Source organism: Leptodactylus fuscus, chromosome 2 (assembly GCF_031893055.1).
Source record: "Leptodactylus fuscus isolate aLepFus1 chromosome 2, aLepFus1.hap2, whole genome shotgun sequence".
Taxonomy (NCBI): domain Eukaryota; kingdom Metazoa; phylum Chordata; class Amphibia; order Anura; family Leptodactylidae; genus Leptodactylus; species Leptodactylus fuscus.
The window spans coordinates 18,740,730-18,884,908 of record NC_134266.1 but is presented as its reverse complement, the minus strand read 5'-3'; the positions used below and the strand labels follow the sequence as shown (position 1 = coordinate 18,884,908).

At 44.1% G+C, this 144,179-nt stretch overlaps 1 protein-coding gene across 1 annotated transcript; it reads left to right on the top strand.

Annotated features, from left to right (window-relative positions):
- Positions 1-80,699: 80,699 nt before the first annotated feature.
- On the top strand, positions 80,700-132,776 carry CYYR1 (cysteine and tyrosine rich 1). The gene is made up of 4 exons (XM_075263512.1): positions 80,700-80,934; positions 104,317-104,419; positions 130,026-130,183; positions 132,643-132,776. Exons 1-4 carry the CDS (start codon positions 80,865-80,867, stop codon positions 132,774-132,776), a joined length of 465 nt encoding a protein of 154 aa, XP_075119613.1. The 5' UTR covers positions 80,700-80,864.
- The last annotated feature ends 11,403 nt before the right edge of the window (positions 132,777-144,179 follow it).

Below are 144,179 nucleotides of genomic sequence, written 5' to 3'. Positions count from 1 at the left end.
TAATAATAATAATTTTTTTTTTGATGACTCGAGTATAAGCCGAGGGGGGCTTTTTTGGTACAAAAACTGTGCTGAAAAATTCGGCTTATACTCGAGTATATTTTACCAGATATTTCAAACAAAATACAAAAAAAAAACCTAAAATAAAAAATTCTCTCTCAATAAAAAAATGTGACAGCATTAACCAAAAAAAAATCTGAAAATGTGTCTGATCGTGGAAAATGGCCCAGTCGTGAAGTGGTTGAGATAGCGATGTTTTTTTACAATCATATATTTTTTGATTTTTGATCAAATATTGGTAAGAATCTCATCTCTAAAAGTCCACTATAGGTCACTTGGCTTGTCCGACCTTCTTCACATGAATACACCACAACCCGGGGAACATTGACTAGCAGGACAGGGAACTTGTAGCCAGGACACAACGAAAACTAGTGTTTGTGTATGAAAGGAAAAATGAAAGAAATCAGTCACCCATGGCCGAGACGTACTGGATCCCGTGGCTTTCCAGAATCTACGTCTGAAGCTCTCGGAATAGTTGGATGAAGTGACTGACAGTCGCTCGCAGTAAGACGAGACGGCAATAGTGAGTACAATAAAATGAAAACTATGTCCTGATGCTTCAGCCTTTACTACTGCAGAAACCCGGAGACCTTCAGCAAAAGATCACAAATTGTGCAAGAGACGCGTCATCCAAGACGCTTGTTATAGCAGCGAGATTCGCATTACATAAACAGAATTAACTTGAAGGAGAAGATCTGTCGCTCTGCGCGGCGCGATGATGGAAAGTTTGTATAGACTCGTGACTCTTCCTTTATACGCATTGAGAAGTGACACACTTGGCCGTCTAATGGAACGAAGCTACAGAACACATGAAATTCCTCAATTGTGTAGAATAGAGGAAGGGGCTCAGTCTTACGACGTCTTCACACTTTCCTATGAAAATATGGATTGATTGCAGATGGTTCTCGTACATTTCGTTCTGTTTCTTATTAGGTCTTGAGTTGTCTTTTTTTTTATCCTTTAACTTTTTTTAACGTAGCGAAAATCTGGTCAGGGCCATATTGCTGAGATGAGTATGTCGCCTCAGGCGGCAGATGAGAGTCCTTGACGGGGCGGTGGCGAACTAGTCAAATGCCAAGCTGCAGAACTGTCTGCATAACTTCCAACTTTTGAAGAACCGAAAGAGGCACAAAATGTGCAGCGCGCGTAGCATGCCGTGGCAAGTTTGGCCCCACCCACTTTTGTGTTGACTCCGCCCACTCATTAATTTTTCATGTGCCCGCATACAGTATAATCCTCCTACAGTCACCCGTAAATTATATGTCCCCCCTCTATCTCTCCCACAGTTTCATATACACCCTTCATCTGTCCCAGTTTCATGTCCCCCCTCCATCTCTGCCCCCAGTTTCATGTCCCCTCCATCTCTGCCCCCAGATTCATGTCCCCTCCATTTCTGCCCCCAGATTCATGTCCCCCCATCTCTGCCCCCAGATTCATGTCCCCTCCATCTCTGCCCCCAGTTTCATGTCCCTCCATCTCTGCCCCAGATTCATGTCTCCTCCATTTCTGCCCCCAGATTCATGTCCCCCCATCTCTGCCCCCAGATTCATGTCCCCTCCATCTCTGCCCCCAGTTTCATGTCCCCTCCATCTCTGCCCCCAGTTTCATGTCCCCTCCATCTCTGCCCCCAGATTCATGTTCACCCATCTCTGCCCCAGATTCATGTCCTCTCCATCTCTGCCCCCAGTTTCATGCCGCCCTCTCCTTCATTTGCCCCCAGTTTCACGTTCCACCTCAGTGTACACCTTACACTTACCTTCTCCTTGCTCCCCCGCTGCTCTCTCTGCGCGCCGCTCTCTCGCTGACACAGTTGTAGCCGCAATGTGATGACGTCATATCCCATCTACACAGCCAGTAGGCGGCGTGCATCGGCGAAGCAAGGAGCTGACCTGTGACAGCTCCTTGCTTCAGCCGTGTATGTGTTCAACTCAGATCTGCGTTCTCTGGACGCAGATCTGAGTTGAAATCGGGACATACCTCCCTCCAACTGGGACCGCGGGACATGTCACCGAAATCGTGAATGTCCCACGGAAATCGGGACGGTTGGGAGGTATGCTGTCTGCATCTGAGCCACGACCTGCACTCACTTCCGGCTCCTGCCGCCGCCCCCACAGTGTTAAAGACGCCTCAGCGCGCCATTTTAATTTTTGCCTTAGGCAGCAGGTAGAATCGGATAAATCCTGCAGCATGTGGTGGATCATGTGCTTTCTCTTCACACTGACTGAAGCCATGACTATAGCTTACTTTTTGCCTAATTTTTTCCAGCACACGGTGTTGACATCTTTTTGGAATGGCTGGATATAAGGGACAAGTTTGAATTTTCCACTACTCGACCGCAAAAATCTTTTGTCGGCATAAACCAGTCGGCCTCTCATTGTGTTCTAGTAATGAGACCGTACATTATTAAAGGGCGCAAAAGCCAAAATAGAAAATGTGTGTAGTCTCAACGTGGCTGTCATATAAGTCACGACCACGGCCGCGTGACTTACATTATTTTAACAGACGTTGCACAGCAGCAATACATTCAATTCAAGTTTCACGTCACCATCAAAAGTCATGTCCTATGTATGCTCAATGTTTGTGAGGCCCATCAGGTATAAGGTGACTGTGAAAAATGGACGATATTCACATGGCACATATAGTATTGTGCAAAAGTTTTAGGCAGGTGGGAATTTTTTTTAAAAAAACTCCTATTTATTTGAATGGGGTGTGCAAGGCAAAATCTGTCTAAAGATAGCAGAAAAATCAGCTAGAAGAGAAAATCTGATCCTGACTCACATTGAAATGAATGGGAGAGTTGGCAGGTGTATTTTATGGAAGATTCTGCCCCCAAATCCACCCGCATAAAAACTCAGTGTGAATTTACCCATACTCTCTCTCTGGTTATTGGAGATAATCTGTATGTAATGCGGACTGCCATCTGCTGGCAAAATGTGATCATTACATGCTGATAACTCTACTGGCTGGAGCAGACTAGCCATTGGCCCTTATTCACACAGCCGTTTTAATACCCATGAATGTCTATACATCTATTCACATGTCAGTTTTGTTTCGGCTGACATGTTGTATTTTGGTCTGTATTGACGGACAATAGGAGAGGTGACAAAGAAGATGGAGCAACACTGCAGGATCTGACCACACAGGCTTTGCTTGTAGTCTGCAACCATGGAGACACATAGACCTGCACAAGAGCTGTATACACAATAAGGCAGATGGTTTGTTTTTTTTGTTTGTTTTTTTTTAATGCAAATTATGAGCCCCATATAGGGATCACAATGTACATTTTTTTCCCCTATCAGTATGTCTTTGTAGAATGGGAGGAAATCCACACAAACACGGGGAGAACATACAAACTCCTTGCAGATGTTGATCCTGGCGGGATTCGAACCCAGAACTCCAGCGCTGCAAGACTGCAGTGCTAACCACTGAGCCACCATGTTGCCCCAAGGCAGAGGTTTTTTAAGCTTATTTGCACTGTTACTTGTATTTTGCTAAGCTTCCATTTCATTTTCTTCTTCCACCTGCAAGTAAACATGTGCAGGTCTCTACTAGATCGGGGTCTGAGACTGATGACTTGTTGTTTTCCGGTGTTGGAATGACCCCTCTACAGAACTCCGGCCAAATTGCACTGAGAATCTGGAGCTTGTTAAGGGGACATCAATATGTGACACATACACTGAAAGCACAAAATACAGTCCATTCCTATTATTGTATGCTCTTTGGCGTTATTAGTAAGTGCGCTTGTCTGGTGGTGAGGACACAAGGACCACAATATGGCGTGAAAGACCGTTCAATATCACCCTTTACCATAAGGGTATCAGACAGCTGCTCCCTATAGACTTATCTATCGTATTGATTATATGCCCATCTATCCAAGGCATGGGAATACATATAATAACTAGAGATGAGCGAGTACTGTTCGGTTCAGCCGATCTGAACAGCACGCTCCATAGAAATGAATGGATGCACCTGGTACTTCCGCTTTGACGGCGGCCGGCCGCTTAACCCCCCGCGTGCCGGCTCCGTCCATTCATTTCTATGCGAGCGTGCTGTTCGGATCGGCTGATCCAAACAGTACTCGCTCATCTCTAGTGGCTACCCTTCTTTTGGACCGGAACCTGAGGCGGCCTCCCAAAAACCCAGTGTGAACTTACCCTGTGTGGCTATCTATTAACAATTGACCATAGATATAACTCACAATGGTGTGATTGCCATAGAGGTGGCCCATGCAGGGAAGGGGCCCAGCCTAGGTTGTCCTGGTTCCTGAAATCATCAGCATGGCTCCCCTTTCTGTAGGTCCTACAATGATACCAGTTAAAGGGTTGTCTGAAATTTTGGCAAAACACTTTGAGCTCTTCAGGCTAGCTAGTGGTAGATAGTGTCTGACAGGTAATCCGATATCACTGACCCCAGACTTATAGAACTAAGATTAGGTCCTATTCACATCTGCTTGGGGACCCCCCAAACGTAAACGTAAATGCATTAAAAACCGGTTACTTGCGAAACCCACGGAGCCCATAGACTAATATTGGTGTCCATGTGGTCTCTGCCTGAAACAAGTGGAGAGAAAAGTCCTACAAGCAGCACTTCTCTCTCTGCATGTTTTGTGCGAAAAACACAAGCACCCCATTATAGTCAACGGGCTCTGCGGGTTTCCATTTGGAGGGTCTCCAAGCAAATTTCCCAAACGGAAACCCGAATTCAGATGTGAAGCGGGCCTTATCTGAACTTGCTGTGTAAGCTGCTGTACTAGGGCGGAAACTTACTCTAACTCTACTATCACGAGTGTGAATAATAAAGAAAGTTCACTAGCCTAAGTGTGACGTTCCTTTCTGCATACAGGGCGGAAACTTAGGTATCCATGGCTGAAACGTACCCTGGGTGGAAAGGAGGACTAGGTCCCTGGAGTTGCCACAGATTGCCATGGTGGTAAGAGTCAGAGGATTGAGGAAGGGATGAAGAGCATTGTTTGCCATGATTCGTATTCAACCGAATATTCCAAATTGCTTGGTTTTTAACCAAACTGACCCATTTCGGATTCGTCTTGTAAGAACTAAATTGGTCGCCACTGGTAAATTATTATAGTCTGGGGTCTCCTCACACCCTAGAGTATAATAGGTGGGGTCCCAGAGAAGGTGAGGAAACTAAACTGTTATACTCACCTTCCCTCACCTATTTTGGCCTTTTGGGCGTCCAGCGATCTGTGTCTTCCTGGGGACACTATGGCACTCTTCTGTGACATCACACCCCCGGGGCCACCATTGAGGCTTGGCTACAAGCAGTGACATGGGCACCCATCCTTAATCAAGAGTAATAGCCACTCCTGTCCAAGTGTGTAAAGCGCCATGTTGCTTTGTCACTAGCTGATTCCTGTCTCCTATGCCTTTATCCACACCCAACACCAAGGGAACCCCGACACATCATTCAGAAACCAATGGGAGGTAATGGGACTGTCACATCAGTCTGACCACCTCATCACTTGGATTTATTAGAGTCCAACTTTGGGGCCCAAAGTCACCTTGACCAGTGTAACCACCATCTATGGGCTACTCCTGACTGCACAAAGCTGGGCCATCAAGGTCCATGTCCATATACCCTTGAAAAATACGATTCAACGCGTGGTCTGGGAAGGGTTAATGTTCCAAGCTGACTTTCTTCTGGATGGTTCTTCTTCCCATCAATATCACAAATGAGAATATACGACCCAAAGTAAATCACTTTATTAATTGAAATTCCCTTCGGATTCTTGTTTTTCTGCAGCAACTGCAGAATATTTTGGGATAAAATATGATGGTGATTATTTATGTGTTGAGCGCAATTCATTCCACATGTTAATCTCGGCGGCCGCCCCTCCCTGCCAATGAATGATGAGTGACTGTGGAGCTGCGCGTTACTTCGCATCATGAATCATATCCAGGATGCCAATAAATTATTTAGGTAACAAACAGCGTAGCATATTGGGCTCTGCTCCATCATCGCCGCTTTATCTTGTTTAACATTCGCATTCTTTCCAATCCGATGACATTTTAGGCGTCACTCAACTGTGGAGGATTTTGCAAAAACCAAATGCTGGTTCCGGGCGTTACAATAGAGAAACCTGCCAGTCACAACGGGCTTGAGTTCTATCCAGCGGCACCCCCGCAGTGACTTACAAAAACATAATAGCCCCCATAAGTGTACACTGTTACTACGTAAGTGCATGCTAAGTAAACCCGAGTACAAAAATAGTTGTAGGCGGAAAAAAAAAAAAGAGAAGTATGCAAGACACGGGGTTATATGTCAGCAATGCGACGGGAAGAGGTGAGGTTGTTGGAGAAGACCCTGACATTGTTATTGGGCTGCAAATATTGAATAGCGTGTAAGCCTGTAGATACCAAGGGTATGGTACATCGCAACACAATACTGTGCTATATTTAAAGGGATCTGTCAACTCTCCTGACGTGTCTTTTTAAAGGGATCCTATCAGACACAATTTTTTGTAGGTACCATGTTGGAATAGCCTTAAGAAAGGCTATTCGTCTCCTACCTTTTGTCGTCTTCTCCGCGCTGCCGTTTGCCTACAATCCCAGTTTTTCTCGGTATGTAAATTAGCTCTCTCGCAGCCCTGGGGGCGGGCCCCAGCACTCAGACAGCACTGGAGGCGTCCCCAATGCTGCGAGAGAACTCTCTCCAGTGCTCCTCTTCTTCAGCAGCGTCATCTTCAGCCTCTTCTTCTGGCGGTGGCTTGTAACTTCTAAGGCCTCGGGCAGAGCAGACTGCGGATGCCCACAGGCAACGAGAAAATGGCCTCTTTCAATACTGTGCAAGCGGCCATTTTCTCGTGGCCTGTGGGCATGCGCAGTCTGCTCTGCCCGAGGCCTTAGAAGTTACAAGCCACCGCTGGAAGAAGAGGCTGAAGATGATGCTGCAGAAGAAAAGGAGGCGGCGCTGGAGAGAGTTCTCTCGCAGCATTGGGGATGCCCCCAGTGCTGTCTGAGCGCTGGGCCCTGCCCCCCAGTGCTGCAAGAGAGCTAATTTACATACCGATAAAAAGCGGGAACGGCGGCGCGGAGAAGACAACGAAAAGTAGGAGAAGAATAGCCTTTCTTAAGGCTATTTCTACATGGTACCTACAAATAATTGTGTCTGACTGATAGGATCCCTTTAAGTAAATACCTAAGTAAAAACAATTCTGAAACTGTCTCTTCATGTCATCCCAGATAGACTGGATGATGATCAGATCAGGGCTCTGCAGGGGCCAGATCATCACTTCCAGGACTCCTCCTCCGAAGGGCAAAGATCACAACAGATATTGATGGGATTTACATTTCTCTTTTCTGCATTCGCTTCTTTTTGATAATTGACTGATATAGACTCTTAACCCTTCTATTTCTGAACTATTCTTACTCTGGAGCATTTTACCACACCTGCCTAAAACATTTACACAACACTGTATATTTCCACAAATTGTCGTAATGTTTTTTTTTAGTTTCTCCCCATCTATCTTTGCCCACGTCTCAAGCCTCCAAACCCTTTGAAAGTGACTAATCTTAGCTTCAGTTCTTTTAGTGCTCAAGGTGTGAACAGTCTCAAGAACATCATTATCATTATCTGGGAGAAAAAAAAGATTATAATTTTAATGTTTCATGAAACCTGTATCATGTTCTCTGTAGTCATAAAATGTATTAATAGGTTTCATAATTTTTAGCTCAGTTTTCATCCCCTTATGTTCCCTCCAGGTGTCAGATTCTACCAGTGACTCTGAATTAAAATGGACAGTCTTTATACTTGGGACTTGGATGAAGCCAAAAAATTTGGACATGCTGATGATGATATGGAAGTAAACTGGTCTCACAATCCGTAGTTGACAGGTCAAGATAAAAGTCTGGTGAATTTTTTTTTTTTTTTTTTTTAGAGGATATGTAACACTCAGGAAGGCCAGGGCTGGTATCACGGGTAATATATCAGATGTGGCCGGCTTTCAGGGGGTCCCTGGGTCCCAAATGTGCACGCAATCTCCTTTTTGATGTCCCCGACTACCCACCCCCACTCTGATATCTGACAATGACAACAGACAACCAGGCTTCGGGCGTAGTCGTTGCTCTTTTTACTAGAAGGACAAAGTAATATAAATGTACATATGGAGTAATTCTTCACATACAATACAGCGATCTTTGTAGGTAGTGTCCAGTTAGCAGATGATGGAGGCAGAATGCTTTGGATAGATTAATTAGTAGTTGCTTGGGTAGTAAACTTGTATATACTTGTAAAGATGGCCTGTATCCAGGGGGTTAGTTCTCAACAAACTGGGTACACGTATGTAGAAGAGCGAATACAATTTGTCAGCAACGGGAGACCCTCAATTTCTGCCAGACTAGCTATGGGCTTCTTAAATATAGATTTGTCCCAAAGACTTACTTGGATAGAGAGATACGTGTAGACGTCCCAGATATGTGGATAAACAGGTCCGTCAACTTTAGTGCTTTTTACAGAGGAAAAGCCATCTCTTCTTGCAGTTCTCTGAGAGTTGGCTGCCATTTTCAGCTCTCCATGTGCTGTTCTCCAGCTGTCTCTACACAAAGGGCCAGACAAAAGGTCCCCAACCCCCCTAGAGGGGGCTGTAACTCAACTCCTCCTCCAGGCCAATCAAGGGAGCTTGATTAGTCCTGAAGGTCACCTGATCATAATGGACAAACCTTCACACTGACAACTCAAATTACAATGGCAAAGTATAGGCAGGTGTAGTACACAAAAACATCCACAAGATGGCACATTAATAGACCCCCTGTGTGCTGGCTCTGGAAAAATAGAAGGAATGAAGGGGGAGGAAATGCTTTACCTTATATGCAAATGTCCATACCATCTCGGTCTGCAAGGACTATTAAAGGGAATTGGACAAGCAGCACCGGGACATTACAGATACATGAGGTTTTTTTAAAAAAAAAAAATAGTATATCTATAAAGTCTTGCTGGGCAGTCTAGTATGTGACTGTATAAATCTTCATACATGGTGTCTTATCTGTTTTTATGATACTGATAGCTCCATTATGGCTGCTGCACATTTTGTAAAGCTGCTGCTTTTCTATATAAGGCAGGGGGACGTATACAGTCCTCTCCACTTCCCCTTATCCATTATTATTACTACTGGTAGTAAATGGTTCCTTTACATAGAATTCTGCCAGTAATAACTGTAAAATAGCAAAGAAATAGCTGAGAAAAGCTCAAGGAGATCCAGGGACACCGGACTGCAAATCCAGGTTATGATGCAACTATAAAAATTTCTGACACAGAAAAAGAGAAATCTGAGCACAATAAGGAAAGTTGCTTACTGTCTACAACTAATATCCCATCAAAAATAACACAAGCAGCTATTTAGAAATAAAGATACTCACTTTGACCTGTGAGAATCTTCTGTGCAGTATAGAAGCTGTGTGGAATCTTCCCCTCTCCAGTCACTGTTATGGTCTGGGGATCTCTGACCATGGACTGGCCCCTGACTGATAACCTCTGAGTCACATCCAAGAGAAAATACAAAAGAAAAAACAAAAATCAGGAGTATGAGCAGTCTGGAATAACTAGTGTGTGATACTGCTACAACCTACCTTACACACTATAAGTAGAACTTAGTATCACACACCAAAAACCCTACAAAAAGTCCAAACATCTAAAAAGAAAATAAGGCTAGGGTTCACTGCACCCGGAACAACTATGTTTGGAGAAGGGAGCTCAACACTTAGCAAAATGTGGATAGTGTGAACAGGCAGCAAAGGAAGCTGAATGGGCCAGGACTCAGATGCAGATGGGATAGCAGGCTTCAGACAGATAGACCATGTCTGGGACACAGGAACTGAAGATTAAGACCGGCAATTGACAGCATGCAAAGTGGAGTTTAAATAGCTGGAAGCCAGAGTATTCAGAAGGCCAATTGGATAAGAGAACTCAGAACCGCCCACAACCTGTATAGAGTCCTAGCACAGCAGAGAAACTTAACCCCATCAGAGGCCAATGCACACTACAGTAATGATCAGCAGTGCAGCTCATTGCACAATCCATGCAAGAGTGCAACCGCAGGGACCACATGTTCAGTGTGAATGTTCACCTACTGCGCATCGGACAATTTACTTGCAGAATGCTATTCAGACACTCCACACCTGAACCTAACAGGCTGAAATAGCGAAGACCTGGTCATAACATTCACTGTGCAAAGAAAGCCCAAGCCCTCCTTTCTGCACTCACTGTGAACCCATCTTGCATTTTCAATGCTATCTATGGACAGGATTTCCCTAGTAACAGGCAGTGCACAGCAAATTAAATAGAAGGGAGACACCTAGTGGCAGAAAGCTTAGAGAGAATTTTCAAGCAGAAAACAGCGACATTTTTTATTTAAAATACATTACATTTAGGTTCAGAATTACACACACTGTTAAATGAGTCTAAGTGGTCAAAAAGTTAGTGACCACTTAAGGCAAAAATGTTATGGAAATTGGACATTCATGATGTTTTAAGTGAAGTAGAGCGGAACCAATCTTAGCTAAGAATCCTAAAGATTATCAGATAGGATTATACAATATCTTTTCATTCACAGGCTACACAGTCTCTTTATATAAAAGCGATTTTAAGGTAGCCTAAATATGGAGAAGCTAGTGCTGATTGGTCCCATATGTCCTGGAGGTGCCCCAAGCTTCATAGTTATGGGTCTGAACTAGAAGACAGGATAAATTTCACGTCCCTGGCTTTGTGTACTGGGATTTGATATACCGGGTTAAATTGACCCCATCAAAAAAAAAAAAACTGTGATTAAAATATTGTGTATCGCAAGGAAGGAAATACAGAATTTTCTGGAAATGTGAATGCTTGGAGACAGTCAGTAAACACAATAACGCAGATGGAAAGGAGACGGGCCAAACGGAACTTGATATAAGAATCTGATAAGATCTGGGACGTTTAGTATGCAACCTCGAAACTAGACCAGAAAAACTACAGATTTAGCAAATGTTAACCGCAACCGCCCATTCACTTTGTATCGAAATGACGTTACGTCATGCCCGTAGAGCCACGCGCCGCCAATTCTTTGCAATCCCATGAAAAAGTCTATTTTCAGTGGCTAAAAATTCTACAACGATTTACAATCGGCGTCTATTAGTGAAGAACTTTTGGAAGGATTCTTCTATCTTTTTGTGCCTTTTGGTTCTTTTAATTACATGTTGTTTTTCGGGCATTATTTGGACAATCCAAAAGTTTCCGGTGACGCTTACAGATAAGACTTGTGATATAAAACATCCGAAATTAGATGAATCATGAACAAAAAATGGCTAATTTTACTTTCCAATGAACATGGATGAATCACTTTACTTATCCTGTCTGTCGCTCTATTATCTCACCATTCTCCATCTCATCAGGTTCCTTTTGACAAGGAAAGTGTTTAGAAGGAAGATTTTCTGTGAATTGCCAAGTACCGAGGTCCTCTTATCTTCATGACAATACAGAATTTTGCTTCTTGTTTGCCAAGTTTTTTTCATAATGAATTTTTGGTAAAAGTTCTTCAGGAAGATGAAAGTTTTGTCTTAGCAGTAGAAATGGATGAACTGACTCATATCGAGCAAGGTTCAACCCGAATATTCCAAATTGCCAATCTTTTTATGAAATCGAATAAATGGAGATTCGTTTCGGGTGAACTTAAATGAACGTTGCATTATACTCTAGAGTCTCTTCAGACCACAAAGTATAATAGGTGGAGGCCCAGAGGAGGTGACAAAAATAAAAAACATTCATACTCACCTTCCATTATTCCTCTTAGGCCTCCTTGCGGTGTCCAGTGCTCGCCTGGTGATGTCATGTGCCCTGTGTCATCACTGAGGTCTGTGATGAGACCATGAGTGGTTACAAGGGCCTGACATGTGTCATGACATCACAGAAGAGCACCGGACGTTACTGAGGAGATGGAGAGAAAACTCTGGTGCCTCAAGATGTTCCAAAAGAGGTTATTATGTTTATTATGTTTTATAGGAGCCCTGACAGTGTCACACACTATGTATTATAGATAGGTTCCTAGAAGCCCTGACAGTGTTCTACACTATGTTTTATAGATAGGTTCCTAGGAGTCCTGACAGTGTTCTACACTATGTTTTATAGATAGGTTCCTAGGAGCCCTGACAGTGTTATACACTATGTATTATAGATAGGTTCCTAGGAGCCCTGACAGTGTTATACACTATGTTTTATAGATAGGTTCCTAGGAGCCCTGACAGTGTTATACACTATGTTTTATAGATAGGTTCCTAGGAGCCCTGACAGTGTTATACACTCTGCGCCTGCCTAGAGTGTGGCTGCATGTGTTTACAGCTGCTGAAACTAAACTGATCTTTCTCTATCCCGTCCTTTTTTGTTCACTTTGGTCACCAATAGTGCAAGTTCCACCTCTTAAAAAGATGAGAGGCGTCTGTAATTTACATCATAGGTAGACCTCAACTATGAGAGACAAAATGAGAAAACAAATCCAGAAAATCACATTGTCTGATTTTGTAAGAATTTATTTGCAAATTATGGTGGAAAATAAGTATTTGGTCACCTACAAGCAATCAAGATTTCTGGCTCTCACAGACCTGTAACTTCTTCTTTAAGAGTCTCCTCTTTCCTCCACTCATTACCTGTAGTAATGGCACCTGTTTAAACTTGTTATCACTATAAAAAGACACCTGTGCACACCCTCAAACAGTCAGACTCCAAACTCCACTATGGTGAAGACCAAAGAGCTTTCAAAGGACACCAGACACAAAATTGTAGCCCTGCACCAGGCTGGGAAGACTGAATCTGCAATAGGCAACCAGCTTGGATTGAAGAAATCAACAGTGGGAGCAATAATTAGAAAATGGAAGACATACAAGACCACTGATAATCTCCCTCGATCTGGGGCTCCACACAAAATCTCACCCCATGGGGTCAAAATGATCACAAGAACGGTGAGCAAAAATCCCAGAACCACGTGGGGGGACCTAGTGAATGAACTGCAGAGAGCTGGGACCAATGTAACAAAGCCTACCATCAGTAACACACTATGCCGCCAGGGACTCAGATCCTGCAGTGCCAGACGTGTCCCACTGCTTAAGCCAGTACATGTCCGGGCCCGTCTGAAGTTTGCTAGAGAGCATTTGGATGATCCAGAAGAGTATTGGGAGAATGTCCTATGGTCTGATGAAACCAAACTGGAACTGTTTGGTAGAAACACAACTTTCCGTGTTTGGAGGAAAAAGAATACTGAGTTGCATCCATCAAACACCATACCTACTGTAAAGCATGGGGGTGGAAACATCATGCTTTGGGGCTGTTTCTCTGCAAAGGGGCCAGGACGACTGATCCGGGTACATGAAAGAATGAATGGGGCCATGTATCGTGAGATTTTGAGTGCAAACCTCCTTCCATCAGCAAGGGCATTGAAGATGAAACGTGGCTGGGTCTTTCAACATAACAATGATCCAAAGCACACCGCCAGGGCAACAAAGGAGTGGCTTTGTAAGAAGCATTTCAAGGTCCTGGAGTGGCCTAGCCAGTCTCCAGATCTCAACCCTATAGAAAACCTTTAGAGGGAGTTGAAAGTCCGTGTTGCCAAGCGACAGCCCCAAAACATCACTGCTCTAGAGGAGATCTGCATGGAGGAATGGGCCAACATACCAACAACAGTGTGTGCCAACCTTGTGAAGACTTACAGAAAACGTTTGACCTCTGTCATTGCCAGCAAAGGATATATAACAAAGTATTGAGATGAAATTTTGTTACTGACCAAATACTTATTTTCCACCATAATTTGCAAATAAATTCTTACAAAATCAGACAATGTGATTTTCTGGATTTGTTTTCTCATTTTGTCTCTCATAGTTGAGGTCTACCTATGATGTAAATTACAGACGCCTCTCATCTTTTTAAGTGGTGGAACTTGCACTATTGGTGACTGACTAAATACTTTTTTGTCCCACTGTAGGTTCCTAGGAGTCCTGACAGTGTACTACACTATGTTTTATAGATAGGTTCCTAGGAGCCCTGACAGTGTTATACACTATGTATTATAGATAGGTTACTAGGAGCCCTGACAGTGTTATACACTATGTGTTATAGATAGGTTCCTAGGAGCCCTGACAGTGTTATACACTATGTATTATAGATAGGTTCCTAGGAGCCCTGACAGTGTTATACACTATGTATTATAGATAGGTTCCTAGGAGCCCTGACAGTGTTATACACTATGTTTTATAGATAGGTTCCTAGGAGCCCTGACAGTGTTATACACTATGTTTTATAGATAGGTTCCTAGGAGCCCTGACAGTGTTATACACTATGTTTTATAGATAGGTTCCTAGGAGCCCTGACAGTGTTATACACTATGTTTTATAGATAGGTTCCTAGGAGCCCTGACAGTGTTATACACTCTGCGCCTGCCTAGAGTGTGGCTGCATGTGTTTACAGCTGCTGAAACTAAACTGATCTTTCTCTATCCCGTCCTTTTTTGTTCACTTTTTTCTATTACTATAAGGAGTATTAGTATAAGAACTTACCATGGGCTGGAATTTGATGCAGAAACTCTTATAAAGAAATCCTTTTTGAGCCTTTTTGTCTGAAGCATGCCTCCACACAGACAAGGAAGACTGGTTTACACTAAGGAGACACTATTACACCTTAGAAGCATGCTGCAGGACAAGCTGGACAAGCATGCTCTTGCCATCCCCCACGAACTAATAAGGAGACTTAGAAAACGCAGAAAACGCGGAAAACGAGCCGGCATACTGAGACGCGAAGGAAGAAAACGCAAAAAGCATGTGATCCCGTCCATCATTATGGGGAATGTGAGATCAATTGTGAATAAGATGGATGAACTGACAGCACTGACCAGACATCAACAGGAGTTTCGTGAGTGCAGTATGATGCTGTTTACAGAGACTTGGCTTACTGAAATCACTCCGGACATACTTGCCTCCGTGGAGGGCTTCAAACTTCTTCGGGCGGACAGAACACTGGAGAGCGGTAAGCGAATAGGCGGAGGAATTGCAATATTTGTCAATGAGAGATGGTGTAATCCAGGACATATTGTGGTTAAGAAACAATTGTGTGGAAAGGATATTGAACTGCTAGCCGTGGGCATGAGACCTTTTTACCTGCCAAGGGAACTATCACATGTTATTGTACTAGCTGCCTATGTCCCCCCCTCTGCTAAAGCTGACGCTGCCTGTGAAGTCCTCCATGCTGTTGTGAGTGAGCTGCAATCATCTCACCCCCATGCTCTGCTCCTAGTGTCTGGAGACTTCAAACATGTCTCAGCATCCACTCTACCAGGCTTCACACAGTATGTAACCTGCCATACAAGAGACAACAAGACGCTGGACTTGCTCTTTGCCAATGTAAGGGATGCATATAACTCATCTGCCCTACCACCCCTAGGCAGATCAGATCACAACCTGGTACATCTGCGACCCACATACATTCCACTGGTGCGCAGAGAACCGGCGGTTACCCGTACCGTGAAGATTTGGTCAGAGGGAAGTGTCGAGTCTCTAAGGGACTGCTTTGATATAACTTTATGGGAAGTGTTTCAAGACTCATTTCCAGAGGACATTGAGGGACTCACACATTGCATAACGGACTACATTAATTTCTGTGTGGACAGCACGGTACCAACTAGGAAGGTGAGGTGTTTCTCCAATAACAAACCATGGATTAACTCTGAGATTAAAACTCTCCTCAAGCAAAAAAAGAGAATTTTTAGGTCTGGGGACAAAGATGGCCTGGGGGCGGTTCAGAAACAGCTGAGACAATTGATCAGGGAAGGGAAAGCCAACTACAGACGGAAGATGGAGCTACAGATGGGGGAGGGTAGAATCTCTGAGGTGTGGGACAGCCTTAAGGCAATTTCAGGACACAAGGAAAAGACAAGGCACCGAACAGTAGGGGACAGGAAGTGGCTTAACGAGCTTAATCTATTCTTCAATAGATTCGACTCCAAGCAAATGCTCCCTCCACCAGCATGTCAGCTAACCGCCCTCCCCTCACACACCAAGACCCAACCCCCACCGACCTGCGGTCAACTGCAATCTGACTATCTGATCCTGCAGGAGTCTCAGGTGTGTAAGGAAATGAAGAATATTAGAGCGAACAAAGCGGGGGGACCTGATGGTAAAAGCGCAAGAGTTCTTAAAATGTGCAGTGACCAGCTGTGTGGTATTATAACGCACATGTACAATATGAGCCTGAAGCTGGGGGTGGTACCTCAACTGTGGAAAACATCTTGCGTGGTACCAGTCCCAAAGAAACCCAACCCGATGGGCTACAATGACTACCGACCTGTAGCACTGACATCACACCTAATGAAGGTCCTAGAGAGACTGGTCCTGACACACCTACGCCCCCTAGTGAGCTCCGCTCTGGACCCCCTCCAGTTTGCCTACTGGCCAGGCATTGGGGTAGATGACGCCATCATCCACCTTCTTCACAGAGCTCTCTCTCACCTGGAGAAACCCGGGAACACTGTGAGAATAATGTTCTTTGATTTCTCCAGTGCGTTCAACACCATTCAGCCAGGGCTACTGAGGGAGAAGCTGAACCTTGGTGGTGTGGACCATCACCTGTCCAACTGGATCCTAGACTACCTGACAAACCGCCCTCAGTATGTGAGAGCCCAGGACTGTGTGTCTGACACTGTGATCTGTAGTACGGGGGCACCTCAAGGTACAGTTCTTGCCCCATTCCTCTTCACACTGTACACTGCTGACTTCAGGCACAACTCATCCAGCTGTTACTTACAGAAGTACTCCGATGACTCTGCTATAGTCGGCCTTATCACTGATGGCGATGATAGGGAATACAGAGACTTAAACCGGGATTTTGTTGAATGGTGCCAGCAGAACCAGCTCAGGATTAATGCTGGGAAGACCAAGGAGATGGTGGTGGACTTTAGTAAACGGAGAGGTGCTCCGACCCCGGTGGAGATCCAAGGAACATGTATTGAGATAGTCAGGACCTATAAGTACCTGGGCGTGCTCCTCAATAATAAACTAGACTGGGCTGATCACCTGGAGGCGCTGCACAGAAAGGGCCACAGCAGACTCTACCTGCTCAGGAGGCTGAGGGCCTTCGGAGTCCAGGGGACACTTCTTAGGGCCTTCTTCAACTCTGTGGTTGCCTCAGCCATCTTTTTCGGTGTGGCCTGCTGGGGGAGCAGTATATCAACCAGGGACAGAAATAGACTTGACAGGCTGATCAGGAGGGCCAGCTCTGTCCTGGGGAGCCCCTTGGACCCAGTACAGGTGGTGGGTGACAGAAGGATACTGTCTGTGGTGACCTCCATGCGGGGGAACAAATCCCACCCCATGTATGGGACCCTGATGGGACTTGGCAGCACTGTAAGCGACCGTCTGCTTCACCCCAAGTGTGAGAAGGAGCGCTATCGCAGGTCCTTCCTTCCAACCGCGACCAGGCTGTATAATGTACATCAGACCAAACGAAGAGCTCTCCGCACAGAGAACTAATGATTATGAGGATGACCATGAGGTCTTCCTCTTTCTCTTCTGTTTTTCCTTAGCTGCCATGGACTCCTAGTATATCTTCTCTTCTCAGCTTATCTGTGTCTACGTCTGTAACATATTACTCTGTATTATCCTGTATCTGTATTACTATGCTGCTGTAACACGCTGAAATTTCCCCAAGGTGGGACTATTAAAGGATTATCTTACTTCTTACTTACTTCTTATGTTTTATAGATAGGTTCCTAGGAGCCCTGACAGTGTTATACACTATGTATTATAGATAGGTTCCTAGGAGCCCTGACAGTGTTATACACTATGTATTATAGATAGGTTCCTAGGAGCCCTGACAGTGTTCTACACTATGGTATATAGATAGGTTCCTAGGAGCCCTGACAGTGTTATACACCATGTTTTATAGATAGGTTCCTAGGAGCCCTGACAGTGTGCTACACTATGTTTTATAGATAGGTTCCTAGTGGCCTTGATCATGTTCTATATTATGTTTTATAGATAGGTGCCTAGGAGCGTCCATCACGTTTTTTACATCTGTTTAACAGATGCAAAAATCAGAGGCAAAAACTGGCCACAAACAGAGGGCCATTCATTTATATAGACATCAATGTTAAAAAAAACAAAAACAAAAAACGTTGCTGTCCATTTTTTTGGATGGACGCAAAAGTATGGTATACTATGTTTTTGTGCCCATCAAACAACAACAAAAAAAAAAAATCGACAGCAATGTTTTGTTTTTTTTTTGGTTTTTTTTTTAAATGTTGATGTCTATGTATATGTAATGTCCCAGTACACTCCTTCCTGCCATTATAGGAGTAGTTGTTGTATACTGTGTAATGTAATGTTTCTCACAATGTACTAATACTGAGTATCACTATCTATTGTATAATCTGTATTTCCTGTGTGCATACATTGTGTTTATTGCCATATACTATTCTGCTGCCACCTATGGTTCACTCTATGTAGGTGCATATGATATAGGATTCCAATCACTCCATACACAGCATGAGCTTCTGCACAGAAGCTTCTAGTAAGCTGTGGGTGGAGACTTTAGCCCCGCCTTCCTTTTTAGCAGGGGAAAGGATACCAGAGCAGCCATGTTGTAGAGAGTGTAGTGTGTGAGGTAACAGCACCTACTGGTCCTCCTGCCAAACCTCGGAGCTACATGGTGAATCTCACAGCCCATGTAAAGTGCAGAGTCTCCTAGGACCATTCACCAGTCCATACAGAGGGGATAACAGCCATACTGCTACTGCTTCCAAGAAGGAGAGAACCTGACAGAAAGGAGCAGCTAGAAAGGAGCCTTTCTGCATTCCTGGACCTAAAGAGGGCCTCCTGTCATGTCCAGTGCTCCGTGGTTTCCAGGCCACGTGTATTAGGTCTGCGTCCGGCTATCGGATATCGCAGCCTAGTAACCGTGAGTAACTACATATACCCCAAATCGGTCACCCGCCGGGAGCCAACCGGTGAAGATCCCTCTTCTGTATCTATAACCTGGACTGTGTCTCCTCAATACTCTAAATACCAAATCTGAGGAAAGTTGTGTCAGCATCAGCCATTACCTGTCAGCTTACAAGGGAATCCTGCATCACATGCACCCTCTGTATTGTACATGAGACTGTATCACTGTGCGGTATGGCGGCACTATATGGTAGTCCTCCTCACATGCACCCTCTGTATTGTACATGAGACTGTATCACTGTGAGGTATGGCGGCACTATATGGTAGTCCTCCTCACATGCACCCGCTGTATTGTACATGAGACTGTATCACTGTGAGGTATGGCGGCACTATATGGTAGTCCTCCTCACATGCACCCGCTGTATTGTACATGAGACTGTATCACTGTGAGGTATGGCGGCACTATATGGTAGTCCTCCTCACATGCACCCGCTGTATTGTACATGAGACTGTATCACTGTGAGGTATGGCGGCACTATATGGTAGTCCTCCTCACATGCACCCGCTGTATTGTACATGAGACTGTATCACTGTGAGGTATGGCGGCACTACATGGTAGTCCTGCATCACATGCACCTGCTGTATTGTATATGAGACTATCACTGGGAGGTATGGCGGCACTATATAGTAGTCCTCCTCACATGCACCCTCTGTATTGTACATGAGACTGTATCACTGTGAGGTATGGCGGCACTATATGGTAGTCCTCCTCACATGCACCCTCTGTATTGTACATGAGACTGTATCACTGTGAGGTATGGCGGCACTATATGGTAGTCCTCCTCACATGCACCCGCTGTATTGTACATGAGACTGTATCACTGTGAGGTATGGCGGCACTATATGGTAGTCCTCCTCACATGCACCCGCTGTATTGTACATGAGACTGTATCACTGTGAGGTATGGCGGCACTATATGGTAGTCCTCCTCACATGCACCCGCTGTATTGTACATGAGACTGTATCACTGTGCGGTATGGCGGCACTATATGGTAGTCCTCCTCACATGCACCCGCTGTATTGTACATGAGACTGTATCACTGTGAGGTATGGCGGCACTATATGGTAGTCCTCCTCACATGCACCCGCTGTATTGTACATGAGACTGTATCACTGTGCGGTATGGCGGCACTATATGGTAGTCCTCCTCACATGCACCCTCTGTATTGTACATGAGACTGTATCACTGTGAGGTATGGCGGCACTATATGGTAGTCCTCCTCACATGCACCCGCTGTATTGTACATGAGACTGTATCACTGTGAGGTATGGCGGCACTATATGGTAGTCCTCCTCACATGCACCCGCTGTATTGTACATGAGACTGTATCACTGTGAGGTATGGCGGCACTATATGGTAGTCCTCCTCACATGCACCCGCTGTATTGTACATGAGACTGTATCACTGTGAGGTATGGCGGCACTACATGGTAGTCCTGCATCACATGCACCTGCTGTATTGTATATGAGACTATCACTGGGAGGTATGGCGGCACTATATAGTAGTCCTCCTCACATGCACCCTCTGTATTGTACATGAGACTGTATCACTGTGAGGTATGGCGGCACTATATGGTAGTCCTCCTCACATGCACCCTCTGTATTGTACATGAGACTGTATCACTGTGAGGTATGGCGGCACTATATGGTAGTCCTCCTCACATGCACCCGCTGTATTGTACATGAGACTGTATCACTGTGAGGTATGGCGGCACTATATGGTAGTCCTCCTCACATGCACCCGCTGTATTGTACATGAGACTGTATCACTGTGAGGTATGGCGGCACTATATGGTAGTCCTCCTCACATGCACCCGCTGTATTGTACATGAGACTGTATCACTGTGCGGTATGGCGGCACTATATGGTAGTCCTCCTCACATGCACCCGCTGTATTGTACATGAGACTGTATCACTGTGAGGTATGGCGGCACTATATGGTAGTCCTCCTCACATGCACCCGCTGTATTGTACATGAGACTGTATCACTGTGCGGTATGGCGGCACTATATGGTAGTCCTCCTCACATGCACCCGCTGTATTGTACATGAGACTGTATCACTGTGAGGTATGGCGGCACTATATGGTAGTCCTCCTCACATGCACCCGCTGTATTGTACATGAGACTGTATCACTGTGAGGTATTGCTGCACTTTATCAGAGTCCTCAGTAAAAAAAACTTTGGGTTAACAAAGGACTGTGTCTTTTGATATACTTCTTTTGAAAATTGACTTGCTGTGTGTCCTATGAGAGGTGCCCTGCAGTCTGGACCCCCACTACAGCTACCGTGACCATTACAACACTCCCTACGCGCCAGCGCCATTTTTGTTGTAGTTCTAAGTATCCCTTAGAACTACACGAGCATGCGCAGTACGCTCGCGAACGTCTTCACTCCGGAAGAAAAGAAGATGAAGGCGGAGAAGAGCCAGGACAGGAGGACGTCGCTGGAAGAAGAAAGAAGAAGAAGGTGGGACCGAACATGACATCGGATCGTGCATGACCACCCCCTGGCATTGCCATCCTACACAATCCCTTTAAAAGATGCAGGACCAACTGGTAGTTGATTCAGCAGTTTTTTGCAGCGGTGTTTCCGCCACGGCCCTAACGCCTCATTTACACAACATGGGGCCTCAGCCTAAAACTGTTATGCCTAAGCTTATTTTACTACAGATTCTGAAGAGACCCTAGAGTAGAATAGTTTTTCCTAAGTGATGAACCCCCAGAGTTTTGGGTTAGCCCAAATCTGAAGTTTTTGGAAAATTTGTATAAAAAAATCCTTGTTCCGTATGAACCGCTTCACTCATTTCTACCTGAAACATTTAACAGTGTTCTTGTACCATTTTGCAGAGTCATTGCTAGGCTTGCCTGCGCCTCACACAAAAACTTGATATATTGCCCTAACCCTGTATCCAAATACACTAGTCACAGCAGAATGGCGCCCCCATAGCACACAGCTCCTGGGACACGTCACACATACCCCTGCATCTATACATTACTTGTGAAAGCAGCCTCCAATCTGTTACCTCTTTTTGCTAGTACTTGGCTCAAACTGGTGAGGTTTTTCCTTTATTGACCTGTTCTGGGACCTTCCATTTGGTCCACGTAAGATCTGGTCACCATCTATATTTTCTGAAATTTTCCTAACCATTCCAGTCGAGCGTAACCATATGATGCAATATTTCCAACCGCAGTCTTTGACTCTTATGAGTAACTTGATTTCATTTGCATTGTAATACAGTATTAGCACTAAACTGCATTCTGCTGTTTGGACACTAGATGGCAGATGCTGTAATGTAGAGAATGATCACATAGGAGCAGTAATACATTGTAGTTATAGATCAGTATTTCTGCTTTATCTTATCTCCTTTGTATTAGCAGCTTTCAGACATGAAATCACATGAATCACTTATATTTATTTAATCATTGAAGTCTGTTTTTTTTGTTTTGTTTTGTTTTGTATTTTAATTTTATGCTTGTACATTTTTTCTTGTATTTTCTGTACACGATTATTAGGCGGGTTTACATAGCGCTGTATGCAGTTTTTAATTACAGCAATAACTAATACAGTTTTCTTCTGCCAAAGAACCGGAGGATTGCAATTTAATGGCTGTTAGAATTCAGGTAAAATGCAGAGGAACAAGTAACGATAGCCATTACTGCAGATCTACAACAAATGTCACAGTGTAAAGCTATGGTATGTGAGTAATGGTAAGTGCTGCTGCATTGTTATATAAGATAAGATATTCCTTTAATAGTCCCACAATGGGGAAATTTCAGTGATACAGTTTCATAGATGGTACAGTAGTATATAACAAGAGAGAAACACATACAAGCTCATGGCACATAGAGAAATCCTAGGAATCATAGCAACAAAAACGAAAGAAACACAGACACACTGCAGGATCATTTAGTTCTCTGTGTGGAGTGTTGTTAATAATAATACAGCCCGACCGTGGTTGGAGGACACGAGGAGGGGTCACAGCATGTGGATATAACAGGCAGAAAAACATTTTTGCAGAGGTGGGGGACATATGCAACTATCATGATAACATATGGCAGTTCCTTTGGTAGGTGGTGAGATCTCCTGCTCACAGCTGATAGTTCGGTATCTTGCATCAGCGCTATTGTCCATTAACCACAAAAAAAATGCCTCAAATGTCCTTCATCACAAGCCCTCCTCCTCCTCCTTCCTCCTTACCACTGTGTTCTACTGCCCAAAGAAGTCTGAAGCCATCCAGGTATACATGGTGCTGCTCTCTTGCCAAGCTTCCATAACTCCTGGGGTAGGTGGGTGATGGTAGGTTCCCAGGCTGTAACAGAGTCCCACGTGTCCACAGTAATAGAAAGAAATACCAGTCAGCTGTAGCATCTTCACACATCAGCAATAGACTCCAAAAATCATCTCCTTGAACAAAGAAGTCCACACTTCCATGTAGGTTTTCCTCCATGCCGCATGGTGTCCTGGGGGGATGGTAACAGGTACATGTGCACAGGACAGAGTCATTGTCCATGCTTTAACAATAGATACAAAAGGAACAAAATACTCCACAGGGTCTTCCATTCGATTTATAGTTGCTAATTCATAGTGCTAGTTTCTTGGTTACAGGATTTTTGAAGATACAGAGAAAAAGAGTGAGAAAGGAAAAGAAAGGAAAGATAAGGTTGCTCCCAGTTTGAACCCCTTTATCGAGGCAGCCACTAAGGGCTGATACAGTGTTGGCCAAAAGTATTGGTACCCCTGCAATTCTGTCAGATAATACTCATGTTCTTCCAGAAAATGATTGCAATCACAAATTCTTTGGTATTATTATCTTCATTTAATTTGTCTTCAATGGAAAACCACAAAAAGCCAAATTGGATATAATTCCACACCAAACATAAAAAGGGGGGGGGGAGGGACAAAAGTATTGGCACTGTTTGAAAAATCATGTGATGCTTCTCTAATTTGTGTAATTAACAGCACCTGTTACTTACCTGAGGCACCTAACAGGTGGTGGCAATAACTAAATCACACTTGCAGCCAGTTGAAATGGATTAAAGTTGACTGAACCTCTGTCCTGTGTCCTTGTGTGACCACATTGAGCATGGAGAAAAGAAAGAAGACCAAAGAACTGTCTGAGCACTTGAAAAGCAAAATTGTGAGGAAGCATGAGCAATCTCAAGGCTACAAGTCCATCTCCAAAGACCTGAATGTTCCTGTGTCTACCGTGTGCAGTGTCATCAAGAAGTGTAAAGCCCATGGCACTGTGGCTAACCTCCCTAGATGTGGACGGAAAAGAAACATTGACGAGAGATTTCAACGCAAGATTGTGCGGATGGCGGATAAAGAACCTCGACTAACATCCAAACAAGTTCAAGCTGCCCTGCAGTCCGAGGGTACAACAGTGTCACCCCGTACTATCCGTCAGCATCTGAATGAGAAGGGACTGTATGGTAGGAGACCCAGGAAGACCCCACTTCTTACCCAGAGACAGAAAAAAGCCAGGCTGGAGTTTGCCAAATCTTACCTGAGAAAGCCAAAAAAGTTTTGGAAGAATGTTCTCTGGTCAGATGAGACAAAAGTAGGAAAAGGCATCAACATAGAGTTTACAGGGAAAAAAAGAGGCCTTCAAAGAAAAGAAGACGCCCCTACAGTCAGACATGGCGGAGGGTCCCTGATGGTTTGGGGTTGCTTTGCTGCCTCTGGCACTGGACTGCTTGACCGTGTGCATGGCATTATGAAGTCTGAAGACGACCAACACATTGTGCAGCATAATGTAGGGCCCAGTGTGAGAAAGCTGGGTCTCCCCAGTGGCGGATCCAGGTTTGCGAGGTCCTGGGCAATTGACTTTGGCGGGGACCTACTTACTGGGCGGTCTCGTACTTCTAACCTGTACCTCCCAACTGTTGAAGACTAGAAAGAGGGAATAAAACGTGCGGCGTGGGACATGCCGACCGGGACCATTTTGTTAAGTCCGGGCCGCGCCGTGGGGCCCCGCTGAGCACGGGGCCCCGGGCGGTTGCCCGGCTCGCCCGGCCCTGGATCTGCCCTTGGGTCTCCCTCAGAGGTCAGGGGTCTTCCAGCAGGACAATGACCCAAAACACACTTCAGGTCAGTACTAGAAAATGGCGGTGAGAGAAAGCCCTGGAGACTTGTAAAGTGGCAGCAATGAGTCCAGCCCTGAATCCCATAGAACACCTGTGGGGGAGGGGAGATCTCTTGGTGGCAGTTTGGAGAAGGCCCCCCTCACATCTCAGGGGGGACCTGGAGCAGTTTGCCAAAGAAGAAGGGTCTAAGATTCCAGCAGAGCCTTGTAAGAAACTCATTGCTGGTTACCGGAAGCGGTTGTGCGCAGTTATTGTGTCTAAAGGTTGTGCTACCAAATATTAGGCTGAGGGCGCCAATACTTTTGTCTGGCCCATTTTTGGAGTTTTGTGTAAAATGATCAATGATTTGACTTTTTTTTCATTCTCTTTTGTGTTTTTTTCATTGCAAGCAAAATAAATGAAGATATTACCAAAGAGTTTGTGCTTGTAATCATTGTCTGGAAGACAATGAGTATTATCTGACAGAATTGCAGGGGGGCCAATACTTTTGACCAAAACAGTATGTCACAGTACAGGGATAATACACACAGTGATGTCACAGTACAGAGATATTACACACAGTATTATGTCCCATAGTGGTCCCTGCACACAGTATTATGTCCCATAGTGGTCCCTGCACACAGTATTATGTCCCATAGTGGTCCCTGCACACAGTATTATACCCCATAGTGGCCCCTGCACACAGTATTATCCCCATAATGGTCCCTGCACACAGTATTATTCCCCATAGTGGCCCCTGCGCACAGTATTATTCCCCATAGTGGCCCCTCCACACAGTATTATCCCCCATAGTGGCCCCTGCACACAGTATTATGTCCCATAGTGGCCCCTGCACACAGTATTATACCTCATAGTGGCCCCTGCACACAGTATTATGTCCCATAGTGGTCCCTGCACACAGTATTATACCCCATAGCGGCCACTGCACACAGTATTATCCCTCATAGTGGCCCCTGCACACAGTATTATCCCCATAATGGTCCCTGCACACAGTATTATGCCCCATAGTGGCCCCTGCACACAGTATTATACCCCATAGTGGCCCCTGCGCACAGTATTATTCCCCATAGTGGCCCCTCCACACAGTATTATCCCCCATAGTGGCCCCTGCACACAGTATTATGTCCCATAGTGGCCCCTGCACACAGTATTATTCCCCCATAGTGGCCCCTGCACACAGTATTATGTCCCATAGTGGCCCCTGCACCCAGTATTATGCCCCATAGTGGCCCCTGCACACAGTATTATGTCCCATAGTGGCCCCTGCACACAGTATTATGCCCCATAGTGGCCCCTGCACACAGTATTATGTCCCACTGTGGACACCCATAAACAATTATTATACTGTATATATCTTTTCAGACCCCAGAGTATAATAATCAGAGATCCAGGGGGAGAAAAACATAAAAATCCTCTGTTACTCACCTATCTCTCGGCTCCTACTCTGTCGGCCTCTGCTGTAGTCCATCTTCAATGACGTCAGATGTCACATGACCCGGGACGCAGGCCGGGGTCATGAGGCGTCAGACGACTAGGCCGAAGCCTGCACGGATCGTGGAGAGGTAAGTGACAGTGTTTTATATGTTTCTTACCTCTCCCGGGCTGCCAATCATTATACTCTGGGGTCCGAAAAGACCCCCGAGTATAATGATAGCAGCGGTGGCAGCTGTCACCGGGCCCCTAATGTCCCGGGCCCTGTGGCAGCTGCCTCTGCTGCTATGGTGGTAGTTACGCCACTGGAGATAATACACACAGTGATGTCACAGTTCTATCAGAATTGTTATCATGACGGACATGGAAACCACCAGTCTTTATGAATCTCCCTCTTTAACCGACAAGCATTGTGCCTATTGGAGATCATTTATCCAGACCAGCAATTTCCATGTTGGCCTTGACCATCCCAGCCACCATATATTAGGTGCATTGTGTATTATTCTGTAACCATCAAGCTTACTGACGCTATTTGCATTGAAGTTTCCATTCTAATTCTTTGCTGTGCCATCTTCATGAGGGGTTCCAGGATCCGGTCAGGGTCACACGAACAACTGACTCCCAATGTAGATTGTGAGCCCCACATAGAGCTCACAATGTACATTTTTCCCTATCAGTATGTCTTTTTTTTTTTTTTCTTTTGGAATATGGGATGGAAATCCATTCAAACACGGGGAGAACATACAAACTCCTTGCAGATGGTTTTATGCCCTTGGCGGGATTTGAACACCAGGACTCCAGCGCTGCAAGGCTACAGTGCTAACCACTGAGCCACCGTGTGGCCCCTTGACTCCCATATACTCTGTAGCCACAATGTCTCAATACCAGCAGCTGTTTATTTGCTAGGGAACATTTATAGAATTGCCAACTATTCCAAACTTCCTGAAAATTTTGTTATTTTTTGTAAACATTCCGAGCATATTGAAAAGGGGCGTGGCTTGTGAACATTCTACCCAAAAGTGGTGAGCCTTATCCATTTTGGGGTGGGACTTAATCATCTCTAATTTACATGATGACATACATGATCTATAATGAGATTCACCGTACGCTGCATTAACTCCGTAGCTTCCAGTACACTGCAGACAACAAGGGCGCAATCTCATCGGCCTCCATTATGTTCTATTTTTCCCCCCCGAGTCAGTATCGGCCCAGAACTAAACCTAAAGGCAAAACAAAAGTGCTAATGACTGTGGGAAAACATGTCATGTCAGATCTCTCATGGAGGTGGACGGTAAATCTTGCGGTGGAATTCAGATGGCGAACGTCTTAATTAATAGAATGCGTTCTTAGCATCAATTACCGGAGACTCGTGACACTTGTGTTTACCCGGACTGTCACTGAATGCTCACTTATTACCGCCGTACATGTAATTACCAGCCGAAGGATCCACGGTATGTAAATTACAGAGGAAAAGACCGAAAAAAATGAATCATTTCCATTTATGTGTTTTATGTAAACCCTTCATTTACATTGTCAGAAAGCGCTAATTTGTGTTTAGAGAAAATTATATGGCTACATGGCGTATGGAGGAATGAACGCAACTGCAAAGTAATGGGAATGGGTGCGGAGCCCACGCATGAGATTTCCTACTGGATGGAGCTGGGAACACTAAGTATCTTTGGCGTTGGAAGTGTCCTATGTCATATATTCTGCTTGTACGCCCCGTTTGGTATATGCTCATTAGGGTTGAGCCGATCTTGAGATTTCAGGATCGATTTTAAAATCCGATTCCCGATCATTTTCCAGCCGACCCCGATCGTGAAATTTGCTCAATCGCTGATCAGGATCCGATCTTTCCCGATCCCGATTGCTCAACCCTGATTGTATATTATATATACAGTGGGGTTGAGCCGATCTTGAGATTTCAAAATCTGATTTTTGATCATTTTCCAGCCAATCGCGGTCGTGAAATTTGCTCGATCGACGATCGGGATCAGATCTTTCCCGATCGCTCATTCCTAATGCTCATACCATAGTGCATAGTATACAAATAACAGGCATACAGTAGCCAATAACATTTCTAGATAGTTGCTAACCATGCCATAAATCGTCACTACACACTGTGAAATAACATGCCGTTCAGTGCCACATGATGCCTATGTATATATACCGTCATATAGTTCTAAAAGGGGTTGGTCAGAAATTTCCCTAGAACAGGCCATAAATATCTGATCGTTGGGGGGGGGGGCAAAATCTAGTCCCAACATGGATCACCTCTTCAAGGCCATAAGCTGCAATCATAGCTCCCAGTATCGAAGCGGTTCCGAACAGCTGATCTACGGGCCTAAGGACCCATGCAGACGACCATGTGCTAGTTCAGTGTTTTTCCCTGAATAATATTTTGCTGCAAAACTAAGGACAGATTGTATTCGTGCCCAGTTTTGAGGCCGTGCTCATTGGCCCCAATGAATGGAGCCACAGAAACATGACTGGTGCCGGGGTGGCACGTGGATGACATTGCCAACATGGGGGTGACACCTTACAAAGAACTGGCCGAGGCGTGTATTTCTCTGGAAGGGGTGGATGGGATTCGCTAGAGCCCCATCCACCTTGCCATGACTGTAACACGCCACCTTTTTGACCAAACCGTAGCGCTTAAGCCACATGGGCGCCTTGACCTTACCCTGTTTTTGACCAGTCTGAAAAAAATTTTCCCCGCAAATATTCACAATACAAATCTCACAAAGTTCACCTAGAACTAGTCGGGTGACACTTTTTAAAAGGGTGCCGTCTGATGGGTCAAATATGTCTGAACCCCATTGAACGTTGTCCCGAAAGTTGGCCACTTCTCCTTATTGCACATACTCTATTTTCAACCTACCAAGTCTGAATCTTCTTCACCCTGCGCAGGTCTTGTGATTATTCCTGCCGCTGTATCTTCGTATTTCTCAGACGTACATAGTTTTTGGTGTTGTGCGGTAATAAGGGAGGCATCTAACATGTACGAGCAGAGAAAGGTTAGGCAGGTCAGTCTTCTACTCCAGGGGGATTCGGCGTGACCTACACTGGGGTACATAGAGGTACTTTGTATCTGCATCTACAGACGCCTGAATCTGACTTTCCAATTCAATTTAGAATATTGCTGAAACACAGCAGAAGATAATGAGAGGGAATCGCGGCTGGCGGGAACATTTGGCAGGCGCGGCGGTGGAGGTCTGCTCTGTGACTAAGTCCTATGCTCATTATGTGATTGGGAAATCATGTCACCTTTGCTCAGCCGGTGTACAAAGCAATACTGAATACATTACAGAGGCATCTTTATCTTCCTCTCCTGCAAAGGTTGTCATGGAAATATAAAAAATACACCGGCCCCGGAGAGCGCCGCGCCAAGACGTACTTGTGTTAAGGCATACTGTGCACGATCCTGGATACTGGGTATGACTTACATGATATATCATATACAAGCAGAATAAATAATGGCTCATGTAGCATGCCATGCCGCCCCGTCCACTGCGATGGTTCTTTTGCTTGTATTGTAGGCACCGGACTATATCAGGAGGATTCCAGGGACTGCAACGGTGAATCTAATTATAATAGGGCCGTCCTTTTTTGGGGGTTTCCATTAACTTCCTCTTACGCAGTTATTGGTACAGTCCAGGTCATTTCCTTCCTTTTCCCCCTACGTGGAAGGGGGTGTTCCCATGAGTGGTATGACCCTCCCCTTTATATGCCAGTTGCGGAGGCAGCCATTCCTGTTTCCGGCTGCCTCCTTGACAGGAACGTTTTCCCGCCCTCCCTTCCCTATTAAAAATAAATAAATCAGCGCTGCGGAATATGTTGGCGCTATATAAATAAAATGTATTATTATTATTATTATTATTAAATAAATAAATGGGAATATGATATTGGTATTAATGGCTGGTCGGTTTCCATCGGTGGCTCGTTTTGGTTTTTCGTAATTCTGGATTGTCACAATTTTCTTTCTTCATACAGCTAATCCTTGGCTCTTCCTTCAAAGTCACAGCTGGAGTGCAGTGGTGCAGAGAAAATAAGGGGGTGGACGGGAAGTTGGACGGGCCTCCCGGAAGTTAGGGGCCCGGGCTCACCCCTTGTGTTCGGATGTTCAAAGTTGTTTGTTTGGTATTTGGTTTGAGCTCCAGCCCAGATAAGGGTTATCCTCATGCCCTAGTCTTTATTTTAGATTAAGTGGGGGAAATAGTGTATTTTTTTTTTGGGGGGGGGAGGGTTTGCAGTACATCCTTGCAGTCTAGGAGACACGCTGCATGCACCACCCATTTACCCCCAGACTGCTAGAACAGATGATCGGGTGTTGAACCCCGACACACCCTGTGGATAGGTCATCACTAGAGATGACTAGGGCTACAGAGAAGGGCGAGGGCTGTGGATAACAAGCATGTTGGGGTTAAATAGGCTTTCCAGGCTGGGGGTCATTATTGATACTGATGACCTATTTTCAAGATAGGTCAACAGTATCAGAATGGTGGGGGTCTGACACTGGGCCCCCGCACTGATGCTGGCACCTATACACTTTAATGGCAACAGAGGTGCAATAGTTCAGTACAGCCGCTATGTAGTGGATGGAGTAGATCTGTACTAGTTTTGGCGCCTGATATTGTGTTTAACTTCTTATTGGTGAGGATGCCAGATGTCAGACCGTCACTGATCTAATCAAGATTACCTATACTGCAACTGGGCCCAAATACCTGGTTAGATAGATCCTGGAATACAGTACTGAACAACAGGACTCCTTCTCTCCTCCTAACGCACTGTCAGGTCAGAAGACAGACTCTTCTTCCCTGTCTCAGGGCTGCGTCTGCACCGAATTGGGCTGTAACCCTCTCCCTCAGGGGCTGACTAGAACTGGCAGGGCGTAGACTAGACTGCTTATCCTAACCGTTCTCCGGTGACTTTTATCTCCAAAACCCCTCCCAGTGGCCTGTGATTGGCCAAGGCTGGACTAAGCTATATAAAAGTAAAGGGGTGACCAACAGTAGGGAAGAACCATTAGGAGAACATAATAGGGAAGCTGCAAAACATAAAATATACATAATACATACAATATACAACCAGAGGCGCATAAGACACAAGACAATATAAGCAGTGTCACTCTGGGATGCTGCACTTATACTGAGGATTGATTCCCGGGGTGTATGATGTCAGCCAGAGACTGGAAGAGGCCAGAAGAAGATGCTGGGTGACCAGAAGATGCCCAGGAGAGATGAGGCAAGGTGAGTATAAGGCTGCATTCACACAGAGTAACGCCAGGCGTCATTTGTGTGTAATTTGTGTGTCTTTTACGGCCGTCATAAAACGTTTACATAGAGTTCTATAGGAAAAGACGCCGTCATTTACGGCCGTCATTTACGGCCGTCATTGTAATGACGGCTGTAAATGACGGCAGTAAATTACGGGCGTCTTTTCCTATAGAACTCTATGTAAACGTTTTATGACGGCCGTAAAAGACACACAAATTACACACAAATGACGCCTGGCGTTACTCTGTGTGAATGCAGCCTAAGGGTTATTATTCTTCACCTCCCTTGGACCTCCACTTACTTCTAGTTCATGCTGAACACTTTCAATTAGAGGGATGAACCTTACCAATCTGGTTTCGTCCATCTCTAGTATTGATAGAAGGCTTTGTTTAAGACCCAGAGGCTTAGATAATCCGATACAACATAAAACGTACCGTCTAATAAACCGAAGTGACTGAGTATTGCACATTTGCAGCCATTACAGTAAAGTGTAGCCTTAGCACTGTGTGCAGAACATCTAATAATACACAGGTAACAGTACGCGGCGTCACAATCCCAGCCGTCCGGGATAAAATATCTGTTTAATAAGCCGTACATAACAGGTATATTTTATAGCAGAGAGTCGCGGAGGCTCTGCATACACCCAGCTGCATCGGCACTAGCGCTAATCCTTCTACTGGAGGAGATAATTGTGCAGATATTTCCTGACTTCTATTATCTCTTATTCCCGCAGCAGATGGCCTCCACTTCTCCGAGATATATAGTCGGGAACTTTGGCTGATACTTACCTGCTGTTGATTTTCTTGGCTGATCTTTTGTTCTTCTCCATTAGGCAATAGCATTGGGCGAACAGGTTCCTAACAAGCCGGGTTAGTTGCAAATTTTCCAAAATTTGGGTTTCTACCGAAGTTTTTGGGAATTGTTAAATGTCATTTTGCTGTCTGTTTTAGAACACGAAAAATAGTTGTTGACCTTTCCAGACATCAGCATCCTCCAGCGTTCCAGTCTTCTTCAAGGGTCGTCCATCATCTTCTTCAGCTCCCACATCACCTAGGAGTCTTGTGATTGGGTCTCAGAAGTCATGTCAATGTCGTCGTGACAAAGCGTGATGATATCGGCTCAGGTCTCAGCAGTTGACCAAGGAGCCAAAGAAGATGGAGAACAGCCGAAGAAGAATTGCGCAGCGGAGTCCAGGAATGGTTAGAAAATGTATTTGTTATTTAATTATTTTATTTACCATGTTAATTAATTTAATTGCTCCTAATTAATTAATTAAAATATTGTATTATTATTATTTATTTAATTTTTTTTTTTTACATACCTTTCCAGCTCTACAATTATTATAGTTTGATCCAAAATAAATTATCCTGTGAAATCTTGCAAATATTTGCAAAATGAATCTTGTGAGGTTGGCCCATCACTACTAGGTAACAGTCCTGAATGGTGACTCTAGTTTAGTTCCATTTTGTAATAGGATTCTGAAACTTCATTCTTAGATCATTCATTATTTATTGCTGACTTATTGCACGTTGCAGCTATTGTGGTCCCTGCTCAAGATGTGCATATGTATCATCACATGCTGCTGCTGTTGTGGCCCCTGCACAGGATACACATGTGGTATATATACACTTGTATCATCATATGCTGCAGCTATTGTAGGCCCTGCACAGGATACACATGCAGTATATTTCCCTTGTATTTTGATATTCTGCAGAAATTGTTGGCCCTGCATCAGTTGCACATATGGTATACCACCCCTGTATTATCGCATGCTGCAGCTATTGCAGGCCCTGCACTTTAGACATATGGTATACAGCCCCTGTATTATCATATGCTGCAGCTATTGTGGCCCCTGCACAGGAGAGACATATGGTATACCGCCTCTGTATCAGTTGCACATATGGTATACCACCCCAGTATTATCGCATGCTGCAGCTATTGCAGGCCCTGCACTTTAGACATATGGTATACCACCCCTGTATTATCGCATGCTGCAGCTATTGTGGCCCCTGCACAGGATAGATTTATGGTATACCGCCCCTGTATCAGTTGCACATATGGTATACCACCCTGGTATTATCGCATGATGCAGTTATTGTGGTTCCTGCACAGGATAGACTTATAGTATACCGCCCCTGTATCAGTTGCACATTTGGTATACCTCCCCTGTAAGTGCACCCTGGATACACATGTGATATACAGGCCCCTGTATCTTCATATGCCACAGCTATTGTGTTTTTGCCATATAATGGCAGTGATTGAACTAATGAATGTATCAGAGCCTGGTAAACCTACAGCGACACCAGTAGATGGCGCCAGAGATGTAGCAGACCTGCCCCTGCCGCTTTGCAGCTGCATCACTTGTAAATTTCAACACATTTTTTTTCTTTTGTTTTTCTGTCGTTGCCACATAGTAAGTTATAGGGCCATCTGACTGTAGGGCTGCGGGGATCCTTGCAGACACTTTATTGTATATTTGTCACAGCGTCATATATTGCATAGCAGAATGGCCACAGGACTGATGGCCTTCACATCACAGTCAGTAGCCACAGCGGTGGCCAGAAGGCCGAAGCTTCTTCTGTTACCTGATAGGTGAGGATGCTGAGAGTCCAAACAATCTAATACTGCTAAGGCTAGGCCATCAATATGGGGGTATTGGAATACCCCTGTAATATAAAATTCCAGAGGTTGTACCGCTAAACAATCATATGTTGTAGAATATCTTAATAATATGTCATAACATTGTTTAGACCCTAAAGCAAACCTCATTATGTAGACCCCAGACCCTAGACCATATAATGCAGATACTATGCCCAAAATGGGCAAAATTAAAAGCGGGCCCCAAATCCTGACATACCAAGTCATTTCAGAAGTCAGGGCTGCACTTCCAGCGCCATTGATATAGTCCTAAAAAATTAGGGAAAAAAATAGTAAACATATATATAGTTGAGAAACCGCCATGTGTGTACCGCACCGCTATGTGTGTACAGCGCCGCTATGTGTGTACAGCGCCGCTATGTGTGTACCACACCGCCATGTGTGTTCCGTTATGTATGTACCACTATGTGTGTGTACCGCACCGACATGTGTGTACCGCACCGCTATGTGTGTACCGTTATGTGTGTACCGCACCGCTATGTGTGTAACGCACCGCCATGTGTGTACCACACCGACATGTGTGTACCGCACTGCTATGTGTGTACCGTTATGTACAGTATGTACCGCCATGTGTGTACCGCACTGCCATGTGTGTACCGCTATAATGGGGAGAATTATTACCAGTTTGCCAATATTTACATCCCAAAACAAACCCCGATAATCCAGACTGCAAATCAAACTCTATTCAGACCCCATACTACACCTCAATACTCTTACCCTAGACCTTATAATATCAATCTTCTATCAGGACACAATATTCGGACCTCAGACCAGATCCAATCTTCAGTTCCCAGATAAACCCCATAATTCAGAACGCAGAAGAAACCCCATAATTCAGACCCCGCACTAGACCTCAGTACTTACACCATAGACCTTATCAGACCCCAATACCTTAGACCACATCCCAGACCAGATTCGATATTCAGTACCCAAACCCATAAATCAGAACTCAGAAGAAACCCCATAATTCAGACCCCATACATGTCCTCAACACTAAGTCTTATCCTACAGATCCCATACCAAACCCCGATATTCAGACATCAGAATATACTCCCTACTAAACTCCGGACGAGAGCCTATAATTGTATCCCAGATCAAATCAAGCCCCATAATGCAGACCCCAGATCAATCCCATACCTCAGACCCCCCCCAATATAATAATCATGCCCACTATTGTGCCACAGAATCCCTCCTTAACTATAGGCTGCTGAGTAACTAAAAGATTGAGTGATTTTCTCCTTTCTGACAGTGGAAGGCCATGAATGAATCTCCGTCCAGTGCACCAGAGGGTGGCGGGGGAGGGGGGGATACATTTACACTCCACAGGGAATCAGAAAGGATATCAAAGAAGTTTATCCAGCCCTAGTGTAGTGAGGGTGACCTGCGGGCCCCCTTGGTCTCAGGGCCTAGTCGCGGCCGCTATAGTCACCGCATTGGTGGGGAGAAGTTTCACAGGAGCCGCAGTTTATGGTGCGCCCCGCGTCTGTATAATCGGTAGGTGGGCTCTTAGTCTTGTATCTTCTGCAGAGGTCGTCCGACTCTTTGCAATGTCACCCTGTATAACGCCGGAGCCGTCGCGCCCTTTGTAGGTTGCGTTTTCCGTAAATTTGTGATGTTCTTCCGTGAATCAGAAGCGAAGTGACAATCTCCACTATAGAGGGGAACAGATGTTTGTCCCATTGCTGCCGCTACTTTCTGAAGAGATGGAACTTCTTATATCCTATTAAAATTCAAAGAATGGATTGGAGGGACGGCGCGAATTCAGACTAATAACACTCGCTATTAATAATTCAGATGGGATTTCCAAATGAAAAGAAGAGTCGCTATGATGTGGAAATCAGCCGTGTCATTTGAATAAGACTTTTGCACTTCAATGTGAGTGCGGCAGATGAAGCTGTTGTAAGACATTACAGTCCTCGCCGCTCATTATAGCCGTATATCAGGACGGGTAATGGAAACAAAATGCAAATGTTTACTGCTATGTGGGTCAACACCCGACTCCTGCAGCCGCCCTGCTGTGCCCAGGCTACGTGCCGCTTCCAGGGAAAATACTCGTGAATGTCTTCAGGACGTTTACAAGAAGAAGAAGGCACTTCATATCCCTGCAGATTACTTAAAGGGAACCTCCCCTGATCTTTTTTAAGACTCATTATAATGTCCCTCTGTTATTCCTCCTGGAAATATTTAATCAAAGGGTTGTTCTAAACTGGATATGAATGCCCTGGTGGGGTCTGACACCCAGACCCTGACACCTCTGTACAGTGAGCCGATTCTGAATCACATGGCTCTATACTCCGCCTACTGGTCATGTTGTGATATTGCAGCTCAGCTACTTGCATGAGAACTGCAATAGCACAGCACGGCCACTATACAGTGCACAGAGCTATCTGCCCCATATACGGTGCACAGCTGATCGGTGAGGTGCTCGGTGTCCTAAACTATTAACCCTTCTATTTTTGAAAACAGTCCAAGCCTGCTTAAAATTTTTGCACTGTGCTTCTGCAGGCTGCAGCATTGCCCAATTTGGTCTGCAATTGTTTCACCCCGTGAAAAAAAAAATTGCTACAAATTGGACAAATCTTTAGCGTAAATTTTATATTAATGCGGTCGGAGTGTAAGCTCTTGGGTTTCGTGGTCATTAAAATCCGCAATCCCTGTGAATGCTCATCTGATGCAATCCATGCGCCTGTCTGCATGATGATAGGTTGGGAACAGCTGTCTGCCTTTAGGTGCCACCGGGGCATTGACATGCAGATGGGTTATCCGGCCTCATTAGCAGGTAAGTGTAACCGGCAGCATATTTTCCGCCATAATTGTCGGTCTCCTATGTACATTTCCTAGAAGAAGCTGAATTAACCTTGAAGCGTCTTCTCCTCCCTCGCAGTGTAAGTGTGGAACATTAAAATCTCACACCGTCTCCTTGGGGTGGATTTAGTAACTAAACGTAAATGTTGTAAAACCCATAGCAACCAATTATACGCTCGCCTGCATCTCCGAATGTGGACCGGACTGGTTGGCTTGTATGCGTTGCTCCGGTGTCCACTGCGAAAGGAACACAAAATATTGGCATTATGGCCTCAAAGCGCAAACGTGCCGTAAAGGTTTATGGGGTGTCTACGATAACTCAGCGGAGAGCGGGCCTTGGCGTTCTTGGTCTCCTTTGATGCTGGTCTTCAGCTCTGGCCAGCAGAGGCGTAACATGAAGCCCCTGGACCCCGATACAAAATCTTTACCAGGCCCCTCAGCTACAATGTATCATTTATAGTCCTGGTCTCCTTGTGTTGAGACAAGAGCCCTTAGGGGCACCCTAAGACTCCAGGGCCCTCTGCACCCCCTCAAGTTACGCCTATCTCTGCCAACGAGTCTTGGCTTGAGTTAAATTGGTGACATCTGACGCTTTCCTGTGACGTTGCGCCCTGGAATCACAGACCTCAGTAGTGATACCAAAAGAGGTAACGGATAGAGATGAGCGAGTAGAACTTGATCGAGTAGGTATTCAATCGAATACTCAGGTATTCGAAATACTCGTACTCGATCGAGTACCACTCGCTATTCGAATGTAAAAGTTCGATGCAGAACCAGCATTGATTGGCCGAATGCTATACATTGCCAATCGACGCTGGTTCTTCTCTTACCTTTAGAAGTCTTCTCCCTGCGCAGCGTCCCCGTGTCCTCTTCCGGCTCTGAATTCACTCTGCTTAGGCATCGGGCCTGGGCAGAGCCGACTGCGCATGCCCGCGCATTTGCAGTCAGCTCTGCCTAGGCCCGATGCCTAGCAGAGTGAATTCAAGGCCGGAAGAGGACGCGGGGACGCTGCGCAGGGAGAAGAATCCAGCCGGACCCTCACTCATGGACTTGGTAAGTAGAATTTGATCAAATGTTGCCTATCCCTGAAACGAGCATTTCCCCCCATAGACTATAATGGGGTTTGAAACCCGTTTGAACAGTTGAACAGTGAGCGGCTGTTCGAATCGGATTTCGAACCTCGAACATTTTACTGTTCGCTCATCTCTAGTAACGGAAGGTGAGTATAAATGTTTTTTTGTTTTTTTTTTGTCAACTCCCTGCCCAGGGACCTCCACCTATTACACACATGAGTCTGACTAAACCCCAGAGTATAACACTATGGCCATTTTTGTTCCTCCACAGAGAAACGCCATTTGCTCATTTTTGTTAAAAACCAATTTTTCATATTTGTGTCGCCCATCTCTATTTGCCACAGATGCCAAATATCCCCTCTTGCAATAAATCAGGGGGCAGCATCAGAGGTCTCTTGGGATTTCAGGCCCATTGCTGCAGTCAGAAGCTTGTATTGCAACGCAGCGATGGAAGAAAAGAAAAAAATCTAAAATTTCGGTCTATAAAACAGAATCCTGTGAAATTAATGGTGGCGGGCTCTCCGCGTTCTCCCTGCACTTCTACAATGTACTGGATTCTCCCCATAACTATGATTATTATTCATTTCCTCAGCTGAGACTTAACTTTTTCTAGCTGGTGGCAATTTCCAAAATGTATACAACGTATTATTTTCTTGCTAAGATCATAATGAATTTCGGCGGTGAGTGCCGGATGTCGGCCTGGGAAAAGTCAAATAGTTCCATAGCTACCTATTTGCAAAATTCACATTGGTAATATCCTGCAGGTTACAAAGACAGTAGAATTAGGTTTTATTAGTGGTTATACAGTACAGATTAGCCAAAATAGTCCATAAACAAAGCCAAATAGTAGCAGCCTGACATTATCACATAGGCATATATTCAACTAGTGAGAAGAATATGGCCGTATAATGCTACCGAACTAGCAATGTTCTAGCAGTGCAAATTTTAGGATTTTCAGATAGTCATATGTTTTAAATCCATTCTCTCAAGTGTACACAGTCTCCCCTGCACTCAGGACCACCCCCTTTGCACCATACTCCATCCTCCTTTTTATTCTGTATGATGCTCCATGTATAGAGTGCCACTGCCTAGGTGGAGCAGTAGGGCAGTGATATAGTAGAGTTGATACAATGATTCATTGCAGAGTTATATGACTGTCTATACTATCTGTGAGTGCTGTGTGCAGAATCTTCAGTGTATTTATGTGGGATACAGCTTCATACTACTCTCCCTGTCACATACTTGTAAGAGCCGAGTTGGAGAAACCTATCAAACAGGAGGCAGGGGAGACAGATTGAAGTTGAATCGAATAGTCCAGAGGCGTCTTGGGATTAGAGGAACCTTATAAGGTAAAACGAAATAGCAGACAACCGGAAAAAAAAAAAACGCATAAACGGGTATACACAAGGCATACACATAAACTGATATGTGTTCTGTAATAGCCAATGCAGTACTATATACACTCACCGGCCACTTTATTAGGTACACCATGCTAGTAATGGGTTGGACCCCCTTTTGCCTTCAGAACTGCCTCAATTCTTCGTGGCATAGATTCAACAAGGTGCTGGAAGCATTCCTCAGAGATTTTGGTCCATATTGACATGATGGCATCACACAGTTGCCGCAGATTTGTCGGCTGCACATCCATGATGCGAATCTCCCGTTCCACCACATCCCAAAGATGCTCCTCTATTGGATTGAGATCTGGTGACTGTGGAGGCCATTGGAGTACAGTGAACTCATTGTCATGTTCAAGAAACCAGTCTGAGATGATTCCAGCTTTATGACATGGCATTGCATTATCCTGCTGAAAGTAGCCATCAGATGTTGGGTACATTGTGGTCATAAAGGGATGGACATGGTCAGCAACAATACTCAGGTAGGCTTTGGCGTTGCAACGATGCTCAATTGGTACCAAGGGGCCCAAAGAGTGCCAAGAAAATATTCCCCACACCATGACACCACCACCACCAGCCTGAACCGTTACCGATACAAGGCAGGATGGATCCATGCTTTCATGTTGTTGACGCCAAATTCTGACCCTACCATCCGAATGTCGCAGCAGAAATCGAGACTCATCAGACCAGGCAACATTTTTCCAATCTTCAATTGTCCAATTTCGATGAGCTTGTGCAAATTGTAGCCTCAGTTTCCTGTTCTTAGCTGAAAGGAGTGGCACCCGGTGTGGTCTTCTGCTGCTGTAGCCCATCTGTAGCCTCAAAGTTCGACGTACTGTGCGGCGTTCAGAGATGCTCTTCTGGCTACCTTGGTTGTAACGGGTGGCTATTTGAGTCACTGTTGCCTTTCTATCAGCTCGAACCAGTCTGGCCATTCTCCTCTGACCTCTGGCATCAACAACGCATTTCCGCCCACAGAACTGCCGCTCACTGGATGTTTTTTCTTTTTCGGACCATTCTCTGTAAACCCTAGAGATGGTTGTGCGTGAAAATCCCAGTAGATCAGCAGTTTCTGAAATACTCAGACCAGCCCTTCTGGCACCAACAACCATGCCACGTTCAAAGGCACTCAAATCACCTTTCTTCCCCATACTGATGCTCGGTTTGAACTGCAGGAGATTGTCTTGACCATGTCTACATGCCTAAATGCACTGAGTTGCCGCCATGTGATTGGCTGATTAGAAATTAAGTGTTAACGAGCAGTTGGACAGGTGTACCTAATAAAGTGGCCGGTGAGTGTAGATTATTTTTTTTTGCTAGAGTTTACTTTTCTTCTTAAAATCTATCACTATGTAGAGGATTTGGAGGTCAGTGTAAGAAAAGTGGAGCTCTGACCAATAGAAAGTCATATCAAGGGTGGACTTTGGGCAAGATTCATTTTGCAAATATTCTCAAGATTCATCTGCAAGTTTCAGTTCAGACTGAACAGGTTCAGTCCAAACCAGAAGTATTATTATTATTATACCCTGAGAATAAAAAACTGGGGCCCAGGGGAGGTGCGGGCAAAACCAAAAACACTGATACTCGCCTTTCTCATCTTTTGTAACATCTCTGGCTGTTCAGGTCACTGCGCCACCCTCTGCTCACATGTGCAGAAGGCGTGTGCAGTTTAGTTCCTTGCTTAGAGTTTTTGGTTGCACTGTGTGAACATGGCTCTAGTTCTGTAATTGAATTTGCACCACACCCGTCTTCTGTCCTTGTCTGCCTCTGTCCATGAAGTAGTTAAATTTGGTCTTGCTCTGTGATTGACAGCCTGCCTTCCTGTCAGGTCCAGGGCGGGTTCATCCTCCCCTATTTAGTCTTGGCTCACATTCACACTGGTGCCTGTTATTGCCTCGTGCTTGCTGGCTTTCTCTTGCTGTTCCATTACTTGAATTCTTAATCCTGACCTTGGCTTTTCCTATCGACTATTCTTTTGGACTCTGATTTGGCACGGCATTGCTCGACTGTTACCAAACCCTGGATAGCTGACCTCCCTTTGTTGTTGTTGTTCGTCTTGTCTGCGTTTTGTGTGTCACATATATAGGAAGGGATCGTCTCCAAGTTGCCGCCTATTGCATAGGATAGGGCCTGGCAAGAGGAAGGGACAGTGGGGGGCTTCAGCTTAGGGCTCACTGTCTCTTGTGCCCCTTCCTCCAGGGTTCTCCAGCAGCTAAAGGGGATTTGTCATCTAAGCAATTTCCTAACATTTTTCTTGTGTGGTCTTTTTTCCAAGGGGCCAGTCTTCACCTGTGACCTCTTCCAGAGTCTTCTCCAAATTCACATGCGCTCGGGTCACCACTGAGGCCCAATTACAAGCTTTAGCAATGCCCAGCCATGTGACTCCGGAGAAGAGGACACAAGAAGTCAAAAAAGCCCATTTGTAAATATTGGATGCCCAGTAAAAGTAGGCAAAGGCGAGTATCGGTGTATTTTACTGCGTCTTCACCTCCGCTGGGCCTTCTCTTATGATCCTTTGGGATCTGAAGAAACCTCAGAGTATAATAATAATTCATGGGTGGCAAACCCCCAAAATTTTTAGATTTTGGCCAAAATCGAAAAATTTGTTACAAGCCCGTTGACTCATCGGAATTGGACATTGAAGGTAAGTTTTAATATGTGACCCCGACGTCTTTGCATGAAATCCTGATAAGAGGTAACACAATACATTTAAGATTCCATTGACGGATTTTTTTGTTACATTGTTTCAGATTTCATCTCTTTTCTTGCGTTATATTGAGTCAAAGCGTTACTTGAATTGCATTGTAAGATTTGCAGGATCTCGGGATATGCGGGGTGCATTTTAATTATGTAACATGTTCTCTCTCTTCCAGGTGGGAATATATTCTTCTTCTAAGGCAACAGATGTTCCAGTGAGTGTACCCCAGTGTCACAAGAAACTGTGAAAACCAGCTCTTTAATTAGAAGGGACAGACAATGTCAGCTTCCTCGGAGAAGCAGATGCCACTTCTGTGTGTCTACAGCGTCCTCCAGGGGATTTTTCTTTACCAACTACAAGTCAGAAAGGTTCAGACACTGACAGTGTTTCTTTCATACGGCACGGGTTCAAATCTTAAAGAAAATCAGTAGGTAAAAATAAACTTTCTAATATTTCACACGGCTGTGATGAAGATGGTCACCTACATGTTTAGTCTGCATTGACAGCTTTTTTGAAAATATTAGATTTTTTTTTTTTTTAAAGGGGCTCTATTAGCAAAATGATGCTGTATGAGCCCCACATATGGCATATAAGGCTATTCAGGCACCGCTAATGTTATTTTACCCCCCCCATTTTACAATAAAACACTAAAAACATATATGTAAATTATACTTATCGTGCACAGTGGGCGGTCGTGCACGATGCCACGTTATCTTCTGGCACGCCTTCCTCTTCTTTCTTCTTCTCTCCGGTCCTGGCTCTTCCCCGGTTTCATCGTTGTCTTCTTCCGGCGGTTCAAATCCGATTGGTTCAAATCAGGCGCGTGTGCAGTAGCGCTCCCTCCTGAGCTACTGCGCACGCTCCGGCGCCGGATTTGAACCAATCGGATTTGAACCGCCGGAAGAAGACAACGATGAAACCGGGGAAGAGCCAGGACCAGAGAGAAGAAGAAAGAAGAGGAAGGCATGCCAGAAGATAACGACCGCCCACCGTGCACGATAATTATAAGTATAATTTACATATATGTTTTTAGGGTTTTATTTTAAAAATGGGGGGGGTTAAAATAAGATTAGCGGTGCCTGAATAGTCTTATGTGCCATATGTGGGGCTCATACAGCATAATTTTGCTGATAGAGCCCCTTTAATGATTATATTAGTGATGGTGATAGATCTATCCACTAAGGCGAGTTTTTCCTTTTTGATAATGGATTTAAAGTGTAACTCCAATTTTTTTTTTTTTTTTGCTATTGTGTCTTGGAGTGTTTGGTGACCATTTCTGTAATATATTATCCTATCTAACTTCCTCTTTATTATAAAACAGGCTGTAACATTCTCCCCAGGAACCATCTAACTGAGCTGTTACTAGGGAAAATCCGTACACGGTTATGTTGTAAATACGCAGACTATGGTAAATGCTTCAGCTCTACATGCTGCATTGAGTACAAGTGTACAGAGTCTCATTGCAATGTTTAGTTAGGGCATTGCTACTTGGAACGTTACAGCCTGTTTTCTGTTAAAAGGAGGTTAGATAGGTTAATAAAGTATACTTCAAAAATGTTCACCACATCCCCCCTCACACAATACAGATATCACATCCAAAGGCAGGTGACAGTGGCAGCCATTGGTTGGCAATAGTGGTCCAAATCTGGGAATGGGTGGAATTCTAAAAAAGGAAACACACCCCTCCCTTCTCTGTAGAGCTCTCTGGGTGAGGCTGAAGACAGAAACAAATACTGTATAATGTAACCAAACAGTGAGTGTGAAGATAAGGAGCGGAAGAACAACTTAATTGGAGACGGAAACAAATCTCCTTAATAGGAGATATAAAAGTTACTCTACAGAAGACTCTGTCTCTGCTTCACTCTTACTCAGCTCCTCTTCCCCCCCTTCCCTTTCCATAGACTTCTATGGTTACATGTAAATTGATAACTTTATAAATGATCAGTCCTCTTTAGAAACCAAGATGGAATTCAGCAGAGATTTCAGAGTTATAGTCAGTTCAGTATAGTTTGAAACTTAGAATAATGACATCTGGTCAGAATGTATTTGACGTAAAAAAAGAAAAGTGTATCCTCAAATCACTGCAAAAAGTTCTGCAAAACCCTCCAAGTGGATCCAGGCAATACATTGCTAGATTTTACAACAATATTGGAATATACTTTCAAAGGTCTCTTTCTTCTAGTAAAGCAAATATAAAAATGGTGGTCTCTCCCTATGGAGTGACGATATCCCCTCAACCCTGTCTAAGCCTCTCACCTCTGCCAGGTCAGTCCTCTCTGCGCCAAGCTGATGAGATGCAAATACATCGAAACAGCTGTCCTTGGCTGAGAAGACTGTATCTGGTATAATCCCAACATCATTGCAAACAAAGGCCTCTGAGAAGGTCGGCATGATGTTTAAGGGAGCGCCCTCTATAGGTTTGTTTGACTGAGACTCTGTCTTCCTAATTACATCATGGAAGATAGACTTGCACATTCTCAGTCAGCGCCCTCTATTGGTGTGCATACTTGAGGCAATGGCATCCTAATTACATCATGGAAGTCAGATTTGCATATTCTTTCCATAAAAAACTCTGTACTATATCTCAACAGAAGAAACTTTTTCTTTCTCTCCATATCAGCCATACCCCCCCCCCCTCTTGCTTCCTAAACTATTTCTTACTCTAAGTTCACTGCTGAATTCATTTCAAGAAATCACTTCAGATAAGATTACTTAAATGTTGCCCATAGAAGACTATGGAGAAGCATGGGGGGAAACTGCTGGAGAGAGAAAAAAAAAAAGACATGTATAGCAATGCTGACGCTGCAGGGTATAGTAAGTTTTCTATATCAACTCTGCTCAGCGCTGCTGTGTAATGTCCTCTGTGCTGCTGCTTCTGAGGATGTGCAATAGAGAGGTAATGGAGCAGAATCTCGTATTCTCTATGAGGAGTATATGGAGACATAGCAGCTGGTCACCTCCATGAGCTCAGGGAAAACTGATAATAAGAAAGACAAAACCTGCAAAGGGTAAAACTGAAGAAAAATGACATATAATGGCCAGAGATAATGTTGCTCTTCATGTACACAGATGTAACAATCCTGTGAATGGTGCCACGGAAGGGAATGACTTTGTAGAAATGTGTTTAACATGTGATAGCCCCATCTGTTTTTGGGGTATCCCCAGTTGTAACAGGTTGGGGCTTACAATGACGTGTCTATTTGTGCTGTGAGCAGATACTAGGCATTGTCCATGAAGATGAGGAATATTGTTATACTGTTTATGTGCGGTATGGAAGTTGCTGCTGTTTTAATTCTCTTTACTCTGTATCAAGGCCAAATCCTTTAATTCTATATATTCGTTGACCTCATTTCACTTTCTTTGTTCTATGCGGCACACTAAAAATACACAGGAGGCTGTTTACTGTAGATGGATGTGTTACAGGCAAGTTCTATGGAACGGAAGCAACACTGTCAGATTTATCCAGAAATGTAGTGTAGATGAGATGTAAGAGAGGCCTGGATATATGTATATATATTATTTATACTCGGCCCTATCTTCCCTCTGTCTCTCTATCTTATATGTATCTATCATATCCGTCTATCTTTATCTATCTATCTATCTATCTATCTATCTATCCAATATCTATCTCCTATCTATCTATCTATCTATCTATCTCCTATCTATCTATCTATCTATCTATCTATCTATCTATCTATCTATCTCCTATCTATCTATCTATCTATCTATCTATCTCCTATATCTATCTATCTATCTATCTATCTATCTATCTATCTATCTATCTATCTATCATCTATCCATATATCTCCTATCTATCTATCTATCTATCTATCTATCTATCTATCTATCTATCTATCTCTGTTTTATCTATCTCCTATCTATCTATCTATCTATTTATCTATCTCCTATCTATCTATCTATCTATCTATCTATCTATCTATCATCTATCTATCTATCTATCTATCTATCTATCTATCTATCTATCTCCTATCTATCTATCTATCTATCTCCTATCTCTCTCTATCTATCTATCTATCTATCTATCTCCTATCTATCTATCTATCTATCTCCTATCTCTATCTATCTATCTATCTATCTATCTATCTATCTATCTATCTATCTATCTATCTATCTATCATCTATCCATATATCTCCTATCTATCTATCTATCTATCTATCTATCTATCTATCTCTGTTTTATCTATCTCCTATCTATCTATCTATCTATCTATCTATCTATCTATCTATCTATCTCCCTATCTATCTCCTATCTATCTATCTATCTATCTATCTATCTATCTCCTATCTATCTATCTATCTATCTATCTATCTATCTATCTATCTATCTCCTATCTATCTATCTCCTATCTCTATCTATCTATCTATCTATCTATCTATCTATCTATCTATCTATCTATCTATCTATCATCTATCCATATATCTCCTATCTATCTATCTATCTATCTATCTATCTATCTATCTATCTATCTATCTATCATCTATCCATATATCTCCTATCTATCTATCTATCTATCTATCTATCTATCTATCTATCTATCTCTCCTTTCTATCTCGCCTCCAGTCTTCTCGCTAACAGCAGACACATCCATGCACATGTTACCATGTAATAAGTAGTCACATATTTCTCCCCTCACAATCTTTTTATAGTCAGCCCTTTCATGCAGTATATTACCGTACTTAAGTGGATCTATATACGCAATTGCGGTGACTTTTGTTAATGGCAATTGACCTAATTGGTGATGAATAAATTATAAAGGTCGCACTATATCTGACGTATTGTGGAATGTCACCTAAGCATGGATGGAGGAGTGCGATTCTTCTCCACTCTATGAATAATAATATATAGCGCAGTGGATAAAATGAAAGCATGAAGGAGTTTGGTCATTGACCAACAAAAGCCGCTGCTGTAAGAAAATCATATAAGAGAACAGGAATGACTGGAAAAGCTGGGTCATTGTGCATGGGATAAGACATGCAAAAAGTTTGTGAAAAACAATAGTACAAATTGTATTCTCCTTATGGAGCGTTGATTTAATATTATATTTCAATTAGAATTATGTTTCAAAATTTTTTGCTGTTATGGACTTGTTTCGGTGTCCACCGAATGTGTCTAGTGTCAGTGGTCGCACATGCTCAGTAGTTCAGTCCTATCACCCAATCCTCTTGTGCACTGCAGTACTGTAGCTCCAAGCATTGTTCTCTAAAACAGCTGATCAGCAAGGGTCCCAACAGTAGGATTTAAAATTGATGACCTATCTTATATATAGGTAATCAATCTTAGAGAAAGTGAATAACCCCTTTAAGGGCACATTTATGTGGATTTCGATGGAAAACCTTCCTCGTATTATGGAAAAAGCCATCTTGGAATCCTTGTGGAAATCTTCCTTCTTCTTGACTTAGTGATTCCATTATGGTGATCCCATCTCAGAACAGTCCTGTGATGGATCTCCTGAGCACAGTCATTTTGTCAGGGACTCATGACCTGAGTTAAAGAGGTTATACCACGTTTTGACGTTTTCCTCTATCGATATAGAATAACTTCATGATCAGTGAGGGTGTCCTAAAGCCGGGACCCTCACCAATCCCGAGATTGGGGGTTTGATTTTCCTTTCCTGGTGGATCAGCACCATGCCGCTCAATTTATTCTCTAGGGGAAAAGCTGGAAAATATCTTTCATTTTAGGAACTCTGGATATTAGGTGGTTGGATAAGGTTCCCATAGATTCATAATATGTGAGGGTAAAAAATATGCAAATCTATTCTCCAGGATGTAATTAGGAGAACAGTGCCTCTGTATGCCATCCTCTAGAGGACAGCTTCCTTAACATCATGCATGGCTCAGTTAATAAGCCCACTAATCATGATGTGGAGTTTATCGCCAAATTAGTATTTCTATTCCAAAAGGAACGGATTCCCAGCTATGGACAGCGCTGTTTCGGTCTTTTCGACCTCCTCAGCATAGAGCAGGGATACTGATTTGGCAGAGTGAGAGACTATAGACCAGGGTCAGGGGATAATCATACACATTAGGGAGAGTGTGTGCCTAGGGGCACATATATATATACATATATATACCATAAGAAAGTATATAGGCAGTACGGAGACTTACAAGTCATTCCTGCTCCGCTAGGGATTCTGGGTAAAAAAATATGCAAATCTATTCTCCAGGATGTAATTAGAAGAAGAGTGCCTCTGTATGCTGCCCTCTAGAGGGCAGCCCCCTTAACATCATACACAACACAACGAGGAATGACTCATGCATGACTCAGTTAATAAGCCTACTAATCATGATGCGGAGTTTATTGCCAAATTAGTATTTCTATTCCAAAAGAAACAGATTCCCAGCTATGGACAGCGCTGTTTCGGTCTTTTGGACCGAAACAGTGTGAGAGTTCAGTCTTCCCTTAAATAGCTATCTTCACCCAAGTGTCATGACCATGACTAAGTCATGACCACTGTGACACATCTGTTTTGGACAATATCTTTTGGTAAGGGATAAGGATGAGTGTACCCTACATGCCTTGAACTTTGCCTTGAACCTCCAACATCACCGAGAATTTACTCTACACCCCAGTGTTTTTCATCCAAATCCAGGAGTACAGTCAAATCCATAGATCAATAAGATCCATAAGATGAAAGCCCAGTGGACTCCGCTTTTCAGGAGTTTATGGCCGCAAAGCCAGATGGACTTGTGCTGATTTTGAAGCCAAAGTTATCACCGTAGAAATCGGCACAAGAAATAAATGTTTGACAAGTGGGCTTCCAGTAACAAGCCGAAAGTCAATTCAAGAGGTAACGTCAGAGCCAAAATCAGAAGGCAAGTGGATTTCCAGTAACAAGCCAAGGGTCAATATCAGAGAAGTAAAGCACAAATGATCAAGGTATGGAAGACTCACTAAGTACAACCAAATAGCAGGAACCTGAATGAGTAGGAACAGGATTTCAATTTCCCTCCTCAGTTGCTTTCCTCTTGTAAATCGCTACCTCCGTTACTAAAATATCTCTGTTTTTGTCAATATGCAAATTAGATCTTTGCATCAGCAAATGGGTAAGTGACAGCTCATTCATTGGTCCAAATAGCTCATTTACATATTAACAAAAAACAGGTACTGGCGTCCCCAAGAGGCCCATTTATTATCTGCAGTACTACTATACACCACAGTCCCCCAGAGCGCCATTATTTTTTGTGGGAGGGCAGCTGGGGAGGACAGGATTCTCATACTTCTGCTCCGAATCTCACTGATATCACAGATTTCTCTCTACTCGGGCCGCAGGTCCATTGAGTACAGTGACCATGTGACCAAGAGTTGTAGCATCAGCAGGGAATGAGAATACTGTCCTCCCCCGCTGCCCTCCCACAGGTAATATATTCGGCTCTGGGAGACTGTGGTGTCTATTAGTAATAAAACAAAAACAGGTACTGGCGTCCACAAGAGGCCCATTTATTATCTGCAGTACTACTATACACCACAGTCCCTCAGAGCGCCATTATTTTCTGTGGGAGGGCAGCTGGGGAGGACAGGATTCTCATACTTCTGCTCCGAATCTCACTGATATCACAGATTTCTCTCTACTCGGGCCGGAGGTCCATTGGGTACAGTGACCATGTGACCAAGAGTTGAAGCATCAGCAGGGAATAAGAATACTGTCCTCCCCTGCTGCCCTCCCACAGGTAATATATTCGGCTCTGGGGGGACTGTGGTGTCTATTAGTAATAAAACTGTATCACTCCTTGGATATTACATACGTTTAGATATTCGCTGTGGTATAATGTTATATACATGACACAATCAGCACTGTATGGCGGTATCACTTGTGTACTCTATAGTATACCGTAGTTTTAGGACACTATATGTAAGTAGTCGGCATGTTCTAACAGTTATTTTGGAATTATAGTGTTACCCTGGTTTATCCATGTTATTCTCTCTTTCCATATATCCATGGAGCGGGGGAGGGGGCACACACAGTGTTTTGCCCAGAGGCCCCACATCATTTTTTTCAGCACTGTCAGTGCATGTCAATGAATTCGGAGGGGTTGAAAGTTGGCAACATCTACAACACAGACTTTCCAAACCCAGGCAAAGACTGATCGATACTCAGTGGAAAATACATAAAGCGGCGCGCCTATTGATTATTTCGGAATAGAGCCGGGTCTAATGATTCAGCAGGATTCTGGATTCCTATGTCATAATTGGTTTTCGTGTTGCAAAACTCAGACCGTTCACCAGCTGAAAATATTCTTTTTAGTTCAATAGATGGAAATTAGAAACAAAGGTTCAGGCTCTAGATATGAAAAGTTTTCGTCCATGAATTTTATTTTATTTTTTTAAATATGGATGCCGTTTGTTATATTGTATTGTCTGGAGCAGGGGTGCTACTTATAAAATGACCAAGTCAAAATGATCTACTGTGTGGGCGGGGCTGGATCTGCTGTGTGGGCGGGGCCTTCCCGTGTGTCTCGGCGGCGGAGCGGAGGGAAGAGCCATCTGAATGGAGCCGGACACGGACGGCTCTGCAGGAGCTGGACTGGCGACTGTGCCGCTCTGTGTGGCGAGTATGGCGGCTGTATGTCATAGGGTGCAGATACAAGGCGCAGTGTGAATAATGTCATTGTAATACACGGGTATAGGATGTGTGCAGAGTCAGACTGCAGGCTACTATGGAGGAGGAGCGGCTGTCACGGAGGCACGTGGCGGACACGGAGAGCAGGGTGCGCGATCAACCCATACTCCCTTTGTGATCGACCGGTAGATCACGATCGATGTATTGGGTCTGGAGGAATGCTTGACGAATTCTGTCTCTTAGGCTAAGGTTCCACATTGAATAAACGTTCTTGGTTGCAGCAGAAAAAAAAAAAAAACGCAGTGTTTTACAATTTACAGTACCAGCAAAGTGGATGAGATTTTATTAATCTTATTCATCCATTGTGGGGCAAAAAATGATTTTGGGGAAAAACTCCATTTTCAAAAGCACAACATGTTAATTTTAGCTGTGGAGTTGGATTTGTTACCAATTTTCCCAAAATTTAGGGTTTGGCTGAACCTGAAATTTTTAGGGTTTGCTACTCATGGACCACTAAGGCTAGGATCACAACAGCACTTGATTTCCGTTCCATCCCTAAATTCACTTGAAAAATGCAAATTTTTGCATGGAAACCTGGCAGACCCCAGTGGGTTTCCATTTTTTGGTTCCCAAAGCAGACATGAAGAACGTAAACCTAAGGGCAGGTGCGATCCTCTAGTAAGAGTAGAAGAGACCCAAGAGTATAATAAGTGGAGACCTATGGGAATGATTCTGCCCTTACATTACTGGGTATGTTCAATGGAATTTTACATTATTCGCGCATGCGCAATGGAATTTCTTACCAAGTATAGCGCCGTTGCATGTTAACAGTTATTGACGGGTTGTAGTAGCAAATAATGAATTCTCTGCATCAAGTTATGGTTTATCTAAAGGATTAATTCTGCTTATTTGGTCTTAGAGACTATTTATGTTGGTGGTTTATGTCTTTAGATGAAAAATACTAGTTTTCTTAAGTATTTATTAAAAGTTGTTTTACTTTGGGTATATGTCACATTAATTAGTACACGTCTTTACTGGATCTGAGGTGAGTAAACATAACAAGAGGTGAGTAAGAGGTGGATTACTCACCTCTCCTGGGCTCCATTGTGTCGTTTTTCCATTCTCTTTGGAGCTTTCTGGCTCCACAAGTACCCATGTGCTCAGGAAGCACCACGTAACCAATCACTAGCCTCCATGGTTTCTGATGGCCGGCCATTCGGAAGGTCATAAGACACGGCAATGGAGCTCAGAAGAGGTGAGTAAAAACTCATTGCCATAAATACTCACCTCCCCATGGCCTCTGCTTATTATCCTCCGGGATCTGAAGGTACATGAGACTATAATAATATCTGTACTGGTTTCGACAATGATAGGTTAACCCCCAAATATTCTACAAAACAAATCTTGTGTGTTCCGTCCATCTCTATGGAAGACAGTAATTGTTATTGGCACTCTATGGCCCCACCAGGGCTGGCCCTGACCGATACTATACAACACATGATTCTGTAGAACATTCCCTGCAGAAGTAGACACTTTTGTGAAACGAGGCCGAATTTGAGGAAAACTGCCAGCGGCGTCAATGTATCAGTCACCTACAATCTTAGTTTATTATTTCAGCACAATATCCATTTAATTACGGTAATAGCGCAATGCTCGGAGGACGGCGGGTCCAGCCGGCCCGTATAAACATGATTCATTCAAGGACTTAATATAAAGCTGACACCATTTCCATTCGACATTAATAAAACACGGTAACTATCTAACCACAATTCCTGCCAGCACCAGGGGATGTATAACTGCACCAAGCGAGCTTGTTTAGAGCATAAATCTATGATAACAGAGAGTTCTTTACAGCCGCGATAATATGCAGAACGCTGCCAAGCTGTATGTTATAAGACACAAAGGGTCATTTACCAACGCGCAAAGAGGAATGGAGTTCATACATTTTGGCACCCGTCCTCCTTTGCTTTATATCGGTTTAGCTAGATGACACCCAGTGGACATGGTGGGCAGCCTGGTCTACAGCTCCATAGTGTGAATGCAGCAGCTATGTAAATGGGAACATTCATCCTAGTATTAGGGATGAGCAAAGTGGTCGGATTTCCAAAAATTCTGGGTTTGGCCGAAACTGAGATTTTTTGGTTTTGCCACAAATGGATATTATAAGTCTGGGGTCAGTTCACACCCTAGAGCAGGGGTGGGCAATTAATTTTCTCATAGGGTCGCATAAGAAATTGAAACTATGCTAGAGGGCCGCGCTGCTGCAAATTTAGCTCCACCCACGTCTACGTTGACTCCGCCCATTCCCAATAATCTTTCCATGTGCCCCCACAAAGTATAATCCTCCTACAGTCACCTGTACATTATATGCCCCCACATTATAATGTTCCCTTCCAACTGCCCCACAGTATTAAGTCCCTCTCCTGGTGCCCCAATTTAACTAGAGGGAAACTAGAGAGGACATGAAGCTGGGACAGCTGGAGGTGGACATTAAACAGTGGAGGTAGTTGGAGGGGGGCAATAAATTAATGACAGCTGGAGCGGGACATCAAACTGGGGGCAACTAGAGGGGGACATTAAAATTGGGCAACTGGAAGCAGACATTAAACCGTAGGGGTAGCTCGAGGGTGACATTAAACTAGGGGCAACTATAGGCAGACAGGTCCCCCTCCACCTACCACCATGGTTTAATGCCCCCTCCAGTTCTCCCAAGTTTAATGTCCCCCCAGTTTAAGTGCCACCTTCATCTACCCCCAGTTTCATGTCCCCCCTCCATCTCTCCCCCAGTTTCATGCCCCCCCTCCATCTGCCATCACTGCCCTAGTCCCTTCCATCTCTGCCACTAGGTTACTGAGACACACACAGACACACACACACAGACACATATAGACACACACATTCTCCACCCTGCATCTCACATTCCCCTCTCAGTACCTTAGGACACGCACCACTTTTCCGGCCTCATGGGTAATGCCTTTGACCTAATATTGGGCCACAGCAGTTCTATGGAAAACCAAAGCTGGTCATTGGGTTTCAGCAGTCATGTGGTCCATACTGAAACTTGCAAGCGAACCTCACGAAAATTTGCTAGATGAATCTCAAAAGGTTCGCCCATTGCTACCTAGTATCAGATTAGTCACTTGGAATTTCTGGTTCTCCTAACCCCTTAAAGGAAAACCACATCAAGGAAATGAATTTAAGGGGGCTACACAGTGGCTCAGTGGTTAGCACTGCAGCCCTGCAGCGCTGGAGTCCTGGTGTTCAAATCCCGCCAAGGGTATAAAACCATCTGCAAGGAGTTTGTATGTTCTCCTCATGTTTGCATGGATTTCCAAACATATTCCAAAGACATACTGATAGGGAGAAAATGTACATTGTGAGCTCTATGTAGGGGCTCACAATCTAAATAAAAAAAAAAAAGAAAATGAATTTAAAAAGTTCCCAGCATTTCCTACCTAAATTCTCTGCTTTACTGTGATCCTATGTTGTCTTATATTATTATGGTAACTTTAAAGTGTAGAAACAAATCTTCTTAGCATGTCCCAGGAGCTCTGTCATACCCCCCCAGCGTCTGACTATAAGGCTGCATTCACAAAGGAGGAAACGCTGGCGTTTTTTGTCCGTTTTTTGTGTGTTTTTTTACGGCCGTAAAAAGACGTTTCCATTGATTTCTGCAGTAAAATACTGCCGTCTTACCGTTTACGCGTGTCTTTTTACGGCCGTATTTTTACGGCCGTATACTAGCGTAAACGTCGCGTTCACGCGACGTTACGTCGCGTAACGTCGCGTACACGTACCGCGTACACGCCGCGTGTACGCGGCGTGTACGCGGCGTTTACGCGGCATAACGGTCGTAAAAAACGCGACCTATGAAACTAACCCATATTCATGGCAACGCCCAAAAGGGCTGGGCTGTGGGCGTCACCAAAAGCCAGCGGCCATTTTAGGACACCTAGAATCTTCCACATCCATCTTTACACACCTGAAATTGATGGGAGAAGGAGCTCCAACTGTCTGCTCATGTAAGTATTGCCTTAAAAGTTGTTGAAATGGATTTTTTTGGGGTGGTTTTGTTGTTTTTCAACTTGCACTTATATGTACTTTTGTCTTTTCTTAGTGAAAGCTAAATTTCATCAGTTTGGGAAAACAAATTCAACTCACACTGCCTGGCTACTCATGTAAGTATAGGTTTCTATACATTTGTCTTGGGTGTAGAAATGTTTTTTTTTTTTTTGCTGTTTAATTTTTTTTTTTCACTAAATTTTTTTTTCTTTTCAATAGTCAAAACACCGCTAATTGCAAATTGACCGCCATCCTCACATTGCTACACCTTGTTGCTGTCTCTTCATGTAAGTTTTTTTTTAAATTTCCTTTTTTTTTTTTTTTGGTTTTCACTTAAAATCCTTGCAGTTATCGTATGTGTATTTTTGTATAAGATTTTTCACACAAAATAGCAACACATTTCATGTTTAAGGCCCAAAGCACACACCTTTTTTAATGTAAGGACCATGACACCATCACACGGTAGAATGCTTTCTAGTGTCCCCTGCACATAGTGTAATGTACAATAGCAGTCGATATAATGTCCCATAGTAGGCTTTTTTTTTGGTTTGTTTAAATTTTTGGTTTTTCAAAAATTCATAGCACACATTTTTGTAATGGAGCTGATGCTGTGTCCCTTTGTACCTATATGCATGAGTGCTTCAAAACACATGGCATTCACTTCTATGCTAGCACATGTTAACAAAAAAGGATGCTTTTTTCAACGTGTGCTGCCTTTTTCAAAATGGAATGGCATGTTTTTTTTATCAACTTTGTCATGCGCACACTATATATTATATATATATATATATATATATATATATATATATATATATATATTTTAGTTTTTATTTTGGTTGTTGTGGGGGGGTTTTATCATTTCAAGTTCTTAATTTTGTTAGTGATCCTTTAACCTTTGTTATCAAATTTATGGGGGTCCATTCAGCTGCTGTTTGATGCTGCGCTCATGTATTCATTTTATTTCCCGCCAGTCGCGTGTTACAGGAGCATGTACGCAACCTTTAAATCCCGCGCTGCTTACGGTTGTCTGTAGCCGCCATTAAACGTGGCAGAAACGTCACTGTCAATGCAGACTGTTAAGACCCCCAGCGCAAAGGCACTGTACATGCTCCTGTAACATGCCGCTCCCCATACAAATCAGGCACAAATGAGTGTAACATTTAATATAGTTTTAATAATGGCTTTGCAAAGGACACTTTCATACACTTTAATTACAGGTAGCATACCATTTTGTTGCAACATGTATTTCAAGCTTTGTTATTTGGATTACATGTTTTTAAAAGTGACTACAAGTTTTTAATCTTTGAAAACATTTTGTCATACAGATCAAACATGTCAACACGCCCCAAAGAACCGGCTCAAAAAAGAAGTGGGCCCACCGCATCCCAAAGTTACCACCGCATGGACATCAATGTGAAGCGTCTCATCACATTAGTAAGTGCGATGCCTTCCTTTTTTTTTTTTTTTTTTTGGGGGGGGGGTTTTCTGGTGGGGGGGTCGGGGTTGCATTTGGCCACATACGTAACATTGGTTGCATGTTGTAATTCGGGACAGTATGGAGATTGCTGTTTGGACTATGGTCCAGCATGCTTGCTAATGTATTTGTTTGCTGAAACACATTGCCATTGCTATATGTTGGCACAATGTTTTTAGTAAGGAAGGGCCTTTTTTTTTTTTTAAAGTTTTTGGTGACTAAAGTTTGGTTTTTGTTTTGTTTGTAAACATGCAGGTTCACCAGAAGCCACGATTGTGGGATAAAGCCCACCCGCTTTATGGGGATCGGCATGCCCGTGACGCCGGGTGGCTGAAGGTTTGCGCCGAACTCTACCACGAGCAATGGGCCAGCTTCCCAGCTCGGCAAAAGACACAGATTGGTGAGTATATATCTCTGCAGGTTTCTTCCTAAAGTTTAAAAAAGGGCTTGTTCACATGGTGTCACGTGCCGCCTGATGTTGCACATGTATGCTGTGTGACCCTTTCTTTGTGTGCCGTACATGCTCCCATTCATTGGCATGGGAGGGTTGATTGGATGCGTAGCGCTAGTTTGCAGCAGGGAATATAAATGCACGGCCGCAAACTAGCACCATGCATACCATCCCCGCTCCCATTCAACTGAATGCAAGCATGTAGGGCACGCAAAAGGGTCAGGCGGCGTACACGTGCCACATCACGCGGCACGTTACACCATGTCAGCGAGCCCTTAATAAAGGCTCCTTTCACATGTAGTCAATGTTTTTTGGGTTTTTTTTTTACCTTTTTTGGTTTAAATGTTTTTTTTATAAAGAAATTTTATCCGTTTGGAACATTTTTAATTTCGGTTGCGGTCATCTTAATAACCCGTCCCTTAACGAAACCACAAACAGGAACCCTATTCATATCAAACTTGATGATAAAAATGAACTGAAAGCGCAAAAAAGCCACCACAAAAATTAGTGCCCCATTACTCCATGTGAATGGACCCTTTTAAATATAATAATGTTGGTTGTGTGTTATTTTTTAATTGTTAATTTTGAATTTATGATTGCAGAACATGATGTCCGCACACGGTGGAAGAGTGTGCGGGACCGGTTCATGAGAGAGCTGAGGAAGGTGGAAGCCAGTGGGGCCTCTCCTTCAAAACGCGCCAAAGTGGCGTTCCACGACGAGCTGCAGTTCCTTGTAACTGGCAGTGCCTCCCGGGAGTAAGTCTCTCTCTCTCTCTCTCTCTCTCTCTCTCTCTCTCTTTCTCTCTTTCTCTCTTTCTCTCTTTTTTTTTTTTTTTTTTTTTTTTTTTTTGTGGTATTGCTAACATTTTAATCCCTTTTTTTGTCTACAAAACATTTAATAGAGACATACTTAATCCTATTATTTTCCTCTTTTTCATTTACAGATCTTCCGGCAACACCCCTGCCACGGGTTCCCGGGAGCCACCAGCCAGCCAAGAGGAGCTGCAGCCGGAGGAGAGAGCCCCATCGAGTCCACTGGAGGGACCCTCTCATGAACCGGAGAGGAGGGCCCGAAGTGCATCCCCTCTCCCTGCCTCTGCAAGGGTGGCTTCCCCAGCAGCCTCCCAGGTGTCTACACCAAGTCAGGCACCTGAAGAGGAGCTGGTGGGAGCCACCAGGCGTATGAGGCGGGAGCGTCGGGACCCTCCTCCCCCCACACCTTCCACCCAGGAGAGGCCAGGGAGTACCCTCCGGGGAAGGGCCAGCCAGGTTGACCTTGAAAGCCAGGCCCTGGCCCTTCTCCGAAGGGTCAACAGCATGGATAATGCTAGTTATTTTGCCAATGACGTGGCAGGTGTCCTCCGGCAGCTGCCACGTCATCGGCAACAACTTTTCAAGGCATATATCCATGCTGTTGCTGTTGACTTTCTGGGCTCTCCTGAGCTTCCGGATCTGGCTTGCATGACAAGCCAGTTCCGGAAGCTGTGTGTCAGGGCATCTGAAGGCCACCTCTCCACTGCAGAGGAGTATGTCTCCTCCTCTGCTGATCCCGCCCATGATGGGGACACTACCCCACTTTGCCCCAGTCCCGCTTCCCTTGCCCAAACTCCTCCCCATGATTAGTTTTCCTTAAAAATCCTTTACCCCTCCTTTTCCTTTCCCCCCACCCCAACACTTGTCATTATTTATGTTGTCACTTTTTTTTCATGTTAATTATATTTTGGCCTGGTGGGTGGGGGTGGGTTGGGGATGTGTGGGTTTTTTTAATTTGTGTTTGTTTATATGTTTGTATTTTCTTTCCAAAAAAAAAAAAATTACAATTTAAAATTTTTTTGAAAAACAAAATTGTTGTTTGTGTTTAAATTCACTGTCAACACACACTCACTTAATTAAGGGTCCATTCACACGTAGGTAAACCCCTCGCCTGTATCAGATGTGTACACGGTGCCGTTTACACCAGGGCTTAAAAACAAGGACTTTGCATTCACTTCAATGGGAGCGCTAGTAGCACCAACATGACGGGGGTGATAACTAGTGCTCCCATTGAAGTGACTGGGAAGTGCTTGCCAGCCCATCGGTAATGTCGCCGTGTCCACCTGTGATACACACTTAATAGGTGTCAAATCAGTGTTCATTGGGCCATCAACTAAAACGGGTGGTTCAACATAGTGGGGGAGTGTGACACTTCACTTGTTGGTGGGGCCACATAATGTGATTAAAAAACAGGGTGTTGACTTGATGCCATTGGTGTTATGTTTTCACATGATTATGTGCCCCCACCAAAAAGCTACTGTTTTGATGTTCACATATGGATTGACTTATGCTAGGTTCACACCTGCGTTGTGGTCTCCATTCTGTTTTTTCCATCTTCTGCATGACCAAAGACGGAAAACACAGTCCCGGGTCCAGCACTGAGGTTTGCATGCAGTACCCTGAAAAACAGGTTTATGAAATGGCGACACAGAGTACTGCATGTGTGACTCTCTGTGTAGATTCCAATACTACATTTCTGCACGGCGAGCCTTCAAAAAACGCTGCCCGCAGCTAAACAGCCGCACACCTTTCTCACCCATTCAAAGGAATGGGTGATAAAGGATCATGCAGATTTTCCGTCTCCTGCTCAGTTTCTATGCAGGGCATCAAAACCTGCATTATTATGAAAGGGACTGCTGGGTGCAGATGTGACCGAGGTGTTTAGGGGGCCTTCACACTACCGTCGCTGTCCGACATGTAGTGTCCGCTCCTAGTGTCCGCTCCAAATCTGTCACGGACACTAGGAGTGGCCACTAGCTGTGTCCGTGACACCTGTCATTCACTTTATAATGGGCATTGGGTGCGTTCTTTGGCACTCCGTGCCCGTCCTTTCCTGTCCGCAAGAGAAGATGTCCGACTTCTCAAGCGGACAGAGGAACCCTGCATGCAGGGTTTTTCTGTCCGCTTGAGAAGTCGCACATCTTCTCTTGCAGACAGGAAAGGACGGGCACGGAGTGCCAAAGAACGCACCCAATGCCCATTATAAAGTGAATGACAGGTGTCACGGACACAGCTAGTGGCCACTCCTAGTGTCCGTGACAGATTTGGAGCGGACACTACATGTCGGACAACGACGGTAGTGTGAACGCTCTCTTAACTGATATGACATTTATTTAAAGGTGTTGTCCCGTCACAAGGATCCTATCTATACTGCTTGTAAATGTGAATGTTCAAGACTTTTCCTAAGTACATTTCTTCTGCCAAACTGCTTTGTTTGGCCACTATCTAACTTTATTCACTTTTTATTGGCCACAGCCCTGACCTGAGTCAAGTGATCTGTCAGCCTGCTCTCAGGGGAGAGTGGCTAAGTACACGGGAGCGAACCTGGAGGGGGGGGGGTGTAGTTTACCCTTTGGGGGACAGGTGAAGGCAGCAACACCGCTATGCTTCTGCCCTGCATGAAGACAGCAGCGGCAGAAGCGATGCTGTTCCGCTCCGGGGTCACATATGCAAAGCCAAGCGGCGAGATGCCGCCGGCCCTGCGGGCAAGCTCATACACCAGTCTAGCCTTCATAATGTGAATACAGACCCGCAGGGTGTCGGGTCTGTATTCGCATTGTGAAGGGTAGACTGGTGTATGAGCGCGTTCACGCAGGGCCGGCGGCATGTCGCCGCTTGGCTTTGCATATGTGACCCCGGCCACCAATGACGAGACAAAGCCGGAAGACAGAAGATTTTATAGGAACGCACGCAAGAATACTGAAAGCACAAGCGGCTCCACCTATTCAGCGCTGGTGGTCGTTTGCTGCTCTCCCCTGCAAACTGTCATTTCAAAATCCAGAAACAGTACTACAGGTGCGACTGTGTGGCCATATTGGCCAAAAAGAGCTTTCTAGGGGGAGAGCATCAAACACTCAACGCCACATTGCTGTTTCCACAAAAACACAAAACAAAAGAAAAACACAAGAAAGATGACAGTTTTTTGAACAATTTTTTTTAATGCCAAAAGTGAAAATTTTAATAAAGGATATGTGACCAGATGAACCAGCACTGCTGCATCACACACTATATAATAAACATTCATAAGCAGCACCAAAAAAAAAATAATTGTAGCCCTCAGAAGCTTGCACACAAAAATATATCACATACTACTACACTACACAAAGAAAAAATGACACCACGATGAGGAAGGTCTTCAGTCCGGGTCAGGCTGCTCATCACTGAGGCGAGAAAAAGGCCTGGGCACGGCACCTTCGGGACTCACGAAGTAGTCAGCAAAGGCATCTCGCACCTGTACAGCTGCGTTGGCTGTCCGACCTGAGGACCGAGATGGTAATAGTGGGTGACCCAAAGCTGCCTGTGGCTCCACTCCAATGTTCGGCCTGTCATAGTCCAAAACAAAGTTGTGAAGCACACAGGCAGCTTTGATCACCAGGTCCACAGTATCGGGAGCCAACTGCAGTGCACCGGTGAAGACCCTCCACTTACTACTCATGATCCCGAAGGCGCACTCCACGAAGCGTCGTGCCCGGCTCAGCCTCATGTTGAAGACCCTCTTCCGGGCATCTAGTCTCGACCGTGGGAAAGGGCGCAGCAGGTTTTCCAAGAGGGGAAATGCCTCATCCCCCACCATGACGAACGGGACTGGATGCGTGGTACCCGGAAGCGGTCTTGGTGGAGGTAGAGTCACCTGATCTCTCAGTACTGTGCGGCCCAAAGCCGATGTCAGTAGCGCACGGGAGTCCCCAGTACTACCATAGGCACCGACTTCAATAGCACGAAAACGGTACGTGGCATCAGCGACCGCCATCAGGACCACGGAAAAATACTTCTTGTAGTTGAAGAAATGTGATCCTGAGTGCGGTGGCTTATGCACACGTATATGCTTACCGTCGACGGCGCCTATGCAGTTGGGGAAATTGGCCACAGACTGAAAGCCTGCTGCTGACTGCAACCAAATCTCCTGTGTCGGACTGGGCATCGCTATGGGTTGCAAGTGCTGCCAGATCAGATGGCATGTGCTCCTCACAACTCCAGATATGGTGGATATACCAACCCGGAATTGGAGGTGCAGGGATGCAAAACTCTCCCCTGTTGCCAAAAATCTGAAAGAAAAGAAAAAAAAAAAAAAAACATCAGGACACAATCGCAGATGCAATGACAACATTTAAATAAATGGTCTGCTCAACTGTATCTAACCATTTGTTCAAACTATTGCTAAGTATATATATATGGTGACATTTGAGGGACTATGCAAAGTAGGCAGACCCATATTCCACGCAGTATTTTTGTATTGAAAGTATATCGAGAGTCAATTAGCCCAGTATTGTAAACTATCTATCCAACATTGCGAAGACATTACAAAGGGAAAAAAAAAAACTTTATGGACACATTGTCCAGACTATGCTAAACACACAGTTTGGATCTGATATGTTTTTTTTTTTTTTTTTTTTGGTTTGGTTCTTGCACGTTGCATTTTTTGATTGAGGCAAAACTCCCAAATTCAACATGAATAATTTAATAATGAAACAATTCATACAAATTAAAACACATACCGCAACGTGATGACCAGCCTTTCCGTAGGACTGAGGGCCTTCCTCATGATGGTGTCTTGGTGCTCCAGATGTGTGCCCAGGTGCTCCATGAGCACATCAAAGGCCTCTGGAGGCATCCGCAGAAATTTGAAATATTTCTGAGAGTCCCTTTTTGTGTAAAACAAAAATATAATACAATTAAATTCATAGAGAAACCAGCGTTACATTTTCGATTGTTGACCACTTTCACCTCCACACAGTGAAATACCAAAAAGTTTGAATTAAAAACCATGTTCCCTAAAAAATCCCTATAAAAAACCATCCACCAAAAAAAGGGCCACTTGACACTTTATACAGTGAAATCTGAAAAGTTGACTACATACAGAAATGTACATCAATTAACTACATTGAGAAAACTTGAAGGAAACTTACAGCAGCAACTCATGATACAGCTGGCCAAAAACACCCCTGGATGGTCTCAATTCATTAATGGGGTGGACCCAATAGCGCCGTTTTTTGACCAGCGGCTCAGCATCTGGGTCCTCCAAATGTGCCTCTTGGTCCTCAAAATGATGTTGAAGAACCTCCTCCTCCTCCTGTTCATGTTGTTGCTAGTGAAAAAAAAAAAATATATGAAAAGAGCCGGTAGAATCAGAAAAAGCTTACCAAACATATGTATTTATGAACGTACCTCGTGTTGAAGTGTGCGTTGGTTCAACAGATTCCCAACCACAGACACAAGTAGGGCAGTGTCCTGGCTGAGTGGCGCAAGAGTCCCCCCCTCTGGGTCGTCATCATGCTGCAGGAATATAAAGAAATGGGCATAAATGTCAGTGCAAAAAGACTCCTAGCCACATCAGAGAAACCAGAACCTAATCTGTATTTGTTAACGTACCTCCTCTTGTAGTGTTGCAGGATTATTAGAAATATGGGCTAGTAGGCCCAGCTGCAGCGGGGTGACCTGGCTTGGGGCAGCAATTTGTGAATTTTGGCTGTGGTCAGGATTCTGTGAGGGAAATGCCAAAATAGCTCAGCAACAGTACCAGCAAACTCCTGACAAAACATTAAGAAAAGATGTATTTATGAACGTACCTCGTGTTGGAGGGTGCGTTGGTTCACCAGATTAGCAACCACAGACACAAGTAGGGCAGTGTCCTGGCTGAGTGGCGCAAGAGTCCCCCCCTCTGGGTCGTCATCATGCTGCAGGAATATAAAGAAATGGGCATAAATGTCAGTGCAAAAAGACTCCTAGCCACGGCAGAGAAACCATTAACAAATCATTATTTGTTAACATACCTCCTCTTGTAGTGTGGCAGGATTAATAATATTATGGGCTAGTAGGCCCAGCTGCAGCGGGGTGACACCAAGTTCCACATTTTGCCTAGTGTCAGGATGCTGGGAGAAAAATGTAAAAATAGATCAGCAACAGTACCAGCAACCTCCTGAAAAAACATTTTTAAAACAAATTAATTTATGAACGTACCTCGTGTTGGAGTGTGCGTTGGTTCTGAAGATTGGGCGCTATGCCCAGCAGGATTGCCGTGTCCAGGGTTGAGGCTGCAATGGGGGTTTGTTGGTTTTCCATTGAGAATTTGAAACCAAATGTGACCAGAGCATACACAGCTGTGTGTTGATTAAATAATGGCCTGTTCTTTTTGGGCCGGCCCAGTGGGCTTGACTGGAGTTTTTAATGAGTTGCCTTGATTTACGGCCGTTAATTTACGGAAGCGTAACAGCGGCGTATACGCGCCCGAAAGACGCGCGCGTATATGCTGAAAGTGAAATACGGTGCGTATACGCGCCCTTCGTCTTTTTACGGCCGTAAAAAAACACACAAAAAACGGACAAAAAACGCCAGCGTTTACTCCGTGTGAATGCAGCCTAAGACAACTGGCTAGAGCTGAAGATTCCAAGTCTTGCTGGGCAGTCTGTTCTTTAGCCGTATAAGCCTTCATATGTATATCCTATCAGTTTTTCTTCTACTTATAGCCACATTATGGCTGCAACACATTTTCCATTTTTCTTTGAAGCAGGGGACATGTACAATAAGGAGCAGTCTGCCCCCCCCCCCCATTCATTATTACTACTACTGCCATCTTCACGTGTAATTTTGCAGAAATAACTATAAAATAGCAAACAAATAGTTGTGAAAGGTCCGAGCATTGTAGCTTGCTGCCTATGACTAACATCCCATCAGTAATAACACAAGCAGCTAGTCAGTAGTTAGACTCTCCTTACACTCTCTGTGAGCTGCAGACTCTTCTCTATGTAGTATACAGGTAAGCAAAGCTGTGTGAAGACCCATCGCGGCAGTGAAGAGAGACCTGCCCCTCCCCCTTATTAAAAAATAATGATGAAAATATTCCCAACCGTTTCTATGAGTGCGTACATTTCCTGTCCTCCTGTCAAAAACACAGATTTTGGGCTCCTTGTTCTTCACCACTGAGGGGTCCCCAAGGTCACAGAACTCCAGTAATTAGAATTTATTAGACTCTCCTCGCTGATTCTTCTTCACTGACAACCTTGTATCTGTTTTTCACATCTTTTTTTCTGATGAATAATGATATGTTTTCTCTGTGTTAATAATAATTATGAGTTTTCTCAGTGTGACTAATAATTATGGCGTATCCTGGGGAGAAGCAGCGACATCTTCTATAGTTGGTATATATTACAGCTTATCAGGTCGTCAAGATGGAAAAAAAAAAATCCTCCTGTATATTTTGTGTCATTGCTACAATTAAAGGTTCTCGGTAAAAATTGGTAAAATTACGATTTAGCATTGTAGCATGCCCCTGTCCTACCATGATCTACAAAATTGGGTCCTGGAGTCCTGCACTGATATGTGGGTGCATCACACGTCTACACCCAAGCTTATGTCATCAAATGCCCCATCCCCTCTGCAGACATAGACTCTCTTGGATAACATTTCTGTTTCTTAATGATGTGTTAATTGGTTTCATAATATATCTACTATGTATAGAAGTCGGAGGTTTGCTTTTCTGATACAGAGCTCCACGGATGCCATTTGATCCAGGTGGCCTATTCTAAGTCTTCTCCATGAATTCACCTCTTCTGGGTACAATTCAGTTTTGCTATATTCCTATGTTGTTCTGTTGCCATTACTAAACAACATGCTACTGCACAAATGAGCCAACGACTAACTCCTCCTTGGATCCGGCTCTATTGCTTGGCAGCGCCATGCTCTTCCATTGGCTTTTTCTCTACGAGTCACTGTACTGTCCACGGCCCCGTTCATCTCTCTAGCCCTGTGAATTCTGCTTCAAGTCACCAATTCCAAGTTTGGATCTTGTTGTTTTCAATTTTCTTTAGTTTATTTAGTTTTTTCCCACTATACTCCTGCCTTTACTCCGGGATACCTCATATGGTTCCTAAAATTTTCTCCCGGTGATGACCTATGGCTTGCATTGTGACCTCATTCCGTTAACCATTATACAGGGTGGGCCATAAGTATGCATACACCCAGATATGGATACACACAAGGTCTCCAGATCTCACTCCCTTGGACTTGTCACCTGACTCCCTTCCCATTGAAAAAAATAAAGGTGAATCCAAAATGGCGGATTTGCAGATGGCCGCCATGAGCATCACCTGGCCTCAAATGTTTCCTCCCTCCCATGTACTAATATGCCACAAACGGTAAGGTGATATCAGCAACCACTTCCATTTTATCTGGGTGTATCCATACTTATGGCCCACCCTGTAGAGTCCTACTATGGTGGCCATGCTCCAGTCTTGCTACAGTAACCATGTTTCAGGCTGTGACCACTATCTAGCGATGTGACTTGATCTGGGATTTCCTAGTTCTGATTTAGGGTTGGTTCACACTAGTGCATGTATTCCATCCAGTTAGAGACCACATGGAGACCCCCTGGACGGAATACAATCGCAATTGCAAGCGATGCGCAGTCAAGGCACACGGAGCCCATTATAGTCTAAGGGGTCCGTGTGCTTTGACAGCACATTGCTTGCAGTTGCGATTGTATTCCATCCAGGGGGTCTCCATGTGGATTCTAACCGGACGGAATGCATACGCTAGTGTGCACCAACCCTAAGGATTGTTACAAGATCAGGTTCCCTATATCTTCTGGCTCTGAATCGCGTACAAGCTCCTGGTATCAGTGCTAGGATCCAATGGTATCAGGGTCTAACACAATAATGGTCCAGCAGAAGACAATCAAATTTGAGGTTTGTCGAATTTTTGGAAGGTGGGCAACTTTATTTGTCAGGGCTAAAGAACCTTAGTCTAGTAGTGGGGTAGGGGATTTGATTCTGCAGCTTGTCCTACCCTTAGATTGGACCACCCTAGTTGTGGCTTCTACAGAAAATCTATTGATTTTCCATAAATGTAAATGGATGGAATATTCCTATAAAAAGAGTTAAAATTGGCTAAAATTCAGCTCCAGTTGTGACAGTGGTGCACGCCAAATCCCACTAATAACACTGTGTCATGTATGTCAATCTATGCCGGGCTACTAGAGCGGTAGGAGAGGTCCATAACCACATACGTTCACCTTCTCCCAGATCCCCACTTGACAATCACATTAATCACTGACCATTTAGAAGACGCGACAGATCGGAGCGCAGCGAATCAATTTTTCACAATGTGGGGTAATTACATTATCGCAGTGTGTAAGAACTTCATTAAAATTCTCCAGACAACAGGGACAAGGGTGGCAGGAGTCTGAAGAACACGAAGTGTGGCCTTAGGAATATGCAGGATAAGAAAGATCATCAGATATGAAATAAAGCAGATTGAAGATTCTTACAAGTTACCTTGCAACTGTGTTGGGGGATGGAGGCGAATATTGTGTCCACTAATCCTATAGTATGGAATCCATTATAGTATACCCACTGAATGCTGCCTTAAAGAAAAAACTTTTGACTTTTAAAAATATGTACAAAACATTGGCCAATCCCATACTGATAAGGACATTGTCTATGAACAGTTGCGTAACTTGAGAGGGTGCAGTTGCACCAGGGCCCAGGAGCCTTAGGGGGGCCCATATGCACTGGCATCAGTACAGAGATTGCAGCTTCTATCTTGTCTATAAGCCAAGGATTCCCACAGGTTACCCTAACCACAGTAAGGTGGATTAAACTTCTTAGTAACAATCACTATCAAGAATTCGCTATAGGATGAGGTAGGTGGCCTCAGACAAAAGATTGCACCGGGGCCCACAAGACTTTAGTTACACCACTGTCTATGAAGATTGTAGAGCTTATCATGGAGTTCCTGGTTCCTTTTCTAAGACTGTTGTCTCCTTTGGTAGATATGACGTCATGAAGCTTGGCATGCCCATGTCACCGCTGGTGGCCCAGTTATAAGCCTCAGTGGTGAGTCAGTGTGCATGATGTCAACAAGAGAGTACCAGATGCCTCGAGGAGTTCCAAAATAGGTGAGGGAAAAAATAGGTGAGGCAAGGTGAGTATAATTTTTTTTTTTTCACCTCCCCAGGGCCTCCAGCTATTATACTCTGGGGTATGAATAATCGAGTTAAACCCCGGCTTGGTAGAAGTCAGCTCGCCCATCTCTATTGACTAAGATGTATAGGGGAATAATGAAGTATTGTCAGGATAGATGCCTTAATCCTGTGTAAGATAAGCCATTGTCAGAGGTGTCTGGCAGAAATGTAATCCTTTCTCCCCTTACAATACACATGCAAGCTCCGCCAAGGGTACAGGTTTATTGTCAATAGAAATATAAGAACATGGCCATCTTAGTGGTCCCAATGGCGATCTCCAAAAACATTTGAATACAAGACAGGTCATGTTGGCTCTCCACTAGGGTTGAGCGATTGGGATCGAAAAAGATTGGATTCGAATCGGTGATCGTGTAAATTTCACGATCGCGATCGGAATTCCGACCCGATCTTTTCCAGCGGGATCGAGATAGGAGATTATTTCACGATCGGCTCAACCCTCAAGTGACATTTCCCATAGAGAAGCCTTGACTAGGGTTGAGGATCGGGATCGTAAAAGATCGGATCCCGATCGGAAATCAAGCAAATTTCGCGATTGGGATCGGCTAGAAAATGATCGGAAATCAGATTTTGAAATCGATCCTGAAATCTCAAGATCGGCTCAACCTTATTCTCCACCCAAAAAAACTTACAAGCACTTATACACTGATGCCCTCTCCTGATGCAGCAGAGCTGAATGTGCAGCAGAGTTCACATCTCCGGTGTAGCAGTGCTGGCCGTGCGTTCAGCTCGGCTGCATCTCCGGTGTAGCAGTGCTGAGCGCACAGCCAGCACTGCTACATCTCGGCATAGAAATGCATTGACCAGCGTTGATTGTCCGAATGCCATACAGATTACAGCATTCGGCCAATCAACGCTGGTTCTGCCGGAAGAGGCGGAGTCTAAGATCGGTCCACAGCAGTCTCCATTCTGGTCCGATCTTAGACTCCGCCTCCTCACAGATGAGCCTCCGGAAAAACCAGTGTTGATTGGCTGAATGCTGTACTCTGTATGGTTTTCATCTTTGCACGCCTCATTTCACTTTATATGATACGTTTTACCTTTTATATCTATTTTGTTTCTTTCTGTGCCCCATTAAAGCTCATGACATTTGTAGCCTTTTATAGCATCATTAAAAAAAAACAAACAAATACCCCAAAAATATCACCCGGAGCTACGACTATGTTGACGTGGCAGTGAGATGGACAATGTTCCGGCCACGCGAGGGATTCAGTGAAAGGTATATGAGAATGATAGACGGAGACGTTAGATTTCTAACTTCAGGTACGACCATACTAAATATTTTTTTTGGTTCACCCCCCAATAATCACTGTTATACTCTGTGGACTCTTTAGACTCTAAGGATAGGTCCTCAATATCGTTGGGATCAGACACTTAGCACATCCACCTATTATCAGTAGAGGATACACAGAGAATGGAGCAGGAAGCAGGCAGCGCTGTTCCACTGTGTAGTGGTCAAACCAAGTTACTGCAGCTTAGCTCCTATTCAAGTGATCTGCAGTACCAGGTCTGGCCACTACACAGAGGACAGCACTACATGTTTCCTGCTCTATTTTCTGTGTATCAGCTGCTAAAAACACTTGATCAATTTGGGTGTTGGGCCCCACCTATCTTTAACATAGGTCAACAATATTTTTAGCCCAGAAAACACCTTTAGTTTCATCCTATCTCAGCCCACCTAACCTTTTATATTTGAGATTCAGGCATGTGGAGGACAGGGGATGAGTCAAAGGCATAAATGTTGTCGGGCAACATGGCGGCTAGCACTGTTACGTTGCAGCGCTGGAGACCTAGGTTCAAATCTGATCAAGGAAAACATCTGTCTTCTTGGCTTTCCTACTCCACTTTAGTTTTTTTTTTTTTTTTTTGTAGATTGTGAACCTCATATAGGGCTCACAATGTACATTTTTTTTCCCTTTCAGTATGCCTTTTGGAGTATAGGAGGAAATCCATGCAAACACGGGGAGAACATACAAACTCCTTGTAGATGTTGTTCCTGGCAGGATTCGAACCCAGGGCTCCAGAGCTGCAAGGCTAACCACTGAGCCACTGTGTTGCCACTACACTTTAGATTGTGAGCCCAGTGTGAAAAATGTTTGTGCTATGAAAGTAACCATAGGTCCACACCAGTGTTCAGATCTTCATGGGGACTCGAAAGCCACAGACCATAGACTATAATGGGGTCTGGCCGGTTTTATCCTGAAACTGGTGTCAAAAACAATCCTACTCACAGGACTTTTCTCTCTGCTGATTTTAAACGAATTCTGTGGCACAGTCTCCTAAGTGTGAATCCAGCCTAAGAGAAATGCCATTCATGTTCTTCAGCATTATGGAGCAGTAGGCTTTCCATGTATTGCCATATGGTTCCCCCATCAAGCACCATACTCTCCTCCAGAAGCTCCATAGTACAATATCAGAGTCTATTAAATCAAAGGTAGACCTACTGCGGGCTATGGGTGCCGTATTACATGTGGGGCGCAGGCTTATTTTGTTTTGCTCCCCTGGGCTTCCACCTATTATACGCTAAAGTCTGAAGAGACCCCAGACTATAATGTGACTAGAGATGAGCGAGTAGTGTTCAATCGAGTAGGTGTTCGATCGAATACTGCGGTATTCGAAATACTCGTACTCGATCGACTACTAGCTGTTCGAAGTTTAAGGTTCGATGCAGAACCAGCGTTGATGGGCAAAATGCTATACTTCTGCCAATCAATGCTGGGTCTTCTCTTACCTTTCGAAAGTCTTCTCCGCGCTGCGTCCCCGCGTCTTCTTCCGGCTGGAATTCACTCTGCCTAGGCTTCCGTCCTAGGCAGAGCCGACTGCGCATGCGCGGGCATGCCCGCGCATGCACAATCGGCTCTACTCAGGCGTCGGGCCGGGCAGAGCCGACCGCACATGCGCAGTCGGCTCTGCCTAGGCCGGATGCCTAGGCAGAGTGAATTCCAGCCAGAAGACGCCGCGGGGGCGCTGCACCAGGAGAAGACTTCAAGGAGAATCCAGCCCGACCATCACTCGTGGACTTGGTAAGTATAATTTTATCGAATTTTGCCTACCCCTGAAACGAGCATTTCCCCCCATAGACTATAATGGGGTTCGAAATCCGTTCGAACAGCCGAACAGTGTGCGGCTGTTCGAATCGGATTTCGAACCTCGGACATTTTAGTGTTCGCTCATCTCTAAATGTGACGACTATTTTTTTGGCCAAGGCAAACCTCCATTTGCTCGGTTTCGTAAAAAAAATGAACAATTTGGAATGTTCAGGTCGAACCGAGCTCGGTACAAGTCACTTTGCCCATCTCTATCCTGGCGCTGGTTTACATAGTCAGTGCCAGTAGAGTGCACTATTTTTATAGGAACAGACAATAAATCGATGACTCCTGAGTCCCGGCAGTACGGTAGACTTGTCTGTCCAGGGAGATCTCCTGGTCCATCCTGGAGAGTAACCAGAGTTGCCGCACCGAGCAGGTTTCCTAAAACAGAGAAGCTACTTCCCTACTCCTATAGCCCGGTACTGGGTGCTCCTATGTAATGCTATAAATTAGTCATCTGTATGTATAACACATTTCACTGGAGCTGGCGCTTAGTCTCCCATAATCCTCGGGTTGGTCCTGGGCGCCCTAGTTAAATTAGGTCATAAATGGATTGAACTCTATTTAATTAAAGCGGCATGAAGGATAGGCTGTCATTTCTCAGCAGAATCGTATGCTATTGATGCCAGGCTATTTATTGCTGTCAGTGCCATTGCGCAGCTAATATCCCCCTCCATGGCGGCCCGATGAATGGTGTGTAATCATATTTACAATGACTTTCATTCTCACTCTCCAGTGTATTATCCTCATTTTTAATGCAGACTATAACAATTTACACTTCATCAAATTTTGCACAGTTCACAATATTTTGCCACCGGAGCGCCTTGCCTGCGTGTGACCCGATAATATGCAATAAGCCGTTAATCAGAGAGGACGTCGCGTATGTATAGAGATAGGGCGGTTTACATTCATCAGGGGTTGTGCTTCTGTATAGAGCTGGTTTTATAGGGATTGAGACCACAGGAAACATGCAAAGTGGCAACCTATCCCCATGTAACATTTGTATACAAAGCCTACCTTATACAGTCCTGCAGATCCGAAATAATACCGCTATACATTAGCCCGATAATACTCCTATACAGTGTGCACAAGATGTAAAGCGGCTGACAGTCTTGCAGAAAGCAACTAGAGATGGGAAAATTGGTTCGTACCTGACCGGAATGTTCCAGATTGTTTGTTTTTTACAAAACCAAACCAATGGAGATACATCGTGGATGTATACGTCAGGGTGTGTTCCTCCCATAGGGTATGTACAGGGCTATAATGTATACAAAGGGATATCATTTTGCTTTCCCCTTCTTCTATTCATGAGTTTATCCATTCATACTGCTTAGTGGTTACAATACTGTTTGCTATATTGATACTTTTGGAATGGATTCTATTCTGGAGGGCTTTAGGAATTGATTTACTGTATATACTCGAGTATAAGCCGACCCGAATATAAGCTGAGGCCCCTAATTTTACCACAAAAAAACTGGGAAAACTTATTGACTCGAGTATAAGCCGAGGGGGGAAATGCAGCAGCTACTGGAAAATTTCAAAAATTGAAATGGTTGGAGTTTTTGGGTGCAGTAGTTGCTGGTGCTGGGGAAGGGGAGGGGGTGTTTTGGTTGTCTGTCTGCCCCTTCCCTGAGCTTGAGGACTGTTTTTTTTCTTCCCCCACTTGGAATTCAGCCCGGCTGAATATAGGGGATCTGCAGTGCTCCTATTAACCCCTTCCCGACGGAACAGGAGCACTGCAGATCCCCTATATTCAGTAGACCGGGCACTGTCAGACACAGGGATACCTAATGTGTATGTGTGTCACAGTAATTTTCTAATTTTATATGTATTCTAGGGAAAGGAGGGATTTACAACTTTAAATAAAAAAAAAAAAAAAAATTAAAGCTTCTTTTTCCCCCCACTATTTTATGGGAGATTCTATACATTGATATTGCTGACTCGAGTATTAGCCAAGGGGGGCTTTTTCAGCACAAAAACTGCTGAAAAATTCGGCTTATACTCGAATATTTCCCTATCTTACCATTGCAGGTACATTCTGTGTCAATTTGTCCTTTGTCCTTCTGATAAATTTATTCTACTTATATTTTGATATATTTATTAATAAAGATGATTTGGATTATGGATATTTTTTCTAGGTGCTTTGTTTATGCAACCGCATGTGCATCTTCCTTAAAGAAGTCATGGATGTGCGGTATTATGTACCTATAGTAAGCTGACAGTGCTACATGAAAGCCCTGACGACTTTCCCTATGTGCACCCCGTGCTTGAAATATTGGGCTTTACAGCTCAGCATCACTGACAGTATAAGTCTATGGAAGAGCACAGTCGGGGGCCTTCATTACAGCCCATTGATGATGCTGAGCTGTAGGACACCTTCTGACAGTGGGGAGATATCAGTGCCAAAATTAATCTGTACAGACTAGGGATAGGCAAACCAGTTTGCTATGATCTGGATGTTTTTTCCCAAAAAAAATCTGAAATTTTTTGGGTTCGCCACCCATGAACCACTATTATACTCTGGCCCAGTGGGGGTCTGTAAAAAAGACAGTCTCCTTCACAGTGTCCAGTGTGGGTCCCCATACTGGCCTCATTAGTCCAATGGAATGGGGTGATTTTAGTCTTAGTGATCTAACATCGTGTTCACATCTGCATTCAGTATTCCATACGGGATGTCCACTTGGGGAACCCCCCCCCCCCCCGAACCGAATACCGAATACATGAAAAAGCGGTGAGCAATGAAACCACATGGACCCCATAGGCTATAATGGGGTCTGAGTGTTTTCTGTGCACAAGTCATGCGGAGAGAAGAGTAGTTCTTGCAACACTTTTCTCTCCGCATGACTCGTGCGGAAAACACTCGAACCCTATTATAGTCTATGGGGTCCATGTGGTTTCATTGCTCACCCTTTTTTCACATATTCGGTATTCTGTTCGGGGGTCTCCAAATGGTATATCGAACGCAGATGTGAACCAGGTCTTAGAGATCCGCACTGGACACCACAACATACCCCAGGAAAGGTGATTATCACCCCAAAGTATTATGATATCAGTTCCAAAACAAAACTATGGGACAAATCTCCTAAATATTCTCAAGACAAATCTTGCTTGGTTCGTCCGACAATAATACACCCCTATACCCATGGTCATTGCAAATATATCCTTCCAAAGCAAATCTGCAGCCCCCTGTCGCTCTCTTCTCTGCCCATTCTGCCAATAGCAAGAAGAAAGGATCAAGTAATGGAATTACACAGGATCAGACTACACAGAGCTTGTCTGTAGTCTGTCAGCATGGAGACACATAGGTCTGTCTAAGAGCTGTATACACCAAACGGTAGAGCAAAAGGATGTGAAATCAGATTTATTATGTTAAATGAATTCAAGAAATCTAAAAAAATGTTCTGTGCCCTTTAATTGCTGTAAGTGAGGGCTGACTGATCTCAGCATGATCATTTTTTTTCGCTCGACGAGTACGGAAAAGAGCAAGAGAATGAAAAATCGCGCATACACTTCGGAAACCCAGTTCAGTGAGTGATATTAATAGACAATTATTGCCATAAACAGCAGTCATTTCTTCTGCGTGCGGCGCGTTCTGTGCTCGGAATGTTAACGCGTTCCTCTGTTGTACCGATCCGGCGCTGCGAGCAATCACTTGTTGAATAATGATCACAGAAACACTTATCCATATCTCACACTAAGTATCCCATTCATTTTCATGCTAAAACCGCTTTGGGAAATCTAAACTAATTTTTATTCCTATTCCTAACTTGGGAGCAGATACAAGTTAGAAGCCCGAAACACATTTCTGGTTGACACAGCTTACGCCGAACTTGCGGTGATTGAAATTTCCTCTGTTGTAAAGGAAAGATTGCAGTACATCAGTTACACCCAGAGGCGCAGCACTAACCAAATATGTGCCGTGTGATATATGGGCTGACTCTATGGACCTGCACATTTACACTACAATAACTAGTAATAGAAGGTGGAAAAAAAATCAAGGTGTCGAAAAGTGGTCTCCAACCTCCGAAGAGTCTCTGGACACTAAGGCCTACCTTTCATGTCTGTCCATAGACAGCAGCGACGGCAGAAATTGTCAAGCTTAGCCAATGTTAATATAGTATATAGTATATGTCTCATGAGTAAGGGGCTGTATTTGAGTTGGGTCAACATGGGGAAATGCAGAATCTGCACATTCTGAAGATATATGCACGGTAGATAATTAATACTGGGAACGGTGAAGAGTTAATAATGGTGATTTAGGGCAGTGACATGGTCCTAAAATATTATTACATTTAAACAGTGGCGTAACTAGGAACGGCGGGGCCCCGTGGCGAACTTTTGACATGGCCCCCCCCCCCCGGCCAACACCGACGCCGAAGACCTCGACCGACCCCCTCCTACACATTTGTGCGCGTTCTATTATGTCCCATAGTGGCCCCTGCATGCAGTATTATCCCCCATAGTGGCCCCTGCACACAGTATTATGCCCCAATAGCGTCCCCTGCACACAGTATTGTACCCAAATAGTGGCCCCTGCACACAGTATTATGTCCCATAGTGGCCCCTGCACACAGTATTATGTCCCATAGTGGCCCCTGCACACAGTATTATAGCCCATAGTGGCCCCTGCACACAGTATTATAGCCCATAGTGGCCCCTGCACACAGTATTATGCCCATAGTGGCCCCTGCACACAGTATTGTACCCCAATAGTGGCCCCTGCACACAGTATTGTACCCCAATAGTGGCCCTTTTCAGACCCCAGAGTATAATAATCGGAGACCTGGGGGAATAAAAACATAAAAAATCACTGTTTCTTACCTGTCCCTGGCTCCTACGCTGTCTTCTCTGCTGCCGTCCTTCTGCTATGACGTCAGAGACGTCAGAAAGGACGTCAGGAAGGAGGCCTGGCAGGATCGTGGAGAGGTAAGTAACATTTTTTTTATGTTCCCTTACCTCTCCCGGTCCGCCAATCATTATACTCGGGGGTCCGAAAAGACCCCCGAGTATAATGATAGCAGCGGTAGTGGCTGTCACCGGGCCCTGTGGCAGCCGCCTCCGCTGCTATGGCGGTAGTTACACCACTGCATTTAAAGGGGATCTTTCATGAAGTCCAACTCTTTACATCCTGTAATAGACACTGCTCTGCTGATCCGGACACAGTTGGAATTTTTTCTCTAGCTCCCACCATTCCCAAGCAATGCTGTTAGTTTTGGTGCCTGATATGCTACTTAGGCTCTGTACTGTCAGGAGGGCGGTGTCAGGCAGGAGCAGACAAGGGGTGTGATTCTGAGCTCTGGCACTGGCTGCCTCTGATTGGAGCTCTGAGTCACAATCCCTGCCTGACACCGCCCACCTGACATTACTGAACGTCAATAGCACATCAGGCACCAAAACTAACTGCGCTTATTGCTCGGGAAAGGTGGAGGCTAGAGAGAACTGTGCTGGAATCAGTGGTGTGGCTCCTACTAACAGATGCTAAGAACTAGAATTGGTGGAGATGGTGAAAGGTATATTTTAAATGTTCATTCACTTTACAGACAACTTAGCCTTATTTAATGAAGCATGTGATACTAGACCAAAATGTACTGCACTTTTCTGAAAAAGGTTGCTGCCACTAGATGTCGTTCTTCTAGGTAATTGGCTGTTCACTCCCTGTTACTAAGGATAATAATAATAATAATAATAATAATACATTTTATTTATATAGCGCCAACATATTCCGCAGCGCTGTACAATTTTTAGGGTTCAAATACAGACAGATACATAACAAAGAACTTCATTTCACACAATGGGACTGAGGGCCCTGCTCAAGAGAGCTTACAGTCTATGAGGTAGAGGGGGTGACACAAGAGGTAGCAGGGGCGGCATTGCTTATGCAGAGGTCAGACAATTCTGTAACAGAGGTGACTGTCATTACACAAATAATACTGTATAAGCCATCACTAGTGGTGTCCTTTAACATGTGGATGGAGCTTGAACAGATAAGTTAGGCTGAAAAGGCACCATATCAAGTGAGGTAGTGTGGGAGCGGGGAGAGAGGAGGGTTAAAATTTAGGGATTCTAAATGTAGTACGGAAGGGTTGACATTAAGAATTGTGATCGGCCTGTCTGAAGAGATGTGTCTTTAGTTTGCGCTTAAAGCTGTAGAAATTGGGAGTTAATCTGATTGTCCGGGGTAGAGCATTCCAGAGAAGTGGTGCAGCTCGGGAGAAGTCTTGTATACGAGCGTGGGAGGTTCTGATAATAGACGAGTTAAGTGTTAGGTCATTGAGTGAGCGGAGAGCACGGGTTGGGCGGTAGACAGAGATGAGGGAGGAAATGTAGGGAGGTGTGGCATTATGGAGAGCCTTGTGGATGAGGGGGATAACTTTATATTTTATTCTATAATGAATAGGCAGCCAGTGTAGTGACTGGCACAGACCAGAGGCATCGCTGTAGCGTCTAGCCTGATAGATGAGCCTGGCCGCTGCATTCAGAATAGATTGTAGAGGGGAGAGTTTAGTGAGGGGAAGACCGATTAGTAAGGAGTTACAGTAGTCAAGGCAAGAATGAATCAGAGAGACAATAAGTGTCTTTAGTGTATCTCTGGTAAGGAAAGGGCGTATTCTGGAGATGTTTTTGAGGTGGAGGTGGCATGAACGTGCGAGTGATTCAATATGAGGGGTGAAGGAAAGGTCTGCGTCAAACATGACCCCGAGGCAGCGGGCCTGCTGCCTAGGAGTTATAGTAAGGCCTGAGACTGCAATGGATATATCAGGGGCAGATCTATTAGTTGCTGGAAACAGTAGTAGCTCAGTCTTAGAGAGATTTAGTTTCAGATAGAGCGAGGACATGATATTAGAGACAGCAGAGAGGCAGTCACTGGTGTTCTGTATGAGTGCAGGGGTGATGTCACGGGAAGATGTGTATAATTGGGTGTCATCAGCATAGAGATGGTACCTGAAGCCAAATCTGGCAATGGTTTGTCCAATGGATAGGGAATGGGGCAAACTCTGGTATCACCGGGTAATGCCTATACTAATTTGGGCTTCCCACTTTGATTCAGGAATTTGCAAGACACACCCAGGACTAGGCCAAATATGCTGGGACAGTTTTTGAAAATTTGGGGCTATCATGGCAAATTAGGATCAATTGGTAACTATGCCTTTAATGGAGACTGAGCTAATTTCCTATGGTCTCATGTCATCAGAGCCATTGGTAGTACATGACTGGTAAATGTCCAAGGGCTAGTGGTCTGACCCTCACCAATGGGTAGGAAATTACTATACTCCTTGGCAAAGACTACTCAGACTAAAGGAAACAGTGCTTTCCTGATACAGCCAATGTTATGACTGTGACATTTATGTGACATTTCACTTCGTGGCCACCTCCTCCTGTATGTTGCAATGTGACTATGTTCACAATTAATTGTGATGTTCCAGTGCAACATTCAGATTTTCATGTTACGATAACAAAAAATATTCTGTCACTTTACACTATATGTTAGTCTATACCCCCAGGAACCAACATTTTGGCCGTTGGACGGTCCATTGTCGTACCTTCCAATTTGCAGTTTGTATCCAACTTGGGGTTTAGGGGTTTGGATCAGTAAAATTCACCTACAAAAACAAAAGCGTGTTTAGTTCTAATGGGTTTTCAGTAGAAGTTGGTAAACTACTTTGTCATGGTCCAGGTTTGACCCAAATTCTTCAATTTTTAACAAAATTGGGCAATTGGGGACTTGTCTCAGACAAACTAATTTACTGCAACTTTCATTGTGGCAAATTATTATACAGATGGGAGAACAAGATTTGTTTTGTTTGGGGTTTGGATGGCACAGGTACTTGTTTCATTTTAGGTCAAACAAGTTCATATAGTATCGGTAGTGAATTTATTGTACTCTGGGGTCTCTCCAGACTCAAGAGTACAATAGGTGGAGGCTCAGGGGAGGTGTAAAAAAATAAAAGAAACACTCATACTCACCTTACATCACTTCATTTAGGCCTCCTTGTGGTGCCCAGTGCCCTTCTAGTGATGCCATGCACCCAAGGTAACCACTGGGGCCTGTGATTGGGCCACTAGCGGTCACACGCACATGCCCATGTCACCACCGAAACCCAATCACTGGTGTCAGCAGTGACCCTGCGTACATGATGCCACCAAACAGACCAAGAGAGAGCGCTGGACGCTGCAAGGAGTCCCATGGCCACTGCTGAGAGCTGTGATTGGGCCACAGTGGTGACATGGGCATGCTGAGCGTCATGATGTGGCCCAATCTAAGGCCTCAGAGGAGACCCAGGGCGCATGACGTCACCAGGAAAGTGTCAGACACTGTGAGGAGACCCAAAAGAGGTGAAGGTGTGTATAAACGTTTTTTTTATTTTTTTTTTTCACCTACCCTGGGCCTCCACCTATTATAGGCCAGGTTCACACATGGCTAGCCACGACGGGATGTTGATGCAGTGCAGCAGCATTCAGTTGCGGCATTCAGATTAGGTCCAAATGAATGGGCCTAATTGTGAAGGTGTCGCGCCGCGGACACTGTGGCAGATTCTGCTGCGGAATCCATGGCAAGAAAGGGCAGGTCTTGGTTTTGTGCTGCTTGTGGAAAAAAGAAGTGAACTTCTCCCATTCAAGTCAATAGGGGGGCATTTTTCTGCACCGGACTCTGAGGCGGATTCCGCATCAAAATCCGGTCCAAAAATCAATGTGTGTACCCAGCCATACTGTGGAATATTATACTGTGGAGTACCACGAATGTCAGGTATTTAAATATGGCGGACGCTTATCTCCTGCCAGGTCTCTGCTGACCAACTGATATCGGACAGTCTGGGTACTGACTAATGCCCACGGTCAGTGCCCAGTGCTGACCGAAGCTCCATTTTGCAGGTGGAGCCTGGGTGCCGCCATTTTGCCTGGGATCGCCTGCACCGAGAACAAGATCAGGATCTGGTATTTTGCAATGCATTGCATTACTGATCATAATCCCCTGGGCTACAACACCCCTAGGGGTCTAATCAATGCAATAAAAAAATTTAAAAAAAATGCCAAACTGAAGTTTTCACGCTGTTTCCCCTCTCATAGAAAATTGAAGAAAAAGTGATCAAAGCAATGGACATTCCCAAAAATGTGTACAAAAAATAAAAAAAATAAAAGATGCCCTATGCATCTCCGCACTTGGAAATATAAAAAAGTTATGGGTGTCAGAATATGGTGAATTTTAGAAAAAAAAAAATTGGAAATTTCTTAAGGGGTTAGAAAAAACTTTTTATAAAAAAATGTAAATGACTAAAACATTCTGTTATTAAAAAAAAAAAAAAAAATTACCAATTACTTCCATATCAAAATTCACAGAAGGGCTTTAATATATTTCTCATGTTTTCTTCGGAGATAAGGAAATATTCTTTAAGTTTTTTAAGAAGAGAAATGGAGGCGCCTGGAGGATATCACAGACAGAGCTGTATCTTTAAAGGGAAAAAAAACACACACACACTTGCCACCCACCGAGCAGAAATGTGAAATCTGAGAATGGAGGCATCAGGAAAAGCTATTGGAATACAAGAGGAAGGAGCAGGGAATTCTCACACACACAAAGAGAATCGTGGGGGGGACACAACAGCTTCACAGCTCTGCATGGAGGAGGCTGCCGGTGACAAGGACACCATCACATCCCCACAACTCACACATTGTGCATTATAGGACGCTGACTCCAGCTCGGATCCGCACACCGTGCCCTCATCCCCCAAAAAAACTTGCTACCTCCAAAGTTTGGATGGACATAACTAGGACATCCAGCCCCACGAGTCTGCGGACGGCGCTGTTGCTCTCAGCTTTCGGCTCAGGTAAGTGCTCAGCACTTTGTTTAATGAACTTACAGATGTAGCAGAGCTGAAGGTGTCCGCTCTCTATGGAAGAACGTAGCTCTTTGACCTCGGACAACCTCGGCTCTGCTACATCTGGGGTTTGCGCTTCCGCCATATGGATTTGACGAAAGATTTTCTAATAATTCTGCTCATTGGACGCAGATGAGGGCGGTGATGTGGATGAGTTTGTTACTTGGCGCTATTCTCTGTGGTTTTATTTAAGTAACCAAGTCTGTTACAGTAACTTAGACAATAATGCGCAAAGAAGAATTCAATGACAAATTCAGCACTGCTACATCTGTAGGTATAATAGTAATGTAACAGTATATACATGTGAGGCTCGTGACTTTAGTATAGGATTGGGATTAGATACTGTATAATGGGGCATGGAGTTAAAGGGGTCCTCTGGGAGCAGATAGAAGAAGCTCAGTTTGTGCTATAGTCACCTCTGCATCAGTTCCTCCATTCGTCGGGTCTGTTGGACTCTGCAAATATGAACATAGCCTTAGTCTGAGATATTCTGTGCTCAGCCCATATTTATACATGATCAGACTTTCTGGATTATCGGATTGAAGGGATACCACCATTATAACAATGCGTTAGACGTGGTTTGTAAGACTGGCACCCAATCTGATATCGGACATGGAAGAAGCAGAGCGCCCTGGTGACGGACTGGAGGACCTTTTGGCTGACAGCTGTATACACAGTCTGTATAGGCTGGAGACAGATGTATATACAGCGTGCTGTGAACAGTATTATAGGCTAGTAAACCATAAAAATGGACAATTCACTGAAATATCCTCAATCTGGCCTTCATAGGACCTGATCATTTCCAGATTATCGAAGATTCTGGATTATCAGATAAATAGCTTGCTGTACAAATAATATATCAAGTTTGCAGATTATATTGGTGGGTTCTGTGCACGGTCTGGTGACGCCATCTCCATCCATATGGTCATATAGTGTATGAATAACCACAACAAACCATATAGCCGTATACAGTATGGAGCCCAAATAACAGTACTATAGGGGTATACGCTGCAGAAATAGTACAATGTACGTGTTAGGCCATATGTATGTCTGTATCGGAAGAGCCACCATTGCAGATTCTATTAAAATTATAGGCTTTTTTGGCTGGCAATATGACAGCCATTATACCATATACCTGACCAATCCTACCACAGTGCCCATCGGGAAGCCGCGTCAAAATCGGGACCAAAGTACGCTTGCCACGACTGTCAGTCGTGGCTTCCAGCTCTGGAGTAGGCCCAAAATGAATGGGCCTAGTCCAGAGGGTGTGGCCGCGTGGTGGACGCCGTGGTTCAATGAACCGTAGAATCCGCCTGAAAAAAGGGCGGCTCACTTCACAGAAAAAAGATTGCGAGCGGTCTCCATAGACCACCATTGTGAGGGGGCGGATTATGATGTGGATTCCGCGCTATAATCCGCCCCCTCTATGAACGGACCCTAATGTTCCTAAAACCGGCCGTGTGTGTCCGTGCAAGTCCAGGGACAACCATTACTCACATGGTCACTACAGACCCCACGATTTTCATGGACAAGGATAGGGCCTTCTGACACATAGACACATTGAATACAATGTGTTGTGAAAACGGACGTGTGATGGGCATTTCTAAAACTACCATGACACGTATATATGTGTATAAATGTAAGAACATGTATGTATTTGGTAGTCTACATGACAACAATGCAACTGAGAATACTGGAAATGTTGTTAATAGTTTCTTACAGTAGTACAGTAGTGCAGCCTCAGGCTTTGGGCCTATATCTAAAAGCAATTAAGTCTATAACCAATTCTGAAAGGCCTTATATAGCTTTATAATAGGTTTACTAATCAAAGGTATATAGCCTCAGTTCTATAGCATAAGCACATTGTAAAGCTGAATTCATGCAGGAAGACGTACAATGGCTCCGGGAGACCTCATTGGCGCCCATGGCCTTACTGTACTCCATAGGGAACTTGTGGAGAATACAAGGATCCTACAGCATAGTCAGTCACAGAAGTGAAATTTTCCTTTATAGTGACAGCTCTTAGTATCTCATGAGGTGGAAAAACTAGTCAGGAAACAGGTGCTGTGAGCCGCCATATGAGTAATGTGTCCCATGGAAAATCATCCATACGGTGGGAAGTATTAGCGGCTTCCACCAAATATCCCCCCTTTTGCAGACTGATAATGCAAAACAAGACACCAATTGTGATGACTGAAGATGGGCACAGTTCGGGATTCATCTCTGATAAACTAAAATGGCCATTGCGACATACGCTGCTGGAAATTATTATACTGTGGTGGCAGTCCAGGGAGGTGACATCATGCACCCTGGGTCCACACTGAGGCCTGAAATTGGGCCACATCATGACGCTCAACATGGCCATGTCACCATTGTGGCCCAATCACAGCCTCAGCAGTGACCCCAGATAAATGCCATCACTGAAGAGGCAACTAGGCCCAAAAGAGGTGAGGGAAGATGAGTATTTTTTTTTTTTTTTCTGCCACATGCCCTGGGCTTCACTTATTATACTCTGTGGTCTGAAGAGACCTTACAGCATAATAATGTCAATTTCACTTTGACATAACTTTGGCTGTGTTTGCCTTAGGGTGCATTCACACTATGTAACGGCAGCGTGTATCACAGCCGTACACGCCGGCGCTACAGCAGGGCTGCCGAACTCTTCCCATTCATTTCTATGGGAGCCGGCATGCGAGCGCTCCCCATAGAAATGAATGGAAAAAAGCAGTCCATTCATTTCTATGGGGAGCGCTCGCATGTCGGCTCCCATAGAAATGAATGGGAAGTTTTCAGCAGCCCTGCTGTAGCGCCGGCGTGTACGGCTGTGATACACGCTGCCGTTACGTAGTGTGAATGCACCCTTAGAGAGCAATAAATTGGATAGATAGGTTCCTACGAGCCCTGACAGTGTTATACACTATGTTTTATAAATAGGTTCCTAGGAGTCCTGACAGTGTTATACACTATGTTTTATAGATAGGTTCCTAGGAGCCCTGACAGTGTTCTACACTATGTTTTATAGATAAATTCCTAGGAGTCCTGACAGTGTTATACACTATGTTTTATAGATAGGTTCCTAGGAGCCCTGACAGTGTTCTACACTATGTTTTATAGATAGGCTCCTAGTGGCCTTGATCGTGTTCTATATTATGTTTTATAGATAGGTTCCTAGGAGGCCTGACAGTGTTCTACACTATGTTTTATAGATAGATACCTAGGAGGCCTGACAGTGTTATACACTATGTTTTATAGATAGAATCCTAGGAGTCCTGACAGTGTTATATACTATGTTTTATAGATAGGTTCCTAGGAGTCCTGACAGTGTTCTACACTATGTTTTATAGATAGGTTCCTAGGAGCCCTGACAGTGTTCTACACTATGTTTTATAGATAGGTTCCTAGGAGTCCTGACAGTGTTATATACTATGTTTTATAGATAGGTTCCTAGGAGCCCTGACAGTGTTCTACACTATGTTTTATAGATAGATTCCCAGGAGCCCTGACAGTGTTATACACTATGTTTTATAGATAGGTTCCTAGGAGTCCTGACAGTGTTATACACTGTGTTTTATAGATAGATTCCAAGGAGCCCTGACAGTGTTATACACAATGTTTTATAGATAGTTTCCAAGGAGCCCTGACAGTGTTCTACACTATGTTTTATAGATAGGTTCCTAGGAATCCTGACAGTGTTATACACTATGTTTTATAGATAGGTTCCTAGGAGCCCTGACAGTGTTCTACACTATGTATTATAGATAGGTTCCTAGAAGCACTGACAGTGTTATACACTATGTTTTATAGATAGGTTCCTAGGAGCCCTGACAGTGTTATACACTATGTATTATAGATAGATTCCTAGGAGCCCTGACAGTGTTATACACTATGTTTTATAGATAGGTTCCTAGGAGCCCTGAGTTTTCCCACCTCTAGTGATGACCTGGAACATTTTTGAATAAGTGTAATTTTTTGGTACACCAAAGGAAGGCACCAATAGAAGGCCCACCCTAAAGCTGGCCATACACATTAGATATATGTCATACAGACATCTGATTGTTCATGCTAACGATCCCTCCATCAAATTTAACAATTCTCTATTGTTCGGGTCCACTTGGGAACTCAAGTGATGGGCCGACAGTTGACAGTTGTCCTTTTACTTGTTATACTCAAACTAGTGGAGAGTCTGCTGATATTCGGGGGGTCTCTGTGGTGTCTCTGGCACAGATGCGAAACTAAAATTTTGCAATTTATTGCACAAAAATCCAGATTTGCACAGATCTCGTGTGTCAGAAAAATGGCCTCACGTGAGTCTGCGAAAAGTGAGCCTGTGACCAACTTGGCCGATCATGCCAAACACTGATATTGACTGGAATGGCCAAAATTGTTTATTTTGCCTGATAGAAATCTAATGTATGTGGCCCACTTTTGACCATTCTGACCAATGGAGCAGATTTCTATGCGTTGGGACAAATAATTTTAATAAAATAGACATAACAATAATGGCCATCATAAAAACATGTATGGTTGGTCATTATGTAGATACAAAGAGTAAACATATCCTTAAAGGAAAATTCCAGCAGGAAGACCTAACACTAAATTAAAAATACATCAGCTCGTCTTCTTAGATGGTTCGGAGCCACTTTCCATAATACTAAGTTGTCCGCGGAGCCTCAGATGGAGAATTTCTTACATCTGGTTATTAGAACTATTAGGGGATTACTTTTAGAGCTCCAGCACAGGAAATAGCCTGGAAGGTCATTACTCATGACAGTCACTTCTCTTACGTTATAGATGACAAGGTCAAGGGTCACTTCCTCTGAAACGTTGGTATCCGTTCCACATATTGATACACATCTAAACCTTTATTTCCTCATGTTCCTGCCAGATGAGTTTTAGGATTGTCAGAAGGACATGTGCCTAGGGGCTTCACCACCTCATGTTGGTTAACCCTTATTGATGTCAGAGGGGTCTGCCAACAATTACATAATGTTTATGTGTCATATAAAGTGGTCTGTTCTATAAGACCCTGCTAAATGGGAGGGATTCCCCAATATGTTTGTCCCGGGCATCTCCATCAATCAGACAGTGACCTTTTTTTCATGAAGAATTACGCAGAAGGGAAGTGTAACTGCGGAATACAGAATATTGTCCTGGGCCAAGTTGGATGTGTACGTTTTTATGATGGCGGTGGTCTACAATTTGTGGCTCTCCAGCAAGATTGCAAGTCCTAGCCTGTAAGAGAATGCTGGGGACTGTATTTTCTCCATCATCCAGAGGACGTCCATTTGGTATATAGTTATCTTCAGTACCAAAGGCAACCTTCTGCAATGTTCTTTGAGCTAAATACTGCAAACTTTACTGCAATGTATCCGTCTAGAGCCCAGACTGTTTAACTTACTGAGCATTGCCTAGACTGGGAGCAAGTGGATTCATTTTTCACCTTAAAGCACCATACACATTAGATAAAGGTTGGCTAATCCCTCAATTATGGTGGAACAAGCTGACCAACCAAGGTGTATGGTGGTGTTTCTTTGGCAGCAGCTTGTCAGGGAAAATAGAATTTCAACATGTCCGATCCATTCTTCTGAATGGAGATACTCTACCACTAAAGTATTGAAAACCATCCATGCACAGGTGAGTATGCATGAGTATGGAGTCTGGTCAGAAGGAATAGCCCAACATGGTTTTAGGGCGTATGATCCCCTTAAAGGGATTCTACCATTAAACTACTTTTTTTTCTAATGAACACGTCGGAATAGCCTTAAGAAAGGCTATTCGTCTCCTACCTTTAGACGTGGTCTCCGCTGCGCCGTTCCATAGAAATACCAGTTTTAACCGGTATGCAAATGAGCTCTCCGCAGCAATGAGGGCGGGCCCCAGCGCTGAAACACCGATGAGGGCGTCCCATTGCTGCCCAGAGCTCTTTCCTGTGCCGCCTCCTTCTTCTGCAGCAACTCCGCCTCTTCTGGCTTCTCTTGCTCTTGTAGTTCGATACAGGAGCATAGAGAGGCCACCCCAAAATGGCCGCCGGCCAGCTCCTGTATTGAACTGCAAGAGCAGCTACCCAAAAATGGCCACCATTTTGGGGTGGCCTCTCTATGCTCCTGTATAGAACTACAAGAGCAAGAGAAGCCAGAAGAGGCGGAGTTGCTGCAGAAGAAGGAGGCGGCGCAGGAAAGAGCTCTCGGGCAGCAATGGGGATGCGCTCATCGGCCTTTCAGCGCTGGGGCCCGCCCTCATTGCTGCGGAGAGCTCATTTGCATACCGGTTAAAACCGGTATTTCTACGGAACGGCGCGGTGGAGACCACGTCTAAAGGTAGGAGATGAATAGCCTTTCTTAAGGCTATTCCGACGTGGTAATTAGAAAAAAAGTAGTTTAATGGTAGAATCCCTTTAAGATTCATATTCCATATGGCCTCTATTTGAGGACTCTCTGGGTCTATACCTGGTAATGGAAATAAGGATACTTGTAGTGTTGGCTTGGCCCACCGAAGAACCAGAGATCCCCTTCGAAGGTCCAGGCTCTAACATAATAATGGCTCAGCAGAAAACACTATACTATGAAGGATACATGGTCTATTTCCTAGGGATCATTGGAGAGTTGGCCCCAGCATCATTTTATCTGCTGGGTCCAAGAAACTTCACTCCAATACTGGATACCTGGCAACACTCATGGCTCTTGAAAAGAGTCGTGACCTAGAAGAGTCGAGTCAAATCAAGAGCCGAGTCCCAGAAGGGTGGGCAAATCTACCGGTGTTCACATCACAAAGGGGGCATAACACACACACAAAATGGAGCAGTGGGGAAAGGCCTTGTTAGAGAAATTTAGGATCACCAGAATTTTGGCAATTACCTATAGAAATGGAGGAGCGTAGAGTCACATCATCGAGCTTGTAGTTGTCAGCCATTCCTGTACATGTAATTCGATAAGCTGCATCCGACAAGTGTATCCAGGCTTTGTGGTCAGTCATTTGCACTTGACAGAACATTCTCTATTACATTTAGCAAACTAATTGGCTCTCTTAATATGTAAATCCACAGAGAGTAATGGAAATGCAAATGGAGAGATTCTCGGCTTCTATATAAATCAAGTGCAAATTAAGGTCAGTGGGATTGAGGCGGGACAGGACATCTCTATTTGTCAGGCAATCTTTCATCAACTCCAAGAGTCATACATTTCCTTGCTTTATTACGAGAGGCATTGAGTTATTTTAATTTCAAAGACATGTTTAGCTTTTTTTACAGTCTCTTCAGGGTAAAAAAAAAATCAAAAAAATCATGGCCTCCGAGTGCAATAGTTATCGGCTTCTTGCACATCCTAAAAATTCTGGGGAAATTCTGATGGGACTGGGAATGTTCTGTGTAATTGTTCACCATCAGACTTACTAATGTATAATATGCGCTCCAGGTTTTATAAATCCTCCAGGATCAAAAATCTTTGGGCCATTGTCAGAATGTAAAAAATTCTTATTACACTCCAGGGTTTGGGGTATAACTCCCCTTCAGACCGTGGAGTCTCAGGAAGTTGTAGTAAAATTAAAAATTTTGGTACTCACCTCCCCTAATCTCTCTTGGTCTCCCTTGCAGTATCTGATGCGCGTTCCCCGGGGCCTCTGCTTATTGAACTCCAGTTTGGAGTTTTTTTGTGTTTTTTCAAATGTAGATTGTGAGCCCCACATAGAGCTCACAATGTACATTTTCCCCTATCAGTATGTCTTTCTTTTGGAATATGGGATGGAAATCCATGCAAACATGGGGAGAACATACAAACTCCTTGCAGATGGTTTTATGCTCTTGGCAGAATTTGAACACCAGGACTCCAATGCTGCACAGCTAACCACTGAGCCACCGTGTGGCCCCCAACTCCAGTTTTCAGTTTCTATTGTTCCTCATGGCAGTATAGTTGCGCTCTATAGTCTCAGATTATAAGGTGCAAAACACAAATAAATCTAGGTTCAATCTACATTGGAGACTCTGTAAGAGATTCCGTCACAAATTGTCGGAGAGAAAAGTCCTGCAAGGACACCTGGTCGACCACATTATAGTCTATAGGGTCCACGGGTAACCTCTTTTTAGGCAACATTCCATCTTTTGCATCACCATGCAGACCCGAACAACGGAGAGCCAAACGCTAGTGTGAACCTGGCATAAAGTGTCTGCATTATCCCAGTATTGTAATGTCACTGGGAGCATCATTCTTGTTTTGTGACATCACTGTGCATATTACCCTACTCTGAGACATCACTGTGTACATGACTTCCATACTATGACATCAGTGTGTTTATTACCCCTGCACTATGTAACCGTATACATTGTCTCTGTACTGTTAGATCAATTTGTATAGTATCTGTATGCTGTGACATGATTGTGAGAATTATCCCTGTACTGTGACATCACTGTGTGTATTATCCTGTACTGTGACATCACTGTGTGTATTATCCCTGTACTGTGACATCACTGTGTGTATTATCCTGTACTGTGACATCACTGTGTGTATTATCCCTGTACTGAGACATCACTGTGTGTATTATCCTGTACTGTGACATCACTGTGTGTATTATCCCTGTACTGTGACATCACTGTGTGTATTATCCTGTACTGTGACATCACTGTGTGTATTATCTCTGTACTGTGACATCACTGTGTGTATTATCCCTGTACTGTGACATCACTGTGTGTATTATCTCTGTACTGTGACATCACTGTGTGTATTATCTCTGTACTGTGACATCACTGTGTGTATTATCCCTGTACTGTGACATCATTGTGTGTATTATCCCCGTACTGTGACATCACTGTGTGTATTATCCCTGTATTGTGACATCACTGTGTGTATTATCCCCGTACTGTGACATCACTGTGTGTATTATCCCCGTACTGTGACATCACTGTGTGTATTATCCCTGTACTGTGACATCACTGTGTGTATTATCCCTGTATTGTGACATCACTGTGTGTATTATCCCCGTACTGTGACATCACTGTGTGTATTATCCCCGTACTGTGACATCACTGTGTGTATTATCCCCGTACTGTGACATCACTGTGTGTATTATCCCCGTACTGTGACATCACTGTGTGTATTATCCCTGTACTGTGACATCACTGTGTGTATTATCCTGTACTGTGACATCACTGTGTGTATTATCCTGTACTGTGACATCACTGTGTGTATTATCCCTGTACTGTGATATCACTGTGCGTATAATCCCTGTACTGTGACATCACTGTGTGTATTATCTCTGTACTGTGACATCACTGTGTGTATTATCTCTGTACTGTGACATCACTGTGTGTATTATCTCTGTACTGTGACATCACTGTGTGTATTATCCTGTACTATGACATCACTGTGTGTATTATCCCTGTACTGTTACATCACTGTGTGTATTATCCCTGTACTGTGACATCACTGTGTGTATTATCCCTGTACTGTGACATCACTGTGTGTATTATCCCTGTACTGTGACATCACTGTGTGTATTATCTCTGTACTGTGACATCACTGTCTGTATTATCCCTGTACTGTGACATCATTGTGTGTATTATCCCTGTACTGTGATATCACTGTGTGTATTATCTCTGTACTGTGACATCACTGTGTGTATTATCCTGTACTGTGACATCACTGTGTGTATTATCCCTGTACTGTGACATCACTGTGTGTATTATCCTGTACTGTGACATCACTGTGTGTATTATCCCTGTACTGAGACATCACTGTGTGTATTATCCTGTACTGTGACATCACTGTGTGTATTATCCCTGTACTGTGACATCACTGTGTGTATTATCCTGTACTGTGACATCACTGTGTGTATTATCCCTGTACTGTGACATCACTGTGTGTATTATCTCTGTACTGTGACATCACTGTGTGTATTATCTCTGTACTGTGACATCACTGTGTGTATTATCTCTGTACTGTGACATCACTGTGTGTATTATCCCTGTACTGTGACATCACTGTGTGTATTATCTCTGTACTGTGACATCACTGTGTGTATTATCTCTGTACTGTGACATCACTGTGTGTATTATCCCTGTACTGTGACATCATTGTGTGTATTATCCCCGTACTGTGACATCACTGTGTGTATTATCCCTGTATTGTGACATCACTGTGTGTATTATCCCCGTACTGTGACATCACTGTGTGTATTATCCCCGTACTGTGACATCACTGTGTGTATTATCCCTGTACTGTGACATCACTGTGTGTATTATCCCTGTATTGTGACATCACTGTGTGTATTATCCCCGTACTGTGACATCACTGTGTGTATTATCCCCGTACTGTGACATCACTGTGTGTATTATCCCTGTACTGTGACATCACTGTGTGTATTATCCTGTACTGTGACATCACTGTGTGTATTATCCTGTACTGTGACATCACTGTGTGTATTATCCCTGTACTGTGACATCATTGTGTGTATTATCCCTGTACTGTGATATCACTGTGCGTATAATCCCTGTACTGTGACATCACTGTGTGTATTATCTCTGTACTGTGACATCACTGTGTGTATTATCCCTGTATTGTGACATCACTGTGTGTATTATCCCCGTACTGTGACATCACTGTGTGTATTATCTCTGTACTGTGACATCACTGTGTGTATTATCCTGTACTATGACATCACTGTGTGTATTATCCCTGTACTGTTACATCACTGTGTGTATTATCCCTGTACTGTGACATCACTGTGTGTATTATCCCTGTACTGTGACATCACTGTGTGTATTATCCCTGTACTGTGACATCACTGTGTGTATTATCTCTGTACTGTGACATCACTGTCTGTATTATCCCTGTACTGTGACATCATTGTGTGTATTATCCCTGTACTGTGACATCACTGTGTGTATTATCTCTGTACTGTGACATCACTGTGTGTATTATCTCTGTACTGTGACATCACTGTGTGTATTATCCTGTACTGTGACATCACTGTGTGTATTATCCTGTACTGTGACATCACTGTGTATTATCTCTGTACTGTGACATCACTGTCTGTATTATCTCTATGCTGTGACATCACTGTGTGTATTATCCTCGTTCTATGACATCATTATGTCATGTTATCCTACTATAGTGATGTCACTGTACAATTTCTTGCTGTAACTTCACTGCTTGCATTATCCCGTTACTTTTTTTTAATTATTTATTACATTATGTCTGCACGATATGTAAGCCAAGGTAACGGTGAGCTCTTCATTGCTGTTGCAGTGGCCATGGTGGAGGGGTCCCCTTATTTATTTGTTATACCCCTGACAACACTGGCTCAAGCACTGTGGCTGGCATAATGGGTTCCTATCTAATATGAAAGCACTGGAAGATACAGATGCTACAGAGTGCGTGGGTGCGTGTGTGAATAGGTATCTATTTGTGAATTTATCATATTGGCGGGTTTTTATTTACTAGTGCATATGCTTTTGCAATTGGTTAAACTGCTGCCGCCTGATATCTGATCACAGAATAGAACAAAAATCAGTGAAAAGTCATTGGAAAAAAAACATTTTTGACATTGTTTTTTGTTTTCTTCTCAGCAGTTTAACCCATTGCAGACGTGTGTATAGATACTTGTGTATAGATACTTTAGATACTTTAGTATAGATACCTCTGGAATACATAAGTAAAGCCTGATCCTGTGGTGCCTAGCTATAATAGTAGATGAAGCGTGAACTCTTCGGCTTACTCATCGCCGGTATCTCCCCTCTGTAACTTCCTCTTGAACTTCTCCGAGAACAAAGATAGAAGTGAGGAGTTCTCCTGGTAACAGCGCCAGTATTTCCAGCTTCAAGTCTTATTCTGGAGGAGGTGACAAGTATTCAGACTTAACACTTTAAACGTGTAATTCACACCTGTGGCAGAGAACATCTTGTCGTTATTTTACTACACTGATTTACTTAAGGGTATTACACCAAAAATCTGACGTGTTATCGGAGGTACAGTCAGTCCGTGATCTGGAAGACGCCTGGATCAGGTTAACGGAGTCTGGGCTCACTCCTGGGTCCTAGAGGCTTCCTCTGACCCAGAGGAGGAGACCGCTACCATACATGACATGTCCTAGTTGTGGGTCATCTTGGGGTTGAGGAGCTTCATGTCACCACTGTAGGTCACTTTGCTTGGTCATGCACCTGAACCTCTTCATGACTTGATGGAAATCGAAGAGTTAATGATTCGTTCCACATATCCCACGTTTTAGCAAATATATTGTAGTCCAACGAGGCAAAACAATAGAAACCCCAGGCAACTTTTTGGAAACATTCTTTTTTATTTGTAGGGACAATTGGGAATGATGGTATTTATCACTTTTTTTTTTTAATGTAGATTGTGAGCCCCATATAGGGATCACAATGTACATTTTTCCCTATCAGTATGTCTGTTTTGGAATATGGGCTGGAAATCCATGCAAACACGGGGAGAACATACAAACTCCTTGCAGATGTTTTTTTGCCCTTGGTGGGATTTGAACACCAGAACTCCAGCGCTGCAAGGCTGCAGTGCTAATCACTGAGAGACCGTGTGGCCCCAACCAGCCAGGTTTGTTAACAAATTTTACCAAAATTTTGGATTCTTGCCACAGCCAAAATTTTTGGGGTTTGTCAATTGTGTACCACTATTAAACTATGGGATCTCCTCAGACCACAGAGTAAAATAAGTGACATACTCGCCTCTCCTAGGCATCTTCTGGCCTCCTGAATGACATCAGGGGACGACTGAGGCCTGAAATAAAACTCCTGGGTGAACCTTTCGAATATTCACAAGATGAATCCTGTTGTGAGGCTCAGCAAACACTAGTCATCACTGGGGAGAGGGGAGTAAATTGCTGCCAGATATCTCTAATGGTGCCATGTCCCCTTAGAGAATAAAGGAGCAGCCCAGGGGAACCCCTGGTTCCATTCACTTGACACAGGGTCGGAACGAGCCCAAAATTCCCATTAAAAGAACCTTGGAGGAAGTAAGCAGCATAAAACTCCCTGGAGATCTCCTTTAGGCTAAGACCTCATGGGACGTTCCACAGCTAAAAAGCGCTGCCAGAAAAACCGTGGCGGCAATGCAGGACATGGTTCTTCTTGCAGCGCTTTCGACAGAAAATTAGTGGAGACACTGCTGGCGTTTCCGTAGGTATGATTGACATGCTGCGATTTCCAAACCCCGTGCTGGTTTTGGAAATTGCGGCATGTCCACACTGCAGTTCTTACCGCATGGGATTTGCTAGAATCCGATCCTTTTTGACCTTACAGTAGAACGTCGTGATTTTTCCTACAGCGTTTCTATCCCGTGGGGCCTTGACCTTAAAGGGGTTTGTTGTGGGGAATAATTTATATCCCATAGAGATAAGTTGCAGATCATTGTGGGTTGCACTACTCATTTGATTGGAGTGTGCGTAAGGATTCTCTATTCTTGTGACCAGTTGGGGGCCACCTCCGATCTATCCCATCCTTGCTCTCTTATGGGTAGACCCTTCTATGTCATGCTTCTTAAGCCTCTTGTCTGTCTTGGTGACCAGGTCCGAGCTGAGAAGGTAGATAACTGTGCAATCTATAATGCCAAAAACCAAACCAAATTAATTAAGACTTAGATCCATTATTATAATGCTGCGTTCCTACAAGGCCTCCGCAGCGCCATCTTCCATCTTACAACACGGACATTTCCAATTAACCTTTTTTTGCTTCATGTAACTAAATTATGAAATAATGAAGCAGCTTTTCTCATCCTAACACAATGGAAAGAAACTTAGAATTCACCTTCGCCTTTCCAAGGGCCACCGGAGAATATGGTTGCTCCGTTCCGTCATCCGTTTCAAGGATTGCCATTTTTACTCAGCGGTTCTGAAACATTAACCCACTCTATGGCCGATTTGATCACCAACCTGATTTAACGAATCCGTTTTACTGTGTAATTGGTTAACATCTACCGTTCTACACAATAAGAGCCGAGTGGCGGACATTTCCCGCCCGCTACCGTTCACAATTAGATCCAGAAAATTAGGCTTCGTTATTAGATGTTTTAATTGAAGTTAGTCACTAGTAATGGAAGTTGATCTTTGTCTCTTGGCCCAGTGCTGGACTGTGAATGAAATAATCTCATCTTGTCTCCGATACCGCAGGTTTCTATAGGGAATGGTCTCTAAAAAATGAGAAATCTGGGAAATGGTTGTAAAGCTGTTTATCCAAATGTAACGATTCCAAAACCAAAAATTTGGCTCTGCGGAGAATCCGAGAATTAAGATGAATTACAGCCGTCTTTTAACAAGGTGCTTTGTAAGGCAATGGGCTCCGGAACGCAATACGATACAAATGAAATATTTAACATGTTTATGGGCAAAAAGTAGGGATTTTTGAAATATTGGGGTGATTTTAAAAGGGGTTGCCCAAGAATTATAGAAAACGGGTCAGCTAAGACGGGTGTAAAACTGAAAAAAAAAGTTGCCTACTTACCTATCCCCAACACTCCATTGTACAGTCCCAGTCCACATTCCTCCCATTCCAAGAGTAGAAAGGACCACATGACTGCCGAGACCAATCACCGTTCTTAGCCATTGTTGACTGGTGACTTCAATCACATGTATAAGGCCACTGTATGTTCTTAGCTTAGATGTTAAACCTCTCTGCTTCCAGCCCAATGAGTCCTGGCACTGGATGGAAAGGGGACCAGGACCGTACAATGGAGTGGTGGGGATAAGTGAGCATGGCTTTTTTTTATTGGCCTCCCTTGAGTTTCTTATTATTCCTGGACATCCCCTTTAAGGGAAAGTGAAAACAATTTCCTTTGCCGTATTATATAGATATACAGTACATACAGTATATATGTAAGGTCATGGAAGCCACCACCATCCACAAACTTAAATGGGGGACATTTTAGGTCCTCCCTCAGGATGGGCTTCTATTCACTTGGTGGGAGGTTTGTACATATTACTATGTAGTGTTTGGCTGTGTATTGTCACAATTTATTGTAGATGCTGATGACTTTTGGCCACATTATGAGTTTTTGTATCACTGCCACTACAATTAAGTCCATCTCGCCTTCTTCTGTTCTGGAATCTTCTGGATGGAGGGCAGTGTGATGATTCTTCCAAACTAGGGGAATCCTATTGCACCCATTGGCCTCAGTTGGGCCAGTATACATCACCCAGCCAACCAGGTACCTGCTCTGCACTAACAAGGGGTAAAAACCCTGAAACTGCTGCTTACAGATGGCTCACCTTACCTTATGGAGAAGATTCTGGTTTGCTTTGTTCCCTAGTTGTGTAAAAGAAACAGGAATTGAATCATAGGGTAAGTACCCTCAATAGGTGGCACTAGACACAGTTTTCTATTGTGATGGAACAGTAGTTGGCGTACCTAATTTCCAGGGAGCATTACTTGGTCTTCAAGACTCCTTACACCAAACATGATCCCATATTGCATGCTGATGACTCCAGTATGAAAACAAATACTCCATGGGATATGGTTTATAGATGTATGTCTGTATGTCTATCCAATGGAATCCATCAGAAGTAAAAGTTGGGAATTCCTCCAAAGTCTACCTCCAGCAGAGAACAGAAGGGTCAGATCCTAGGAGCTATGAATACTAAGATTGGACCTACCACTCATTCCATGGATCCTGCCAGTAACCAATATTGATGAACGTGCTCATTGGTTACCAGACCACGTCTCTTCTGAAACATTCACGAGAGCATTGCCAGAGTCAGCAAAGAGGAAAGTTTTTTATGTGAAAATACCCCTTATGTAGGCCAGTGGCCCACGGTATGCACCAATGGTCAATGGCCACCCATGAGCAGAACAAACCCAATGGAAGTAACTCAACACAACACAATGCCTGCAATACTGGACTATCCATTCCTGGGACTGGTGGGTGTCCCGACACATATACGCACATGCATTACATGACTAATTGACATATATAACAAATACATTTTAAGTCAACCCCTATAAGTGCTATTGGGTGGTATAATAAGGGTCACATATGTACTGAAGGTATTTATACGAGCCATGCAGAAGTCTCAATAAAGAACAAGCTGATTGAATTTGGCACTTGGAAAATTTGGGATAACAGTGATTTTTTTATCAGTCGTAATGCAGTATTTGTATAAGGGGCTGATGGCTTCTATGTATAGACACTTTATATCTGGAAATGCACTGGCTCAGTAGCCAAGTGTCCCTGATGAGCTGTCCCAGTCTTATGTTACAGCACCGCAACAATGGTTCGGTGATTACCTCCTTCTCATTTGCAAATCATTCAAGGCCACAATATTCTGGAAGCTGAGAGTTTTCTCATTGTAATCATGTGGGTATTGTTAAAACCCTTGGGTAGTTGGTAAATCTTGTGAATTTTACATTTATCCATTTAGCAATCCATTCTGGTGTTATGATCAGGAACGGTACCATGCATTTAAAACAGCAATAATGGGGCCTGATGAAAATCAGATTCTAAAATACTGGATTATTGGACAATCATAGGAAAGTTTTCTCCAGATCCTTCATAGCCCAAAATAACAAGTAATCCTGGGGCTCCATAACAAAAATTCCATTTAGACCATTGGTATAAATGGAAATGGGTCCTCTTGGTTGTTGGGTCCCATAGCAGCTGCTGCTACCCTGGTAGTTGTGTCAATGACTACAATCACTCGTTCACATTTGCACAGCCATATTATGAAACTCCTGTAGTGCCCCCACAGGTGAAAATTAGTATTACCATTGAAATGTATGCGTTAGCCATACCTCCCAACTTTCAGAGAATAGGAAGAGAGATAAAATGTGTGGCGTTCATGGAGTGCCGCGGCAAATTTAGCTCTGCTCGCTTCTAAATTGAGTCTGCCCATTCATATTCCGTTTCTCTTTGTGCTCCCAACGCAGTATAATGGAGCACCCACAATTTAATCTCCCACTCCTGCTTCCCCAGTTAAATGTCAACTAGAGGGGGACATTAAACTGGGGCAACTGGAGGGGGACATTAAACTGGGGCAACTGGAGGGGGGCATTAATATCCCCATCTGTCCCCAGTTTAATGTCCTCCTCCAGTTGTCCCCAGTTTAATGTCCTCTTTTAGTTGCCCCCATCTTAATGTCCTGCTCCAGCTATCTACCAGGTTTAATGTCCCCCTCCAGTTTTCCCCAATTTAATACCTCTTCCATCTGCCCTCAGTTTAATGTCCTTCTTCATTTGCCCCCACAATTTAATGTCTCTCTATCTATCCCCAGTTTAATGCCCCCTCCATATGCCCCAGTTTAATGTCCTTCTTTAACATCCTCCACAGTTTAATGCCCCTCCTGCTTGGCCCCAAAGTTTAATGTCCCCCTCATATGCTCCATCCAGTTTAATATCCTTCTTCATATGCCCCTCAGTTTAATGTCCCCGTCATATGCCCCCCCCCCCCCAGTTTTTCCCCCCTCCATCTGCCCCCACAGTTTAATGTCCCTCTTCATGTGCTAAAATTTAACATAAAAAAACCACTCCCCTCTCCCCTGCTGCACAGTCTGCAGTCTCTTTTCCTGGACTGTTCAGGGAGCTGTGCCTACCGTTCCCGGAGTTGGAGCACGCAGGGGCACAGTGGTGAGGCTGTCCTCTCCGGACATACCTCCTATGGACCGGGACAGGACACAGAATCCAGGACTGTCCCACAGAATCCGGGACAACTGGGAGTTATGATGTTAGCTGTGTAATACACGGATCCGTGCTGTATGTAAAGGTGACATAAAATCTAGAACAGGTCCTTATGACTACCAATATGGGGTCTTCTACGGTTCCACCTCTGCTCTCCCTATAACTTCCTATAATAAAAAAAAAAAAAGAAAGTCGTGCCTCTAGCGCCATCCATTGAAAGGTAGTATTGGGGTTTATATGACAGTATGCACAAATGTTTCTTGCAGATTTATCTGGAACTTGGCTTGTTACATCATATAGCTGCCGTGAAAGACTAGGATAACTCAAGGAGGCACCATATGGTAGCAAACAGATTGCTTGCCTATAATATGAACCCTAGGGATTGAGTATTTAGCCATGTGGGTTACATGCACATGTCTTTGCTACATATACAGTCCTATGAAAAAGTTTGGGCACCCCTATTAATCTTAATCATTTTTAGTTCTAAATATTTTGGTGTTTGCAGCAGCCATTTCAGTTTGATATATCTAATAACTGATGGACACAGTAATATTTCAGGATTGAAATGAGGTTTATTGTACTAACAGAAAATGCGCAATATGCATTAAACCAAAATTTGACCGGTGCAAAAATATGGGCACCTCAACAGAAAAGTGACATTAATATTTAGTACATCCTCCTTTTGCAAAGATAACAGCCTCTAGTCGCTTCCTGTAGCTTTTAATCAGTTCCTGGATCCTGGATGAAGGTATTTTGGACCATTTCTTTCTACAAAACAATTCAAGTTCAGTTAAGTTTGATGGTCGCCGAACATGGACAGCCCGCTCTCAAATGATCTGAAAACAAAGATTGTCCAACATAGTTGTTCAGGGGAAGGATACAAAACGTTGTCTCAGAGATTTAACCTGTCAGTTTCCACTGTGAGGAACATAGTAAGGAAATGGAAGACCACAGGGACAGTTCTTGTTAAGCCCAGAAGTGGCAGGCCAAGAAAAATATCAGTAAGGCAGAGAAGAAGAATGGTGAGAACAGTCAAGGACAATCCACAGACCACCTCCAAAGAGCTGCAGCATCATCTTGCTGCAGATGGTGTCACTGTGCATCGGTCAACTATACAGCGCACTTTGCACAAATAGAAGCTGTATGGGAGAGTGATGAGAAAGAAGCCGTTTCTGCACGTACGCCACAAATAGAGTTGCCTGAGGTATGCAAAAGCACATTTGGACAAGGCAGCTTCATTTTGGAAACAAAGATTGAGTTGTTTGGTTATAAAAAAAGGCGTTATGCATGGCGTCCAAAAAGAAACAGCATTCCAAGAAAAACACATGCTACCCACTGTAAAATTTGGTGGAGGTTCCATCATGCTTTGGGGCTGTGTGGCCAATGCCGGCACCGGGAATCTTGTTAAAGTTGAGAGTCACATGGATTCCACTCAGTATCAGCAGATTCTTGAGAATAATGTTCAAGAATCAGTGACGAAGTTGAAGTTACGCCGGGGATGGATATTTCAGCAAGACAATGATCCAAAACACCGCTCCAAATCCTCAGGCATTCATGCAGAGGAACAATTACAATGTTCTGGAATGGCCATCCCAGTCCCCATACCTGAATATCATTGAACATCTGTGGGATGATTTGAAGCGGGCTGTCCATGCTCGGCGACCATCTAACTTAACTGAACTTGAATTGTTTGTCCAAAATACCTTTATCCAGGATCCAGGAACTGATTAAAAGCTACAGGAAGCGACTAGAGGCTGTTATCTTTGCAAAAGGAGGATGTACTAAATATTAATGTCACTTTTCTGTTGAGGTGCCCATACTTTTGCACCGGTCAAATTTTGGTTTAATGCATATTGCACCTTTTCTGTTAGTACAATAAACCTCATTTCAATCCTGAAATATTACTGTGTCCATCAGTTATTAGATATATCAAACTGAAATGGCTGTTGCAAATACCAAAATATTTAGAACTAAAAATGATTAAGATTAATAGGGGTGCCCAAACTTTTTCATAGGACTGTATGACCTCTTGTACTGGTTATCAATCTACTAAATCTTCTGGCATTTGGAGATTATTCTGCAATTAGCAATAACTGGATTATTATCATTTCTGGATTATTGGACTCGGCTTGAAGGGGATTATCCAGTTTGTATTATTGATGGTTTGTCCTTAGGACGGGCTATCAATATTTGATCTGTTGGGGTCTGACCCCAAGACAGCGTGTCTTTTGGTGATGTGCAGTGCTCATTCGCCTTCCAAACTGTAGCAGCGGGTGTAGATACTGCACCGTGTCACCGGTTTGGTGACATAGTGGGTCCACAACCCACTATGTACAATATATATAGGAGCATGATACGGGATATCTTTGCAACGTATAGTCAACTTATGACATCCTATTGCCTGGACATTACGCAATATACTCTGTTGTAACTCTTATCCTCAATGCTTCTGTCTTCTTGGTCTTCAGCCAGTAGACACTTGTCTCAGTCGGTGACCTAATTCAGAGTTGTATCTTCAACCTTCTACAATTATTCCGATCACATATCCTTCCTACGGTTAGAGGTGCACAGAGCTGGATAAGCAGCAACGTACACCTGGGAACCCTCTGAGGACTTGCAGAGTAGCATGAAAATAGGTGAGACATTGCTTTCACCTCAGTTCCTTGGGGAAATGACTGCCGATGAAGTCACTACACCATCTGCGGCATGCTCCTTGTTATGTGCAGGCTATCTGCCCAACGCGGGAAGTAAAAGCTGCAGGACAAAGCAAAAATGAGGTCCAGGTGCAGGTTTCATACTAAGGTTACTGGGACCCTCCTCCAATAACCCTTAGGAAATAGTCATATAGCCATAGTCCCTTTCAGATTTCGTTCTCTTCTACTGTATCATTATTATGTTGGAACCTGAACCCAGTGGAGAACTCTCTGGTATCTGGTGTACCACTATGGCACTGCCTAGGTGACTTCTTCTCCTTGGACATTCATGACATTGAGCAATGGTCAGAGTTGGTTATCTCTCCTGTCCAAACCGTACACATGAATGCTCAGATGAACATGCATATGAGTAGGGAGAAGGGAAGATGATCCTACCAGATACCCATGGTGGAGAACGAAAAGATTGAGAATCTTGTAATTCAACATCCTTGACCCTTCTGTCTCCAATATCTGCTGTTTGCGAGAACAAAAAAGGGGGAGAATGCCGAGCATGTTTATAGTGTAGAAAAGTTTGCAATGGATGTTGCAAATAAAAATGGACAGAGAAATGGACCAGTTGATCCCTCACCTTCAGATGTTGTGAATGAGTCACAACACCAATGGAAGCATAGTGGTTGAGGTGGCTGCAGAATCCACAGACTGGTCACCGAGGACCAGACGGTAATGCATGTGACATCTGACCTCACCTGGCGAGTAATTGTACACCTGAAGAAGAGCCTGTGGACCTTGAAACGCGTTGTGCAGTACGTTTTTGTGCAATAAAGGTCATATATTTTATTCACCGCGTCGACACTCCAATCTGTGGACCAGAAAGCGCAGACGTCCATCTCTAGCCATTGGCCTCCTTCCTCCCAGCATCTGCTGTTGGGAGAGAGTTGGTAGACCATCATACTGTCCATGGTAGACAGTGGGCGGAACTCATTAAATGAGTTATAAGACCCCACTGGTGAAAAAGTGTCACTTTTGGAAGGTCCCTATAGAGTAATACCTGCATTGATCTCTCCAAACCAGCATGGGTGATGAGATACATCCAATTGCTCCTCAAAGGTCTATTTGGAGGTGATTTTGGAGTCAACCACTTGTCCGTAGGTTTTATGGGATGATTTACAAATTGTCTATCGGACCTCACTGATGACATCTGCTGGCACTTTGTGTACAATGGTAACAACAAAGGTTACAATGTAATTATAAGATCTATATAGACGGGGGTGACCCTTAGAATCCCGTCCTCTCCTCCATCCCTGAGTGGTCAAGTCCATGAGAATTTAGACTTGGGGTCATCACATCTTCTCTACTTATACACATCTCTATTCCAATTCTCAGAAGCACAAAAACATCCCTCCTCTCTTCATAATCCTATTTCTTAGCTATAGAGACAACTCATCGGACAATTTGCTTGTCTAGCTCATCCGAGAATATAAATAGTGGAAATCAGTCCTCAATGGGATTAGCGGAGGAGATAACAGCATTACTGTGCACAATCCATTAAATTAGGCCTGCGCGGCTGCGGTGGAATGGCTTCTTCTATATATATCATCTTTTTTTCTATCTCGGTATCAACTAGTGTAGTTATAATAGGAACTGCTTGGAGTTGTAGATTATGTATAAGCAAATCCCAAGGCACATTGCTCTATCACAACATGCTCATAAAGCTGGGAATACAATGTAGCTTGTTCTGCAGACATCTATTCCTCCCAAACACCTGAGCATCAATTTGTTTAGAATAGGGAAAGTTTTACAATCTGCTACCAAACACCCCTAAGAACATCTCATTGTAACCATTTGTGACATCTTCCACCCCATAGATATCTAAAATGATCAGCAATTCCCTCCAAGATCATCAGTCTTGACCAATGTTGATCTAATGTGTATGTCCACCTTACTTCCCATTGCATCTACTCCGGACAATCCTGTTCCTTGTCCTTCTCATAATCCTATGTTATGAAGAGTCTCCATTGAGAACCTCACCAAAGGAGATATAGCTTCTCAAATTCCCTACTGATCATCTTTAAACTGTAAAGAAAATCAGAAAAACGTGTTATTTTCTCCTACAGCGCCTCCACAGGGGGATAAAAGTATTACTATTGACACCTATCTGTATGATACATGGACATGTCAGGTCCTCCAAAATACTGTCCTCCATAAATGCTATACCAGTATAATAGGGTTGTCTGATTAGTGGACCATTTGGGGTACTGGTTGTACTGCATGGTCATTCTATGGGAGCATTACCAGATCAAGGTTGGTGAAGGACCCTCGGGCAAAAATGTAGTAAGGTTCTCTCTATAACAGCTATGTCATTTAATGAGGACCTTTCGCCACCTCCAACAAGTCCAGCTCTTTATAGCATTTAATAGACTCCTCTGATTCTAGCACAGTTGGATTTTTTTCTCTGGCCCCCACCATTCCTGAGCAATCCATGCTGTTAGTTTTGGTGCCTGATATGCTATTTAGTCCTTGTATTGTCAGGAGGGTGGTGTCAGGCAGAAGCAGACAAGGGGGGTGATTCTGAGCTGTGACACTGCTGCCTCTGATTGGTGCTCTGAATCACGCCCCCTGCCTGGCACCGCCCACCTGACATTACAGAGCATAACCAGCACATCAGGCATCAAAACTAACTGCAATTGCTGTTCAGGAATGGTGGGGGCTAGAGAGAACATTCGAACTGTGCCGGAATCAGTGGAACAAAGTCTATTAACAGATGCTGAGAAATTGAACTGGTAGAGGTGGTGAAAGGTTCTCTTAATGGTCTGGACATAAATACTAGATCATTTTAGACACCCGGGTGTCAGAGGCCTTTTTGAGACATTATAATCCAATGACATATGAGAGGTATTGCACACAATCTTACTGAGTAGGTCTAATGCTGGTAAGATGAGTAAAATGATCATGAACAAAAATAACCTTCAGAATATCCAAAAAAAACTAATATCACAAAACGTTCCTAAAATTATATGATACTCTTTCCTTGACCCGGCCTGTGTCTGATTCTTCATCTAGAATCCTGCCTTGCACACTGTGGAGTAGACTGCAAATCCTATTGCTGTGATGGGAGCCCTCCGTACTGTTGTTCCTACTATGCCTACATTGGAAACGTCCTATCGTAAGTTATTTCTGTTTAATTCATTCTATTATTGTCTTTAACGTTCAGCTTTCTTTAAAGAGGACCATTAACCATCTCCACAAATTCTAGTTCTTTAATAGCTACTGCTCCACTGATTGCAGCACAGTTGGAATTTCCTCTCTAGCCCCCACCACTCCTGAGTAACAAGCGCAGTTAGTTTTGGTGCCTGATGTGCTATTTAAACTCTGTCAGGTGGTCGATGTCAAGCAGGGGGCGTGACTCAGAGCTCCAATCAGAGGCAGCCAGTGTCAGAGCTCAGAATCACACCCCTTGTCTGCTCCTGCCTGACACCGCCCTCCTCACAGTGCAGAGCCCAAATAGTATATCAGACGACTTAACTAACAACATTCATTGCTCAGGAAAGGCGGGCGCTAAAGAAAAAAATCCAACTGTGCCAGAATCAGCACTGATATAAAGAGCTGCGCTTGTTGGAGGTGTTGAAAGTATTCTTTAAGAATGTGGAATTTTGGTGAGGATCTAAGGTCCAGATACATTTCGTGCAAAGACAAAAATAGGAAATGTATGACCATTTTTGCATAATAAATGGTGGTTAATGTAATAAATATTTAATATTTGAAAGAATTAATCACATTAACATGTTATTATGCATAATATCCAGCACCCTCTGGTTAGTATGATAAATGTGTACAGTCCCATGTCAAATATAATAGATGGTAATATAACACTGAACTGGGCCAAGTTACCCATTCAGCTCTGCTACACCGATATATCAGGTAGAGAAGCTGTAGTCTAACTGAATGCAATGCACAAATCTGTCTTTGTCTTACTAATGCCGGTAACAATTTTCAGAACTAAATGCAAGATTTGCACAGTGGGGATACGTGACATAACTCCGCCGCCGTGCTTGATGTTCAGTGAACTTTACTTCAAATGAAATATCCTATTAGGAGAGATGGTGTGTGCAGCCAAGTCTGAGCCCCGCTCGGCCTATCTCAAGACAGCAGACATCCTGCATTGGAGCGCTTCTGAGGAAATCCCTCAAGACATCATTATTGTGTGGGCATCACAGGGCATGAAATCAGTCTGCCATCAGCCGCGCAAGGCCTGAATCCCCACATCTCGGCTGTCTGTTGTTTCAGGGTCCATTCATTAGGATGACAAGGTTCTTCTCCAGAGCTCATTTCTTAGCTATAGGGCCAGCACTGGCAGCTATGATATTGCATATATGTTTTACTACAGGGTCTTTATCAGGGATGAGCGAAACGATTCGTCCTGAACCGGATTCTACCTGGAAATTCCAAAAAGTTGAATTTTTAACAAAACTGAATGAATAGTGATGTGTCTGGAATGAACTAAGATGGCCGTATTGCACAGTATAAAACCAGAAGAGACACATTGTGTGTCTTGTGAGTCACTGTGACATTCTGACACTACTTGACGACTTCTCAGCCAATAGTCAGTTGTAGGTGGACACTAGGGATGAGATTTCAGGATCGATTTTAAAATCCGATTTCCGATAATTTTCCAGCCGATCCCGATCGTAAAATTTGCTTGATCGCCGATCGGAATCCGATCTTTTCCGATCTCCATTGCTCAACCCTAGTCAATGGTTCTCTATGGGAAAAGTCACTTTTAGGGTTGGGCCGATCTTGAGATTTCAAAATCCGTTTCTGATCATTTTCCAGCCGATCCCGATTGCGATCGCGATTGTGAAATTTGCTCGATTGCCAATCGGAATCCAAACTTTTCCGATCCCGATTGTTCAACACTAGTGGACACCTTACAGTGCTGATACTATATACAGTATATAAGGTTCTGTGGGCTGAAACACAAGGCACATCAGTGATGGTGGACGTTAGGAATGAATGTGTTACTCATCACTGTATGATACAGAGCACTGAATACTGCAAGACTTGTAATACAGCTAAGGAGTAGGAGAATTACATCAAAGTTTAGTCAAATTTAAAGGGGTTCTATGATGAAAACAGAATTTTTTCTCCCTAACACGTAGGAATAGCCTTAAGAAAGGCTATTCATCTCCTACCTTTAGATGTCTTTTCTGCACCGCCGTTCCATAGATATCCCGGTTTTTATCGGTGTGCAAATGAGTCTTTTCACAGCACCGGGGGCGTCCCCAGTGCTGCGAGAGAACTCTCCAGCGATGATCTCTACTTCCTCTAGAATGCCCTCTCCGTGACGTCTTCTTCCAATGGCTTCTTATGGCTTTAGATGACTGCGCATGCCTTCGGCCATTTTCATGTGGTCGCTTATGTGAGCGTACTGTGTAAGCATTTACAAGAAAATGGCAACAGGCATGCGCAGTCGGCTCTGCCTGATGTGTGCCATCTAAAGCCAGAAGAAGCCATCAGAAGAGGAATACACAGGGAGCAGGTGTTCCAGAGGAATAATGGGCCATCTCTGGAGAGTTTTCTCGCAGCACTGGGAACGCCCCCAATGCTGTTTGAGCGCTGAGGACCGCCCCCAGTGCTGCGAGAGAACTCATTAGCACACCGATGAAAATCAGGATATCTACGGAACGGTGGTGCAGAGAAGACATCTAAAGGTAGGAGAAGAATAGCCTTTCTTAAGGCTATTCCTACGTGTTAGGGAGAAAAAATTCAGTTTTAATCCCTTTAATCAATTGCAGTCAAATTAGTGTTATAAATCATAGATAGGAGTGAGGGAGAATATCTGTGCTGTGCGAGCCAGACTCCAGCAGCAATACAGACAAAGGACATTTAACTTTCATTGCCAATAATCAAATTTTGTCCGCATCTCTTTTACAATAGAGCAGTTTGATCTGTCCGTAGATTGTTTAACATAGTTTTTCTTAAGGGTTTTTTCGGCAAGAGTTAATTTTTTTTTTTTTCGTTAAATGCTTACATACTTCTGTTCTAACAGCAAAAAACTGAATCCACTAGCAGTGATCTGAAAAAATATCCATTATTTAAGGTTATTTTTTTTGCTCACCAAACTTGTTTGATCGGAACGAATCTTGGTCTCGCACCTGAAATTAAACAAATCTTGGGCAGTTGTAGTCAAAGGGATCCTATCTTTCAAATCCTTTTTTTCTAACTAACATGTCAAAATAGCCTTAAAGGGATCCTATCATTTAAACACATTTTTTTCTCCCTACTATGTCGGAATAGCCTTAAGAAAGGCTATTCGTCTCCCACGCATGCCCGCGGCTACAAAAAAAATGGCTGCTTACACAGTAAGAAAGCGGCCATTTTCTTGTGGCCTGTGGGCATGCACAGATGGCTCTGCCCTAGGCCCGAAGCCTACAAGTTTCAAAGACTATGCCGGAAGAAGACACAGGAAGATGACGTTCTTGACGAAAATGGAGGCGGCACTGGAGAGTTCTCTGGCAGCATTGAGGACGCCCCCAGTGCTGTTTGAGTGCTGGGGCCCGCCCCCAGTGCTGCGAGAGAACTCATTTACATACCGACAAAAAACAGGATTTTAGGCAAACGCCGGCGCAGAGAAGACAACGAAAGGTAGGAGAAGAATAGACTTTCTTAAGGCTATTCTGACGTGTTCGTTAGAAAAAAAAAAGGGTTTGAAAGATAGGATCCCTTTAATGTAGTCGGGTAGAATTTCAGCAGGTTTGGGTCCTGTCATGGTTGCAGGATCATAGGTGTGATTTAGTAGAGCGATACTGAGATCAACAGGTATTCCTAGTCTAAAATTTCTAAAAACACCTTTTAGTTCTTAATATTTTTGGACTAATTCGGAGTGTCTCCTCTCCACCTAGTTTTCTGCAGCATCTACCTTACGGAAAAGTGTAAGCCCTGACTTGTCGCTTTTATTATTTTACCGCTTTCTGCACCATCCCGGGTGCCATATAAGCAGTGGTAATGGAAAGGCGGCAGATACATCTTATTTTTTGCAGCATTTTTGAGCTGTTATTTTCCAATCTTCCCGTCCTGTAGGTTTCTACCATTAGAAATAAATAACATAATGTTTTCGGATGCCGCTTGAGATCCTCCATTAGGAAAAGCATTTAACGTCTTAGTGCGCACTCAGCGTTATTAAAGTTTAAAAGCCAGAACATTACAGCGGTGCAGGTGAATAAAAGCCTCCCCTCCCCCCCCTCCCATGATAACACACACACTTTCTGCGCCTCTTTTATACAACTTAATGCAATTTATTTTTAATACGCTCTCGCAGGGCAGGAAGGAAAAGTTTTCTACTTGGCCCAATAATTACTATCATCAGCAAAGTGACAGCTTAGGATATATATCGGCGCTTTCTTTTATTCTTTTGTGGTCATGTGCACGGTGCCGATTCGGCGGCTCTGGGTGCTACTTTATGGTGCCTCTGCGAGCTGCCGTATTAGAGAGAGATTCTCTCCTACAAGCAATAGATCTAAGGGAATATACCTCTGAAATACAAAATTCTATGGCACACGCCATGGCTTCATCAATATTATATCAGTATACATTACAGCATACTCCATAAAGTACCATGGGTTCCCTATTAACCCTTGAATGACCAGCCTGCTTTCAGTCCTATTGACTAAAAATGGGAGAACCAGTTATGACTATGACTAGAGGATAAATACCCAATAAATGTCGTCCTACCACTGGGATCATCCATCTTCTGTCTCACGACCACACTGTCTACTAATAAGTATTTGGACACCCAAATGAAGATATCTGCGGTCGTGATGTACGTTGCGCCTTCCGCCGCTAAATAGGAAACAGCATTGGCATTAGTCGCATGCAAGATGCCACGAAGTGCAGAGTTGTCTGTTTTCGAGAAAGGGGTAATTGTGGAGTACCAGAGAAATAGTCGATCCTTAAGGGACATAGAAAACGAACTGAATTACCCAAAATCCAGAGTGCCCTATGTGATTATGAAGTGGAAGGTGAACGGTGATTGTCGGAATGTGCCCCGAGTTGGCAGACCCCCGAAACTGGGAGATAGAGACTGACGAGTGCTGGACAGAAAGACTGCACCCAATCGATGGCTCACATACACCAGGAGTAGGGTTGAGCGATCGGGATTGGAAAAGATCAGATCCCGATCGGCGATCGAGTAAATTTCACGATCGCGATCGGGTTTCGATCCCACCTAAAAAAGATTGGGAACGGAATTCTGATCCCGATCACTCAACCCTTACCTGCAACCTAACTCAACTTAGCTGTAACTTACCTGCACAGAACCACTGCCGCTCCCCGGAGCTCCAGGCCGTTGTTCTCTGTCTTCTCCTCTCTCATTCAGACGCCGGCAGAGTACCGTGCGCGCCGCCGCCTCTCTAGGCTAGTGTTACTGATGCTGAGACTAGGCGGGGCATGTTGTGGCTTAGGAGAGTGTGGGTGGGTATAGGGTGAGGAGACGTGAGTGATTCACTAGGGAGGCAGGAGCGGAAACGGCGCTCTGCCAACATCTGAATGAGAGAGGAGGGAAATGGACAGAGAAGAACGACCCGGAGCTCCAGGAAGCGGTGTACACATCGGGAGGGGAGGCGGCAGTGCTTCTGTACAGATAAACTGGACACCAGGGGGGACTAAGTAGCCAGCGGATTTGTTAATCACTACACAGCGTGGAGTCCAAAAATTGAAGCCTTCAATTTTTGGACTCCACGCTGTGTTGTGAATAGGATCGTTTTTAAAATTTGATTTTCGACCATTAAAAAATCCCATTGACTTGTATTAGGATTGGAATTGGAATTGGGTTCGGATGGAAAATGATGAAAATGAACTTTTTTTTAAAACATCATCAAAACTTCTTAAGAAAATGATATCATCTAAAAACTTGACTTTAAAAATAGATCATTTTCCGATTAAACCTTTTCTTTAAAATGGGTTTTCTAAACCCAACAAACCGCTTTAATATCTGCCGGAGATGGGTCAGGTTGACACGTGATCTTGTTATTCCATTGAAGTTAGCATGAAGCCATCTTCACCACCACATTCCTACAGAAAACCTTTTCATGATAGCGATGACAGACAAGCCCAGGGTTCGGCTGCAGCATATCCTGTTGTGACACGGACGATCAATCTGCTTCCTGTCAGGAGATACGGCGGAGGATGTACACTGCGGCCTTCCATCGAGCCTTGTGGAATTCTTTCCATTCTCAGATATTCGGATATTCTGTAGCTGTCCAAACATTAAGAAAATGAAGTCATTGAGCCGCTAATTTTCCACATTGGATGCACCTCTTTACTTATTTGCACAGTTGGGCCGCGCGATCCACAGCTGCCGTGAAGAACTTAACACACAGGAAACGAAATGAGATTCCAGACTTTCCCTTTAATAGCAATCCGATAACAATTAGAATTGTAAAAACAGATAACGCCTTTGTTGTAGCAGATGCTGTTCTCCGACTAAATGGCTCCAGCAGCGATGTCCGACCATCACGTCATCGGCTTCTTCTGCACAGTTATAGAAACTTCTCTAATGTTATACTTATAGGACTGGCATAGAGAGAGACCTATAGGCGCCTCCACCACCAAATTTACAGAATTTACAACACCCTTGTCCATACTGACCCATCTCTGTACTCTGTTGTCCAGTCCCGTTTTGGTTTCCCTCATTTACTGGGGCTCGCCATGCCAGAAGTTGGGAGGATCATATGACCGCAATGTGAGGCCTAAGTTTTCAATGTATAGGGACTGGTGATTTCATCTGTTCCCTACTAGTAACCACTGATTGGTAAGACGCTTTTTCAGGGGATAGGTTTGACCTTTTTTTATTTCCACCCAATCCAGCCACCCCTGAGTTTCCCGCAATTCCTGGAAATCCCAGGCTGGGGACACACCGAGTGAGTTTGAAGTGGCTTAACCAGTGGTTAGCCTCCTGTGATATACTTTAGAAGTATAGTGGATGCAGAAAAAACTTGCAGTTCAAAGTGTCATGCGATGTGTTTTTGATCCACAGTGTTTTGTTGCAGGTTCGGCACCAGTTCACAATCTTTGCAATGCAAAGGATAAAGTGTGCTTCGGCTGCCCGAGAATAACAGCTGAAAGTCACGTTGAAAACTAGCCAAATATTTCTTTTCAGTATTTTTATTTTTTTTTCCCATGTGAAAATTCCACTATAGACATCCCATGAGGGGCCATCTTGTGTACCTCTAGCCCAAAAGTTGATTTTCTGATTTAGAAGAGATTTTGGTGGTCGTGGATGGCCATTAACACTGGGCAAGGGATGATGGTAGAAAAATATTTGTCTCCATGGTCAACTGTTTGTCTATCGTATATTGCTTTGTTCAGTTACATAAAATAAGCGGCCAGCAGCTTAACAATGGATCAGGATATCACTTATCCTGATCCATAGGGGCCACTTCTTAGGGCCTTTTTCAGCTCTGTGGTTGCTTCAGCCATCTTTTTCGGTGTGGCCTGCTGGGGGAGCAGTATATCAACCAGGGACAGAAATAGACTTGACAGGCTGATCAGGAGGGCCAGCTCTGTCCTGGGGAGCCCCCTGGACCCAGTACAGGTGGTGGGTGACAGAAGGATACTGTCCGTAGTGACCTCCATGCGGGAGAACAAATCCCACCCCATGTATGAGACCTTAATGGCACTTGGCAGCACTGTAAGTGACCGTCTGCTCCACCTCAAGTGTGAGAAGGAGCTATCACAAGTCCTTCCTTCCAACCGCGACCAGGCTGTATAATCTACATCAGATCAAGTGAAGACACTCCGTACAGAGAACTAATGATTATGACTATGAAGTCTTCCTTCTTTCTCTTCTGTTCCTTAGCTGCTATGGACTCCTAGTATATCTTCCCTTCTCAGCATATGTGTGTCTACGTCTGTAATATATTACTGTGTATTATCCTGTATCTGTATTACTAGGCTGCTGGAACATGCTGAAATTTCCCCACTGTGGGACTATTAAAGGATTATCTTATCTTATCTTATTTTCAGCTTATAGTTAGAGATAAGTTAACCAGTTCAGACTGAACCAGATTTCACCTGGATTTTCCAAACGTTTCATGATGGTCCGAACATGAAACTTTAGGGGGTTGTGACCTACGAACCAGAAGTGAAATTATTATACTCTGGTGTCTTTTCAGACTCAGAAGCCCAGGAAAGTTGTAAAATAACAGTTATACTCACTTTCCTCACCTATTTTTGGGTCTCCACGAGGTATGGGTCCTCTTCTGGCCTCCTGGGTGACATCATGTTCCCTGGGTCTCCACTGAAGTCTGTGATTGGGCCTTAATGATCACATGGGGTGAGCTGAGTGTTTTGACATTATGATGTCACTTAGGTGGCTGGAAGAGGCCAAAAGAGGATCCAGAGAGAGTGCGACATCACTAGGAGGCCCAAAAGCGGTAAGGCATGGCTGTTACTTTTTTACACCTCCACTTATTATATTCTTACATCTTAGGAAATTCCAGAGTATCCAAATCTGATATCCAATGGTATTATCTCTGAGAAACCGTGATCTACTGGGGTTCTACATACCCAACAGTGCTAATATTTCCACCTCACTGCATACAACCTATACTATGGAACCTAAATTGGTGACATACCGAGCCATAATTGGGCAGGACATGGTCTCATTTATGTGACCTCCTCTATTATAGACATTTCCATGAAGTCTCATGTAGGAGGTGGAGTGCGGATCGTGCGCCCTTTTATTCTTATTTGATGATGTTATTTCCAATTATACAGATAAAAGGCGTGTTATTAATAAACTGATAGGAGATGGCGTGGACGTATCTTCAAAAAAGCCTGATCATCACCAGCGATACGTGAGACGCAGATGAGACGATAAGCACTCCATTTATTTAATAGCTACAGGCTCATATGGCAGAAAATAAAATAACATTCTGTATATTAATATAATCAGTACTAAGTTCTGTAGAAGAATCTCTTCTATTCTTGCAGCCCCCTGTTAATATATTCTGTAGACTGGGAACTTCCTATTGTTGAGGACCCCACAATAAATGCGCCAGGATCATTGCTATGGTGTACATTTACATTAGGGCAGAGGTGTAACTTTCTTACCATGATGTAAATTTACCTTAAAGGAGTTCGCCAAGCTAAAAATAAAGTCAGTTCATTAAAGGGGTATTCCCACGTCGCATACTCACCAGTCTTCACTGCTGTAAAATCTTCTTTCTTCCTGGTTTCTTGCGTCATTTGGTGGGCGGGGTTTCACATGCAACCTGCCGTTTAGCTTCGTCCCCAAATTAGCGTGTAGCTCCACCCACCACATTGCGTGATCCTATGGGACGGCTGAAGGACCTGTGATGTCATCAAAGGTCCTCAAACAACACTATATGCACAATATTGGACTATGAAGTACAGGCAGGAGCAACTCCATTCTATGTTACATACAGAAACTGCCTGTCTCTGCCATAATGAACACAATTGAATTAGCTAGCCTGATAACTGGGAGAACAGAAGACGAGTTCAGAAATGAAAGCAGCTCCTCTCCTCTATCTGAATGCAGGAAGTTAAGTCACGTGGTGTAGACACAGGAATAGCTAGATACACAGGCTTGCTCCTGTGCACTTAACCCCTCCTCCCCCCCCCCCCCGAGAGCAGCAGATACATCACTTGACTTTTGAGCAGATAAGTCAAGGGCTGTGTCAACAATGAATTGTATAAAGTAAGATAGTGGACAAACAAAGCAGTTTTGCTGAAGCAGTGTATTTAGGAAAAGTCTTATATCCACATTAACAAGCAGTATAGATAGGATCCTTGTGATGGGACAACCCCTTTAATGTCAGAACTATGGGGATCCAACAACTGGGCGCCTGGTTGAAGTGCTCCTAAGACACTAAATACATAACAGTGACGTGTCTGTGTCAAAATATCAGGAGCAATTCGGTCACCCCAGTTTTCTTGGAGCATGGCTCTCAGCCAAAATGTTCCACTTTTTCATTTTCCAACCTGCTCGACACCTTTGAGAAGGCAGGCGAGGGTGAGGACGTCTCAGACAACAGATTTACTCAATCTCATGCCAGACAACTGCTGAAATAGGTGCCAGTCCCCGGCCGAGAATTCAATTCTGGTTCCTAGACCTTCCATGGAGCACCAGAATTATTAAGAGGTGCTGGTCTTAATAAATTCCCCCAATATTGTTTTAATACATCTTATAGTAATGCTCTTGGTCTTGCTTGGGTGGGATTACTGTACACCAAGAGGTGAGGACTTGCCGTATAGCTCATTCCTTGTAACATCAGACATGAATCGTGGTCCTATGGTCATTGCTAATGCTCTTCCTAATCCCTTTGCCAAGACGTCATTTTTAACTTCTGATCCTATGCCTCTGTCCAAGGCTGTTCTCGTGATTTTCTAAGGGCTGTACCAAGTAATTGTCCCCATCGTAAGAGCCCCCAATGTCTAAAAAGTAAGTCAAGAAGAGTCACGTGCATTATCTCACCATTATTAGACCTAGAGTCCCCGATGTCTAGGTCATTATTAGAACTAGACATCAGATTTCAACCGAACTTTCTGAAACCATTGGAATCTACCAGTCTATATTAGAGACCTTAAATTTAGGCAGAGTTACCCCAGTCTTCAGCAAATTTTATTTACCTACTGTTCCTTGATGACATTTTCAGTCTTCTGTTGCTCATCTTGCTCGAGAGCATGACAACCCACCACCACCAAATGTAGAGCACTTACATCATCTAGGACTTGACTACTGTCATCTCAGCATCATATGGGCAGTTAATACTGGAATTTATATTCACAGTGAGGCACTATTATTAGGGCACTATACTAGACTCGGTTCACATTCTTCTCACACCTACATCAGAGATACAGTATATCCTTGGGGGGCATTTCCCAATGTATACCTCTAATTGAACTTTTCAACTTATACCACCCTATAGGTCTTCACTAGAGATGAGCGAACAGTAAAATGTTCGAGGTTCGATATTCATTTCAAGTAACCCCTCAATATTTGACTACTTGAATCGAATATCGAACCCTATTATAGTCTATGGGGGGAAAATTCTCGTTTCAGGGGTAGGCAACGTTCGATCAAATTATACTTACCAAGTCCACGAGTGAGGGTCGGGCTGGATCCTCCGAGAAGTCTTCTCCGTGCAGCGTCCCCGTGGCGTCTTCCGGCTCTGAATTCACCCTGCCAGGCATCGGGCCTGGGCAGAGACGACTGCGCATGCCCGCACTACAAGCGGACATGCGCAGTCGGCTCAGCCCAGGCCCGATGCCTGGCAGAGTGAATTCAGAGCCGGAAGATGCCGCGGAGGTAGGAGAAGAACCAGGGTCGACTGTATAGCATTCGGCCAATCAATGCTGGTTCTGCATCGAACTTTTACATTCGAACAGCGAGTGGTACTCGATCGAGTACGAGTATTTCAAATACCTACTCGATCGAGTACTACTCGCTCATCTCTAGTCTTCACCTGTTGTTACTGCCCATTGGGACTTGCCAGTCTTTCCGTTAGGGGCACCACTTGGTGGCAACCACAAGTGGAAACAAGTGTCAGTTGCACCAAACAACTACTATAGAGATTAAGACCAAAAAGTTACATTTTACATATGTGTTGCTCCTTGATACAGACATCTCCGGCCTTCTCTTCTTGCTTGAGATCATGACAGCCACCTTTCGTTGACATGATCCGCCCGGTCGTCGGGACACAATTATATTCCTTGAAGTGTGGCCAATTGGGAACATTTTTGGCTTTACTAAAACTTACTTTTCAACCAGTAAAATATATTCTTTTTTTAACAAAAACAATAGCGAAATAGAGATAAATTTCCACAGTTTCCGATTTCACCTCCAGACAAGACCACTGGCGAAAAAGATGTTTTTGTAAGAATTGATTGACAAATGTTCCTTCATGGATGATAGATTTAATTGTACTTGTTATTTGTGGAAAAAAGAAACATTTTAATGATTTCAAGGATGGCACTTTGGAGACTTCCAGCTCCGTGTTTTTCGGAATTGATTTTTCCTCTTCCCGTGTTCGGTGTTTATATTATTAAGGCTTGTTGAGTTTCCATGAAGAGGAGAGACTTTCTCCATGTCGGCTCAATATGATATTTTTCACTACCAGGATGAGCTGCACTAAAAATAATTATTTTGGATGTCATCCTGTCCATTACAGAGGTAAATGACTGCTCAAATTTCTGCTGGTTTCCATTATACAGATGAAACGTCGACAGTAAAAAGGTGACAGGCCATAGAAACAACAAGAACCGAAAGCTAAACCTAAAAAAATATTCGCCGAATGATGTTCTTACACCTAGCGAAGATGGAACGCCAAAGGCAAAATTGGCCCTGCTTTGGTTTTTGCTTCATGCTACCACAACTACCCCCCACCCACCCCACCATAGCTAACCATTCCCCTTTTGTCCCTTATTGGCCCCTTGGGCCACTTATCTCTTTCACATTGTTGTAGTGCTTGTGGAATGGGGTTGTCCTCTATGGCAGTGGTTCTCAACCCCAAGGGGTATGTTCCATTGTTCCTAGGGGTACGCCTACACTGTCATCTTCCCATGTAGGGTTATAGAGGAGCCATTCATTATACAGCATGTGTTGCCATTATACTGAGTATGGGGGGCACTGAGGGGGCCATTATGCTACTTGTAGAGGCATTCAGGGGGCGTTATAATGTGTGTGGAGGCCAGTATGCTACATGTGGGGGCACTGAAGAGGTCATTATTAGAGATGAGCGAGTAGTATTTGATCGAGTAGGTATTTGATCGAATACTACGGTATTCTAAATACTCGTACTCGATCGAGTACCACTCGCTATTCGCAGTAAAAATTCAATTCAGAACAGTGTATAGCATTCAGCCAATCAATGCTGGTTCTGCAGGAGGCTCGTCTTTGATGAGGCGGAGTCTAAGATCGGACCACAATGAAGACCACTCTAATGTTAAATATGCAGTCTTCATATTCAAAGACGAGCCTCCTGCAGAACCAGCGTTGATTGGCTGAATGCTATACACTCTATAGTATTCAGCCAATCAATGCTGGTTCTGCAGGAGGGATGCTGGGGATTGCTACTCAAAGGTAAAATACTATCCTGCGGGTCTATCATTCTCCCTGCGCCGTGTCCTGCACTGTACGGTTCTTTCTCTGTATGTGGGCCCGGACTCCTTCTGCTTTGCTTTTACTCGTCCAGCGCTCGGGTACTAGGCTAGTTTTGACAGTCGATAATTACACATCCTCTGTGCTCTCCTGGTAATATACCCAAACCATATCCGGTCCTAGATAGTTCCCGGTGCTCACTGTCCAAGTACCGCACTCTAGTTCGCTCCTCCTCAACTCTCTCCTCCTGCTACTTGTGGACTTGGTGACTTCCATTTGTCGAATAATGGTTTCCCCTGAAACGAGCATTTTTTGCCCATAGACTATAATGGGATTTGATATTTGATCGAGTATTTGAATATTGAGGGTCTACTAGAAATGAATATTGAATCTTGAATATTTCACTACTCGTCATCTGTAGTCATTATACTACTTGTTTAGGCCCTTATACTACATGTGGGGGTACTAAGGGGTCCATTTTACTAAGGGGGTCATTACATAACCCTTCATGGAAGCTCCAAATGAAGAATTATTTAGTTAATCGCTTTTTGGGTGTACTTGTTTGGCGCTTTCTCTCTATGGGGTAATTAGCTTGATAAGGTTGAGAAACACTGCTCTATAGGGTCACATCACCTATGGAAAACCAACTTGACTTTGGGTCTCCACTCTACTTAAAACCTGACAGTAAACCCATACATATCTCCCAACCGTCCCGGATCCTGCGGGACAGTCCCGGATTCAGGGTCATGTTCTGCAGTCCCGGTCAGTGGGAGGTATGTCCCAAATTCAACTCATCTGCGTCTGATCATTCCCCTTCAGTTGCCCCAGTTTTATGGCCCCCACCAGCTAACGCCACAGTTTAATGTGCCCCTCTAGTTGCCCCCAGTTTAAACTGGGGGACATTAAACTGTGGCTGCACCAGGAAAGGGACTTTATATTGTGGGGTCAATTTGAGGAGAAGATTACAATGTGCAGGCATATAATAGCTACTCGTCTGCTCTTTTAACAGCATTTAGCGATAGGGTCATGGCCATAGGCAGCAATAGACTGGAGTTGACTCATTGACATCCACCATTTTCTGTACAAGTAGGAGGAATAGATAAGCTGTGAGGTCATCTTGATCAGTAGTGATGAGTCAATGGTTTTATCTAACCTAATATTATTAAGCTTAGTGGCCAGAGTGGAAATTGCAGGACATAGTACTTATTTTTAAATATAGATAATATGGAAAATGTAATTATTAAAAATTTATAAATTCCCTTTTGGCCTATTTTGAGTATTGTATGTGCTATTCTGAAGCGTCTCTGCCATCCTGTACTCTGTAAAGCCATTGACAAGTACCTGTTGAAAAGAATCTCCTTAAATTTAATAAATATAATCGTGATCCTCTCAGCCGACTTTAAGATGACTTTCCTTTCCTCCGAGGCAGCGGACCGCGACATCCCATTAAGAAATGCTAAGCCTGGATTCTGCTCTAAAAGTTAAGGCATTTGGGTCTAAATGTGCGAAGCAGTGAAGTGTATATTGCATTGTACATGATAGATTAATTTGGCGCGGAGCGGGAAGGCAGACTGTTCGAAGTTCATTATATATAAAGTTTATGGCCGGACTTTTATTTGTGGCTTTCACATTTTTTTTTACTCGCAGAGAAAATTTAATTTCCCGAAAAAAGGGTAATTATAATTTTACAGGGGATATGTATATGAGCGGATATGGAAATGCCTTCCAAATCTTATAAAATGTAAATAGTACAGTATAAAAATGATTTTGCAGCGCCACAAAACATGACGCCAGTAAATAATTACAGTGTAACCCGCGTCGCAGTTCAGATACCGCAGTAGAAAAAAAACCTAGGGACAGGTGGCACCAGAAAATGATCTATTCGTAAGCAAAGTCTTTATGGTAGACACATATATATATCTATATATCTAAACCCTGCAATTTTCACTCTGGCCGCTAACCTTAATAATAGACAGACAAGTGCCAAATTTGCATTGGTTTTCTTTGCAGCACATAACAGATAATGGCATTGAAATCAACGGGACAAAAAGCCTCCTATTGATTTCAATGGGTTCCATGTGGAAAACGGCACCCATTAAAGTCAATGAGTCTTTTTTTCAGCGCTGATTCTGCCGCCAATTATCGTGCCAGAATCAGCGCCAACTTCCTACGTGTGAATGCCCTCCCAGGGGGAGGGGACTTTTTATGGTATCTATGCCAGTTTTATGGTATAGAGGGGTGATAAATTGGCGGAAAGTGGCGAGTAAGGAGCAGAAGAGGGGACGTTGGAGGAACTTTCTTTTAGAATGTTTATTTTTGCGTGTTATAAGTAAAGAAGCAAATATACAACAGACATTAAACATATGACAAGTAATAGACTGAAAGTCCATAGGGTCCAGCATAGTACAAGATGGTGGAAATACAAAAGATATAGCAATAGATATATATGCTGTATATAATATGTATATACTGTTCAAAAGCTTCTATTGAGTGTAACAAAGCATTTTCTGGCTATAGAAATATACCGACATGTCTGACCTTTACCTCCCCCAACATCTGGTGTCAGGGGAGACTTGTAAGGCGTCCGTGCACATTCGATGATCATTGGTGATTCAGTTGATATGTATCTAATGTATTATCCGTCATAAAGCACAGCATATAATACATAGTCCCCACTTGAAACCTATTCAACATACAATAATAAGCCACAACTCCATGAAAACACATTGTACAACTTCAGCTCTGCTACACCGCGCTCCACCTTACTACGTGTAACTAATGGCACCCGGAATGACATCACCGCTACATTGTATTTGTTCACTTTACATTCACGTATCTTCCATCTCTCTGTCGTTCTATATCCCGCACACAAGTGATAATATATTCCTTCCAAACACAGCTGAGATTTGTTGTGCCCTCCCCCCGCTACCTGCCCCCCCTGAGATCACACATAGTCCTTTGTGTGTCTACCCTGTGATATGAAATCTGAAATGAAATTGCCCTTGGGGCTATACTGTAATTGCGGAGTGATCTCTGTGGGCAGGAGATGCTGTGATTTTTCTTGCACATGTAATGAGATTGGACGGTAAAGCACAAAATATTATCGAGTAACCCTTTACGTGCTGCACACAAAGCTTTAACCCTGACATTTGACGATCATGGGGAGGGGGAGGCAAAAAGCGGTGTTTGGCGAAGAGGAGGTGGACGGTCGTAATAATATTGGGCAATGATGACATCATAAGGAGGAGGTGGTGGTGGACATTGGTAATGAGATTGGATGATCATGGCATGGATATAGGATATTTGCTAACCATGACTTGATGATTATATCGATGATGATGATGATGATGATGATGATGATGATGATGATGATGATGAAGATGAGACAAGTAGTTATACTGATAATTAATAGCACCGTATAAGCCATCAGTTCTGCTTACTGCTCCATAGACCTGATCACATATGGTGGGATATATCAGATCTACATCTACGTGACATCTCCCCATAGAACTGGTGCAGGGCTAGAGCTAAGAATGGGCCCCACTTGCTTCCGAGACACCTTCATTTAAAGGGGTTTTACAAGACATTTCAATTGCAGATGCTTGGGGATCCCAATGTTTGCAGCGGTCACATGCCTGGATCACAGATCAGTTATATTCAAGTGCAATACCAAGCACAGCCACTGTACAAATGTATGGCGCTGTGCTTGGCAAGTACTAAGGAGGCTACAGCGCTCTCACAGATGGACTTGGCTGATCTTTAATGGATGACCTATCCTAAGGATAGGTCATCCATTAATAAGTCCATAAAAATCCCCCCCCCCCATCCTTTTAACAACACTATGCGTATTTGGAAGCATCCCCCCTCCCATTGTGGTGGCATCATCAAACCATACTTGCCAACATGGCTACAAACTGGCAGTTGTCTGGCAGGCATCCCCCTTCTTATGAGACCATAAGCATTTTGGGATATGCCTCGCACACTTTTTGTGATGCCAACATGAATATGTGCCAGCCACACACCCTTATCGTGATGTCAGCATGAATATATGCCAGCCACACCCCCTTATTGTGATGTCAGCATGAATATGTGCCAGCCACACCCCCTTATTGTGATGTCAGCATGAATATGTGCCAGCCACACCCCTTATTGCGATGTCAGCATGAATATGCGCCAGCCACACCCCCTTATTGTGATGTCAGCATGAATATGTGCCAACCACACCCCCTTATTGCGATGTCAGCATGAATATGCGCCAGCCACACCCCCTTATTGTGATGTCAGCATGAATATGTGCCAACCACACCCCCTTATTGTGATGTCAGCATGAATATGTGCCAGCCACACCCCCTTATCGTGATGTCAGCATGAATATGTGCCAACCACACCCCCTTATTGTGATGTCAGCATGAATATGTGCCAGCCACACCCCTTATTGCGATGTCAGCATGAATATGCGCCAGCCACACCCCCTTATTGTGATGTCAGCATGAATATGTGCCAACCACACCCCCTTATTGCGATGTCAGCATGAATATGCGCCAGCCACACCCCCTTATTGTGATGTCAGCATGAATATGTGCCAACCACACCCCCTTATTGTGATGTCAGCATGAATATGTGCCAGCCACACCCCCTTATCGTGATGTCAGCATGAATATGTGCCAACCACACCCCCTTATTGCGATGTCAGCATGAATATGTGCCAGCCACACCCCCTTATTGTGATGTCAGCATGAATATCTGCCAGCCACACCCCCTTATTGTAATGTCAGCATGAATATGTGCCAGCCACACCCCCTTATCGTGATGTCAGCATGAATATGTGCCAGCCACACCCCTTTTTGGGACATACTGTACCCAGATCACATAGAAAATAACATAGACTAACCAGGCCCGGCTCTTTCTGGGGTCTGAGAGATCTCCCCTTATTTCGGCAAGCATGTTTTTAGCATAACCTATGAACAGCAAAAGGGACATTTCACACCCTGCCTGTGCTGTGGGTTTGGCATCGACAATCCTGGCGACAGGTCCCTTTAAACCATGCGAACGACGCCTAATATATTCATACGGTATATTAAAACAATGGCGTTCAGCAGGATTTTTTATTCATCCTGCCCTGTATAAAATCAGCGACTAAGATGTCTCCAGATGGAATTGCATTATCTGTATTGTGCTGATATATTTTCCTCCCCAGCCCGGTACAATGAAAGCTCCGGAGATATGCGGGAGCAGAAATAATGTTCTTCTAGCAGATGTATTGATATTTGCATTCCCTTTAAATTGCGCTGTCAGTGACGACACCATTTATCAATAGCACGAGCCATATGCTATTTTTATAAGCCCGGCACGCTAGAATGGTTGAAGTCCCGCAAGGCTGTACGTGCCCCCTCCCCGCAGGTTCCTAGGCAACTATTCTAACACTTGGGCTGGATTGTGGCGAGAGGTTGAAATAAGGATAAAGAAATCGTACAAGAATTGCGGCGCCGAAATGGGAAAAAAACAGCGAGCAGCTGTGCGATATGCGACCCATTTATAGGGGAATTTATAGGGAGTTATATATTACAAATAACGTTTATTCCTTCTATAAAGAAAAATGATACAATATACGTTCACTGTAACAATTCGTAAGGTCTTATTCACATGAACGTTCCGTTTTTCATGCCAGGGAAAAATGGACGTATCTGTCAATTGTTGGCTTCATTCATACAACCCATGAAAGTCTATGGCTGTATTCACACATCTGTTTTTGTATCTGACAACGATACAGCAAGTCCATTTTTATGACGCGTGAAACACAGACATGTGACCAGTCCCATTCGCCATCATACGCCAGATAAGAAGGCGTAAGAAATCAGTTCTAATGTCTTTGGCTCTGTGCAAAATTCGGATCCTATCCCTGTATTTCACAGACCCAAAAGGACATGGCAAAAACAGGACCGTCTGCAAATCAATGGACCCATATGTCATACATGAAAATGCAGGTGGCATATAGGCAAGGGGATAAGGCCTAAGACTGGCATGCCATTGGCCCATCCGGGATTTATTTTAAGGGTCTATCCCTTTACCTCTATATTACACACCACTCACCTAGACTATGTGCACACAAGTCTTCTCCAATTTTTAAGACACACTAGCGTTGCATCCCTTGTTCTGGTCCACCAATGGACCCAAACAACAGAGAAGTGGACCATTATAACAGAAGTCACACACGGAGCCCAATGAACTCCATTGACTATACTAGGGTCTGTCTGGTGTCCGCCAATTTTTGCCGAACTCTGCGATGGAGAGACTAGTATCGGAAAAAAGGATGGACCGCACTTCAATGACTTTCGAGCTTGCTTAAATTTAATAGGTACATGAACCCATATCTAGTACAATACAAAGGATAAGAGTGGGGGTCCCTGGGAGGTGACCCTGGAAGAGAACCAATTGGATCCTAAGTGAAGGTCTGCAGTGGTCCTCCCAGAGACCCCCACATCTCTATTCACCTAAAGCCTTGTTTACACCAGTAACCAGCCTGATGAAGGGCATATTGTGCCTGAAATGTTGCTTATATTGACCACCTGTACTGCAAAAAATAAATATATGCTGAGGTTTCTGCTCAGCGCCCTCTAGAAGGTTCTAGCCAGCCCCCCGTGGTATTGTGCCCCACCTCCACCAAATCGAGAGTCCTGCCTATCTCAAATGGAGTTTCCAATGGAGACCCCAGCGCAGATGTTAATGTAGCCTTACACTGAACCTCATGGGATATATTTTGGCTGAAGTCAATCATTGTACACAGTCCAGTCACATTAATGTGACCACCTCTCCAAATCCAGAATAGCCACCTTTGGCAGATCGGACCGCTGCGAGACGTGCAGGAAGAGAGGGGATGTTGTGATGATGGTCACTGGGATGTTGAGCCATGCCGATTCCAGTGCCGTGGCCAACTGCGCTAGGTTACGCAGTTGAGCATCCATGGCGCGAACAACCTGATTGAGGTGGTCCCACAGATTCTCAATTGGGTTCAAGTCCGGGGAATTTGCTGGCTAAGGGAGTATGGTAAACTCATCCTGGTGCTCCTCGACCCATGCACTTACACTGTGAGCTTTATGACACGTCGCATTGTCCTGCTGGTAGATGCCATCATCCTGAGGAAAAACAATTCACACGTAGGGGTGAACATGGTCCGCAAGGATAGATGCATACTTGTGTTGATCCATCGTGCCTTCCACAATGATGAGTGCACCCAGATGGCTGATGACACGCGCCTTCTGCCACTGGTTATTTAACGTTGGTGTCAACAGTAGGAGGTGGTCACATTAATATGACTGGACTGTGTATCAGACCCTGGCCAGCACCCAATCAAAAATATTACTAAATACTGTGACCCCCTAAAGATTTCTATTGATTTTATCTTCTGACCAGACTCGATGATGGAGGGGTCACCATTACCCTACCCAGATAATCCGCAGCAGCTTGTATTTGATCCTAAACGATGAATTTGCTAAATTCGGGCCATTCATTTGTTGAATTTGCAACTCGTCTGGAGGTTTATTCCAGGGTTCCTGGCAGGGTTCGATGGTGTTTAGTTTATCAGGGTTTATTTTTTTGGCTGAGAATTAAGTATAGAGTACATAGGTCAGGTAAGCAATGACTTACATCGCGGCCTGACACGTTCGCTGCGGCTCAGCAGTAAGTGACTCCAATCCCATTTTGTTTACAAGAAATTGCTGTAAATTACAACATGAACGCTGTTATTTTCTGCCAGAAAAGTACAGACCGGGATCAGCAATCTGTGAGATTTATAAAATACAACATGCATAATGTGAACAGCTAGGGAAAAATTCTGCACCGTCATATTCGGGAAACAGTCTTTATTTTGTTATTTCTATTTACCTGTTTATGTATTCGCTTTCAGGCGCTTTTTATATATTGACGTTGATCAGTTTATGTTATAACCAACCATTTTGCAAGAATTTTGTCAAATTGGGTATTTGGGCCCAATAAAATGCAATCACGGATACGAAATAAAAATACCTACGATAGCATAGGGTGGAATCCTTGGTAAAATGACAAGATTACAAGGGCTACAAGGTCATCAAATTGTATTTCTATGGGCTAGGAACAGGATCTTATTATGTTAGTGCATGGTCACCATGGAATGAGGGTCCCAATGAGGACTTACATCTACACCAAAAACCACCTCAAAAGGTTTCATAAGTGCCCCCCCCCCATATCACGACCTTAACCTGTACTACCCTGTGGTTCCTCAGACATTAACCTGTCACCACACTTAGCCCCTCAGACATTAACCTGTCCCCCCACTTAGCTCCTCAGACATTAACCTGTCCCCCCACTTAGCCCCTCAGATAGTAACCTGTCCCCCCCACTTAGCCCCTCAGACATTAACCTGTTCCCCCAACTTAGCCCCTCTGATATTAACCCGTCCCCCCACTTAGCTTCTCAGACATTAACCTGTCCCCCCACTTAGCCCCTCAGACAGTAACCTGTCCCCCCCCACTTAGCCCCTCAGACATTAACCTGTCCCCCCACTTAGCCCCTCAGACTTTAACCTGTCCCCCCACTTAGCCCCTCAGACATTAACCTGTTCCCCCAACTTAGCCCCTCTGATATTAACCCGTCCCCCCACTTAGCTTCTCAGACATTAACCTGTCCCCCCACTTAGCCCCTCAGACAGTAACCTGTCCCCCCCCACTTAGCCCCTCAGACATTAACCTGTCCCCCCACTTAGCCCCTCAGACATTAACCTGTCCCCCCACTTAGCCCCTCAGACATTGACCTGTCCCCTCCACTTAGCCCCTCCGATATTAACTTGTCCCCCCCACTTAGCTCCTCAGACATTAGCCTTTCCCCTCCACTTAGCCCCTCCGATATTAACCTGCCCCCCCACTTAGCCCCTCAGACATTAGCATGCCCCCCATTTAGCCCTTCAGACATTAACTTGTCCCATCTGTGGTCCCTCAAACATTAACCTGTCCCCCCCCCCAAGTGGCACCCAGACATTAAATTATAATGTCCCCCTCCAGTTCTACTCACAATTTAATTTTCTCCTCCATTTATCCTCCAGTTTCTTTTTCACCTCCAGTTACCCCCACAGTATACATTGTCTTCCTCCAGTTGCCCCAGCACAAAGAATCAAATATAAACAACCGTTCACCATTCTCTTGTTCTCTTCTATCTCTGGTCCTTCCCTGAGTCTTCAGGGTGCAACAGGCTTGATGTAATTGACATCACTATATTGTACCCATTGCTCCCAAGGCAGCCGGAGCAGAGACAGAGGCTGAATGGTTAAGCAGGAAGCAGGAGGCTCCCTGCTTCACCATTGTCTTCTACTCATTGGTGCCTGGAGAACACGGATGAGTTGGGGTCGGGGCAGTGGAGACCCACTGCCCGGGGCAGCACTATAAATGTCCCAAAGGGACCCCTGGTACCTTAGAACCCGATGCAAGTGCACCATTGTCCCTATGGTTAAATTAGCCCTGAATCCTGTACTGTCACAAAAAAGGTTTCCCCACAGTCTACAGTTACTCACTGATGGTCCAGCATCTAAGCTTCCTCCACACATCAAGCCTGCAACAAGTCAGCCATAATTGTCTTTATCAAGAAAGTTTTGGTAAAGACCATCACAGTAGAAATGGAGATTAGTCATTGGTGTCTGGCCCAGATATGGATCTAATGAAGGGAACTGTGCTTATAACTGTTTACCCATCTGGTCTACATCCAGACGCTATAGCAGACCACCAACATTGACCTTCAACTTAGAACACTGTACCTTGTAACTTTAACTTTTGCCGCTTCTATATCTCCATTGAGTTGTGACATACTAGTCTGCTTTAAATAAAATCCATAAAACTCAACCTGAGATCACCCTGTCCCCAAACGACCAAAAGAAGAGCTTTCTGTGGTTGGCTTCATGTTTACTTGGTGGCCGCCACACCCCTAATTACTGGGTACACAGAAAGGAAATCCTGTTCCCTGTTATTTGCCTCGGAACACAAGGGATCGCAGCAGGGAGCTCCGTACTAATGAATGACTACCATGTGTCCATGTACCTTGCTGCCGAGAATTCTGTTTTCCAAATCAAATTATCAATTTTTGTTGCTAATGCAGATCTAGTCATATGCCACCAGAAATAATGTATGCTCAGTGACAAAAAATACCGCAGCAGGGGGAGTTGTTGGAATGGAGTGGACTTTAATATAATGTTGATATATCAGCACACCCTCATATATCACGTTGAGCCTGGATACAAAGTAAGATACGGTTGGGCATGGAGGTATAAGGGTTACACCCACAGATGTTGCAACTGGTTCTGTAGATCCTGCACACTTGTAGGTTGCCAAAGCTGGTCCTAAAAAATCCTCTGCTGGTGATAAATCTGACCGGGCAGGCCAAGGAAGTTGTATTATGGTAGAGACACTCCTGGGAAATCCTTGCTGTGTGTGGGCGAGCATTATCCTTCTGAAAAATCTTAGTTGAATGCTCTGCCATGAGAGGCGACACATGTGGCCACAGGATGTCCTGTATATATCACTGAGCTGTTACTGTCCCTGGTATCACTACTAGAGGGCAACTTATCAAAACGATGGTCCTGGTTTTCTCTGCCCAGTCATCCAATTCTCGAATTCTGTCATCAAATCATTGAGTGTCATAGAAGCATATCTAGCAGTCAACAATCACTCAACAAGAGGTACACTACCCAAAAGCAGCCTCTAACAACCTTATTATAGGGCACAGTGGGAAGTTCTTTTGCGCCCTCTTGTGGAAAGATCTAGTGTCTAATCAGACCTCACCCGTAATCATTGACATATCTGCCTTAGACCTAACTGCAGTATTTTTTGCCAATGAATATATTTTTTTATTACCCACTATCTATAGTATGCAATTTTAGTCATGACTGCTGACCATAGATGCGGCCACCATTTCTACCCTAAGAAACGTGGAATAGCTACTAGGCCCTGCAGCCTGAGGGGGGCCCGAAGGCTTCTCTATAACATAAGAAGATGCTATATATATATTAAGTAGTATACAGAGCATGTGGTAAGTGGGGCCCTTTATAGATTTTGTATTAGGGCCCAGGCGCTTCAAGTCACGCGTCATCCGATTGGCTGGGCCTGAGAACTGACTTGTCCATCATTGTCCAGTATAGATTACATATGTTATATTTCTGCTAAAGGGTCTCAGTCACTTCATTGTCACATCTCAATGTTCGGCCCCACTGATCCTAGTGTTGGACCCTATGCTTGCGCTGCCCCTTTAAGAAGCTTACGATTTAAGAAGTTTACTTAATCTTTTCTGACTTATGTCAACGAAAATTTGTCCAAGTCTCAAATCGACTTTTAAGAGCCGCATGACACGTAGCGTCTGTTTTACCACAGAAAGAATTACAATAATGCCGATACCAGCAAAATGCCGGCGTATACTACTGAGTAATTATCACCGGATTAAGACGTCTGTAGCCCACGGGCAACATTCACAAGCCGTTTCCTTCCCTCTGTTCCTCATGATATTAGGCAGTTGTTCTCATCAACATATAAATAGGCCGATTCTTGGATTGTACTGACTGGTCTCACGTCATAGGGAAGAAAATGGAGCAGACGTTACAGTAGTTACTTTAGTAGGGCTCACGCGCTCTTAAAGGAGATTTGTCTGCCGACTATACTGGCCTATGTAAGGGTAGGATGCTATAGGGGAAGGCCTACTCTACATTAACCCCTTTACATACCTCCTATCTAGGGTTGAGCGATCGGGAAAGATCGGATCCCGATCCTCGATCGAACAAATTTCACGATCGGGATCAGGATCAGCTGGAAAATGTTCAGAAATCGGATTTTGAAATCTCAAGATCGGCTCAACCGAGTGATCAGGATCGGGAAAGATCGGATGCCGATCGAACAAACTTCACGATCAGGATCAGCATCGGCTGGAAAATGATCGGAAATCGGATTTTGAAATCGATCCTGAAATCTCAAGATCGGCTCAACTGAGTGATTGGGATCGGGAAAGATCGGATGCCGATCGAACAAACTTCACGATCGGGATCAGGATCGGCTGGAAAATGATCGGAAATCGGATTTTGAAATCAATCCTGAAATCTCAAGATCGGCTCAACCCTACTCCTAACTTTCAAAGCACACCCACTTCTAAATTGACTCCGCCCCTTCCCACTCACTTCTCTTTATGCTCCCCACACAGTATAATGCAATACATTAGTATTGCAGTGTATAGTAGGAGCAATGAGAACCCCTAGGGTTCAAGGTCCCTAGGGGGTCTAAAATTAAAGTAAGGGTATGTTACTTGAATTCAGACCCCAGAGTATAAAAGGTGGAGGCCCAGGGGAGGTGTAAAAATGAAAAAAACATATACTCACCTCTCACCTTGTTTTGGTCTCCTCATGGTATCTGGTGTTCTTCTAGTGACATCTTGCTCCCGGGGTCACCACTGAGGCCTGGGATTGGGCCACAGCAGTCACATGACACGCTCGGGAAACACGTGGCTGCATTTCCGATGACATCATCAGAAATCAGAGCAATGTTATAATATACTGTAATTGCTATTATTATTATTATTATTATTATTATTTTAATGAATTTCTAGTTGTATAATAAATGATATTATATTATAATATTAATATTTCTCATTTCAGGGGCACAGCGATAGCTGGAATCGTATTTGGGATTGTCTTCATCATGGGCGTGATTGCGGGGATTGCTATATGCATCTGCATGTGTATGAAGAGCAGCCGAGGAACCCGCGTAGGGGTGATCAGGGCGACACATATCAACGCCATCAGTTCTTACTCAGGTAAGGGGAGATACTTACAGAATATTGGCTCTGAGACTGTTCCCTATAATCAATGGCTCCCAACATCTTAGTAATGTCCTAGGAACTATCCTAGTAAAATATGTTTATTTAAAGGGATTGTACCAAGACTATGAAACTGCAGAAGAAACAGAACTTGGATGTCTCTGGAAGTCCCATAGAGTCTGAATGTAAGGGCAGTGTACATGATTCAAGGAGGGTATACGAGACCCCTATCCCGAAAATCGGTAGGGGTCCCACTAGTTAGACTCCCACTTATCACCTTTCCTGTAGATTAACCTTTCACCGCCTCCACCAACACCAACTCTTTACATCCTACACTGATTCCCGCACAGTTGGATTTTCTTCTCTATCCCCCACCATTCCTGAGCAAACGGTGTAGTGACTTTTGGGACTGATATGCTAAGGAGTAGGTGAAGTTGGTGGAATTTATTTTTTCACATAGACTCCATTGAGATCTCTTTCCTATTTTTCTCTAGAACATGATGGGCTGACTACATCCATAGGTACAGCTGTAAGAGATACTTGGTGCGGGTCATTAGTATGAATTTTTGAGAATTTATTTATACCTTGTACAGTGGCATAACTAGGAATGGCGGGGCCCCGTGGCAAACTTTTGACATGCCCCCCCCCCCCCGACCGACACCGAAGACCTCGATCGACCCCCTCCTACGCATTCCTGCGCACTCTATTATCCCCCATAGTGGCCCCTTCACACACTATTACCCCCACAGTGGTCCCTGCACACAGTATTATCCCCCATAGTGGCCCCTTCACACACTATCATCCCCCATAGTGGCCCCTGCACACAGTATTATCCCCCATAGTGGCCCCTGCACACAGTATTATGCCCCATAGTGGCCCCTGCACACAGTATTATCCCCCATAGTGACCCCTGCACACAGTATTATCCCCCATAGTGGCCCCTGCACACAGTATTATGTCCCCATAGTGGCCCCTTCACACAGTATTATCCCCCATAGTGGCCCCTGCACACAGTATTATGTCCCCATAGTGGCCCCTTCACACAGTATTATCCCCCATAGTGGCCCCTGCACACAGTATTATGCCCCATAGTGGCCCCTGCACACAGTATTATCCCCCATAGTGGCCCCTGCACACATTATTATCCCCCATAGTGGCCCCTGCACACAGTATTATCCCCCATAGTGGCCCCTGCACACAGTATTATGTCCCATAGTGGCCCCTGCACACAGTATTATCCCCATAGTGGCCCCTGCACACAGTATTATGTCCCATAGTGGCCCCTGCACACAGTATTATGCCCCATAGTGGCCCCTGCACACAGTATTATCCCCATAGTGGCCCCTGCACACAGTATTATGTCCCATAGTGGCCCCTGCACACAGTATTATGTCCCATAGTGGCCCCTGTACACAGTATTATCCCCCATAGTGGCCCCTGCACCCAGTATTATCCCCCATAGTGGCCCCTGCACTCAGTATTATCCCCCATAGTGGCCCCTGCACACAGTATTATCCCCCATAGTGGCCCCTGCACACATTATTATCCCCCATAGTGGCCCCTGCACACAGAATTATCCCCCATAGTGGCCCCTGCACACAGTATTATCCCCATAGTGGCCCCTGCACACAGTATTATGCCCCATAGTGGCCCCTGCACACAGTATTGTACCCCATAGTGGCTCCTGCACACAGTATTATGCCCCATAGTGGCCCCTGCACACAGTATTGTACCCCATAGTGGCCCCTGCACACAGAATTATCCCCCATAGTGGCCCCTGCACACAGTATTATCCCCATAGTGGCCCCTGCACACAGTATTATGCCCCATAGTGGCCCCTGCACACAGTATTGTACCCCATAGTGGCTCCTGCACACAGTACTATACCCCATAGTGGACACCCATAAACAATTATTATAGTCTGGGGTCTTTTCAGACCCCAGAGTATAATAATTGGAGACCCAGGGGTAGAAAAAAATGTAAAAAACTCTGTTACTCACCCATCTCCCGTCTCCTACGCTGTCTGCCTCCGCTGTAGTCCATCTTCAATGACGTCAGACATCACATGAACTGGGATGCAGGCCAGGGTCATGAGACGTCAGACAACTAGGCCGAAGTAACAGTGTTTTTTATGTTTCTTATCTCTCCCGGGCCGCCGATCATTATATTCGGGGGTCCCTGTGGCAGCTGCCTCTGCTGCTATGGCGGTAGTTACGCCACTGACCTTGTATCACACACTTGAAGGAAGGATTTTCTCACGGGTATCAGATGAGCAAATCAATTTCGCAACAATCCAGAATAAAATCAAATATTCCAAATGATTCCGTTTTTAACGAAACCGAACACATATGGTATTTGGGCCTACAAAATAGCATGGACAGTATTATATCCTGACTTTTGGGGGTTAAATTTATTTGGCTAAATATTGATTTGTCCTTTTTTCTCTTTCCCTTTAGTTTCACCGCCACCTTACAGCTATGAATATGAGATGGAGTATCCTATGGACCTACCGCCTCCATACACTCCTTCTCCTCCAGTGCCTCTTCAGTATCCGAGTCCTCCTCCATATCCTGGACCACCAAGGAAATAACGCGACCAGACTGGGACGCCTCCATAGAAATGCTGTAAAGTTAGAGAGGTTACCCAAGATTAGAATAACGGTGCTCCTTTTCCAGACACAATGCCAATTGTCTGATATTGTAGCTATCAAGTGAAAGAGGCTGAGCTGCAATACCAGACACAACCATACACAAGGGTGGCAGTGTTCCTGTAAAAAAGACACCATTTTGTCTAATGTTGGACCACCCCTTTAAGGACTGATAGGAAGATGCATAGGATTACAGAAGGCAGGCATTAACCCTATGCAATATCTGCAATGATCCTCCAATTTTCCAGCCTTATATCCTGAAGTGCTTGAACTCTGATCTTAAGGACCATCTGCAATATCTGCTCCATATTTTAAGTACATTATTTATTTTTCTGTGCGTTATATTTGTGAGAATTTCTAAGAATTTGATATAGAAAAAAGTGCCAATGTTTTCTTACGAGACAGTATTACTTTGATGTGGACTGTGCATTATAAAGGTCCGTCAAGGGCAAATATACATTTTTAATAAAATATTAAAAAACGGAGAAAGTGTTGATATTCGGGAATGTGTTAGATATGTATTCGCCTGTTTCAGAAATAGACATTGATACTAGCAATATGCCTATATTTATTTATTTAATCCTGTATTTTTTACTCTGGCCACTAGGCCTAATTATAGGCTGACACTTTCCTTTTCTGTATGTGTTTACTTTGCAGTCACCTCATTTACCGTACATCACACACAGGATTAAAAACAGAAGATAACACCTCTATAGATAACACCACTGACCCATCATTGCATCACTGGCAAAATAGGATGTCACAGCTTATCTTTTCTCCCTCACATGACTCCAATAGACCTCCATGAGCTGGCTCCGGTCTGTTGTTGCCTATGGCCGTGAAAATGTATGAAAGCATATCACTAAATCCTGTTAACAGAGAAGATTAGGAAGATGGCCGCCCCAATAATCATGTACAGAAAATAGGGTGAAAAAATCTAAAATCAGAAAATAAAAATTGATTATAAAAAAGCAATAGGTTTCACTATCTGGTTTAATAAAAGAATGGCAGACCCCAGAGGATAATAATAGCACCGAAGTGGAGGTCCAAACCTCACGTATATTTGACGAATTACGTGGGGTTCACTTAAAGCAGCTCTAGGGGGGGTTGGGAGCACTGTGGAGCATATTATACTGTGTGGGGTCCACTTTGGAACATATAATACTGTGTGAGGGTCACTGTGGAGCATGTAATGCTGTGTGGGAGTCACTGAGGAGCATAGTATACTGTGGGGGGCCACTGTGGAGCATATTATACTGTGTGGGGCCACTGTGGACCATATTATACTGTGTGGGGCCACTGTGGAGCATATTATACTGTGTGGGGCCACTGTGGAGCATATTATACTGTGTGCGGTCCACTTTGGAACATATAATACTGTGTGAGGGTCACTGTGGAGTATGTAATGCTGTGTGGGAGTCACTGTGGAGCATATTATACTGTGTGGGAGTCACTGTGGAGCATATTATACTATGTGAGGGCCCCTTCACTATTTACATCACACAGTATCTGTTTTATAGCTGCCATGCACTATTATTTCAGGCTATAATAACATTGCATGGTGATTTAAAATCACCATGCAATGTTATTATAGCCTGAAATAATAGTGCATGGCAGCTATAAAACAGATACTGTGCAATGTAAATAGTAAAGGAGTCACAGCACTTGTAAAAGCACCACAGTACCTTCAAACAATTGATCAGCAGGAGCCCCAGGTGTTGGATCCCCACTGATCTCTTATATCCCTTAGGCTGTTAGGACTGTGCAGTTGTATGTACTATAGCTGTATCCCTTTCATATACTGCTGTAACACCTGTAACCGTCACAAGCAAGAATATAGAGCTCTCTCTCACCTGGAGAAACCCGGGAACACTGTGAGAATAATGTTCTTTGATTTCTCTAGTGCTTTCAACACCATTCAGCCAGGGCTACTGAGGGAGAAGCTGAACCTTGGTGGTGTGGACCATCACCTGTCCAACTGGATCCTAGACTACCTGACAAACCGCCCTCAGTATGTGAGAGCCCAGGACTGTGTGTCTGACACTGTGATCTGTAGTATGGGGGCACCACAAGGTACAGTTCTTGCCCCATTCCTCTTCACACTGTACACTGCTGACTTCAGGCACAACTCATCCAGCTGTTACTTACAGAAGTACTCCGATGACTCTGCTATAGTCGGCCTTATCACTGATGGCGACGATAGGGAATACAGAGACTTAAACCGGGATTTTGTTGAATGGTGCCAGCGGAACCAGCTCAGGATTAATGCCGGGAAGACCAAGGAGATGGTGGTGGACTTTAGTAAACGGAGAGGTGCTCCGACCCCGGTGGAGATCCAAGGAACATGTATTGAGATAGTCAGGACCTATAAGTACCTGGACGTGCTCCTCAACAATAACCTAGACTGGGCTGATCACCTGGAGGCACTGCACAGAAAGGGCCACAGCAGACTCTACCTGCTCAGGAGGCTGAGGGCCTTCGGAGTCCGGGGGACACTTCTTAGGGCCTTCTTCAACTCTGTGGTTGCCTCAGCCATCTTTTTCGGTGTGGCCTGCTGGGGAAGCAGTATATCAACCAGGGACAGAAATAGACTTGACAGGCTGATCAGGAGGGCCAGCTCTGTCCTGGGGAGCCCCTTGGACCCAGTACAGGTGGTGGGTGACAGAAGGATACTGTCTGTGGTGACCTCCATGCGGGAGAACAAATCCCACCCCATGTATGGGACCCTGATGGGACTTGGCAGCACTGTAAGCGATCGTCTGCTCCACCCCAAGTGTGAGAAGGAGCGCTATCGCAGGTCCTTCCTTCCAACCGCGACCAGGCTGTATAATCTACATCAGACCAAACGAAGATCACTCCGCACAGAGAACTAAATGATTATGACGATGACCATGAGGTCTTCCTCTTTCTCTTCTGTTTTTTTTCCTTAGCTGCCATGGACTCCTAGTATATCTTCTCTTCTCAGCTTATCTGTGTCTACGTCTGTAATATATTACTCTGTATTATCCTGTATCTGTATTACTATGCAGCTGTAACAGTTACGCAACAGAGAGCAAGATTTTTTCTTTCACATGTGCAGTATATGGGAAGAATATACAAATCTGTCTTCCATGATGTAATTAGGAAGTCAGGTGCCTCAGTGTTGCAAACCAATAGAGGGCGCTCACTGGAATGTGCAAGCCTGTCTTCCCTGATGTAATTAGGAACACAGAATCTCAGTGATATGGCCCAATAAAGGCTGCTCCCTTTAACATCATGCTCGGCCCTCCAAGAGGCCTTTGTTTTGCAATGATGCTGGGATTATTACCAGGTATAGTATCTCAACCGAGGACGGCCGTTTCGATGTTATTGCATCTCGTCAGCCCAGTGTAGAGAAGACTAACCTGGTAGAGGTAAGAGGCTTAGACAGGGTTAGGGAGGTATTGTCACTCCTTGGGGAGAGACCACCATGTAGGTGAATGGAGACTTATTAAGCCTTTAGCACTCCACTTTGCAAGGGACTATGGGAAGAATATGCAAATCTGTCTTCCATGATGTAATTAGGAAGTCAGGTGCCTCAGTGTTGCAAACCAATAGAGGGCGCTAACTGGAATGTGCAAGCCTGTCTTCCCTGATGTAATTAGGAAGACAGAAGCTCAGTGAAATAGCCCAATGGGAGACATCGTAAAAGCTAGGCTCCCTCCACCAGCTCAGGGAGAACTGAGAATTAGACATATAGAAAACTGCTAATAAATGTGGAATATCGGTTATACCGTGGCCAGACACACATTGCAGATTGTACAAAGCCATCCAAAAAGTTAGATATCACCTTGGCTGCAGAACTCATAAGATGGTTCAGAGGTCCGTAAACCACTAAGAACAACAACAACAAACATGTCTTCCTCACAAGGGACTCGGAGTGCAGAAGGATGTCATTTGTCATCTCTGCTAAGAGCGCATCTGAATATCTGGAAAGAAGCAGAAGGTGCAATGACTACATCTTGAATAGTGACACAGATCTGACACCGAGCTGAAGACGTTCCAGCATTTTGTGCACCGGAGTATTATATTATACATGCATGAATGCAAATTTCGACATGACTGCATGAAGGAATTCTCCGATTGTTACCATTGTATGTGCTATGTAATCCGCCAAGGAACATTGTGAAGCATGTCCAATATTCCCTTATGTTATTATCAGGCCAGGGATGATTTCATTATTCTCTTGTTTTGTTTATTGTACTAAGAATTTAGGGCAAAGTGGTTAACATAGTCCGTATCATAATATCCTCAGTTAAAGGGGTGGTCCAACCCTAAATAAAATTTTCATACCGGTGTCCTGTCGACAGGATGTGATCTGTATGGGTCCAAGGGCCAGACCCCACACAGGTCATCTGTTCTAGTAGCCTCTGGGTGCTGAAGGTGCTAGTGGACGCCTCATGCAGTATCGGTGCTTCTGGGGAACTGTGGCGTTGCTCCTATTACTTGTATAGGAGTGCCACTGGATACGCCACCCAACCATTAGGATGATGCTAGCACATATTATCTATGTGGACTCCATGTGTCAGACCTAACAGATCACACACTGATGACCTATCCTGAAAATTCGATTTGGGACTGGCCATCCCATTGAAAATTGGGGTCAACCGTAAGTAGAGAGGAGGCCACACATACACATTACTCTGTATCCACCAGGGGAGTAGCTAAAGGTCCTGGGCCTTGGCGTAAAAGCTTGAATTGGTCCACTTTATGCATTTCTCACCACCTGTCGGTTGCGTCACATCTGTAGACTTTAGCCCTTACTTGAGGTAAGTTCCTTCACATCCAGGCAGGGATTAAATAAAGAGCAGAAGACTATCTCTGTGATGTCCATACACACTATGAGAGATGGGCGAACTTCTTCACCAAGCATCATGACGTTATGACATCACAGGCCTCACTGGTGACCCCAGGTGCATGACATCACTGAGTAGACCAAGATGGAGAGCCAGATGCCACAAAGAGGCCCAAAAGGTAACGGACGTTGAGTATGAACCTCACTTGGGCCTCCACCTATTGTACTCTGAGGTCTGAAGAGACAGTAGAATATAATAATTTCTCTCCCCATTGTACCCAAACAAGGTCAGACGGAAACGAACCAAAGGATCACTTTGTCCAAACCCAAGACTAACCCAATTTTCAGAGGTTTGTCCATCACTATGCAATAATAATATCAATACCCTAAACTATCAGAGGTATTAACCAGTCTAGGGACATTACAATACCTCAACCACTCCATGATGTAGACCCCAACGCTCTTGGCAACCTCTTGTGTTTGCCAAGCCATTTGGAAGAAAAATTGGAGAAGCGATGGATCATGTGCTCATAAAATACTGATAAGACAATATACATGAACGGATCTTTCCATGAATTATTCCCTTCTAGAACGGGAAATAGAATCTGCTCCCATAACAGTAGTGGCTTCTGTTTTTGGCACTCTACGTACATTACAGGTAGGTGAGCCATATGTCTGCACACCTCAGGCTCTAGATAATGGAATATTTCTGACCTACTTTCTATCTCGCTAAAAATATTATTGTGTAGTATCAGTAAAATCTGTTGTGTTGGTGTCTATGTCACAACAAACAATGCACCAGAAAATTGTCACACGATCCGTCGATTTCACAGTTTTCTGTTCCCGGCATGTGCGCCATACAGATGTCACAGAAGAACAAACAAAGCATGAAGAACAAACAGGGACAAGCTAAGCATGAAGCAGAAGCTTGATAAGGCCTGTATTGTACATGCCAGAAAGATAAAGGAGAGGACAAGAGACAGTAAATAATAGAAGAAGGTCAACCAGGACTGGCACCATGATACCAGTAGATGTTCTGTGGAAGGTCATGGAATGGTCCTCATGATAGATGGCTGGGATAGTCTCATATCACACAAATTTCAGGTTTAAATTGACCAAGCATGGGACAACTTTTCATATACTTGGAGAAGAATTTGATGAAAGACATTCTCCATTCTTGTTTTCAGAAGACTCTGCTGGGCCACCATAGGAGGAGTGAAATATTATGTTGTGCCTTTGTAATGCGCGACTGTGCAGAGGTCAGGACTCGATAGCCCATTGATAGATGTCCCCTGTGCAGGGTTCCTCTATTAAGATGGGATCTCCCAACCAGACAACCAAGCTGAAGGGATTGTTTTGTTAAGTCTGAGAACATGAATCAAGATTCTTATACTTTATATTGTAGAAATACTAATTTTTCCTAAATGAGGTTGCATGGATCTGAGACAAAGGATCTTGAAGCCCAGATGGAGCTTGTTTCTTTACCATGCCTCGTGGTAGAAGTCTTCAAATTACAGCAAGGGGGGTCGTCTGGGTGGACGAAGGAAGGCTGGACATCAAAGGACTGAAACCAATAGAAGCTGGACAACTCAGGAATAAACCCTTCTTTCTTTGTCTCTTAAGTGTGTGTACTTTCAATAAAGAGTCAGTAATGCTGAGGTGGGCGAAGAGCATGGCTGGTTTGATACGGAACTCTGTGTCTGTCTCATTATTAGCGATTTGTGCACAAACATGCTCATTTAATTTGGACTGACTGATTGATCCAAGATATAGTCAATTCGACTCTGACAGTTTTATGAAGACAAACCTTATCAGCTCTGTTAGGCATATGGACATCATAGATGGGGAACCATCTGATAGAGGAAATATACTGACAGAGGAAAAGTTATCGGCAGAGCGTTACATCCCCCAGTCATGAGACCATCCGTGCTTGTCTTGTCTCCATTCCACCTTGGAGTGTGCTGGTCATTTAGACAAATTGCCTGATCATTTTACAGCCCAGGCACAGTCATTGGGAAGACTGCTTGTTTACTGGGCTAGGTTTCTGAGCAATTAAGATCCCAACTTGCTAACGTCCTTTGTAGGTGTACTGTGCATTCTGATTTTCTGTGTCCTGACCTCTGCCTGTTTACCAGACCCTGAACCAGCTCCACCTGTCCTGACCTGCACATTCACTCTGTCCTTCCTGCCTTGATCTTTGCCTGGACACCATGATAAACTCCTTGTGCACCTTGTCCATTGAATTTGCCATTGTCTGTCCCTTTGGCGCCAGGCCCTGGTATCTCTTAGCCCTCCTGGGTCAGAGATTACTCTTAAAGATAGTGTCCTGGAGGTTCAATGCAGCAAAGACAAGATCCCTGTACAAAGGTTCAAGTGTAAAAACCAAAGGACCACTTAATAATGTTCACAGCCACGTTATGGCCATCACATGACTGCACGAAAATCAATTCATGCGAGTGGGGCTATTCACACAGCCAATTTTTTGGTGGTCCATTTTAACGGACAGTCAAAAAATAGGATAAGTCCTATTTCTGCCCTTTTTCTCCGATCCCTCATTAAATTCTAGGAGGGATATAATTAAATATATATTACCATTAGCTTTGTCCATAGTTGACTTCAACTCTGTTCCTTTAATTTCAGGGATTTCTATAGTCTTCGGTACAAAGACGATCTATATCGTGCCTATCGCCATTGACTATGGTGTGCGGAGATGTAGTCATCTTGTTGCTGATGCCTGAGCTTTGTTTGCAAGGCTGATCGCACCTTATACAATAGATAGATCTCTAGTAGCCGGTATGACCACTGTGCAAGGTAAAACAGTGAAGTGGCTCCTTCATTCTCAGGATCGGTGAATGTTCCAGGAGATTGGATTTGTACCCGTTATGAAGCAATGGCATATCCTAGCTTACACCGTTGCTTTAAAAAATTGGGAACACCCCTTTAATATTCCGTAGGATAACTATAGCACCTGACTTTACCGTTCTAAAACTTTCGCACTCACCCGCCCAGAACGACTACGACATTTTACCAATGACTACAACATATTACAAAGCTGTATCCAATGAGGACTATGACTATCTGCTCCAACAACCAAGGAAAAGGTCACAATATTTGTAGAAAAACACTTAGACGTCTGAGTTATACCAACAGAGAGGTAATCCGACCATGAAGAATCTTCTACAGTAAGCTAATCGTCAGACCTGCTTTGACACATTACCAAATGAGGGGGAAGATTTCCCCTACTGTTCCCGACCCAGCCGTGTTTAGTGATGCAATAAGACTGAGATAAAGTCATTTAAAGCTTATGGCAGACGACTGAGGGCAAGATCCTCCTTAATTCTTTTTGACAGTCCCTTTCCACAGTAAGTCTCGACAGGACGCTTTTTGTAGGGTGAGATATGGAATCATTTCCAAATCCCCCTAGATCAGCCGAGAAAGACATTTTTTTTTAGAGTCTAAGCAAAAGCTATGGAAATATAGAAGGGAACTTTTTGAAGCTGTCGCTTGGGATTCCTTTCTATTAAAGCAGAAAAAGACATAAGGTAAATGAGAGGGAGGAGGGAGGTGAAGCTGCAGTATCTGCCTCAATATGAGATGAACACCATAAGGCTGGGTGCACACATGCATCTGAGCTGGAGAGGAGCCATCTAAAAAGTTATGCAAAGCTGACTTTTTTATAAAGAGATTTCAGTTCAAAAGGATGGACACTGGAGACAACGGGGTGTTGCAGCCTCTGTTGCTGTCCGTTCTTTTTATGGTCCATTTGTACATTCTACTGGTCCTTCAAAGGACATTGGCGCTAGTGTGAAGGGCAGGGGGATATACTGGTTCTGGTGTCCCTAACCTATCTATCTTCAGGGCTGGGGTGATATGCAGGTTCTGGTGACACTAACCTATCTATCTGCAGGGCTGGGGTGATATGCTGGTTCTGGTGACACTAACCTATCTATCTGCAGGGCTGGGGTGATATGCTGGTTCTGGTGACACTAATCTATCTATCTGCAGGGCTGGGGTGATATACTGGTTCTGGTGACACTAACCTATCTATCTGCAGGACTGGGGTGATATGCTGGTTCTGGTGACACTAACCTATCTATCTGCAGGGCTGGGGTGATATGCTGGTTCTGGTGACAGTAACCTATCTATCTGCAGGGCTGGGTGATATGCTGGTTCTGGTGACACTAACCTATCTATCTGCAGGGCTGGGGTGATATGCTGGTTCTGGTGATACTAACCTATCTATCTGCAGGGCTGGGGTGATATACTGGTTCTGGTGACACTAACCTATCTATCTGCAGGGCTGGGTGATATGCTGGTTCTGGTGACACTAACCTATCTATCTGCAGGGCTGGGGTGATATACTGGTTCTGGTGACACTAACCTATCTATCTGCAGGACTGGGGTGATATGCTGGTTCTGGTGACACTAACCTATCTATCTGCAGGGCTGGGGTGATATGCTGGTTCTGGTGACACTAACCTATCTATCTGCAGGACTGGAGTGATATGTTGGTTATGGTGACACTAACCTATCTATCTGCAGGGCTGGGGTGATATGCTGGTTCTGGTGACACTAACCTATCTATCTGCAGGGCTGGGGTGATATACTGATTCTGGTGACACTAACCTATCTATCTGCAGGGCTGGGCTGATATGCTGGTACTGGTGACAGTAACCTATCTATCTGCAGGACTGGGGTGATATGCTGGTTCTGGTGACACTAACCTATCTATCTGCAGGACTGGAGTGATATGTTGGTTATGGTGACACTAACCTATCTATCTGCAGGGCTGGGGTGATATGCTGGTTCTGGTGACACTAACCTATCTATCTGCAGGGCTGGGGTGATATGCTGGTTCTGGTGACACTAACCTATCTATCTGCAGGGCTGGGGTGATATACTGGTTCTGGTGACAATAACCTATCTATCTGCAGGGCTGGGCTGATATGCTGGTACTGGTGACAGTAACCTATCTATCTGCAGGACTGGGGTGATATGCTGGTTCTGGTGACACTAACCTATCTATCTGCAGGGCTGGGGTGATATGCTGGTTCTGGTGACACTAACCTATCTATCTGCAGGACTGGGGTGATATGGTGGTTCTGGTGACACTAACCTATCTATCTGCAGGGCTGGGGTGATATGCTGGTTCTGGTGACACTAACCTATCTATCTGCAGGACTGGGGTGATATGCTGGTTCTGGTGACACTAACCTATCTATCTGCAGGGCTGGGGTGATATGTTGGTTATGGTGACACTAACCTATCTATCTGCAGGGCTGGGGTGATATTCTGGTTCTGGTGACTCTAACCTATCTATCTGCAGGGCTGGAGTGATATGCTGGTTCTGGTGACACTAACCTATCTATCTGCAGGGCTGGGGTGATACGCTGGTTCTGGTGACACTAACCTATCTATCTGCAGGGCTGGGGTGATATGCTGGTTCTGGTGACAGTAACCTATCTATCTGCAGGGCTGGGGTGATATGCTGGTACTGGTGACAGTAACCTATCTATCTGCAGGGCTGGGGTGATATACTGGTTCTGGTGACAATAACCTATCTATCTGCAGGGCTGGGGTGATATACTGGTTCTGGTGACAATAACCTATCTATCTGCAGGGCTGGGGTGATATACTGGTTCTGGTGACACTAACCTATCTATCTGCAGGGCTGGGGTGATATGCTGGTTCTGGTGACACTAACCTATCTAATTGGTCTGAATCAATATGCTGGGCTATGGTGACAGACTCCCTTTAAGAGGAATTGTGATGCATTTTTCTCCAACATAGGAATTCGGAGCAAATATATCATTCTGTTTTTATGGATTTTTTATGTAGAATTTTTAATGTAGAATTTCTCAATATTAAAAAAAAAGAATAAAAAACAGAAAAAAAACCCAACAAAAATAAAGCGATATTTATAATTGAAAAAGACACAAACCTTATTTGAATAAATGAAAGGAAAAAAAGTTGTAGACCTCAAAATCCCATGTATGAAAAACTGGAAAATCTGCCTGGTCTTAAAGCAGGGGAAATGTCCTGAAGTGGTTAAAATCTGTTCTTGCCTTTCTGCACAGTAATGTTTCTCACTTTCTCACTGTCTACCACCACCCCTAGGGGGAGCTACTTTCTTTTGGATATGTTCTGAGCTTCATGTAGTCAGCCCCCCTAGTGGTGGACGCAGGTAGTCACTCCTCCAGTGTCATGTGAACCAGGGGAAGGAGGTGTCTATACTAAGCGTGTAACAGGGTGCACCCTAAGACCAAGACATAGAAAGCAAGGTGGTAAACAAGACTCTCTGGGGGACCGGCCGTTCATCCATCAATAATCCTTGTATGGATTTTTTCTTAGGTGTTTTTGTAATTATGTTAACTAAAAATCTTCCACCTGTTAAAAATGTCATTTTAAGCTGAGCGAGCGCGCAGGGGCTCATTACAGGCCGCTACGTAGGTGCCAATGGCTCATTTGGTGCAGTAATGGAGCATTACATTAAATGGTACTATGGAGACACTGCTTAGAAACTAATCCCGAAA

Excerpts from the sequence above, each read along its gene's own strand:
- CYYR1 (XM_075263512.1), top strand. The coding sequence starts at position 80,865 with ATGGACATAACTAGGACATCCAGCCCCACGAGTCTGCGGACGGCGCTG. Across the intron at positions 80,935-104,316 it reads GCTCTCAGCTTTCGGCTCAG|AATCCTGCCTTGCACACTGT; the intron begins GTAAGTGCTCAG and ends TTCTTCATCTAG. Across the intron at positions 104,420-130,025 it reads TACATTGGAAACGTCCTATC|GGGCACAGCGATAGCTGGAA; the intron begins GTAAGTTATTTC and ends TTCTCATTTCAG.